We start from the raw sequence: 144,179 nt of genomic DNA on the forward strand, positions 1-144,179 counted from the left end.
ACACACGGCCAAGGCAACAAAGGAGTGGCTCAAGAAGAAGCACATTAAGGTCCTGGAGTGGCCTAGCCAGTCTCCAGACCTTAATCCCATAGAAAATCTGTGAAGGGAGCTGAATGTTTGAGTTGCCAAACGTCAGCCTCAAAACCTTAATGACTTCGAGAAGATCTGCAAAGAGGAGTGGGACAAAATCCCTCCTGAGATGTGCGCAAACCTGGTGGCCAACTACAAGAAACGTCTGACCTCTGTGATTGCCAACAAGGGTTTTGCCACCAAGTACTAAGTAATGTTTTGCAGAGGGGTCAAATACTTTTTTCCCTCATTAAAATGAAAATACATTTATAACATTTTTGAGATGCGTTTTTCTGGATTTTTTTGTTGTTATTCTGTCTCTCACTGTTCAAATAAACCTAACATTAAAATTATAGACATATCATGTCTTTGTCAGTGGGCAAACGTACAAAATCAGCAGGGGATCAAATACCTTTTTCCCTCACTGTACATGTTGTGATTAACAAACTCAGTAGCGAGCCTTTACTTTATAAGGTCTCTCTGTCCACTAACATATGCTGTAGGCCTACTATGCATGTATTCTGAATGTCTATATACCTCCATCATGTCTATATACCTCCATCATGTCCGTATACCTCCATCATGTCCATATACCTCCATCATGTCTGTATACCTCCATAATGTCTGTATACCTCCATCATGTCTGTATACCTCCATCATGTCTATATACCTCCATCATGTCTATATACCTCCATCATGTCTGTATACCTCCATAATGTCCGTATACCTCCATCATGTCCATATACCTCCATCATGTCCATATACCTCCATCATGTCTGTATACCTCCATCATGTCTGTATACCTCCATCATGTCTGTATACCTCCATCATGTCTGTATACCTCCATCATGTCTGTATACCTCCATCATGTCTATATACCTCCATCATGTCTATAAACCTCCATCATGTCTATAAACCTCCATCATGTCTATAAACCTCCATCATGTCTATAAACCTCCATCATGTCTATAAACCTCCATCATGTCTATAAACCTCCATCATGTCTATAAACCTCCATCATGTCTATAAACCTCCATCATGTCTATATACCTCCATCATGTCTGTATACCTCGTCATGGGCTGTGGGCTGCAGAGTATCATAGATGCTGCTGTAGGTTCCTGAGCCTCTGTCAGCCCCAGTCTACAGCTGTACTGACCCTCCCCAATCTGGACTGTATTCACCTATGGCCCTCACTTACCCCTCCCCAATCTGGACTGTATTCACCTATGGCCCTCACTTACCCCTCCCCAATCTGGACTGTATTCACCTATGGCCCTCACTTACCCCTCCCCAATCTGGACTGTATTCACCTATGGCCCTCACTTACCCCTCCCCAATCTGGACTGTATTCACCTATGGCCCTCACTTACCCCTCCCCAATCTGGACTGTATTCACCTATGGCCCTCACTTACCCCTCCCCAATCTGGACTGTATTCACCTATGGCCCTCACTTACCCCTCACCTCTATCTGTGTGTGTGTGTGTGTGAGTGTGTGTGTGTGCTTGTGTGCCTGTGGTGGAGGGTGGAAATGCTTGGGGTCTCGCGCTGACACTCCTGTGTGTTCTCATTCAGCACAAAGGTTGTGTGTCAGGGGGGGTCGGTAGGAGTTGGGCAGATAGACACTCTTAATTGGTCCCTGAAGACCTCAGCAGAATGTTGTGCCTGTCGGTGTGTGTGTGTTTGTGGGGGGGGGTAGGGGGGGGGGGGGGGGAGAAGGAGTGTCTAGAGGTCAACATTTCACAGGGGGAAGGAGGCCTTCAGGTAAACCTATTGTACTCTCTCTGTCTCCACCTTGACACTGCGCTGGAGGTCAGGGTGTGCAGAGTGGTGAAACTAGTGGATATGTTCTCAACAGAAGACTGCTAATCTGGAGACAGTCAGGACATGATTAATGTGTCCAGCCTATAGGTCTGTGTGAGTGAGTGAGTGAGTGAGTGAGTGAGTGAGTGAGTGAGTGAGTGAGTGAGTGAGTGAGTGAGTGAGTGAGTGAGTGAGTGAGTGAGTGAGTGAGTGAGTGAGTGAGTGAGTGAGTAGCCCCCAGGCCCAGTGTTCAGCATGTGGAATCACCAGGTCATAAAGGCTGATCTATTTTTTTTCAGATCAGCTCTGAAAAAGATCTGATGTGAAAAGATCTGATGTGCTTTGTCAAAAGACCAATTAGTGGAAAAAATATCAGAATTGGGCTGCCTGTGTAAACGCAGCTAAAGTGCTATTGGTCTATGATGGAGTCCCATCCCATGTGATAGCATGGAAGCTAGTCAAATTTTAAGGGCCTGTTTTCTGGTCACAGATTAAGACTAGTGCTGGAATAAGAAGCACTTTCAATCAATTTTAGTTTAGGACTAGCCTTAATCTGTGTCCGGTAACCTGGCCCGAACTAATTTCACTTTAGTGAGGCCACTACAGAACAATTTTGGGAAGGACATAAAAATGATGTCCTTGTATTGCTGAATCTTCCAGACTAATGCCAAAAATGCATTGAATTAATAAAAATGTCTGAACTGCAAATTGTGGTGATTTTTTGTCTATTTGAGTATGAATTCATTATCAAAAACCCTCTTTCAGTCGTAGATAGAGAATCCCACTGTGCCAGTCACACAGACTTGCCTCAACCAACAAAACCGACACAAAGACAAAACTCACTATCTTTTATTGTGTGTGTGTTTCAGATGAAAGCCCAGAATGTGTGTGTTTAAGATCTTTTAATCTCCCTGCAGTCAGATCTCTTTGGTCAGTGTGTAGGGACGTGCTGTATCCCCGTGGTCCGAGGATGGGTCTGTTTACATAGTCCCAGTCAGTCCCTGTCAGCCTCTGCACCGAGACCACATTATATACCTTCTAAAGCCCTGGCATTATTTACCTTCCTCTTCTTAAAGGAAGACCCACGTCTCTGAGATAAAGGGCCTCATCTCAGCTCTCGCCCGGCCAGTTTGACATGAGGCTGGAGAGGGGAGAGGCAGGGACTACTGTTGCTCTGTATTGTCAGAGCAAACATTCCTGAGCACCAGACAACAGTGATATTGGGGATACACAACACACACACATTATGACAATACATACTCAGATGGATTTGTGCACACATACACACACATAAGCATGCAAGCACGCACACACACACACACACAAGCACGCACACACACACACACTCAAAGGGTGTACACAAACGCACACACACAAAGGGTGTACACACACACACACACACATTGACACATACACTTTATTTACCCTTGCTTGGAGGGGCGAAGGGGCCATGTACCCGTGCTGGACAATAGGGAAAAAGCTGTTAGCCAGCTACTGTCAACCGCAACAGGCAGTGGAGCAGCCTCCCCCAAGACACTGCCCCAATATTTGAGGAAGCTCCGGGATGCCCTGGTCTAAGAAAGGGCGTGTGGAGGCCGGTGAGGGGGCAGATGGCGAGAGGGCAGGAGTTGGACCTTTAAGAGGGAGATGACAGCCAGGCAGGTGAGCAAACAGGCCCAAGACAGAGGGAGAGAGAGAAGGAGGGAGGATGAGAGAGAGAAAGATCATGTTAGGATTATAGGGAGAGATAGAGTTAGAAAGAAAGGTGCCACAGCGGTCCAGATGGAATGTGATCCAGCATTTCCACACACACTTGTTCTCACAAGCGTACAGGACAGTTCAGCACGGGTCCGTGAGAGACATTACCTTATTGTCTCCTGAAAACGCTCTAATCCAACATGGGATCAGATCTGTTATTTATTTGTCTGTAGGATTGCAGAATTCCGGTAACTTTCCCAAAATTCCCAGGTTGTCCAGAAATTCCTGTTGGAAGATTACCGGAATCAGAAGGGAATAGAAAGGAAATCTGGGATTCTCTAAAGAGGTTTTCACAAAAACGTGGGAATTTTGAAAAATAGGATTGCAAAAATATTGGCATTTTTGCAACCCTATTTGTATTTGATCAATTGATTGACAGTGACGGGTCTGTCTGAGAACTGTCTGTGTGTATGTGGATAAACCCTTTCTTGAGCTCTGTGTTTATGTGGATAAACCCTTTCTTGCTGCTTCTGTCTGCTCGACCAAGTAAGACGGATATTCCAGTTCAATGCTCTAGGCAGGCTGATAAAAATAACATTCAACATTATTCACAGTAGTGACATGGATTTGTCAAACACACAACATACATTAATAATGTACTAACATATAAAAACAGATTCTTCAAGAAAACTGAGGGGAATAAATCAAGGATTCTAGATTCTTAACGAGAAAATATGCACAGAAGTCATTCATAAATTTACTGTAACCAAGGGAAAGAAATTCTAAATGCAGAAAGGTGATATTCACAAATTCACAGAAACCGGGGGAAAGAAGTCGAGGAAAGCTGATTCTCAAGACATCTCTGATATGTCCTTGTCTGGGTCTTCTTATGCATGACAGCTCCTGGCAAAAACACATAACACACCAGTCCATTTAGAAATGCAAAGCCAATATAGAGTATAAGGTCAATCTAAATCAGCTCAGCATTTCCTAAAAGGACACAAAAAGACTGTTTGGCATTGATCACTTTACCAGCCGAGCTGTCACCTCTACGTGGCTCTAGCCCATGTCAAGGCTGCCATGTTACAGAAGCTGGTCAGGAAACCCTCCGGCTAGCTAGGAGTCTGTATTCCCTCCCACTGTCTGTGTATTCCCTCCCACTGTCTGTGTATTCCCTCCCACTGTCTGTGTATTCCCTCCCACTGTCTGTGTATTCACTCTGAGTCCCCCTGTTTGCCTAAGGTTTTAGAGCCTGCTTAGACACCATTCTGGCCAGTCAAGTAATGTCGTCAGACCCTTTTTGCTTTGGCCACAAAATGCTACTTAGACAGTGAAAGCGAGCCCTCAGTGTTGGCCCCCTGTCAAAGCAACTCCTACCGCGAGGGATCAGCCTCCCTCCCTTCCACCACTGTGGACACAGATACACTTTCATCCTGGCAATCCAGACTGGACTTGGCAACCTAACCTACCGCCACCTCTAGACCTGGCAACACAGCCCCACCAGAGCTGTATACCTAAAGGATGAGCTAGCGGAGCCCAGATCTCACCTGCTGGCCCTCGGGTTGCCATGAATGGCGGTCATAATCCTATTACATTTACATTACATTTTAGTCATTTAGCAGACGCTCTTATCCAGAGCGACTTACAGTTAGTGAGTGCATACATTTTTTCATACTGGCCCCCCGTGGGAATCTAACCCACAACCCTGCCGTTGCAAGCGCCATGCTCTACCAACTGAGCTACAGGAGGCCCCAATGCAGTGATCACACTGCTATGACTCTATAGGTAATATACCCTAACTGCACTTGAATAGGAAGAGACCCCATATTAAAAAAAACACGTACTTTAATCACTCCAGGAATAATTTTCATCTCTTCCTAATCGACTTCCCACGAGACGCCAGATATAACCCCCTTGAGGGGTGCCCTGTTCCGAAGAGACACACACACGACACTTCAAACTTATCAAATCGGTTAAGACACACTGCACGTTCCTTCTGATCCGCAGAAGCACAAAACATCTAAACAAGGCCGCCTCTCGTGATTCTCACAGCCTTCACTTTACCCGGCGCTCTCGCCACCAGTTTGGATAACTCAAATGGTTTCTTCAAGATTGGTACTCTGCTCAGCTGCTCCACATTAACAAACCGTACTCCTACTAGATACGAAGGTTCATTCTCATCACTGTACACTACTTTGCTCCGTTTTCCATTCTTTTGAACAATACTCCTTGATCCTATCCATGCAAACCCACTACCAAGGCCCGGCCCAACCCACATTTTCTCCTCTCACTTTAAGAAACAGTTTGTGTGGTGATGTGTTTTTCAATGTTAACTCCTGTCATGTGCTGACCTCCTGCCCCCTCCTCCTCCTCTTCCACCACCACCTCCTCCTCCTCCACTTCCACCACCTCCTCCTCTTCCACCTGCTCCTCCTCCCCCACCACCTCCTCCTCTTCCACCACCTCCTCTTCCACCACAACCTCGTCCTCCCCCTCCTCTATCCCTGCTGTTTCATTGTGTTTGTTTCTATATTACTGTTTACCCTCTATCTCGGTAGACGGTGGGTGTCTTATTAATTTAATTCTAACAGTATGTGTTTGCGTGGCTACTGAGTGAACCAGACCTGAATCTTGTGTTGTACGATCCTGTGTGAGTGGGAAACGGCGGTCTGGGGAGGGATTAAGGTAGAAATATAGATCAGACATTAGGAATCCATTAAACGGACCGATTTCCTCTACAAAGCGTTAATGAATGAATGGCCCCTGCATAAGAGACGGTGACGCCATTTTATGGATATCTTCCCTTTCTTTTCTTCCGGCCCACAGGAAAGAGAAAACATCTGGTGGAGCTACAACCTCCGTTATACACACACACCACCTACCTCAGCATTCACACGTGTTCACCGTTATACACACACACCACCTACCTCAGCATTCACACGTGTTCACCGTTATACACACACACACCACCTACCTCAGCATTCACACGTGTTCACTGCTCTTACAATACAGCCTTCAACTCTATGCACTTACCGTCATTTATAGCTCACCCTGAATCTGAGGACAGGGGTGAGAGGATGCGAGATGTGTGTGACCAGTGTATGCGTGTATTTGAGCAGTGCGTGTGTGTGAGCAGCGTGTGTATGTGAGCAGTGTGTGTGCGTGTGTGAGCAGTGTGTGCGTGTGTGTGTGAGCAGTGTGTGTGTTTGTGTTGTGGGTCGCTGACCTCTGTGACTTGGTGAAATCCCCATGGGCCCAATTCAGCGTTGGAATGGACCCCACAGCCTGGGACATAATGAATAGCCAATTGTGGCATCTTTTCTCCCCTGCACAGAAAGCACACTGGGCCCTGGGGACAGTCAAGGGTTTGTTGCTGAAAATGGAGAATGAAACCTGTTGCTTTCTCTACAGCCCTCTGATAAGATACAGACAGTGTCAGTTTACCTGGAAGGGTGCAAACAAATTACATACAGTGCATTCGGAAAGTATTCAGACCCCTTGACGTTTGCCACATTTTGTTAAGTTACAGAGTTATTCTAAAATGGATTAAATCCTACTTTTTTTCATCAATCTACACACAATACCCCATAATGACAATCTCTCTGTACCTTGCTCCATTCATCTTTCCCTTGATCCTGACCAGTTCCCAGTCCATGCCGCTGAAAAAAATCCCCACAGCATGATGATCCCGCCACCATGCTTCACCATAGGGATGGTGCCAGGTTTCCTCCAGACGTGACGCTTGGCATTCAGGCCAAAGATTTCAATCTCGGTTTCATCAGACCAAAGAATCTTGATTCTCATGGTCTGAGAGTCCTTTAGGTGCCTTTTGGCAAACTCCAAGTGGGCTGTCATGTGCCTTTTACTGAGGAGTGGCTTCCGTCTGGCCACTCTACCATAAAGGCCTGATTGGTGGAGTGCTGCAGAGATGGTTGTTCTTCTGGAAGGTTCTCCCATCTCCCAAGGTCCCCCAAGAACACAGTGGCCTCCATCATTCTTAAATGGAAGAAGTTTGGAACCACCCAGACTTCCTAGAGCTGGCCACCTGGCCAAATTGAGCAATCGGGGGAGAAGGGCCTTGGTCAGGGAGGTGACCAAGAACCCGATGGTCACTCTGACAGTGCTCTAGAGTTCCTCTGTGGAGATGGGAGAACCTTCCAGAAGGACAACCATCTCTGCAGCACACAACCAAGACAACGCAGGAGTGGTTTCGGGACAAGTCTCAATAATAATATAATAATAATAATATGCCATTTAGCAGACGCTTTTATCCAAAGCGACTTACAGTCATGCGTGCATACATTTTTGTGTATGGGTGGTCCCGGGGATCGAACCCACTACCTTGGCGTTACAAGCGCCGTGCTCTACCAGCTGAGCTACAGAGGACCACAATGTCCTTGAGTGGTCCAACCAGAGCCCGGACTTGAACCCAATTGAACATCTCTGGAGAGACCTGAAAATAGCTGTGCAGCAACGCTCCCCATCCAACCTGATAGAGCTTGAGAGGATCTGCAGAGAAGAATGGGAGACTCCCCAAATACAGATATGCCAAGCTTGTAGCGTCATACCCAAGAAGACTCAATGCTCTAATCGCTGCCAAAGGTGTTTCAACAAAGTACTGAGTAAAGGGTATGAATACTTATGTAAATGTGATATTTCTGTTTTTTATTTTTAATAAACTAGCAATATTTTCAAAAAAATTGTTTTTGCTTTGTCATTATGGCATATTGTGTGTAGATTGATGAGGGAAAAAAACAATTGAGTCAAAATGTGGAAAAAGTCAAGGGGTCTGAATACTTTCCGAAGGTACTGTACACATGTGTATATATATATATATATATATATATATATATATATATAAAGGACAAGACAGACCAACACGAACATTGGCCATGCACAGCCACTGGGTATTAATAAACGGTGGTGATTTACCATGTAGCATCGTCGGAAGACGAACACAAAATGACGGCTGATGTTCTGTGGTCAGAGGCTATAGAACGGCCACCGAGGCTATAGAACGGCCACCGAGGCTATAGAACGGCCACCGAGGCTATAGAACGGCCACCGAGGCTATAGAACGGCCACCGAGGCTATAGAACGGCCACCGAGGCTATAGAACGGCCACCGAGGCTATAGAACGGCCACCGAGGCTATAGAACGGCCACCGTTTTGTCTTTTACACTTCTACAATACTGTGGTAACAAAAGGTAGACAGACGTAGTCGATATAACATGGAAACAACTTCTTGGAAAATTACATTTTTATTAACGTCAATTTTATTTTCAAATGTTTAATAAATAAAGCACATCTGATGGGGTACACCCTGCAAACACTACATTCTATAACATAAAAAGAGAACTATAGGTACTGAACCAACCGATGGATATCCTGTTCCAAGCGCATCGCACTCTGATATTTCTCCCATAAGCAATAACAGATCCATGATTTGTATTTGCTTTACATGTACACAATGTACGGTATTAACCCATATACACATATGAAGGACTGGGGTTAAGTATGCCACTCACCCCTTCATTCCATATTATCAGGAGACACGCATTAGAGCTGGGAACAAAGAGTAGGGGGGAAATAGGAGAGAGAGAAGATGGAGAGAAGGCTTGAGAGAACAGCAAGAGAGAGCAGAGAGAAAAAGGTCCCTCAGGAGAGGCCAGGAGAGGCCAGGAGAGACCAGGAGAGACCAGTAAGTCAGACAGTATGACCTGCCCAGAGGCAGGAGAGCATGGAGAAGAAGAAGAAGTGAAAGGAGGAGAGTGAACGTACCAGGCCTGTGCAGCTGTGTCACCACTTATGAATACAACGAGGGCACTAGCATCTTTTCCCCCAACGTGATTGGACAATGTGGTTCCATCCACTGCAGGTTGAACTAGATTCTAGTCCAACACTGGATCTTCACCCAGAACCAAGATAGTAGAGGCTGTTTCGTCCAACAGTGAAATGAAATGCCATCATATAAACCCTTGTGATGATGAGGTGCACACACACAGTAGGACACAGAGAGAGGTACATAGTGGGGTCTTGCACGCTGCCTATCAATAGCAGACATTACTCTGCTTCCCTGAAATAAGAAACCCAATCTATATTATATTATCTTAGTTCCAACTAGGGTGGAATAGATGATCCACTGTTAATAGATTCTAGTTTTAGGAGGGTGACTGTTGTGCCAGTGTGGGTTAATAAGTTAGACCTGTACCTATAGGGTTAGTGATGCAGTGTAGAGTTGGGTTAGAGCTAGTCGCTGTGATAACTGAAGTGCCTTCGCATTAAGAAGTCTTAAGAGGGACTAACAATAGGCAGGAGAATGGTCCAACTGGCTGAACCCTTTCTTTGTGGCTGAACCCTTTCTTTGTGGCTGAACCCTTTCTTTGTGGCTGAACCCTTTCTTTCTGGCTGAACCCTTTCTTTCTGGCTGAACCCTTTCTTTGTGGCTGAACCCTTTCTTTCTGGCTGAATGGTTCTTGGTTCTGGCTGAATGGTTCTTTCCTTTACAGCTAGTCAATCTACAGAGAGGAGGGTGGATGCCAGCGGCACAGAGAGAGATGCATAAGTCCCAATTCCCATCACCCTTCCATGCACACACCAACACCTGTCTGTAACGGACTCACACTGACTGACCCCATCAGACATTCTGGCTTGCATCCCAAATGGCATCCTACTCCCTGTATAGTGCACTACTTTCGACCAGTGCAATTTGGGACACAACTTCTGACAGGTGCTCAAGCCGATTAAACACATTCCCAAACAAAGGAAAGGAAGTTGGCAGCGAGAGAGAAAACCTTTACAACCTCCTCATTTATTAGAAACGAGGGAGCAATGAGAGAGAGAGAGAGAGAGAGAGAAAGAGAGAGAGAGAGAGAGAGAGAGAGAGAGAGAGACGACATGAGGTGGATCGGTCACGAGGTGTGTAACTTCAATCTTGTCCCCCCCCTTCGTCTTCCGTGCCGATAAAGCGAAAAGCCGAGCAAAAAGGCAGGAGACAGTTGTTGGATTCCTGTGTGAGGACGACACGTCTGGTGAACACACTGTGGGCCTTTAAAACATGGGGCCCACTCTGAGCTGAGGAAGGACTATCTGCTCAGCCACACTGTTAACCTGACCCGACTCAGTGTTAAGGGCTCCGTCCGACAAACTCCACTGGGTGTTCAGTCATTTACAGAGGGGGAAATTAGTTTCCTTTGATCAGTGCATTGCTTCTGTGATCCGCAGGTTTGCTTCCAATGGTTTCTGCCAAGGAGAAAGGGTGAGATGGGTTACTGTATATTTCCTGATACAGAAAAGTATTCAACATAACACTCCTTACAGGTGGAACACTATGAACATGTGCCGAGCTCCAATATTTGAATATAAGCAAAGCAGCAAAGATATCATAAAATGTATTTTTATGTGTATTCAAATCAAATTCGAATCAGATCAAATTGTATTTGTCCGATGCGCCAAATACAACAGGTGTAGACAGTGAAATGCTTACACATATATTTATATTAGAGACATTTCTGTACAACACTGCTCACTAATAGTCTATGTACTGTAGCATGTGAGACGATTGACAGGCAGATACCTGGTGCTCTACTTCTCCTTGTGTAGAGCTTCTATGAAGGCTTCAAGTTTCTCCTGAATCTCACGGACCTTCTCTGCAGAGGAGGAAAGACAGAGGATGGGTTAGTTGAGTCTTTACAAAACAAAAACAGTAGATATGGAGAGCATCCAATATGCCTCATTTGATACAGCACATCCCAGTAAACCAGTAAATGTGAGTTGGTTGAGTCGGCTAATCAGGCCTATTCTATTCTACTGTGTTTCTAACTGCGAGACCCAAGAAGACTTGAGATGTTTCTCAGACCCTAAGTCCTCCTGTTGTGACCGTGGCCTCCCAACTACCAGTAACACCAGTACCAGACAAATACACCATAAATATCCTGTGGTATACATTCACAGTATGAGTGTGAAACCAATGACCTGACATTGTGTATGTATTCACTAACAGAATAACAGACGTGTCACAGGCCATTGTTCTGCACCTTGTTTCAGCCAAACAGCAGACGGTCCCCACTGACAGCCCTCAAACCTAAAAAACAACCACTTCAGTGAAATATTCTGAAGAAGAGGGGAGTCGTGGACCATTTCCAGTTACCTCACACACACATCAAAGCCCCCCCCCCCCCAAAAAAAAAAAAGACGTGTCCCTCCAGGCACACGTCTAGCTAATGGATGGGAGATACCATAACATTATTCCACATGAAAGGGAAAATACATTGACAAAAAGTTGTCACCACGTCCCGCCGTTGGGGTCCTTTTGTCCGAGATGGTCTTTTGAGGAGAGATCCGTCCGCACAACATGTACTGTCACACGATGGGCTGCAGTTACAGAGAGACTTTAATCGCTGAATAAACAACGGCAAGAGTAAGTCTATTAGCCAACGAGTGAAAAAGAGGCCTATAGCGGACTAGCAGTGCCAGCTGCACTCATCCTTGGCCCCATCTCTCTGTCTCACTCTATTCCAGTAGACTAATCCAACTGGAGCTGCCCCAAGCACAAACAAAACTCTGAGGCACTAACTGCAACTGACCTACTTTCAATACGCCTCACAAGATACTATCAGAAGAGTATCTTCAAATGCTTTTGACTAAAAAAAAATGTAAGACACAAAGGTCTGAAAGCTTCAAAACCAGACGACTCCTTTATTTTTATGGGTCGATAAATCAAAGCGGTTTAGAACTCAGAACAACAGCGTTTTAAAGGAGTAGTTCACTATTTTACAGCTTTTTGTTAGATGGTTCTTGGGCCAAGAGAAACTGTAATGAATGGTTCAGTTTTCTTTAAAAAGCCACTAGAAATGTCATCTAATCTTAACCACCACAAGCTAACAATCAATGGAAGTCAATGAGGCATGTAAAAAAAAAAAAAAAAAAAAAGTAAAAATCACCTGAAATCTATTAAAATAAAGTCAATTTTTGGTTTGATTTTACTTAAAGGTGATTTGGCCATTTAAAAAAACATGCCCACATGCCCCCATTACTTCCATTGATTGTTAGCTTGTGGTGGCTAAGGTTAGCTGAAGTTTGTAGTGGCTGTTTAAAGAAAACTGAACCATGGATTACAGTTTCTCCTGGCCCAAAGACTACTTTCAGGGTGAAGAACCATCTAACATCAAGTTGTAAAAAAGTGAACTACTCCTTTAAGTGTCCATTTCAGGTCAACACAAAAGGTGGGAGCTATATTTAGAGGGTAACCTTATCCTAAAGAGAGGGGCTCGTGCGAGACCCTTTGGCGGGGGGCACGGGTGCAGAGGTATCCCTTTCTGACGGATGAAAGTCACACGGCAGTCTTTAAGGATGCGCACACACACCTCCGAGTCCTGAAATATAACACTAAAAAGTCCGGAGAAATCACTATGACCAACACACACACCTAAACCATGAAAAACAAAGGCACATGGGGAGGCGCTAGGGGGAGATTACAACACCTAATGTAGGTATTAGGGCTGGGAAAGAGGGCACGAAGATCACGGCAGGTGTGACGGGCCTGAAACCTAACCCGGCTGTAGCCCCACTCTAGAACTCACTACCCAACCGCACGGCTCAAAGGAAGTTAAGGAACACACATACCGGAGAGGAGGAGGGAGAGACATCTCTGTCACATCATCAAAACAAGCCAGGGAAAACCCCTGGCTCAACTTCAAAGCTCAGCAGAGTCTAGATGTGGCACTATTAAGGGTCCTGTGTCCAGTTCATTTCTCTTATTTTACCAGGGTGTCATATTGAGACCAAGTCTGTTTCTCAAATCAGCCCCGCATACAAAACACACACATCAATACAAAACACAATAAAATACTAAATTACAAAACAAACACTATCTTCACTTAGAGGATTCCCCACTAATGTTATAAATTCCCTAAAGGGCAACAGGTATTCAAGTCTGAGCCTCCCCTGCAACACATTCCACATCTGTGGAGCATAACATCCAAAAGCTGCTCTCCCTAAAATCAGAAGCCACCATTGGAACCTCTAGCTCTATCCAATGTTGTGCTCTCATACCGTGTTCTATTGTTGTGACCTTGACCAGTGATGTCAGATACATCGCAAGTCTCTGCAGGAGCGCTTTGTAAATAAACCAAAAGAGAATGCTGCTCTCTTCTTACATACAGAGGCCCAACCCACTTTTTGATACAATACAAAATGGTGAGTTCTAAAATTATCACCAGTAATGAATATAAGGGCACAATGGAAAACAGCATCTTTAAGTGTGGAAGCTGCTGCTTGCTGTAGATTATATCTCCGTAATCTATAACAGAAATAAAAGTGGCCTGGACAAAAGACAGACGTGCTCTATTTCAGTAAATCAATCCCATTTTGATCTTCAATGTCTTTACCAGCTCAGTAACATGCGTTTTAAACGCCAATTTATCATCTAGACAGATTCCAGGATATTTATAAGAGGGAACTCTTTCAATTTGTGTTCCGTTCAGGCTAGTAATTTCAATGTCACTTATGTCTAAGTTATGAGACTTAGAAAATAGTATGTCTTTTGTTTTGTTTGCATTAAGATCCAAGAATGACTTCTGCAGTGCTTGGAAATCACACTGCAAATGTGAAAATGCTTGGTTTACAGATGGTGCAACAGAGTACAATACTGTTTGATCAGCATAAACATTTATATAAAAAAATGTCACAGTATTTCCATTTTACAGTGCCTTTGCAAAGTATTCAGACCCCTTTACTTTTTACACATTGTTAGGTTACAAACTGATTAAATTGTTTTTTTTCCCTCATCAATCTACACACAATACCCCATAATCACAAAGCAAAAACAGGTTTTTAGAAATTGTTGCCAATTTATTTAATTTTTTTAAATACTGAAATATCACATTTACATAGTATTCAGACCCTTTACTCAGTACTTTGTTGAAGCACCTTCGGCAGTGATTAAAGCCCTGAGTCTTATTGGGTATGATGCCACAAGCTTGGCACACCTGTATTTGGGGAGTTTCTCCCATTCTTCTCTGCAGATCCTCTCAAGCTCTGTCAGGTTGGATGGGGAGTGTCGCTGCACAGCTTCAAGTCCGGGCTCTGGCTGGGCCACTTAAGGACATTCAGAGACTTGTCCCAAAGCCACTCCTGCGTTGTCTTGGCTGTGTGCTTAGGGTCAATGTCCTGTTGGAAGGTGAACCTTTGCCCCAGTCCGAGGTCCTGAGAGCTCTGGAGCAGGTTTTAATCAAGGATCTCTGTACTTTGCTCCGTTCATCTTTGCCTCGATCCTGACTAGTCTCCCAGTCCCTGAAAACATCCCCACAGCACGATGCTGCCACCACCATGCTTCACCGTAGGGATGGTGCAACGTTTCCTCCAGACATGACACTTGGCATTCAGGCCAAAGTTCAATCTTGGTTTCATCAGACCAGATAATCTTGTTTCTTATAGTCTGAGAGTCTTTAGGTGCCTTTTGGAAAACTCCAAGCGGGCTGTCATGTGCCTTAAACTGAGGAGTGGCTTCCATCTAGCCACTCTACCATAAAGGCCTGATTGGTGGAGTGCTACAGAGAAGGTTGTCCTTCTGGAAGGTTCTCCCATCTCCACAGAGGAACTCTAGAGCTCTGTCAGAGTGACCATCGGGTTCTTGGCACCTCCCTGACCAAGGCCCTTCTCCCCCGATTGCTCAGTTTGGCGGGCCGGCCAGCTCTAGGAAGAGTCTTGGTGGTTGCAAACTTCTTCCATTTAAGAATGATGGAGGCTACTGTGTTCTTGGGGACCTTCAATGTTGCAGACATTTTTCGGTACCCTTCCCCAGATCTGTGCCACGACACAATCCTGTCTCGGAGCTCTACGGACAATTTCTTCGACCTCATGGCTTGGTTTTTGTTGTAACATAACAAAATGTGGAGGAAGTCAAGGGGTCTGAATACTTTCTGAAGGCACTGTATATACAAAGTAAACATTAGTGGCCCCAGAATTGAACCCTGGGGTACCCCTTTATGCACTTCAAGGAATTCAGATTTGACCCCCTCTGTGACAATAGCCTGAGTTCTATTACTGAGATAGTTCTGAAACCACATACAGGCATCAGCGCGCAGGACAACTGAGGACAACTCACTCAATAAAATAGAATGATCAACCGTGTCAAACGAACAAACGAGGCAGCACAATTCATTTAGGCATCTAAAGCATTGACAATATCATTTACAACTAACGTGGTTGCAGTAACAGTACTGTGCCCTGGTCTAAACCCTGATTGATGTACATTCAGAACACAATTCTCAGATAAAAAGGAATGAAGTTGTACCAAATTTACCAAAGATTGAAGAATCTTAGCTAGACAAGAAAGACATGGCATGATAATCATGAAGGACACTAGTGTCCCCAACCTAATAGAGTGGCAGCACGTAAGCAACCCTCCATACTTTAGGAATATTTCCTGATATCAATGTTTCATTTAAAATGTGGGTTATTGTGCCAGCGATGAGGGGCACTGTGCACTTATGCAGCCCCGGCTCCAGTTTGTCGGCCCCTGTGGACTTCTTTGTGTCTATAGATAGCAGGGCATCAAGGACCTATTTTTATGTAAATTGCAGAAAATAAAAATCCTCAACTAACATTTTCCAAATCATTCTGCAAATGTTCCCCATCAGCATTAAGCGCAATGTCATAGAGAGTAGGCCTAGAAGTTATTTCAAAAAATATAGTCAGCTGAAATAAAATTGTGATGAAATAGCTTGATGTGGACCACTTACTGCATCAGGTCAACCACGGAGGAGAGACGACACACGTTGAAAGAACATTAACTGAAGTACATTTTACAGTTCATAGCTGCAGGACATATCTCGCACCATTTAGATCAGAATTTGATAGGCAAAATGTTCCGCCATTCATTTAGTGCAATTAAATGTATAATGCCGTTAAAATGAGGCCCCTGTCATCTTGTGAGGGAAAAGCAAGGCCATGCACAGGTTGTGAATGGTGGCTTTAAAAAAGCCAATATTCTGGTTAGTGATGGTGAGAAACAGATATTAATTTTTCCTCCGCCATCTGTTTGTCCCAACAAGACGACAAGGGAAAGAAAAGCCTAAAACATGCTGGCTTTTCTTTTCAGGATGCGCAGAAATGCAACACACAAAGTGGACAGAGTCGCCGTTCATTGCCTGTTGCCTCGGGGGGATCAAAAAACTCAATTTAGGCGCATGTTTACCTAAGAGATGAGCCCCAAGACACTCAGCCGCCCTCCCCTTTATCTGGTCATGAATATTCCCATAACTCTCTGAAATCCCTTATTTCAGGTCCCTCTCTCGGCTGATCTCCACAGGAAATGATACATCTCTTTCACTCCCACTCTTCTAAGCCGTAATGCTGTAAGCCTTCGGCGAACGGAGCAGGAACAGCAGAAGGGACTGATGGAAAAGCCTTTAATTGACCTGTAACTAGACTGCGAAACAGTGTGGCCGTGGTCGAACAACCGCTCCATACAGATGGAAAGAGATTAGAGAGAGGTGAGAGAGGACAGAGGGTCGTACAGCACGCTGTGAGGGAGAGAGAGATCTTAATCTCTTTAATATGGGGGATGCCCCTCTCTGGAGTTTGATGTGAAAGGAGGAAGGCAGCCGTTACAAATGGGAGACTGTGTTAGAAATGGGAGACTGTGTTGGAAAGTGTCAACGGAAGGGTTTCGGTGGCCAACGTTCGGTGCCAAGACAAGCCCGTTAGTTATTTTTTTGCATGGTGCTCCAGTCCAGCATCAGCCAACTCTGAAAGGACAGAGTTCAGTGCCTGGTCAGGAGGAGGCTCCTGTCCCAAACTGTCATGATTCAACTTCTGTCACCGGCAAGGTTACAGTCGAGGCGGGATCCTTTGTACGTCTGCATGCGTGATCCTGTCCCAACTGAAAACCGATCTCTTAAAGTAAAAAACAGAAGAGGAGGCATGGCCATGTCACTAAGGATTTGTCTCTAAATCTGTATTGTAACGTGCTATAAAAACGCAGGGCAGCGGGAGGCGGATGCAGAAAGCAGGGATCTTGTGGGCAAAACGCCCGTCAGTGGCAAAGCCATGAATCACGGCTGGCTCTGGAGGGCTTATCTAGAAACCAGATGCCTGAGAGCAGAACCAACAAGTCGAGCCCTGGGACTGAACAGGTTGAAAACTGGGGTCACCACAGGGGCCAGATTAAACAAAAAAGCAGAGCGGGGAAAACAACACGTGAAAGCGTCAGGTGTTGTGTGTAGTCCCCTGGGTAGTTAAGCTAGGTGTTGTGTAGTCTCCTGGGTAGTTAAGCTAGGTGTTGTGTAGTCTCCTGGGTAGTTAAGCTAGGTGTTGTGTAGTCTCCTGGGTAGTTACACCGGGTGTTGTGTAGTCTCCTGGGTAGTTAAGCTAGGTGTTGTGTAGTCTCCTGGGCAGTTACACCGGGTGTTGTGTAGTCTCCTGGGTAGTTACGCCAGGTGTTGTGTAGTCTCCTGGGCAGTTACACCGGGTGTTGTGTAGTCCCCTGGGTAGTTAAGCTAGGTGTTGTGTAGTCTCCTGGGCAGTTACACCGGGTGTTGTGTAGTCTCCTGGGTAGTTAAGCTAGGTGTTGTGTAGTCTCCTGGGCAGTTACACCGGGTGTTGTGTAGTCTCCTGGGTAGTTACGCCAGGTGTTGTGTAGTCTCCTGGGTAGTTACACCGGGTGTTGTGTAGTCTACTGGGTAGTTACGCCAGGTGTTGTGTAGTCTCCTGGGTAGTTACGCCAGGTGTTGTGTAGTCTCCTGGGCAGTTACACCGGGTGTTGTGTAGTCCCCTGGGTAGTTAAGCTAGGTGTTGTGTAGTCTCCTGGGCAGTTACACCGGGTGTTGTGTAGTCTCCTGGGTAGTTAAGCTAGGTGTTGTGTAGTCTCCTGGGCAGTTACACCGGGTGTTGTGTAGTCTCCTGGGTAGTTACGCCAGGTGTTGTGTAGTCTCCTGGGTAGTTACACCGGGTGTTGTGTAGTCTACTGGGCAGTTACGCCAGGTGTTGTGTAGTCTCCTGGGTAGTTACGCCAGGTCTTGTGTAGTCTCCTGGGTAGTTACGCCAGGTGTTGTGTAGTCTCCTGGGTAGTTACGCCAGGTGTTGTCTAGTCTCCTGGGTAGTTACGCTAGGTGTTGTGTAGTCTACTGGGCAGTTACACCGGGTGTTGTGTAGTCTACTGGGCAGTTACGCCAGTTGTTGTGTAGTCTCCTGGGTAGTTACGCCAGTTGTTGTGTAGTCTACTGGGCAGTTACGCCAGTTGTTGTGTAGTCTCCTGGGTAGGATGTGTTGTGTAGTCTACTGGGCAGTTACACCGGGTGTTGTGTAGTCTACTGGGCAGTTACGCCAGTTGTTGTGTAGTCTCCTGGGTAGGATGTGTTGTGTCGTCTCCTGGAAAGGTGAGGATGTGTTTCGTAGTCTCCTGGGCAAGTTTTATTGACAGACATTGCTATGGCTTTGAAGGGTGACATGTAAAATTGGGTTACCAGGGAAAATCTGGAGATTTAATTTGCAAAGTGGATTTATCTTCACTAGTGCTGATGGGTTCAAGAGCTTTCATGCAGGAAAACAGCAGAATTATTAAACGCAGAGGAGTAGGCCTAATCAGAGAGAGACTTATGAAAAAAGGAACCATAAAAATAAAAATAAATGATAAAGGATCAAATCAATTCTACTTCACTTACAAGCCCAGAGTAATGACGTCTTTATACAGTTAAAGCTGTGCAAGACACTCAAGTTGTAAATTCAGAAAATGTCTATGTAATTTGCGAGTTGTAAATCATGGTAAACCACAGAGAGCCAGAGATCCCCGGCTTCTAAAGCCAACCTTTTGCACTAAGATGGTGGTCTGCACTGCAGCTAAGTAGCCTGGCCAATCAATCTTATGGGGTAACGTCGGGCCTCGGGATGACAGAGTGTTTAAATTAAGTCACTGTCATAATCCCTCAGAGCCACAGGTGTGTAGACTATCCGCTGCTGAACTCTGGACGTGCACGCACACACACACACAGGCAGGCAAACCGACGTGCACGCACACACACACACACACAGGCAGGCAAACCGACAGACAGACAGACACACATAGACAGACTGACCTGAATCACCTGCCATGTGAATTCCAAGGCAAAGCCTGATAGTGACACTCAAACCAGGGTCCCACTCTGGTAAAGCCCTACATGTCTCCGTCTCCATGATTTCTAATCACACACAAGGATGAATCTGGCGGTCCGGCTCGGGACATACCCTAAAGCCTGCATGTCAGTACATCCCATTAGGAACAGCGCTGATCCCAAACAACCTCAACAACCACAGAGATTGCACGGCCGATACAGACAAACACATCATACTCTGCACATCAGCCCCCCAGAAGAACACCCAACACTTGAACTCCCTCAGGTAAATACGGGTCTCCAGCTGATGCTGAGCCCACACACGTCCCATTGTGCAGGAGCAGCAAACACAGACTAAATTCCCTAATGCCACGCTAGAATTAAATGCCATTGCTAGCACATTCAAAACTCGATATCTGAAAACTGACATCACGTGCCTTTATCTACGTCAGCGGGCGATATCTAATACACAATTAGAAGACCTGCTAACTTTAACCATTCAGCAATAAACGTGGCAAATAATCTAAATGTTAGTTATAAATCTACCATGGTAACCCACCTGCTGGGGAAATGTCATCTGTTCAAAGGCTTAAAATGATCGGGGCAACAGAAGAGACAAAGAGAGAGCTCTTAAAACAGCCCTGCTCTATTTTTACCATGTGACGGAGGAAGTGTATGGTTTTCCTAATCCCTCATCCAGGTTGTGTGCTCTTATCTGAGCGATGGACAGCTAGCAGGAGCTAGTGTGTGAACAGTAACGGTGCTCTCTGAGACTGTGGATTGTGTCCCAAATGGCACCCTATTCCCTATATAACACATTGGGCTTGGGCGGTATCCAGATTGTCATACCTTCATACCGACCTTGTGCCATCCCGGGATATGTGTAATACCAGCACTGAACACAAGGGGCGGTATTTTCAAACCCCACTGACCCTGTTAGCAATGCTAACAAGTACATGTAAAGTCCCATAGAGAATGCTAACTAAATGCTATTTGCAGGACAGACACCCCAGCTCAGTAACTAAATAAATTATACTCACAGTTTGCTGCTCACACAAAACAAATAGACAGTAAGGCTCTTGATCCAATGGCCGGCAGGGATGTAGCTCAGTTGGTAGAGCATGGCGTTTGCAACACCAGGGTTGTGGGTTTGATTCCCACGGGGGGCCAGTATGAAAAAGTAAAAAAATAATGTATGCACTCACTAACTGTAAGTCGCTCTGGATAAGAGTGTCTGCTAAATGACTCAAATGTAAATTATTCTCTGCTGTTACCAAGTGAAGCTTGATTTTGGAAGAAGCTAACCACTTAGCTACATAGCTAACTAGATTAGCAAACCAAATGCATAACTGCAGAGCATCTAGCACATTTTTATACAGTAAACTTTTATACAGTTAATGGTTCTAAAATTCCTAGCTGGCAAACACTTAGTTGTGAATTCCATACTGAAACTAGATCAACTGGCACATGCTGCACAACAGTGAGTGCCTCACAAGGCTCTGGTCTCTAGTCAGTGTGTTTGTAAACAAACGCCATGTGACTGGGGACTACCGGTAAGTTTCATAATGAAAAATGATGTGACAGGTGAAATGAAGAATGTGATCTGCTTTATCTCCCAACGTATTGCACAAGTTGCCTGCTGGTTTTTACTTAAAAAGTAGCTACAAATATTCACATTTATTAGAAAACGTCTAAGAAATAGTTTCAACGGTATTGAAAAACCATCCCGTGGCTATTTCCAAATATGGAGACAGTGTCTGAGTGACAGGAGGATCTGCAGGAATGGGCCCCTGGGGACACCGCTGGGATGGAAACAGACTGATGGAAGCTTCGCTGAGCCGCTCCTCCGCCCCCGTCCACTTCCTCATTTCCCACCGGGGACGGGTCTCTCAGGAGCACCAGGAACGGTCTCAATACTCCTCAGAGGCTTCCTTTCCTCGTAACCTTCTCTTGATGACCACTGATAGGTGACAGGTAAGGTTGTGCCACAATAGCTTAAAACGGCTTCCTTTGCTCTTTACTTCATTATCATGTATGAATGAAAGGACTTGATTGGTTACTTTCAGCCTTATTGCTTTCACCTGTTGCCTTCAGTGATCTTGGAAAAGATGAGGAAAGGAGGCAAGTTGAGCATATTGAGACCAGGCCTGTGAAAGGCAGGGCCAACAGCCTAGCCCTTCTCCTTCTGGCTGGGTGTCTGACAGGGTGGACAGTCTCCCAGAACGTCCACCACCCCTCTCCCATCCACTCACTCAGGCCCAGCGAGGAGAGATTTACACCCACCCGGAGACTGCTGCTGCGGGGCTGTCAAACACATATGGTGGAGTAGGGAAGTGGGCATGGGGGAGGAAAGGAGAGAGGTGAGGGCAGGGGGTCGTGAGTGGGACTGGGAGCGGCTGGCTGGCCCGGGGTGTGGAGAGAGGAGGAGGAGGTATGGTGGGCCTCTGATCCAGCTGTTGGAAAGGCGGAAGCTGTTTCCTCCCCTGGCTGTCAGGGAGGGGTATAAACAGTCCTCTGTTGGATTGGGGGGGGGGGGGGGGGGCACATGTGCTTTTAACATCAGCCACGCTCCTCGTTGCTTCTCTATGTCAAACACAAACATGTATGCAGGTGTTGCGTGAGAGCTTGTGCATGTTGTGCTGTGTGTGCATGTTGGGGAGTGTGTGTGTGTGTGTGTGGAGGGGGGGGGGGGGGGGGGGGGGGGTTAGGAGTGCCTGCACAGGCTTCTAGAGCCGTTTCTGCTGTGACCTGCTGCCCAGGGCAAACACAGTAAAACCTTGAGCAAACACACACACCTAAGACTCCTATACTCCTTCACTACAGCAGGAGGAAACAGAGGAGCACTTCTCACTCAGTCCCACTAATCACTCCAGAGGAAGAACTGCTCAAAGAAAAGGAGGGGGGAGAAAAGGGCGATGAAAGGGACGTAGGGAGAAGAAGTGAGATGGAGGACTGTGTGAGAGGGGAAGGGCATTGCGGGGAGCAGGTACAGACTACCAAGAGTGCTATTGTGGTCTTTCCACAGCACACAATACCAGCACTAAGCTCACAGGAAGACCTCAAGAAGACCTGGGGTGAAAGGTGAAGAGGATGTCTAGTCTGGTGTGAGTGTGTGCTGGTGGGCGCATGTGTCTGTGTACAGACGCCGTGCATAAAAAATAACTCCTCCGCCTGCCTGTCTTCCCACAGCCTTCCTGCCTGCCTGTCTTCCCGCCTGCCTGTCTTCCCTCAATCCTTCCTGCCTGCCTGTCTTCCCTCACGCCTTCTTGCCTGCCTGCCTGCCTGTCTTCCTGCCTGCCAGCCTTCCTGTCTGCCTGTCTTCCTGCCTGCCAGCCTGTCTTCCTGCCTGCCTGTCTTCCCCCACGCCTTCCTGCCTGCCTGTCTTCCTGCCTGCCTGTCTTCCCTCAAGCCTTCCTGCCTGCCTGTCTTCCTGCCTGTCTTCCTGCCTGCCTGTCTTTCCTCAAGCCTTCCTGCCTGCCTGTCTTCCTGCCTGCCTGTCTTCCTGCCTGCCTGCCTTCCCATCTGCCTTCCTGCCTGCCTGTCTTGCCGTCTTCCTGCCTGCCTGTCTTCCTGCCTGCCTGTCTTCCCACCTGCCTTCCTGTCTTCCCACCTGCCTTCCTGTCTTGCCGTCTTCCTGCCTGCCTGTCTTCCCACCAGTCTTCCTGCCTGCCTGTCTTGCCGTCTTCCCGTCTGCCTGTCTTCCTGCCTGCCTTCCTGCCTGCCTGTCTTGCCGTCTTCCTGTCTTCCAGCCTGCCTGTCTGTCTTCCAGCCTGCCTGTCTGTCTTGCCGTCTTCCCGTCTGCCTGTCTTCCTGCCTGCCTGTCTTCCTGCCTGCCTTTCTTCCTGCCTGCATGTCTGCCTTCCCGCCTGCCTGTCTTCCCGCCTGCCTATCTGCCTGTGTGTGTGAGTACTGTTATACACGCGCCCTCCATCAATGAGAGAGATATAGAGATAGAGAGCGCTAAAGTTTCCCTTCCATCCATTAACTACCAGACTCCTGGGGCTGAGTCCTGACCTGGCCTAATACCTCTATGAGGGGCCGTCATCACGCCTCCTCAGAAGAAGAGAAGAGGAGCGTGTAACAACAGATCGGAGGGGATTTCAAGAGCCACTGTGTTCAGTTTTACACACACACACGCACACAGCCTGGATAAACTGGTGGAATCTCCTGTTGAGTCTTGCAGGGGAGGGTAAAACAGCACACAGGTGTGGGAGAGAGGAGAGGCTTACGTCGGAGGTTAACCTAATTCCCCCCAGAAAAAAATAAAAATTAAATTAAATTAATTTAAAAAAATAACTACGTGTCCACTCCAACAATGAGAATGGTAAAAGACTGGAAAAATATTATTACAGACATTAACGTAACCAAACAAACATTGTAGATTAGAAATGATAGGAATTGAAGGTAAATGTACGACTGGTGATAAATGTAATGGGGAATTGATAGACTAACAATCAAACACAAACAATTCACACAATGAAGTTATGAAACAATGAATGTGCACAAATTGGCTGGAGAGCGCGCATTCTGGAGAGAGAAGTGCATTGTGCAGCCACACTCCCCTCCTTCTTGGACTGTGCCATCCCCACGGTCACTGCAATGGATTAGTCTCGGCCTCCGCAATGGATTAGTTCACTGAGATGGGCGCGAATAAGACCGGTGTCTCGTGTGCCATAAAAATAAATAAATAAATATATGCTACGGCTCGACAAAAAAAAAATCTTGGTCGACCAACAGCCTATTAACCAAACAATCGACCAGTCGACTAACTGGGGTCAGCCATAAACCTAATGTAGCCATGTTCTTAAAAGCGCTTCGCAAACTGCAAAGGTTGGAGCGCAGAAGCATTGAAAAGTTCAAATGAGCATGAATTGAAGTGCAAAGCCTGAAGCTTTTTTTTTAATCAACACCTCTACTCTCCTCCTCTGCAGGAAAACAATGGTTTGTGTTAGAACAAACATGCTTCTATACCCATAATGTAAAACTACTCTGTATTCAGCCTCGACTTCTGAGCCCCACTCTCTGGTTCCTCTGAGTGCCAAGGGGGTATTGCAAGAGGACAAGCCCCGGCAGGGCTACTCTCTGAGGGGTGTCTGGCTTGCCGGTGCCTTCCCCTTCCTCTCTTGAAGTGTGTAGCACCTGTAGCCATGCGCAGAGCAAATTTAGTGTGTAACCACCGTGTTCTGAACCCCCACCACGCTCCCATCATGTCCACAGCCCCACCACGCTCCCTCATCAATGTGGTGCGTAACCATCGCGTTTCAAGCCCAACCATGCTCCCACCGAGTTCCCAGTCCCACCACGCTCCCACCGAGTTCCCAGTCCCACCACGCTCCCACCGAGTTCCCAGTCCCACCACGCTCCCACCGAGTTCCCAGTCCCACCACGCACCCACCGAGTTCCCAGTCCCACCACGCTCCCACCGAGTTTCCAGTCCCACCACGCTCCCACCGAGTTCCCAGTCCCACCACGCTCCTATCGTGTTCCCAAGCCACACCACACTCCCATCGTGTTCCCAAGCCCCAACATGCTCCCATCGTGTTGCCAGCCCCACTACGCTCCAATCGTGCTCCCATCGTGTTCCCAGCCCCACCTCGCTCCCATCGTGTTCCCAGCCCCACCACGCTCCCATCGTGTTCCCAGCCCCACCACGCTCCCATCGTGTTCCCAGCCCCACTACGCTCCCGTCGTGTTCCCAGCCCCACCACGTTCCCAGCCCCACTACGCTCCCATCGTGTTCCCAGCCCCACTACGCTCCCATCGTGTTCCCAGCCCCACCACGTTCCCAGCCCCACTACGCTCCCATCGTGTTCCCAGCCCCACTACGCTCCCATCGTGTTCCCAGCCCCACCACGTTCCCAGCCCCACTACGCTCCCATCGTGTTCCCAGCCCCACTACGCTCCCTCATCCCACATCAAACACTCTGGGAAGGAGGATGTCTGTGTCCCAAATGGCACCTTATTCCCTATGTAGTGCACTACCTTTGACTAGAGCCCTATGGTTCCTGGTCAAAAGTAGTACACTATATAGGGAATAGGGTGCCATTTGGGACACCATCGATATTTGGCAATTCCGTGCCACCTCGGAACGTGGGATGGCTCAGGGCTGCAAAGCCGGGCAGGTCTAGGAGTTCCTCTGCCAAGAAGCGGAGGATGAGGAGAGGAGTCTTTTCATTTTAATATCCCTCTCTCTTTCCCCTATGGTGTTGTGGTGAGAGAATATGACCCTATAGAGGCCTTTTCACACTGCATTGTTCTTAGCCCCAGGCTAGCTTATCCTGTGTCCACACAAGCATGTGTTAACCCTGGGCTAAGCTTTAGCCCTGGGCTTAGGATTTACACTTGTATTCCAAAGCCCTGGGCTAACGGACAAACACACATGCGACCAACATTCTATCTCTGCCACGCGACCAATGTTATAAAGCAATAAGACATTTATGAACACATTATTTCCTCTTTGCTTCTAGCCTAGCATTTGATTTCCAACAGTGATGGTTTGTATAAACCTTGCCTGTCGGACCTCGGAATCTCCCTTAAAGTTTCCCTTAGCCCTTAGGAGGAAGTTAAGTCCGCCCCTGTTAAACTCAAGCTGACATGTATGCATGTGCACATGCGTGTGTTTGTGAGCGAGAGAGAGTGTGAGAGTATGTGTGTGTCGACTTTGACGGCGAGGTGGCATACAGTCAAAGAGAGGAGTGTATGTTTAAGGCATACCAGTCTACCTAGCTGGCACACAGATAGGAGTCAGACATATTAGCTCCTTTACAACACAACATCAATAGCTGCAGGTGGAAGGCTTCATCAATGCTGACACCTTCACCAAACTTAGGGGGAAATAACAATAGTCTAGTGTGTGTGTGTGTGTGTGTGTGTGTGTGTGTGTGTGTGTGTGTGTGTGTGTGTCTGTGTGTGTGTGTGTGTGTGTGTGTGTGTGTGTGTGTGTCTGTGTGTGTGTAGGGTTCAAATTAGCCTAAACATTGACTTGTGACTTATAAGGGTGCCCTGATTCATTTTGAGAGATCCCAGCACCCTTATTTTTCAAACTGTGTGTGTGTGTGTGTGTCTGAAACCGAGGCAACAAGGCTCTGGCAGGCTGGCAGCAGGACTCTGGTGCTGCTCCACTAAGGCACACTTAAAAGGAAAATACCACTCAAAAACTATCTTTTGGTATTTCTTTCATTACTCCACCGTTGATACAGTTCCAAAATGTTTTGCATGTCAGCAGTGAAGTTGTCAAGATATTGGACTTTGAAGAAGCAATGTGTCACCTGCCACATCATCACGTGCTAATTGAGGTGGCAGCACTAATAATGTGCTTCCACTCTTATCGGAGTGTGAGAGGGCGGGTGGTGTGTGAGAGGGCGGGTGGTGTGTGATAGGGCGGGTGGTGTGTGAGAGCTAGTCTGGGCTTGTCGGCACTCCACTCGGCCGCTCCACAAATTGCTGTGTTTAATCAGTAGGGCTTCTTACCAGAGAGCAGGGCTGGGAGGGTGGACATGACAGGTGGCGGGCAGCATACTGTTAGCTACTGCTGCCAGACACTCTCCCTCTCTATCAAGTAAAATATCAAGCCTCATGGATAGAGAGACAGAGAGGGAGGGAGAGAGAGAGAGAGAGAGAGAGAGAGAGAGAGAGAGAGAGAGAGAGAGAGAGAGAGAGAGAGAGAGAGAGAGGAAAGAAAGAGCGCGAGAGAGGAGAGAGTGAGCGCGAGAGAGAAAGAGAGCGAGGAAAGAGAGAGCGAGAGGAGAGAGAGAGAGAAGAGCGAGAGGAGAGAGAGAGAGAGGATCGAGAGAAAGAGAGAGAGAACGTGTGTTTCTTGAAGCAGAGAATGTGTCTCTTTCCCAATGGAAGGCCCACGCGTGTGGGAGGTGGGGTTATAGGCTACAGCTAAATAAGCCGTCCAGTGGTCAGCCAGTGTCCAAGAGGTCACGGCGTCCCAGCAGGAGGCCTTTTGCCTTCTGGTCGGCCGTCATTGGAAATAACTATTTGTTCTTAACTGACTTGCCTAGTTAAATAAATATAAATAAAAAGCAGACATCCCCTTCTGAGCAGCTGTCAATCTGAGCAGTAACAGAAACAGGAGAGAGAGATCCACTCAACCCTTTCCAATGAGTGATGACTTCACCTTTTCTTCATGGTAACCATGACTACATGGAACTCCATTCCACATCAAGTAACTCATGCAAGCAGTAAAATTAGATTTAAAAAACAGATACAAAAACACCTTATGGAACAGCGGGGACTGTGAAGCAACACAAACATTGGCACAGACACATGCATACAAACGTACAATAAAATACGCACTATACACACACACGTGTATAGTGCGTATTTGTGTTGAAGATAGAGTAGAGGCCTGAGGGCACACACTTAGTATGTTGTGGAATCTGTTATGAATGTATTGTAATGTTTTAAACAATGTATAACTGCCTTAATTTTGCTGGACCCCCATGGGATCCATAACAAATACAAATAAATACAAATACAAATCACCACTGCCATCTAGTGGCATCAGGTATATTGCACTAACCACACACAACTTACAGTGCAGTCAAATCGGCTAAAAGAAAACTGACAGCCGACTCCATCAATTTCAAAACAACGTTTGTCTGCAGAAAAATCTCTGTTGTTCCTCATATTATCACTTTAATATAAGTGATCTATTATCACCATAATATAGGTAGTGATCTATTCACTATTATAAACTGGGCTGTTCGAGCCCTGAATGCTGATTGGCTGAAAGCTGTGGTATATCAGAACCACGGGTATGACAAAACATTTATTTGTACTGCTCTAATTACGTTGGTAACCAGTTTATAATAGCAATAAGGCACCTCAGGGGTTTGTGGTATTTGGCCAATATACCACTTCTAAGGGCTGTATCCAGGCACTCCGTGTTGCGTCGTCCCAAAGAACAGCCCTAAGCCATGGTATATTGGCCATATACCACATCCCCTCGGGCATTATTGCTTAAGTAAGGCATAAGCAGGAGGGACCAGTACAAATGTGACTGTAACGTTACCATTCTGGTTAAACCCAAATGTACTGTAACGTTACCATTCTGGTTAAACCCAAATGTGACTGTAACGTTACCATTCTGGTTAAACCCAAATGTACTGTAACGTTACCATTCTGGTTAAACCCAAATGTGACTGTAACGTTACCATTCTGGTTAAACCCAAATGTGACTGTAACGTTACCATTCTGGTTAAACCCAAATGTGACTGTAACGTTACCATTCTGGTTAAACCCAAATGTGACTGTAACGTTACCATTCTGGTTAAACCCAAATGTACTGTAACGTTACCATTCTGGTTAAACCCAAATGTGACTGTAACGTTACCATTCTGGTTAAACCCAAATGTACTGTAACGTTACCATTCTGGTTAAACCCAAATGTGACTGTAACGTTACCATTCTGGTTAAACCCAAATGTGACTGTAACGTTACCATTCTGGTTAAACCCAAATGTGACTGTAACGTTACCATTCTGGTTAAACCCAAATGTGACTGTAACGTTACCATTCTGGTTAAACCCAAATGTGACTGTAACGTTACCATTCTGGTTAAACCCAAATGTGACTGTAACGTTACCATTCTGGTTAAACCCAAATATGACTAACGTTACCATTCTGGTTAAACCCAAATGTGACTGTAACGTTACCATTCTGGTTAAACCCAAATGTGACTGTAACGTTACCATTCTGGTTAAACCCAAATGTGACTGTAACGTTACCATTCTGGTTAAACCCAAATGTGACTGTAACGTTACCATTCTGGTTAAACCCAAATGTGACTGTAACGTTACCATTCTGGTTAAACCCAAATGTGACTGTAACGTTACCATTCTGGTTAAACCCAAATGTGACTGTAACGTTACCATTCTGGTTAAACCCAAATGTGACTGTAACGTTACCATTCTGGTTAAACCCAAATGTGACTAACGTTACCATTCTGGTTAAACCCAAATGTGACTGTAACGTTACCATTCTGGTTAAACCCAAATATGACTGTAACGTTACCATTCTGGTTAAACCCAAATGTGACTGTAACGTTACCATTCTGGTTAAACCCAAATGTGACTGTAACGTTACAATTCTGGTTAAACCCAAATGTGACTGTAACGTTACCATTCTGGTTAAACCCAAATGTGACTGTAACGTTACCATTCTGGTTAAACCCAAATGTGACTGTAACGTTACCATTCTGGTTAAACCCAAATGTGACTGTAACGTTACCATTCTGGTTAAACCCAAATGTGACTGTAACGTTACCATTCTGGTTAAACCCAAATGTGACTTTACCATTCTTGTTAAACCCAAATGGGTGTAACGTAGTCTCTGTGTGTGTGTGTGTGTGTGTGTGTGTGTGTGTATAGCCAAGTGTGTGTGTGTGTGTAGCCAAGTGTGTGTGTGTGTGTGTGTGTGTGTGTGTGTGTGTATAGCCAAGTGTGTGTGTGTGTGTGTGTAGCCAAGTGTGTGTGTGTGTGTGTGTGTGTGTATAGCCAAGTGTGTGTGTATATTTGTGTAGCCAGTGTGTGTGTTTAGGCAACTCACTAAGGTCTTCTGCCAGCTGTACTCTGCGTCCGGTGATAAGGTGGACCTTCCTCTCGTTGTCCTCGCCAAAGTCCTCCAGCACTTCCTTCACGTTCTTCTCCAGGCGCCGTACTGAGTGTGCAAACACAAACACACAACCACACACAGGCACACACACACAAAATGTCAGAAATCAAAGACAAAGGGAACACAGACCTCTAGACAGGCCCCCAGACAGGCCCCCAGACAGGCCCCCAGACAGGCCCCCAGACAGGACCCCAGACAGGACCCCAGACAGGACCCCAGTGCTTGAGTGTGGCAGTATCAGAGCCCCAAATGGCACCCTATGGGCCCGGGCGAAAGTAGTGCACTACGTAGGAATAGGGTACATTTGGGACGCAGGCCGTAATTATACTGTGTCTGCTAACTGCTCCCCAGGACACAGTAGCTCAGCTCACTCAGACAGAGGGCAGACAGAGGGCAGACAGGGTCAGACAGAGGGCAGACAGGGTCAGACAGAGGGCAGACAGAGGGCAGACAGAAGGCAGACAGAGGGCAGACAGGGGGCAGACAGGGGGCAGACAGAGGGCAGACAGAGGGCAGACAGAGGGCAGACAGAGGGCAGACAGAGGGCAGACAGAGGGCAGACAGGGGCAGACAGAGGGCAGACAGAGGGCAGACAGGGTCAGACAGAGGGCAGACAGAGGGCAGACAGAGGGCAGACAGAGGGCAGACAGAGGGCAGACAGAGGGCAGACAGAGGGCAGACAGGGTCAGACAGGGTCAGACAGAGGGCAGACGTTCTCCAATCAAACTATGACTCGGACTATTTACCTTTTCTCTCATTTGAACCAGTTAGGAGCTATAAAAAGGGCAGAGACGTTACCAGTATGGCGATACGCGTTAGTATCGTGGCCAGGAAACAAAAGCGGGTTAACTTCTTTAGGAAAACAGCCCTAATGTTGGAAACAAACATCATTATGTTCTCATCCATAGCCACATTTATTTATTTTCCAAGCTATAGCACACAATATTTTACAAGTTTCTAAAGGACCAAAGAGTTTTGTCTGCTTCGTGTTTTCATTTTTGCCATGGAAAAAATATCACGGTAGCTGCCTGCATGTATGCTCTGATGAGGGCTTGGCAGTTAGCAGACTAAGAGGGTGAATGCTACATGACAGTAATATTGACCATGGCTGGTTCATCCCAGCCAAGCCCAGATTCAGCCCAGCCTGGCCAAATACTCCTGCCCCATCCCTATATCCAACCCCTTTCCACAGTGCCGGAAATGCCACTTTCAGTCAAGGCTAGATGGGTAACAACTTCCGCCAACATGGCAGCGCATTTGTTTACAAGGTCGCTAACGTTACTTCGGCTTTCAAAGGTTGACCAAACTAATCTAATATCAAAAAGACAGTGGCCACTATGTCATTAATTTCAGGATTTTCTGATCAACAACAATCACATATTCTGAAGAGATTGCGCAAGTCAGATTGAGACACGCATACATCGCTCCCTAGCTAGGTAGCTAGCCTGCAGTTGTCGTCAGCCTAACAGTCTGCAGCAGGCTGAACTTCTGGCTGTGATGAGCAGCATCCTCTGGAGGGAAGTAGTATTTCTGGTGGTGTTGAAAGGGGCCTATACAGCCCTGTACCACAGCCCCAGATCTATACCCAAGTCCCAGCATACCCTCTGTGTTGATGAGCTGCTGTCGGAGCGTGTTGGCTGTGATGAGCAGCATCCTCTGAATCCTCCAGAACAGGACTACATCATTGCACTCCAGCTGTGGTGAGAGAGAAACATGATAGTCATGCACTGAGACGGGGTAGACGTTGGCATATATTATGTTATTAAGTTACATGCATCAGTCAGAGATAACAGGGGGTAGTGTAGATGGACAACTTACTACAGTCCATATAGGGTTACAAAATTCCAGTATCTTTCCCAAAATTCCAAGATATTTCAGAAATCTTCCAGAGAACGTTGGGAAAGTTACCGGAATTCTGCAACCCTACGTCCATAACTTCCCTCTGAAATCAGCAAACTCTGGCAGCTTACCACAGAGCCTAGGTCCCTTACCTCCTGAAATCAGCTAACTCTGGCAGCTTACCACAGAGCCTAGGTCCCTTACCTCCTGAAATCAGCTAACTCTGGCAGCTTACCACAGAGCCTAGGTCCCTTACCTCCTGAAATCAGCTAACTCTGGCAGCTTACCACAGAGCCTAGGTCCCTTACCTCCTGAAATCAGCTAACTCTGGCAGCTTACCACAGAGCCTAGGTCCCTTACCTCCGAGTCAACAAAGTGTCTCTGGTAGTAGTAGAACCCTCGTCTACACATGTTACAGTGCTGCAGGGCCTTCTGCAGGAAGTGACGTCGGTACAGCTGGTGCCACGTGTCCTTAATCTAGAAACAAAGGAAGTAAAAGAGGGGACCAGAGTGAGAGAGGGACAATTTATAAGCAAAAGACATGCAGAGCTGTGGCCGAGTGGTAACATTTCCTGGCATGTCACATATACAACCCCAACAGAGACCGGGTTCAATACCCGCGTTCACCTTTCCCACTGTTTCTCCCACTTGCTTGTCTCCCCCTCTGATTACTTTACTGTCTGAAGTAAGGATGGGCATGAGTACTCGAGTACTCAAATGGACATCAAAACTCGATCTTTAACCTAAGTATTTTTCAAATACTGTAAAACTATTTGGTGGAATGTGCTTTGTGGCTTGTCCCCCCCCAAAAAATGAAATGTTGTCTTGAAGACAACGTTCATTTGCTTTGACTCTAGTATTCCATTCGTACATGTGCATTTGCGGGGGCACAACAAAAAAGAAACCTAGGCAAGCATCCCTAAATTCAATTTCCCCTCCGTGTCTCACTCACTCAATTACATTCTGACCGCTCGTCTCTACATACACATGCCGAGTTCTCACACAAGCTCCAGTTAGGCCTACAGAAACAAAGGCCTATAAGGTGGGCATAAACACATCTCTCACTGATGGGATACACAAGCTACATTCCTTGCCAAACAACAACAGTTGTATCACTAATTCAAAATGGACTGGTTGATTGAAGTTGGGAAATATGTGTTGCAACAACCAGCTGCAGTTTGGGAAATGTCTATTTTCCACTTGGGCTACTTTGTGAACTGCCAGTGCCATTTACAAATCGGTTAGCCGAGGCTATAACCCCCCTAAACATACAGGTTTTCACACTGAAAATATGCAACAACATTAGTTTGATAAAGACAAAGAGCGTATTTTCATCAGAATCATTAAGCCTAGACCTACTCACCAAACAGATGTAGTGGCCGTAATTCGTCACCACACAGTCAGTGTTCAATGTAGAAATGCCAAATACATTTAGAAAGTTCCAAAGAACATGCAGAATAAACTAAAACGAACGTCTGTAGGCCTTTAGCAAAAAGAAGACCGATGTTGGTTTATAACCTTGAAAAAGTTTATTTTCAACGCGCCAAACTAAGCCCTGTTTCAAATGGTCACTGAGAATAACTGTTCCAGAAGCGCATCACTTCGCACTGGCAACGTTTTTAATTTGGGAAAACATTTGGTTCTATTTTATTCTGTTATATTACAAAATGTTTTTTGCTCTATAATAGGTGTCTTGACTGTAGGACCCCTGACCCCATTTAGTCGACTGGTCGATTGTTTGGTCGATAGGCTGTTGGTCAACCGAGATTTCTTTAGTTGAGCAGTAGCAAGTTTTTTTCCCCCGTGGTGTATAAGACACCTGTCTGATTCGTACCTGTCTGAGTGGACTCAACCATTGCGATGGCACAGTCCATCAGTCTAAGACATGTGCTACTGAAATTGTATATGGTTATATTATGGTTATAATACGTAAGAACAATGGTGCAACACACACACATGTCTTCACTATTATTCTACAATGTAGAAAATAGTAAAAATAAAGATAAACCCTGGAATGAGTAGGTGTGTCCAAACTTCTGACTGGTACTGTATATCTACAGAAATAAGACAGATCATGCTTCTGTTTGACTGTTTGTTTAATAGCCTACTGATTCCGTGAGCACCAAGCCTCACGCAACCACAACATGTCTGATAAACAATTTCACAAATTCGGCTGTTTTTAATATTTGCTATGCTGTAATAAAGGCTGTACACTTTTTTTTCTCTCGTTAGAACAGTCTCTGGTATTACTTATCATTTATTTACTGTTGTTTACACTGTTCCAAATGGTCAGACAAATAATATCTATAGTAATAATAACCCTCCTTTTTCTTGATCTCCTTATTATTGTTATTACTATTATTATTACTATTATCATCATCATTATTATAATAATAAGTAATATCGTTATCATTAGCAGGCTTAGTAGCCTATAGCAGCCTTGTAGAACCACCATCGAGCTGTAGGCCTAAGAGCGCATCCTGTTTAGTCTTAATACTGTTACTTACTTAGGCCTATATTTCAATACTTATATAGGCTACTGTATCAATCAATCATTCATTTGTTCATGTCATCACATTGCATATGATTCATTCATGATTTGAAATGAAATCAAGCATTTTAATTTTAAAAAATAAAATAAAGCGACCCTTCAATAATTAGCGTAAACAATAAATAAACCACTTCATTGCAAATAAATCACTTTATCACGAATGAATGCGACTGTTTTTAGTCTTTGCTGTAATAAAGGCTTTAAAAAGAACACACAAAAAAAACGCTTATAATTTACTTAGTGTTGTTTACGTTGTTCCAAACGGTCAGAAAAATTATATTGTAATCTAACAGTACCCGTTTGGCACACACAATATGCACGCAGTGCATGCTCCTTACATTCTTGGTCTTGATCTCAAATCAAATTTTACTTGTCACATGCGCCGAATACAACAGGTGTAGACCTTACAGTGAAATGCTTACTTACAAGCCCTTAACCAACAATGCAGTTTTAAGAAAAATAAGTGTTAAGTAAAACATTGATCATTAAAAAATAAAGTACTCCAGTATTTTCCACAACTAGTCAAATTTATTCCACACATCTGACTTCCCCTTTACCTCCTGAGTAACCAGTAAAGATTCCCCCGTTGCGAGTTTATTTGTCATGTCCTCTGCATCCATTTTGCTGTCACATGTGTTACAGTGGTCGGAGCTTGTTATAACCAATTTATTGATGTGATTATGATATGCTATAGGTCAGCCCCTATTGGTCACGTGCATGTGAAGCATACATGTCAGGTAAAGAGAGCATGGGTTGAGGGAATAGGGAATGCTTTTCCTAAACAAATGAGGGATTTCGGTAACAGAACTTTTCAGTCAGAAATGGCTGTAATTATGTTGCAGCTTCAGTAGCATGGACAGCGCGATAAACACTGTTGAAGTTCTGTAGTGGTCACTGCATCAGGGAGGAGAGAGAGACAATGGGTGCTAGTCACGCAGTCACTTGCTGTCTTTTTTTTTTTTTTACAGCACAGCACGTCTGAGCACAATCAAATTAATTGCAGTCAGACTCCCTCTACTCATTTGGATGTGTCTATATGGCAAAATACATATTTAAACAAACGACTCTCGGTTGACCGAGACAACCCTACTTGATTGTGATAAGGGCTCTGGAAATAAGAGTTCCTTGTCTGCTAAATTAACTAAATAAGGCTAAGCCATTGCACAGCAATAGGCTTCTACAAGCAAGCACCACTGCTGAGGTTACTGCCTTTCTGAACAACTTGTTCAACGATATAATATAACCAGTTGATATTACGGTATCAATACATTAATATTAAATGACAATTGTTTTTTATTGACTGAATATATATGGGCATTTGAGATTTGTTATCTGTACCGGTTATGATAAATTAGGCGTTGTTGTGCACTGTTGGCATATATTTGTAGATAAATGGCACATATTCAATCATTGTTTTTGTGAAAAAAAATAATGTTATTACTCGAACAGTCAAAAAAAATTCAATGCCCATCCCTAGTCTGAAGAAAGGGTCAAAACACAGAATACATACAGTTGATGTCGGAAGTTTACATACACCTTAGCCAAATACATTTAAACTCAGTTTTTCACAATTCCTGACATTTAATCCTAGTAAACATTCCCTGTCTTAGGTCAGTTATGATCACCACTTTATTTTAAGAATGTGAAATGTCAGAATAATAGTAGAGAGAATGATTTATTTCAGCTTTTATTTCTTTCATCACATTCCCAGTGGGTCAGAAGTTTGCATGTACTCAATTAGTATTTGGTAGCATTGCCTTTAAATTGTTTAACTTGGGTCAAACGTGTCGGTAGCCTTCCACAAGCTTCCCACAATAAGTTGGGTGAATTTTGGCCCATTCCTCCTGACAGAGCTGGTGTAACTGAGTCAGGTTTGTAGGCCTCCTTGCTCGCACACGCTTTTTCAGTTCTGCCCACAAATTTTCTATAGGATTGAGGTCAGGGCTTTCTGATGGCCACTCCAATACCTTGACTTTGTTGTCCTTAAGCCATTTTGCCACAACTTTGGAAGTATGCCTGGGGCCATTGTCCATTTGCAAGACCCATTTGCGACCAAGCTTTAACTTCCTGACTGATGTCTTGAGATGTTGCTTCAATATATCCACATCATTTTCCTTCCTCATGATGCCATCTATTTTGTGAAGTGCACCAGTCCCTCCTGCAGCAAAGCACCCCCACAGCATGATGCTCCCACCCCCGTGCTTCATGGTTGGGATGGTGTTCTTCGGCTTGCAAGCGCCCTCCTTTTTCCTCCAAACATAACGATGGTTATTATGGCCAAACAGTTCTATTTTTGTTTCATCAGACCAGAGGACATTTCTCCAAAAAGTACAATCTTTGTCCCCATGTGCAGTTGCAAACCGTAGTCTGGCTTTTTTATGGCTGTTTTGGAGCAGTGGCTTCTTCCTTGCTGAGCGGCCTTTCAGGTAATGTCGATATAGGACTCGTTTTAATGTGGATATAGATACTTTTGTACCTGTGTCCTCCAGAGTACGTTAATCTCTAGGAGACAGAACGCGTCTCCTTCCTGAGCGGTATGACGGCTGCGTGGTCCCATGGTGTTTATACTTGCGTACTATTGTTTGTACAGATGAACATGATACCTTCAGGCGTTTGAAAATTGCTCCCAAGGATGAACCAGACTTGTGGAGGTCTACAATTTTTTTTCTGAGGTCTTGGCTGATTTCTTTAGATTTTCCCATGATGTTAAGCAAAGAGGCACTGAGTTTGAAGGTAGGCCTTGAAATACATCCACAGGTACACCTCCAATTGACTAAAATCATGTCAATTAGCCTATCAGAAGCTTCTAAAGCCATGACATCATTTTCTGGAATTTTCCAAGCTGTTTAAAGGCACAGTCAACTTAGTGTATGTAAACTTCTGACCCACTGGAATTGTGTTACAGTGAATTTTAAGTGAAATAATCTGTCTGTAAACAATTGTTGGAAATATTACTTGTGTCATGCACAAATTAGATGTCCTAACCGACTTGCCATGTTAACAAGAAATTTGTGGCGTGGTTGAAAAACGAGTTTTAATGACTCCAACCTAAGTGTATGTAAACTTCCGACTTCAACTATAAATGTATAGCTCATGTCACAACAACATCTTAGTAGAGGGCATGCCCTCTCTACTTTATCTTGACCCTACAGGTGTGGTTATGTTACAAAGAGAGAGAGAGAGAGAAGTAGAGAGAGAGAGGTAGAGAGAGGTATAACCATACAACAAGAGAGAGAGAGAGAGGTAGAGAGAGAGAGGTAGAACGATACAACGAGAGAGAGAGAGGTAGAGAGAGAGAGGTAGAGAGAGAGGTAGAACGATACAACGAGAGAGAGAGAGAGAGAGAGAGAGAGAGGTAGAGAGAGGTATAACGATACAACAAGAGAGAGAGAGAGAGAAGTAGAGAGAGAGAGGTAGAGAGAGGTATAACGATACAACAAGAGAGAGAGAGAGAGAGAGAAGTAGAGAGAGAGAGGTAGAGAGAGGTATAACGATACAACAAGAGAGAGAGAGAGAGAGAGAGAGAGAGAGAGAGGTAGAGAGAGAGAAGTAGAGAGAGAAGTAGAGAGAGAGAGGTAGAGAGAGAGAGAGAGAGAGAGAGAGAGAGAGGTAGAGAGAGGTATAACGATACAACAAGAGAGAGAAAGAGAGAGAGAATTAGAGAGAGAGAGGTAGAGCGGTATAACGATACAACAAGAGAGAGAGAGAGGTAGAGAGAGAGAGAGGTAGAGAGAGAGAGGTAGAGAGAGAGAGGTAGAGAGAGGTATAACGATACAACAAGAGAGAGCGAGAGAGAGGTAGAGAGAGAGAGGTAGAGATGTTACTGTGATTGCCCCCTTCATTTATCAAAGGTGTGTGAGAACAAAAAAATAGTAAATGTTGCGTGCGCCAGTCTACCTGCAAAGGTTGGTATTTATCCATTTTGAACTTGACGGAAAAGCGTGTGTATCTTCACGCAAATCTCAAACCATAGGTGCGCACAACTTTTAGAAGGTTGATCAACTGTATTGCAAGCAAATTGGCTTATAGTTTGTTTGGGGGAAATGGGAGGTGTTTGATGCACAGGAACTGTAATAATGGTAGGCTATTAAAAACATTAAAACGTAGGCCTAATGATAAAACAGATACATTTGCCGTTGGTAAGGAGATCACATAGCAGCATGTCGCCTAATATGTTCATTTTACTTTTAGTAAATACTATAGGTCTAAATCATAATCATATTGCAGGACGTCTCTCCTTTTCGGACATAACTGGTTTAAATTATTCCCACTACACCACTAATAGAATGGGCCGGTAATCTTGCAGAATGCGTTGCGAGTGTTTAGGCGCCATGCATTTTTAGTTTGGAGAAGTCACTGCAACATTCTGCAACACCTCTACAGAAATGTGATCAAATTTGCCATTGCGCTTTCTTTTAGGAACTATCATGGCCCAGTTCCAACATCTTCAAATCATACAGCAAATAAGGGTGTTTGTGTTACCATAAAAAGGTGAATGGAGGGCATTTTCCAGGCGGGGTTGTAGTGCTCGTTCACGACCGCACAAATATATGGCTCTAATTTATTTATGCAAACATGCGCATATGTTGTGTGCGTCTCCACGTATGCTAGAATTTAGTAAGAAATGTATGCACGGTTGATAAATGAGGCCCCTGGTTCTTACCAGAACAGAACAGGCTCCGGCTCCACCTCCACCCCTCGAGGTTCTTACCAGGACAGGCTCTACATCCACCCCTCAGCCCTCCAGGGTCTTACCAGGACAGGGTCTACATCCACCCCTCAGCCCTCCAGGGTCTTACCAGGACAGGCTCTACATCCAGCCCTCAGCCCTCCAGGTTCTTACCAGGACAGGCTCCACCTCCACCCCTCACCCCTCCAGGGTCTTACCGGGACAGGCTCCACCTCCACCCCTCACACCTCCAGGTTCTTACCAGGACAGGCTCTACATCTACCCCTCGGCCCTCCAGGTTCTTGCGGACGGTGGTGACCTCGTCATTGGCCAGGTAGGCTGTGTGGTCCTCATGTAGTTTCAGCAGGCGCTCCAGCTCCTTTTTGGTTTCGTTGCGGATGTGCTGTTCGGGCGAGCGGTTCGTCCAGCTCATCCAGCGCTGTTTCCAGTCAGGACCCGCCATGTCATTTATCACAGAGTCAGCTAGAGAGAGCGAGAGGAGTGATGAAGGGAAGTGTGAAGAGAAGATGGGAAGACAGACAGAGATAGTGGTAGTAAGAGAGACAGAGCAGAGAGAGGAGGTGGAGAGACATTTTAATGTCTGACATATCCGACCATAACCCAGAAAGCTGGTGAGGTAAATAAAGCATTTGATAGAACAGGGGATAAGTTATGGTAAAGGTGGGGGTGTATAACCTACTGTCTTTGAGGCGTGCCTGCAGGGTCTCCTCCATGAACTGGATGGCTGCGTCCCACTGGGGCTTGTCTGTGATGGAGCGGTCCTCCAGAGTATTGTGCTGGATCACCCTCTGACAACATACACAGACAGGAGAAACTACATTACCCATAAGGCATGGCAAGACAGGAAATCTGAATGTATACCAACGTTTGCCTGCTGTATATGTGGTTGAATATGAGAGTGTGTGTGTGTGTGTGTGTGTGTGTGTGTGTGTGTGTGTTTGTGTGTGTACATGCGCATGTATGTGTGTACACGGGCGCGTGTGTGTGCAGGGATTTTTTTAATCCATGGGCATTTTTTCCGGTCACCCAACAGCGTAAAAAATATATCCCAGACAAAAGTTTGGACACACCTACTCATTCAAGGGTTTATCTTTATTTTTAATATTTTCTACATTGTAGAAGCGTGTGCAAAGCTGTCATCAAGGCAAAGGGTGGCTATTTGAATTATCTCAAATATAAAATATATTTTGATTTGTTTAACACTTTTTTGGTTACTACATGATTCCATATGTGATATTTCATAGTTTTGATGTCTTCACATACAATGTAGAAAAAACAAAGAAAAACCCTGGAATGAGTAGGTGTGTCCAAATCTTTGACTGGTACTATATATATATATATATATATATATATATATATATATATATATATATATATATATATATATATATATATATATATATATATATATATATATATATATATATATATATATAAATAAAATATTAAAATTAAAAACATTGAATAAAAAATATAATTAAAAACCTCTCCATTTGCATTTGGAAAGTACTCAGCATTTGGAATTTGGCATTTGGAAAGTACTCAGACCCCTTTACTTTTTCCACATTTAGTTACGTTACACCCTTATTCTAAAATGGATTCAATAGTTTTTTTCCTCAATCTAAACACAATACCCCATAATGACAAAGCAAAACCAGGTTTATAGAACATTTTACTAATTTATTATAAACAAAAAAACTGAAATATCACATTTACATAAGTATTCAGACCCTTTGCTATGAGACTTGAAATTGAGCTCAGGTGCATTCTGTTTCCAATGATCAATGAGATGTTTCTATAACTTGATTGGAGTCCACCTGTGGTAAATTAAATTCATTGAACATGATTTGGAAAGGCACACACCTGTCTATATAAGGTCCCACAGCTGACAGTTCATGTCAGCGGAAAAAAACAACACTTCCCGAATGCACTGTATACACATACACAGAATGTGGACACCCCTTCAAAATTAGTGGATTTGGCAATTTCAGCCACACCCGTTGCTGACAGGTGTATAAAATCGAGCACACAGCCATGCAATCTCCATAGACAAACATTGGCAGTAGAATGGCCATACTGAAGAGCTCAGTGACTTCCAATGTGGCACCGTCATAGGATTCCACCTTTCCAACTAGTCAATTTGTCAAATTTCTGGCCCGGTCAACTGTAAGTGCTGTTATTGTGAAGTGGAAACGTCTAGGAGCAACGTCGTCTCAGCTGGGAAGTGGTAAGCCACACACATAGCGCATAAAAAATGTTGTCCTCGGTTGCAACACTCACTACCGAGTTCCAAACTGCCTCTGGAAACAACGTCAGCGCAATAACTATTTGTCTGGAGCTTCATGAAATGGGTTTCCATGGCCGAGCAGCCGCACACAAGCCTAAGAACACCAAGTGCAATGCCAAGAGTCGGCTGGAGAGGTTTAAAGCTCGCCGCCATTGGACTCTGGAGCAGTGGAAATGCGTTCTCTGGAGTGATGAATCAGCCTTCACCATCTGGCAGTCCGACGGACGAATCTGGGTTTGGCGGATGCCAGGAGAACGCTACCTGCCCCAATGCATAGTACCAAATGTAAGGTTTGGTGGAGGAGGAATAATGGTCTGGGGCTGTTTTTTATGGTTCGGGCTAGGCCCCTTAGTTCCATTGAAGGGAAATCGTAACACTACAGCATACAATAACATTTCAGACGATTCTGTGCTTCCAACTTTCTGGCAACAGTTTTGGGAAGGTCCTTTCCTGTTTCAGCATGACAATACCCCTGTGCACAAAGCAAGGTCCATACAGAAATGGTTTGTCGAGATCAGTGTTGAAGAACATGACTGGCCTGCACAGAGCCCTGACCTCAACCCCATTGAACACCTTTGGGTTGAATTGGAACACCGATTGCGAGCCAGGCCTAATCGCCCGACATCAGTACCCGACCTGACTAATGCTCTTGTGGCTGAATGGAAGCAAGTCCCCGCAGCAATGTTCCAACATCTAGTGGAAAGCCTTCCCAGAAGAGTGAAGGCTGTTATAGCAGCAAAGAGGGGACCAACTCTATATTCATGCCCATGATTTTGGAATGAGATGTTCGACGAGCACGTGTCCACATACTTTTGGTCATGTAGTGTACATACATACACACATCATTTTTGTATTTATAAATTTTTGGGGATGGAAAAACACTTTCAGTGTTAAATAAAAAGACTAAAACCGTATATAAAGTACGTAGAAAAGATAATGGACCTATATATTATTTTATAATATCATCTTTGAGAACTAACAAGCACCAAAATAAAACCTAGACAATCAGGGAGAATCGAAAATTCGAAAAACAATGAATTTAGCATTATTGATTTGTTATTATGTTTGAGCGAAAGAACACTGCATTAGCCATTAGCCATGGCAAAATGCATAAAACTGCAAAAATGTATTTCAGCTCCATGGAGAAATGTGTAGAATTGCAGGAAATTGTCTTAAAAACGTAAACATTTCTCTACACTGCCAAGACACGAACCTCTAAAATGTTCTCTAAAATTCACGGCGCCCATTGCCACGGCAACCACCTAAGCTCATTGTGTGTTTGTACCAGGCTGTCCATGGCTGTCTCGTTCCACTTGTGCCTCTTGATGCTCTCGTCCTTCACCGCCTCCTTCAGCTTGTCAAAGATGTCGTCCTGGTCCTTCCCTCTGTACTCAGCCATGAAGCGGGCAAACTCCTCCTGCAGAGTCTCCCAGGCAACCTGGGAGGGAACAGAGGACAGAGGGCCTTCTATCAACTCAACACCATGGCCAGCTACAGACAACACTGACAAACCTACAATACCCGTATACCACTCCTGTCATACCAACCAGAACACGCAAATTTGACTGGCACAGTAAATCCATTCATCTTCAATTATCAAAATAATCTCTTGACTTAGTCCTGACATGACACCAACATCTCCTAATGACATTTATGTCCACGGTTAGCGAGAAGAGGTTTAGAGAGCTATTGAGGCAGCAGCAGTGGAACTCTACCTCTAATGCTTTGTGAGGCAGCTGCTTGTCCGTCCACTGTTTGAGCTTGATGTCCACGGTGGTGTTGAAGGTACCAGAGTTCATGGTCTGGGCTGCAGGCAGGTAGATGTTCTCGATGACGTGGGTGGACACACGCTCCCACAGCTTCTTCTGCAGGATGGCCTCCCTACAGAGTTAAGATAGGAAAACAAGCACTTCTTGGTTGGACACCAGTTTGAGACGACACTGTGTGAGTGTACATTAACAGTCTAAAGTAGTGGCCTGTGTGGTTCAGCGGTTAGTTCCTCAAACCCCGGCGCACACATAACCTACACCAGAGTCGGCATGGGTTCGAATCCAACCCAGTGCCCTCCTGTACCTCTCCTGTCTTCTCTTCACGGTCCTATCTCAATAAATAAATATAAACCCACAAATAAAAAGCCTCAAGTTGCTTCCTTTGGTTATGTCCTCTCCACATTTACAACTTATCTGAACAGGCATGATAGCTGAAAGCAATAGGGCAGAAAGTGGTTGTGATATGTCCTTTGACTTGGCCAGATCTTTCATATATCAGGTTTTATGAAGGGACGGAAAATATCCTGTTTGGCAAAGGAGATAAACCCTTACTATTCAGACTGAACTTTACTGTAGAGTCCCAATGGCTGCGACCCAAATGGTGCCCTGCTCCCTACAAAGGGTGTCATTTGGTCCGCATAGCCATGAAAGCCCAGCAGCTTGTTCACTAAAGCAAGGCTCTTTATCTGAACAGGGCTCTGTGACAATGGGACAAACCCCAGCTCAATCCCCATGGGCTTCTGTAAAGACTAATTTATCATAAACACACCCACACCCACCACAGCTTCTACAACATTACATTGACATTTGAGTCATTTAGCAGACGCTCTTATCCAGAGCGACTTACAGTTAGTGAGTGCATACATTTTTCATACTGGCCCCCCGTGGGAATAGAACCCACAACCCTGGCGTTGCAAGCGCCATGCTCTACCAACTGAGCTACAGGAGGCTCCTATAGCTGGCTGACGGGCATTTCAGACTTAGTTTAACAGCCTTTGAATATGAAGCATTCAACACTCAGTTGATGTTGGCCATGTAAAAATTATAAAATGTTTTTTAAAAAAATCTATAAATAGTCAATAATAATGTACATAAGCTGCAGGTGATGAAACATCATTTAAATGGGAAACATCAGGGCAAATACTAACCAGTGTTTCGGTGTCACTTGACTCAAGCTAATGACTTCGTCCAAGATTTAGTTCTTGGCTTTTTCGAAGAGTTCATTCTGGGAGGAAAAGAGGAACAGAAGACTCGTGATTATTGGATGGAATCTGGCACTCCAATATGGCAGCTCTCAAAATCAGTAGACAGTTGAAGGACAATATTGTTGACTTGACATACCCTGTCCAGCTCTCTCAGACGGGGGTAGTTGTTCTTCCACTCAGTTTCCAGGTTGAAGCGGGACGCTGAGGAAGGAGAGGACAGATCGTTTCTCATAGAGAGTCTGTTTATACGTCTTTAACTGCTCTGTACTGTATTGAATGTACTAACTAAAAAGCCACAGAATAAGTTACAGAGGTATAAATCTGAGACATTATAATGGATATACGGTATACAAAAAGTGAGTGAGAATCAATACTATGTTTTTTGCCTCCATCGCTAAAGGTCCAAGCCAGGGTTGAGAGTCAGGCTGCCCCCAGACAGTAGCAGGTGAGCTAGTTGGTTAGACAGTCAGGCTGCCCCAGACAGTAGCAGGTGAGCTAGTTGGTTAGACAGTCAGGCTGCCCCCAGACAGTAGCAGGTGAGCTAGTTGGTTAGACAGTCAGGCTGCCCCAGACAGTAGCAGGTGAGCTAGCTGGTTAGACAGTCAGGCTGCCCCAGACAGTAGCAGGTGAGCTAGTTGGTTAGACAGTCAGGCTGCCCCAGACAGTAGCAGGTGAGCTAGTTGGTTAGACAGTCAGGCTGCCCCCAGACAGTAGCAGGTGAGCTAGTTGGTTAGACAGTCAGGCTGCCCCAGACAGTAGCAGGTGAGCTAGTTGGTTAGACAGTCAGGCTGCCCCCAGACAGTAGCAGGTGAGCTAGTTGGTTAGACAGTCAGGCTGCCCCAGACAGTAGCAGGTGAGCTAGTTGGTTAGACAGTCAGGCTGCCCCAGACAGTAGCAGGTGAGCTAGTTCGTTAGACAGTCAGGCTGCCCCCAGACAGTAGCAGGTGAGCTAGTTGGTTAGACAGTCAGGCTGCCCCCAGACAGTAGCAGGTGAGCTAGCTGGTTAGACAGTCAGGCTGCCCCAGACAGTAGCAGGTGAGCTAGTTGGTTAGACAGTCAGGCTGCCCCAGACAGTAGCAGGTGAGCTAGTTGGTTAGACAGTCAGGCTGCCCCAGACAGTAGCAGGTGAGCTAGTTGGTTAGACAGTCAGGCTGCCCCAGACAGTAGCAGGTGAGCTAGTTGGTTAGACAGTCAGGCTGCCCCAGACAGTAGCAGGTGAGCTAGCTGGTTAGACAGTCAGGCTGACCCAGACAGTAGCAGGTGAGCTAGTTGGTTAGACAGTCAGGCTGCCCCAGACAGTAGCAGGTGAGCTAGCTGGTTAGACAGTCAGGCTGACCCAGACAGTAGCAGGTGAGCTAGTTGGTTAGACAGTCAGGCTGCCCCAGACAGTAGCAGGTGAGCTAGCTGGTTAGACGGTCTCATTTTATTGTCCGAATGTCTCATCTGTTGGTGTTATGACTTAACCAGTAGAACTATTGAAAACGTCACTAACAAGCAGTTTGCATAAGGACAGCTTCACTACTACCTGCTTTGATGATAAATAGAACCTCCTATGTTCGCACGAACACCGGGGCAGTAGGGATGGCGCCGTGGCTGAGATCACTCGCTAGAGAACACGCTCTTAATCAAAAGCCCAATCCAAAAGCCCACCCGGGGTGGGCGGGTTATTGGGCCAGGGTGTCCGGCGCCAGGCTCGGTGCCTGTGAGGAGGGGCTTTGACGTGCAGCAGATCAACAACACGCCACACAATGGGAAGGAGAGCAACAGGGACACACCTCAGCCACAGGGCCATAAATCTAGTCCCTGCTGCTACAGTTAGTGAGGACCACCGGCTGTCTGGGATAATGGCCACTTGGAAGCAGCGCCGGGCGAGGGGAGAAGTGTGGCAGGATGGGCGAGGACAAGAAGGGGAAGGTGGGAGCGAGCAGAGAGGAAAAGTGTGCATCACTTGCTAACGAAGCTGGGTGGTGGTGCTCAGCCATGGATGTAAGAGGAGGTAGATGACTAGATGGCCTAGCATGAAGGAAAGGAGCAGGTGTTATAGCGGGTGCAGTGGAATGCTTATGCTACTAGCTCCTAACGAGGTAGTAAAATGTCAAACAAGTACACAAATAATTACAAATATAACAAGAAATCTTGAACAAATCCAATTAACCTAAATAGCACTAACAGCAATCCAAATGCTATCTACACGTATATACACTGGATGAATTAACACAATATATACTATGAATGATATGTACAGCAGTAGATATACTAGAGTGAGCTACAGTATGTCAAGAATCCAGTGTACAGCAGCTAAGAACTTTTTAAACTTCAGATGATATTCTTCATGTGCAACAGTCTGGTTATAGACCGGGACCGTTTCAGCAGCTACGCTCGTCTTAAACGTGTTAAATAGCTTAGATCATAGGAATCACTGTGCTGCCATATTTACAGACCTATCCAAGGCCTTTTATACTGTCGACCGTCCCCTACTCATTCAAAGGTTGTCTGAAATGGGCCTTGACCAGGCGTTTTTTGCAAGTGGTTTGGGAACTAGACAGGACACAATGTGTATGCTTTCTGATGGTGCCAAGTTACCTCGATATTACTAAAGGTTTCCCGCAGGGGTTGATTTGGGGATCTGTCCTCATTACAATCTGTGTCAGGCTATGTTAGAGCTCCAATCTGATTTTGTTGCCTTGCAGAAAGCCCTTGTTGATTTAAAATTGGTCCTTAATGCGGGAAAAACTAAATGATGGTTTACACATTTATGCATTGGATGGTTCTCTCGTCGAGCAGGTTCCAGCCTATAAATATCTGGGATTTTGGATTTACAAAAATGTGACGTTTAAAAAAAAAAACATACGGATGAATTCGTTAAGCTGAGATTTAAAGAAGGCTTCTTTTATAGAAATAGATCATGCGCCTCTCCCTAAACATTAGGAAACAGGTTGTCCAGGCAACCTTCCTGCCAGCTCTTGATTATGGTGACACCATTTATCAGAATGCAGCAGCCACTTCTCTAAAACCCTTGGATGTAGTGTATAATATAACCCTTGGATGTAGTGTATAATAAAACCCTTGGATGTAGTGTATAATATAACCCTTGGATGTAGTGTATAATATAACCCTTGGATGTAGTGTATAATATAACCCTTGGATGTAGTGTATAATATAACCCTTGGATGTAGTGTATAATATAACCCTTGGATGTAGTGTATAATATAACCCTTGGATGTAGTGTATAATATAACCCTTGGATGTAGTGTATAATATAACCCTTGGATGTAGTGTATAATATAACCCTAGGATGTAGTGTATAATAAAACCCTTGGATGTAGTGTATAATATAACCCTTGGATGTAGTGTATAATATAACCCTTGGATGTAGTGTATAATATAACCCTTGGATGTAGTGTATAATATAACCCTTGGATGTAGTGTATAATATAACCCTTGGATGTAGTGTATAATATAACCCTTGGATGTAGTGTATAATATAACCCTTGGATGTAGTGTATAATATAACCCTTGGATGTAGTGTATAATATAACCCTTGGATGTAGTGTATAATATAACCCTTGGATGTAGTGTATAATATAACCCTTGGATGTAGTGTATAATATAACCCTTGGATGTAGTGTATAATATAACCCTTGGATGTAGTGTATAATATAACCCTTGGATGTAGTGTATAATATAACCCTTGGATGTAGTGTATAATATCATGCTTCCTGTTATCAGAGGAGACAGGTTTGATACTCATCACTGCATCCTTTGTCAGAAAGTCGGCCGGACCTCTAAATTCCTGATAATCACTTCATTTCTCTTTTGTTTACAAAGCTCTGCTGCACAAGCTTCCAACATATCGCACTTCTCTGCTCACAGGGTTGGTTAATTCTTGATATCCTTTGTGTCTCTACCTAGGTTAAATCGATAAGCCTTTGGGGAACACACCTCAGAGGACTATTCTGGGGCCCTAACCAGCCTGCTTACCTTTGAAGGCGTCCGCCTGCTGTTCCACTGACTCCCTGACCATCTTCCAGAAGCAGTCGGACACGGCCAGACTCAGGTTCTTGGTAGTCACCTGGTGGGCCTTCAGCATGCCGTCTCTGGGTTGGACAGAAGGACACAGGTCAGGATAACGCGTTCCAGCGCAGTTCCATTTCTATTCAATTAGAAAACAATTGAAAACAGATGGTAGGGAGTCAGGACACCCACCTGAGTAGTCTAGAGTTCTGGAAGAAGTCCTCTTCGTAATCTTTGATGGAGTCAATGCTTTCCCCGGCACTGCCTAAAGAAGAGGGGACAATAGAGATTCACATCAGTGATTCAAGGCCTGACTACGGGACTTGTATTACTATAGAACTTTGGTTATGTAATTATTACCCCAGCAAGTCCGTTTCTCCAGTGGATTATTCGGACGGGATTAAGCCCTATTCAAACAGGAGTAGTATTACTAGAGAAGTTGGTTATGTAATTATTACCCCATTAGTGCGTTATTCCAGAGAACGATTCACACAGGAAAAGTTTTTCCAAACTGCCCCCTGTAATTCCTTTTTTAATGATATATATTTTTTGACTCATGGAAGCCTGGAGGTTTTTACTCTAGGTGTGAACTCTAGACAAAAATAAGCTTTAGAAAACAATTGGTTGAGAGAATGCCAAGAGTGTGCAAAGCTGTCATCAAGGCAAAGGGTGGCTACTTTGAAGAATCACAAATATAAAATATATTTTGATTTGTTTAACACTTTTTGGGTTACTACATGATTCCATATTTGTTATTTCATAGTTTTGATGTCTTCACTATTATTCTACAATGTAGAAAATAGTAAAAACTAAGAAAAACCCTTAAATGAGTAGGTGTGTCCAAACTTTTGACTGTTACTGTATGTCTATACACACTGTGGCTTTCCTAAAGACTGTTCTAGATAGTGGGAGAGCCTGTTATTTACAGTGCAAGAATACAATTTACAAACAGTGCTAATGAGACTTATCCCTCTATAGTTCAATGGGATTTTAGGGTCATGTTTGGAGGATTTGTGGATAGGCTTGATTATGGATTCGTACTATCCAGATGGAATAATGCCATTCTCAAAACAAGCCTTGGAGAGTTCAAATAGTATTTGGAACAATTTAGGTGACTTCAAAACTTCATTAGAAAAATCATAAATTCCTGTAGCTTTCTTTGGTTTAGCATGCTCAACTACCTTCCTGGCCTCCTCTAGGGTAACACTGGCATTCAGATGCTGGTTAGGGGAGTATGACTCCCTCTGCATTCAGATGTGGTCCTCTGTAGCTCAGCTGGTAGAGCACGGCGCTTGTAACGCCAAGGTAGTGGGTTCGATCCCCGGGACCACCCATACACAAAAAAAATGTATGCACGCATGACTGTAAGTCGCTTTGGATAAAAGCGTCTGCTAAATGGCATATTATTATTATTTAGATGCTGGTTAGCGGAGTATGACTCCCTCTGCATTCAGATGCTGGTTAGCGGAGTATGACTCCCTCTGCATTCAGATGCTGGTTAGCGGAGTATGACTCCCTCTGCATTCAGATGCTGGTTAGGGGAGTATGACTCTGCATGTCCTCCTCTACCTCATCTTGACAATAACATGTTCCTTTAAAAAATGTAACAAATAAAACATAGAAAATAAAAGCGCAAAATCAGTTGTACAACTGAATGCATTCAATGGTCAAAAGTCGTGGTCAAAAGTTTTGAGAATGACACAAATTTTAATTTTCACAAAGTCTGCTGCCTCAGTTTTTATGATGTCAATTTGCATATACTCCAGAATGTTATGAAGAGTGATCAGATGAATTGCAATTAATTGCAAAGTCCCTCTTTGCCATGAAAGTGAACTTAATCCCCAACAAACATTTCCACTGCATTTCAACCCTGCCACAAAAGGACCAGCTGACATCATGTCAGTGATTCTCTCGTTAACACAGGTGAGAGTGTTGACGAGGACAAGGCTGGAGATCACTCATGCTGATTGAGTTAGATTAACAGACTGGAAGCTTTAAAAAGGAGGGTGGTGCTTGAAATCATTGTTCTTCCTCTGTTAACCATAGTTACCTGCAAGGAAACATGTGCCGTCATCATTGCTTTGCACAAAAAGGGCTTCACAGGCAAGGATATTGTTGTTAGTAAGATTGCACCTAAATCAACCATTTATCGGATCATCAAGAACTTCAAGGAGGGAGGTTCAATTGTTGTGAAGAAGGCTTCAGGGCGCCCAAGAAAGTCCAGCAAGTGCCAGGACCATCTCCTAAAGTTGATTCAGCTGCGGGATCGGGGCACCACCAGTGCAGAGCTTGCTCAGGAATGGCAGCAGGCAGGTGTGAGTGCATCTGCACGCACAGTGAGGCGAAGACTTTTGGAGGATGGCCTGGTGTCAAGAAGGGCAGTGAGTAAGCCACTTCTCTCCAGGAAAAACATCAGGGACAGACTGATATTCTGCAAAAGGTACAGGGATTGGACTGCTGAGGACTGGGGTAAAGTCATTTTCTCTGATGAATCCCCTTTCCGATTGACCTTAATTCCATTGAGAACTTGTGGTCAATCCTCAAGAGGCGGGTGGACAAACAAAAACCCACATATTCTGACAAACTCCAAGCATTGATTATGCAAGAATGGACTGCCATCAGTCAGGATGTGGCCCAGAAGTTAATTGACACCATGCCAGGGCGGATTGCAGAGGTCTTGAAAAAGAAGGGTCAACACTGCAAATATTGACTCTTTGCATAAACTTAATGTAATTGTCAATAAAAGCCTTTGACACTTATGGAATGCTTGTAATTATACTTCAGTATACCACAGTAACATCTGACAAAAAATATCTAAAAACACTGAAGCAGCAAACTTTGTAAAGACCAATACTTGTGTCATTCTGAAAACTTTTGACCACGGCTGTAGATGAGCCCTCAGGAGGCAAATAACAGGAGAAAATATCAAAACAATATCCAGATACTCGATGCTCAAATCACAGTCCCATCATGCCATCCACTGATTTGTCAGTCACATTTACTTTATAGGACTCAAGCATCTTGTTTCTAACTAAAAAGTCCAACTCCACCAGATACTTTAGGCTCTCTCTTACATGCGTTTTCCTATTATGTCCAAACCAAGTGTACCCGTCCATTTCAATTGAATGCTGACCTGTTAGATGTGTCTCATTCAGGATTATAATGTCAGGATTCAGTAAAAGTACATTCAATTGTCTTAGCTCACAGTTCAAAGCCGTCCAACCATTAAAGTTCCACTGAAGAAGATTAAACTGGTCGGCTCTTACTGGCTGGGCAGGTGAGTCTCAGTCCTCCTCACTGTCCCCGCCCCTTCTACCAGCATCAGGACCAGATGAAGGCTGTTGCATCACTAGCCCACTCCCTGTGATGTAGAAGTTTTCCCGGTCGGGATCTCAGAACAATGAGTCGCTCCGTGTGAGACTTTGGTGATCCTTGAACCTTTCATTCACTCTTCAGCTATTGTTTCTGCCAGAGGACAGCCACTTTCTCCTGGACAGAGCGTAGTTCCAGCTTGATCACGCCCGGCCCCGGACCCTCGCCCGCATCCGCTCTGCAGCTACTAGCTCCGGGTCATACTGGAGCAGAGTACCCTCGCTCTCTCCATCACTTCCTCTTCCTCTTCCAACGGTAGGCCTGCTATAATGATGGACACCTCAGGGTCGAATTTAGTGGATGGGTTTGCATGCACTCACTAACTGTAAGTCGCTCTGGATAAGAGCGTCTGCTAAATGACTAAAAATGTAAAATACCGTTTTCTAGGGTCACTTGCAGACCGTCAACTTTACAGTTCAGCCGTTTCGTGAAGCTTAAACTCATACCGTCTATTTTGTATTTAATTAGCCTCAGCTCATGCAGTAAGCCAGAGTCAGACTCTTTTTTGTCTTTTCCCCTGGTGGTCCTTGCGTATTTCTCACACATGTTGTTAACGATGTTGACCTTCAACAGTTGCTTTAGTTGTAGAGTATTTTTTTGTAGCGATATATACTCAAATTTACAAACCTTTTTGTTAAATGTTTGACACGATACACAACACACGAATTACAACACATGCGTTCTCTCGTAGGCTACACGTAACTCAATCTATACTTTTCTAAGGAAGCATAAAACAACAGAACATGTTGAAGTGAACAGTCCAGTGTTTTTAGATGTGTTTAAGATAGCTCTGATGGGTAAGGCTGGAGCAGGGAATGTATCTTACCTTTCCCGGTCACCACAGCAAAGTAGCCCAAGGCCTTCATAGGGAACAGCTTTCCTTCAACAATCTGTTGAATCTGTAGGGAGAAAACGACATGAATAAAATCCCAGATGAGAGGGCCAATGCAATCAAGTGTCATTGGATTTCATGCAGTCTGTACCTCGTGACTGTTTGAGTGTACCATTCAACTTTTTAAACTACTGAAAGGGTGCCCCTTTGTATGGAGGACTAAAAGTGCCACAATTAAATAAATAAATACACCATTAAATAATTACTTAAATGTGTCATTAATTAATTAAAATTAGAATTAAATACATAAATGTGTAATTAAATGTATCATTAATTAATTCAAATACCGATTCATTTTATGTAAAATACATATATAATTATTTCACTATTTACATTTACATTTCATGATCCTGCATTGCAGTGATTCATGAATTACTTAAAACTGTCAAACTGACCCATCAAAAGTTGGTAGGCGGAACCTAACGCCTGATTGGTTACCCTCTGCATCAAGCCAAGACAAATCAATTCCGGATAATGGATTGATGCAGAGCTACTGAACACATTCCAATACACTGGGTGGCGCTATTCACCTTCAATAAGTTCCTCTGCTTTACTAGCTACATGCTCTGGGTCAGCAGGTCCTGCTTCTACATCCTCTGCTAAGTTTAAAATGTCTCTAACCAACTCCCTGGAAAGTTCACGGAGATCCTCCATTGTCTCTATCCAGGTTGGCCTACTCTACTTCAGACCAAAGCAATGGATCAGACTAGATTCGCGTTAGCCCCGCCCACTGACTTTGATGGGTCAGTTTGACAGTTTTAAGTAATTCATGAATCACTGCAATGCAGGATCATGAAATGTAAATGTAAATAGTGAAATAATTATATATGTATTTTACATAAAATGAATCGGTATTTGAATTAATTAATGATACATTTAATTACACATTTATGTATTTAATTCTAATTTTAATTAATTAATGACACATTTAAGTAATTATTTAATGGTGTATTTATTTATTTAATTGTGGCACTTTTAGTCCTCCATACCTTTGTGGCTAAGGAGGCTCATAATTGTTTTCAGACCATTTGAACTTGTCAAATGTATTCAGTCCATGCTCATTGGGAGTACCTCAACTTGTCCACTGTTGTCATTTTCCGCTTCCCGTTGCAAAACGTCTTGAACATGTGTGTGTGCATGTGCGAGTGTGTGTGTGTGTGTGTGCATGTGCGAGTGTGTGTGTGAGCATGTGCGTGTGTGTGTGTGAGCATGTGTCGTGTGTGTGTGTGAGCATGTGTCGTGTGTGTGTGTGAGTTTATATCTCACCCGGTTAGGGCTGGCCAGGTTCTTCTCTGCTAGGTCTACTTTGGTCAGGACAAAGATGGTCCTCTTCCCCTGTGGGTCCATCTGACTGACCAGGTCTGTGACGATGCTGCGCTCTGCATCCACTGACCCATCTGATGGATGAAGGGTGAGAGAAGAGCATGTCAGGTAAAGGAGGAGAGGAGGAGAAGAGAAGAGACAAGAGGAGACATGAGATGAGAGGAGAGGTGAAGAGAAGAGGAGACAGGAGAGGAGACGAGACAGGAGAGGAACCAGGAGAGGAACCAGGAGGGGAGACGAGACAGGAGAGGATACCAGACAGGAGAGGAGACAGGAGAAGAGGAGACAGGAGACGAGACAGGAGACAGGAGAGGAGGAGACAGGAGACGAGACAGCAGACTTGAGAGGAGACAGGAGAGGAGACAGGAGAGGAGACGGGACAGGAGAGGAGACATGAGAGGAGACAGGAGACATGAGAGGAGACAGGAGACATGAGAGGAGACAGGAGACATGAGAGGAGACAGGACACAGGAGAGGAGACAGGAGAAAGGAGAGGAGACAGGAGACGAGACAGGAGACGAGGAGACAGGAGAAAGGAGAGGAGACAGGAGAAGAGGAGACATGAGAGAAGACAGGAGATGAGGAAGGAGACATGAGAGAAGATAGGAGACAGGAGAGGAGACAGGAGAGGAGACATGAGAGGAGACAGGAGACATGAGAGGAGACAGGAGACATAAGAGGAGACAGGAGACATGAGAGGAGACAGGAGACATGAGAGGAGACAGGAGACATGAGAGGAGACAGGAGACATGAGAGGAGACAGGAGACATGAGAGGAGACAGGAGACATGAGAGGAGACAGGAGACATGAGAGGAGACAGGACACAGGAGAGGAGACAGGAGAAAGGAGAGGAGACAGGAGACGAGACAGGAGACGAGGAGACAGGAGAAAGGAGAGGAGACAGGAGAAGAGGAGACATGAGAGAAGACAGGAGATGAGGAAGGAGACATGAGAGAAGATAGGAGACAGGAGAGGAGACAGGAGAGGAGACATGAGAGGAGACAGGAGACATGAGAGGAGACAGGAGACATAAGAGGAGACAGGAGACATGAGAGGAGACAGGAGACATGAGAGGAGACAGGAGACATGAGAGGAGACAGGAGACATGAGAGGAGACAGGAGAGGAGACAGGAGACATGAGAGGAGACAGGAGACATGAGGAGACAGGAGACATGAGAGGAGACAGGACAAAGGAGAGGAGACAGGAGAAAGGAGAGGAGACAGGAGAAGGAGAGGAGACAGGAGAAAGGAGACGAGACAGGAGACGAGACAGGAGTCGAGGAGACAGGAGAAAGGAGAGGAGAAAGGAGAGGAGACAGGAGAAGAGGAGACATGAGAGAAGACAGGAGATGAGGAAGGAGACATGAGAGAAGATAGGAGACAGGAGAGGAGACAGGAGAGGAGACATGAGAGGAGACAGGAGACATGAGAGGAGACAGGAGACATAAGAGGAGACAGGAGACATGAGAGGAGACAGGAGACATGAGAGGAGACAGGAGACATGAGAGGAGACAGGAGAGGAGACAGGAGACATGAGAGGAGACAGGAGACATGAGAGGAGACAGGAGACATGAGAGGAGACAGGACAAAGGAGAGGAGACAGGAGAAAGGAGAGGAGACAGGAGAAAGGAGAGGAGACAGGAGAAAGGAGACGAGACAGGAGACGAGACAGGAGACGAGGAGACAGGAGAAAGGAGAGGAGAAAGGAGAGGAGACAGGAGACGAGACAGGAGACGAGACAGGAGACGAGGAGACAGGAGAAAGGAGAGGAGAAAGGAGAGGAGACAGGAGAAGAGGAGACATGAGAGAAGATAGGAGACAGGAGAGGAGACAGGAGAGGAGACATGAGAGGAGACAGGAGACATGAGAGGAGACAGGAGACATAAGAGGAGACAGGAGACATGAGAGGAGACAGGAGACATGAGAGGAGACAGGAGACATGAGAGGAGACAGGAGAGGAGACAGGAGACATGAGAGGAGACAGGAGACATGAGAGGAGACAGGAGACATGAGAGGAGACAGGACAAAGGAGAGGAGACAGGAGAAAGGAGAGGAGACAGGAGAAAGGAGAGGAGACAGGAGAAAGGAGACGAGACAGGAGACGAGACAGGAGACGAGGAGACAGGAGAAAGGAGAGGAGAAAGGAGAGGAGACAGGTGAAGAGGAGACATGAGAGAAGACAGGAGATGAGGAAGGAGAAATGAGAGAAGACAGGAGACAGGAGAGGAGACAGGAGAGGAGACAGGAGAGAAAAGAACACAGGATCAAAGTGGAGGCGAGGGATTAAAGAGAGGGAAAGGAGCTCTAGGATATTCCTGTTTGGTCATGGAAAGGTGACTCCAGTGTTGACTCACCCTGGATACAGAGGATGATGGCGTTGGGGTTCTGCATGTAGTTCTTACTGATGCTGAAGATTGTCTCCTTGGTGTCTGCTGCCATGCCTGCAGTCACAGTCTGAGAGGAACACACACCATCGCATCACCATCACTGCTCCTACCACTGTACGGTCACTGTTTTCATACACATGTATGTGTTTCTGTACGTGTGGAGAGAGAGAAGAGAGAAGGAGAGTGTGTTTGTGTGTGTGTGTGTGTGTGTAGTACTCACACTGATGACTCCTGGTAGGTCCACTAGTACCATCCTCTGGATGCCTGGTCCTTTGACACTCAGAGAGATCGTCTGTCACACAGGAAAAATAAAAAACATTTAGTCAGCACTAACAGTCAGAGATCCACATACAGCTGGTACAATGCTGAGTACTAGTGAGCTTTCTTTATATGGCTGGCAGAGACATGGATGCATCCCAAATGGCACCCTATTCCCAAGTCTAGTGCACTACTTTTGACTGACCACTCCTTTTGACCAGAGACCTATATCAAAAGTAGTGCACTATATAGGGTATAGGGGGCCATTTGGGATGCAGACAGAGGTACAAGGCAGAAGATGTGGAGCAATAGGGAGTTCTGTCCTCACTTCAGGGCTGACTGACTGTCCCTCCTTGACACTCTTCCTCATCCTCAGCTCGATCTCATGTCTCAGGGCAGCCAGCTGCAGGGAAGAGAGAATGAACCAATCAACAAGTGAATCAGTGTGAATGAACACCAATGAAAAGATGATTCCATGGTGGGAGAGAGAGCGCCTCACTGTGTTAAACTTACGTCCTCCTCTTTTCCCAGGTCAAACTCTCGACTGCTGTCCTTGAACATGGCCACATGGTGAGGTCCCTCGCTCAGCGTCACCTAGTGGAGGGAGGGAGAGCAGCAGGTGGCAAAATGAAATGAATAACTGTCAGAGTCCCCAGTCCAAAACAACAACACTACTCTGGTAACGCTACCCATCCATCAAGACAACACAGGCCTCATTCCAGCACTCAGACTGTGGACTACAGCATCCCATATGGAACAGTGCAGACCTAGAGAGCATCAAAGAGGAAATCCATCAAGGAATAGCCACAGCAGTAGGACAAGTCTGGACAAACAACAAAGCCGTCACCCCGCCACTTAATAAGTTATATTCTTCAAGAACAATGGCTATATATCAATTCCAAAAATGGATGTACCGAATCTCAGATTGCCCCTTTAAAATAGGAATAAATTGGGTCGGCAGGTAGCCTAGCGGTTAAGAGGGTTGGGCCAGTAACCGAAAGGTCACTGGTTCGAATCCCCGAGCCGACTAGGTGAAAAATCTGTCTGTGCCCTTGAGCAAGGCACTTCACCCTAATTGCTCATGCAAGTCGCTCTGGATAAGAGCGTCTGCTAAATTACTAAAATGTAAAAAATTAAATAATCAACACTACTGTGTCAAGTAAACGCTGGCTTCTATACATCTTTGATATCTTTACAGCTACAGTTAATTTAGGTAGGGGTCTTGAGGGGGTTAAGGTAGTCTAGTAAATGAGTTCCTATACCTTGACAGGAGAGCGGGTCATCATTTCCCCAGAGCCCCGGGGGAAGATCCTAGCCTGGGCGATCATCTCCAACACACTGGTCTTCCCTGCACTCTGGTCTCCCACCACCACCACCTATAGGAGGGAGGAGGGAGCGAGAGGAGGGGAAGGTTGGGTGGGGTGGTAGGGGGGAGGAGGGATTAGATGACATGGGCGTGATAGATAGCAGAGACCTACCATTTCACAACAATGCCTTTTCCTTTGCAACAGGAAACAATTGATGTATTTCTGGCATACAGTACACTCGAGAAAGGGGTCACAATAATGTCTCCATCATTTGATTGCATTTCCAGAAAGCCATGAGCTATTTGTTGTTTCTTACCCTGGGTAGATGGTCCTGGGTGTTGTAGTTCGAGTCGAAGTCTGAGAGGATGTCCAGGACCTCAGAGTACATGTCAATCAGAGACTTCTATAGAAGAAATACAGATGGAAGAACACTTAGAGCAATGCCTGATGGGAGAAGAAGTCTTTTTATTGAGGAGACGATAACAAAATAATGTTTCGAAACAAATTTCTTCATTAACTTTTACTCACATGCACAACCCTGGTATGTGTGTGTCGCTGCGTGTGTGTCGCTGCGTGTTTGTGCGTGTGTGTGTGTGTCGCTGCGTGTGTGTGTCGCTGCGTGTGTGTGTTTGTGCGTGTGTGTGTTTGTGCGTGTGTGTGTGTGTGTTTGTGTTTGTGCATATGCGTGTGTTTGTGCGTGTGTGTGTGTGTGTGTTTGTGCGTGTGTGTGTGTGTGTGCTTGTGCGTGTGTGTGTGTGTGTGTGTGTGCGACTCACACTCACCTTGACCTTCCTCTGGTGGATGCCCTTCTCATCTTTCTGCAGCACCACTTTCCTCAGTTCCTTGTTCTCCTTCTCCAGTCTCTCCAGCATGCGCTGGTACTTCATCTGAGGACAACAGAGAGAGAGAGAGAAGATTTCATCTTTAAATCACAAATTCTCTCTTAAATTCAGTGCATTTATCAATTAAAAAGTTTATTTTTATTTTATTTTACCTGACTTTACAAGGTCAATGTGGTTTAATATGTGGAGTCTACTGGAGGAAGGAGATGGACCATTTACCAAATTAAACTGGATTTTTACTGTGTAAATGTGGTATAATACTGGTGCTGTACCTGAGTTCGGAGCAGTTCCTCTTGAAGCTGGTCCACCTTCTCCTTGTCTGAAGACTGGAGACGCAGAGAGCAGTCACAGAAAGAGCAGGTTCATTAAACCTCTCCAACACAAGTCTAGGAAATGTCTTAACCCATCACCCTCTGTGAGCCAGTCCAAACCCACTGAGACCACTAGCATCATGACAAACAGATAACGTGCACATCACATCACATCACATCACATAGATCAGTGGGGGCACAACAGTGGAGGAAAGACAAGTTAATGCAACAAAAGGGGGATAACTGATTCCATTCCAGGTTGTAGTCATTCGTTTGGTCTTAATCTGTATACTGTGAATCACAGTGCAAAATCACACAGGCACAAGTCAAATTCAGCCCTGGAAAAGACGGCTGAATTATCGCAATCATCAATCAAAGAGATCATTTTCAAGATTATTACACCATGATGATTCACGTGACTTTGGCAGCCCCCCAGATTAACAATTCCACACCTGCAATGCATTTTTGAGAGGGGGAGATCACAAAGCAGATGGAGGGAGACACAGCACCACTGAGCTGATGGGGACGGCAAGGAGGGACAGGAGATGAAACACACATATAGAAGAAAGACAGGGGCTTTAGCTAAGGTGATTGTGCTAACTACTTGCAAATTACAATGCCGTGATCATAGCCTATAGCATTCTATCTGATTAGGGGACTAAGAAAGATCTAGTATTGATTCCTATATCCTGATATAGTCCTGTCCTGATATATTCCTGTCCTGATTTAGTTATGTTATACTCCTGTCATAGTCTTGATATAGCCCTGATATAGTCCTGTCCTGATATAGTCCTGATATAGTCCTGTCCTTATATAGTCCTGATATAGTCCTGTCCTGATATAGTCCTGATATAGTCCTGTCCTGATATAGTCCTGATATGGTCCTGATATAGTCCTGTCCTGATATGGTCCTGATATAGTCCTGTCCTGATATGGTCCTGATATAGTCCTGTCCTGTCCTGATATAGTCCTGTCCTGATTTAGTCCGGTCTTGATATAGTCCGGTCTTGATATAGTCCTGTTATACTCCTGTCATAGTCTTGATATAGTCCTGATATAGTCCTGTCCTGATATAGTCCTGTCCTGATATAGTCCTGTCCTGATATAGTCCTGTCCTGTTATAGTCCTGTCCTGATATAGTCCGGTCTTGATATAGTCCTGTCCTGATATAGTCCTGTCCTGTTATAGTCCTGTCCTAATATAGTCCTGTCCTGATATAGTCCTGTCCTGATATAGTCCTGATATAGTCATGTACTGATATAGTCCTGTCCTGATATAGTCCTGATATAGTCCTGTCCTGATATAGTCCTGTCCCGATATAGTCCTGTCCCGATATAATCCTGATATCGTCCTGTCCTGATATAGTCCTGATATCGTCCTGTCCTGATATAGTCCTGATATCGTCCTGTCCTGATATAGTCCTGTCCTGATATAGTCCTGATATAGTCCTGTCCTGATATAGTCATGTCCTAGTCTTGTCCTGATATAGTCCTGTCCTCATATAGTAGTGATATAGGCCTATAACCCAATTACTGTATAGCTGATATCTAGACTTATTTCAGAAGTGCACAGCACACCATGCAGTGGGGTGTCACTCCACTCCATACAATTTTGGTTAGTGGAGTGTTGCGTTAGTGGAGTGTTGCGTTAGTGGAGTGTTGCGTTAGTGGAGTGTTGCGTTAGTGGAGTGTTGCGTTAGTGGAGTGTTGCGTTAGTGGAGTGTTGCGGAGGGAGCGTTGGTCGTAGTCCAGCGGTTTACATGAGAGAGGGAGCCAGGGCTATGTTACTGTGGTACTGAACTGGCGTGAGCTGATTCTGAGATTGCCAGGCATCAGACATGCCATTCCACCAGTGGCACAACATAGTGTGTCACGGCACACTGCCCTGAGGGACACCATGTGGATGGATGATTTTTTTTCAATGCCTTGTTCAAACTAAGAGGAAGTTTGAGGGAGTAGGCAGGGTACTATGTCTGGGCGGGTTGAATGAAGCGAGATGGCAATGTGTGCTATGCAGCATATGTAGGCTAACTAGCATATGTAGGCTAACTAACATATGTAGGCTAACTAACATATGTAGGCTAACTAACATATGTAGGCTAACTAACATATGTAGGCTAACTAGCATATGTAGGCTAACTAACATATGTAGGCTAACTAACATATGTAGGCTAACTAGCATATGTAGGCTAACTAGCATATGCAAACTAACATATGTAGGCTAACTAGCATATCCAAACTAACTTGGTAAGACAAAAACAGCTAGCCCAGAATCAAATAAACTGACCAGAACATTTTGGGTAAAGTGACACGAAAGATGTGGTTAATTAAATATTTGCTAATTATCACTGCATTGTATTCAGCGATTGAAAACTAGCACTGCACAATACGATTAGCATATAGCATAGGCTATAAAAAGACAATGGTAGAAATCAACAATGACTAGAGGTTCAATAAAGTGCCTTCTTGTCCACTTTTCATAGGATATGTGAGCTAGGAAGGAGCTCTAGGCTTGCTCAATGGTACCAATCCAAACGACATATGACAATAGCAATTTCATCCACCAATCTCATCAACAGTATTCCTTATAGAATTACCCGGCAAATTTCCGTTAGCGTGAATTTGAACGGCAGGGGGTTTGTCCTTCCTGAGGAGGGTAGGTGGGTTTGGGTGCGGTTCTACTGTTTACGTACTGAAGGGGGCTTCTACGGATGAGTGCTGGGTGCTGGTGGGGGGCAGGGTGGGTAGGACCTTCACCTTGCGTTTCTGCCGAGGGGGGCTGGGGCTGGGGTTCGGGGCGGTGGCTGGCATTGGCTCGGGTATCTGGCGCGGGGGCGGGCTCAGAGGTGGTGGTGGTGGTGGAGGAAGGCGCGGGGGTGGGCTGGGGGCGGGCTCTGGGCTTGGCTGTGCGTTATTGGCTGCGGAGGCCCGCCAGACGACCTCCTCGGCCTGCTGGATCTGCTGCTGAATGAGAATGAGCTCGTCGAGCAGACCCTGAGGGACGTCACAGTGAGAGAGAAGCAGGAGCAACACAGCCGTCAACACAACATACTGTACCCATCATTCAAGCAACACACTGACCAACCAACCAGGCTGGAGCTGAAGCCAGGGCTGACCTATAGATAGATAGACATGGAGTCGTCTATGCCCACAGAGTCGTCATCATCATAGGACCTCTGGTCACCATTCTGTCAAGGCTCGGGGGAAACTGAATCCATGTCTAGGTCTTGCCACCATCAGCGGTACCCAACAGTCAGACTTTCTCTGTCACAGAGACTCCAGAACAGACTTAGCCAGTCCGGAGACTGAAAGCGGATGAGGCAACTGATACCACAACCAGTGTCTCTCAGCCAGTGGCACACAGGGGTAAGATTCTGTACGGTTTCTGAGCAGTATTCCATAGTGACCATTACTTTGGTTTTTATAGTAATACTAAAACACAACTGATGTCCTCCAACTTACACAATGATCATGCTATAAGAGGCAATGAAAATATGACACATGAAAACTCTTAATATTCAACAGGCTTAAGGATAATGTAGATGTGGATACATTATTGAATGTGGATAAACTATAAAAAATTATTCCTTATATTCAAAACACGTAATACAATCACCATAAAAATGTGGGATTTGGGTCAGAATCATCCAATTATATCTGTTAAAATCAGCCTGATGATAAACGAAGCAAGCTGCGCTGGGAAGAGGGTTTCAAAATTCAGGTAACTTTCCCAAAATCCCTAGGTTTTCCAGAAATCCCAGTTGGACGATTTTCTGGAATCAAGAGGGAATAAGCAGGAAATCTATGAATCCTCCAAACACGATTTCTGGAAAACCTGGGAAATTTGGGAAAGTTACTGTACCAGGCCAGGGGGAGATGAGCAGAAAGCTTGCTGCAGGCCAGGGGGAGATGAGCAGAAAGCTTGCTGCAGGCCAGGGGGAGATGAGCAGAGAGCTTGCTGCAGGCCAGGGGGAGATGAGCAGAAAGCTTGCTGCAGGCCAGGGGGAGATGAGTAAAGCCACAGCCCAATGGTCCCCAACTCTTCCCTCTCCCTTGGCTTTAGCTGCCCAATGTACATCCAAAAACTGAGGCAACTGTTATATTGAGAGACTTTCCAGAACTATGAAGCAGGGTTGGGGTCTGTTTTACCTCAGTCCATTCAGGTAATTAATAAATAAATAAATCCATTACAAATTCATTAATTTAATATTTAAAAAACATTGAGTTGAGACTGAATTGACCCCAACCCAGGAATCACGTTGGTCTATGATAGTGTTTTTCCATGTTAGGGACCACTGCTTTAGACTTTAAAAAAATTCCTCACTTGAGTAGCAGGACTATTCCACTGAACATGGGGACTTTTTCTTTGCAACTCTGCCTAAAAGGTCAGCATCCCAGAGTCGCCTCTTCACTGTTGACGTTGAGACTGGTGTTTTGAGGGTACTATTTAATTAAGCTGCCAGTTGAGGACCTGTGAGGCACCTATTTCTCAAACTAGACACTAATGTATTTGTCCTCTTGCTCAGTTGTGCACCAGGGCCTCCCACTCCTCTTTCTATTCTGGTTAGAGCCAGTTTGCGCTGTTCTGTGAAGGGAGTAGTACACAGCGTTGTACTCCCAAAATAAGGAAAACTGCACAGCATCGTGTCAGCTAAGCTGGATTCTGTGCAAGAATAAAGGCTACCTGACAGGCTCACTTTCCCGTTGAACTCGTCATGTTTCTTCTCGAATCCGTAGGTCATAAAACAATATAGAGGTAAGATAGATATCGATTTTGAGACATTACATTTTTGTATACACTTTTCATATTAATTAGAAATTTCTGTTATTTTTCTGAGATTTCACACAAAAACAAGCGTATCTCTGAAATGTCAACGGAGCATTGATTGTACAAGCTTTTAAATTTCAAAGCCTTTTACATTTTATTCAGCTAGTGTGATGCTAATTTTGCGAACCGCAGAAACAGCTTTGAAGACAACCACCACCACATGTAAAATCCTCAAAAAGTAGCTGCGAGAAAGCGGTGGTCCTCTGTAGCTCAGCTGGTAGAGCACGGCGCTTGTAACGCCAAGGTAGTGGGTTCGATCCCCGGGACCACCCATACACAAAAATGTATGCACGCATGACTGTAAGTCGCTTTGGATAAAAGCGTCTGCTAAATGGCATATTATTATTATTATTATTATAAAGCTGCACCACTGTCAACAGAGCTTGGTGCTTACTATCGGATGTATTAAGTTACAAAGTTTCTCCCATTCTTCTCTGCAGATCCTCTCAAGCTCTGTTAGGTTGGATGGGGAGCGTCGCTGCACAGCTATTTTCAGGTCTCTCCAGAGATGTTCGATCGGGTTCTAGTCCGGGCAACTCAAGGACATTTAGAGACTCGTCCCGAAGCCACTCCTGCGTTGTCTTGGCTGTGTGCTTAGGGTCGTTGTCCTGTTGGAAGGTGAACCTTTGCCCCAGTCTGAGGACCTGAGCGCTCTGGAGCAGGGTATCATCAAGGATTTCTCTGTTCATCTTTCCCTCGATCCTGACTAGTCTCCCAGTCCCTGCCGCTGAAAAACATCCCCAATGATGCTGCCACCACCATGCTTCACTGTAGGGATGGTGTAACATTTCCTCCAGACGTGACGCTTGGCATTCAGGCCAAAGAGTTCAATCTTGGTTTCATCAGACTAAAGAAACTTGTTTCTCATGTCCTTTAGGTGCCTTTTGGCAAACTCCAAGCGGCCTGTCATGTGCCTTTTACTGAAGAGTGGCTTCCGTCTAGCCACTCTACCATAAAGGCCTGATTGGTGGAGGGCTGCAGAGATGGTTGTCCTTCTGGAAGGTTCTTCAATTTCCACAGAGGAACGCTGGAGCTCTGTCAGAGTGACCATCGGGTTCTTGGTCACCTCCCTGACCAAGGCCCTTCTCCCCCGATTGCTTAGTTTGGCTGGACGTCCAGCTCTAGGAAGAGTCTTGGTGGTTTCAAACTTCTTCCATTTAAAAATGATGGAGGCCACTGTGTTCTTGGGGACCTTCAATGCTGCAGAAATGTTTTTGTACCCTTCCCCTGATCTGTGCCTCGACACAATCCTGTCTCGGAGCTCTACGGATAATTCCTTCGACCTCATGGCTTGGTTTTTGCTCTGACATGCACTGTCAACTGAGGGACCATATATAGACAGGTGTGCCTTTCTAAATCATGTCCAATCAATTGAATTTACCACAGGTGGACTCCAATCAAGTTGTAGAAACATCTCAAGGATGATCAATGGAAACAGGATGCACCTGAGCTCCATTTTGAGTTTCATAGCAAAGGGTCTGAATACTTATGTAAATAAGGTATTTCAGTTTTTTTATACATTTGCTAAAATTTCTAAAACCTGTTTTCCCTTTGCCATTATGGGGTATTGTGTGTAGTTTGATGAGGAAACATATTTATTTAATCCATTTTAGAATAAGGCTGTAACATAACAAAATGTGGAAAAAGTCAAGGGGTCTGAATAATTTCCAAATGCACTGTATAGGTAGTCAGCCAGGACTGTGGTCAATCCCAAACTCAGCCCAGTAAAAATGATGTGAAATTCAGTTAATGACCTGAAAAACAACGCTTTACCTCTAGGAGTTTTCGACTCAAGACCTGAATTTCACTTCATTTCACAAATTGACTGGAGCTGAAATGGCATTGCCATTGACCCAAACTGCAAACTCCAAAATGCAGTAGTTTACTGATGAGGAGGCCAAGCTATATGCCACAGGGAGCGAGGGTGAGCTAGTCAGGCGGTGCAGAGCAGACTTACCTTCTTAAACTGCTTGCCGCTGGCCTCTGGTGTGGACGTGACTGGGGCCTCTGTGGCAGATTTCACTGGAGTGTCCCCAGGGGCTTCTGCAAGGAGACAAAAACAGCGTAACACATGACAAAAATCATAAGGTTACCCACACATGATTACACATCATCGATAATAGTTTATTAGCAAAAAACAATAATGAGTCAAATGTATTGGCATGCCCAACATTAGAGAGGACTCTATCTAGTGTATATGCCCCAGATCAGAAGCAGCACCCACGTGATGGAATCTCAAAGGTTTGGAAAATATTGCTCACAATAACATTTGGGAGCTTGTGCTTTTCATTGGATCTCCGACCAGTTATGTCTGATATGGTACTACAAAATAATGACAATGAAATAATTAATTAATTGCCGTCAAATCGGCTAAACCTTATACAGTACTGTTATGAAAGACTTGGTTTGTTTCTCTCCTGTACAACACAGCGTGGCATTGGGACATGTTACAGAGCCAGCTGGACCCGTAGCAAAACATTAACTTTGTACATATTTATACACTGCCCTTGAGAATGTCATGGAACAACAATCCTTCATCCAGCCAATGAAAGACCTGTCAATAACAAGCCTCACAACTACAGTACAGGACTATGTCCCAAATGGCACCCTATTCCCTACATAGTGCCCTACATTTCCTATATAGTGCCCTACTTGTGACCAGAGCCCTATGGGCCTTGGTCAAAAGTAGTGCACTACATAGGGAATAGGGTGCCACTTGCGACACAACCCAGGAATACACCTATTGTTTTAGCAAGTCAAAGAAGAGGTATGGATGGATGGAGTTCAAGGTGTTTCCATCTCTCATAGAGAGATGTATCTTCCAAACATTTGAGAGGCATCAGCTACCAGCAGATAAGGAGAGCCCTCTAAGACAAGGACTAGCCTCCCATAATGTAAGTACAGGGGGAGAGAGACCAAAGAGGCCAGGGAAGCCAGGGAGAGCCAGGGAAGCCAGGGAGAGCCAGGGAAGCCAGGGAGAGCCAGGGAATCCAGGGAGAGCCAGGGAAGCCAGGGAGAGCCAGGGAAGCCAGGGAGAGCCAGGGAAGCCAGGGAGAGCCAGGGAAGCCAGGGAGAGCCAGGGAGAGCCAGGGAAGCCAGGGAAAGCGAGGGAAGCCAGGGAGAGCCAGGGAGAGCCAGGGAGAGCTAGGGAAGCCAGGGAGAGCGAGGAGGAACTTGTAAACCAAAAGAAGGCAAAAACACACAAGCAGGAAAAGTGACAAAAGCCAGTCAGATGAAACCAAAGCGAAGGCAGGAGATAAAGCACTGGATCTGTTGTTAAGACCACTGTAGAACACAAGACTGTAGACCAATTCAATCCAATCGAAGTATGTCCAATTCAGTTGTCAATTTTGGTTTTCAGAGGAATTCGATTACATAATTAGACAGTGAACAAAATGTCCATCTCTACACCCTTCTGATATCAATAATATGACATAAGGATAAATCCTCTACATCAATGAAAGCCTTTATGTCAATCATAGCACACTCTGGTATTGTCTCCACCCAAAAAAAACAATCCTTCCATCAATCATGTGTCATTGGTGTCTCAAACAACAGCAGCATTGAATAAAGACAATGAGTTGGTAGTCTGGAACGCAATCGTGTTGGATTTGGAGGTCCCCATCCAGGAACACTTGACATCGTCTTCGGCTCCAAACCACTGCTAAACAGGTCTGCAAGGGTGCTGCCGCACACACACCAATGTTGGGTATTCAAACAGCACCAGGGCGGAGAGGGGGGACTGAGTGTGGGGGGGTACACACCTAACAACAGACTCTGACCAGAAGCTCCTTTACTACCAACACCTGTGAAGAATGCAGAGGGGAGGGAGGGGAGGAAGGAAGGAAGAACACAAAACAAATCAAAAGACCGAAGCAAAGGGGTCAGAGGTCACTGCTGGAGACATGTTTCAAGGCCCTGCTGTGAGCTTGTTGTCATGGCTGCGTCCTGCAAGTACGGAGTTGGATACCATTGGCCACGTGTGCAATCCGGGCACGTTATTGTGATACTACTAATAATGCAGGATAGCTAATCGGGAAAGTGAAAAGTGATTGCAACTTGTTAGCGAAACCCTTTTTTTGCTGGAAAGTATGAGGGTAGATTGCTGGGTAATGCAGGTATGAATCAACAAAAAGAAGCCCACTTCAAGTTCAGATTACCAATGACGTCAACTGTGATTTTCTACCACTTGAAGCAGCTGCTATAGCTATTCTGGGTTCAAAACTCAAGATGTTTATTTATCACTTTTGCCACTTGTTCAAAAAAAGATACAATCCTGGCCTAAAAAAATGGATGACCTGCTTTGTCTGACATAGCCTCCAAAAAGCCTGTACTCACCGGTGAAGAGAATGCTTTTGAGGAAGGTGACGTTCTCTCCTATCTTATCGAAGTCAGGTAACTCGGGTAGCAGCTTGGCAATCTCCTCTAACTCAGGCAGCACTTTGGTTAGTTTATCTGTGTGCAGAAGAGAAGTGCGATAGGGTAGGTGGAGTTTACCCTTTGAACATGAGAATCAAATGAAACAAACGAACTAAGCAGCCTTAACAGAAAGACAGCACTGGCTCAGCCCAAATACACTGCTCAAAAAAATAAAGGGAACACTTAAACAACACAATGTAACTCCAAGTCAATCACACTTCTGTGAAATCAAACTGTCCACTTAGGAAGCAACACTGATTGACAATACATTTCACATGCTGTTGTGCAAATGGAATAGACAACAGGTGGAAATTATAGGCAATTAGCAAGACACCCCCAATAAAGGACTGGTTTTGCAGTTGGTGACCACAGACCACTTCTCAGTTCCTATGCTTCCTGGCTGATGTTTTGGTCACTTTTGAATGCTGGCGGTGCTTTCACTCTAGGTGGTAGCATGAGACGGAGTCTACAACCCACACAAGTGGCTCAGGTAGTGCAGCTCATCCAGGATGGCACATCAATGCGAGCTGTGGCAAGAAGGTTTGCTGTGTCTGTCAGCGTAGTGTCCAGAGCATGGAGGCACTACCAGGAGACAGGCCAGTACATCAGGAGACGTGGAGGAGGCCGTAGGAGGGCAACAACCCAGCAGCAGGACTGCTACCTCCGCCTTTGTGCAAGGAGGAGCAGGAGGAGCACTGCCAGAGCCCTGCAAAATGACCTCCAGCAGGCCACAAATGTGCATGTGTCTACTCAAACGGTCAGAAACAGACTCCATGAGGGTGGTATGAGGGCCCGACGTCCACAGGTGGGAGTTGTGCTTACAGCCCAACACCGTGCAGGACGTTTGGCATTTGCCAGAGAACACCAAGATTGGCAAATTCGCCACTGGCGCCCTGTGCTCTTCACAGATGAAAGCAGGTTCACACTGAGCACGTGACAGACGTGACAGAGTCTGGAGATGCCGTGGAGAACATTCTGCTGCCTGCAACATCCTCCAGCATGACCAGTTTGGCGGTGGGTCAGTCATGGTGTGGGGTGGCATTTCTTTGGGGGGCCGCATAGCCCTCCATGTGCTCGCCAGAGGTAGCCTGACTGCCATTAGGTATCGAGATGAGATCCTCAGACCCCTTGTGAGACCATATGCTGGTGCGGTTGGCCCTGGGTTCCTCCTAATGCAAGACAATGCTAGACCTCATGTGGCTGGAGTGTGTCAGCAGTTCCTGCAAGAGGAAGGCATTGATGCTATGGACTGGCCCGCCCGTTCCCCAGACCTGAATCCAATTGAGCACATCTGGGACATCATGTCTCGCTCCATCCACCAACGCCACGTTGCACCACAGACTGTCCAGGAGTTGGCGGATGCTTTAGTCCAGGTCTGGGAGGAGATCCCTCAGGAGACCATCCGCCACCTCATCAGGAGCATGCCCAGGCGTTGTAGGGAGGTCATACAGGCACGTAGAGGCCACACACACTACTGAGCCTCATTTTGACTTCTTTTAAGGACATTACATCAAAGTTGGATCAGCCTGTAGTGTGGTTTTCCACTTTAATTTTGAGGGTGACTCCAAATCCAGACCTCCATGGGTTGATACATTTGATTTCCATTTATAATTTTTGTGTGATTTTGTTTTCAGCACATTCAACTATGTAAAGAAAAAAGTATTTAATAAGATGATTTCATTCATTCAGATCTAGGATGTGTTCTTTTAGTGTTCCCTTTATTTTTTTGAGCAGTGTACTACATCCAATTCACATCAGATTAACCACACACTTCACTGATTGACAGGAAATAAACCAACATGACAAGTTATTTAACAGTGGTAAATCTATATCAGAATTTCAAGTTCATAGGCTTCTAATGAGTCATTTCATGTAGGGGGTTTTCTGCATAAATGTTTTTTTTTCAGGCCGCCTAAATCCAAACAGTAAAACAAATACAAATAATTTTTCGGCATTGAAAAACATTTTAAGTGTAAAGTGAAACAGATACAAAGTATGTAAAAAATAAATAAAAATGACAACGGATCTATATATTTTAATAAGATCATCTTTGAGAACTAACAATCACCGAAATATAGCTATAAAGTCAGGGAGAATCTAAAATTCCAGAAAATTATGCATTCAGAAGTTTTTTTGTTATGGCATGGGGCCCCCACTGACTTTGTTATAATGTTTTGAGTTACCCAGATAGCATAAGAACATGGAATAAGCCATGGAAAAATGTGTAGAAAGAAGGGCCACTAAATTTTCCATTGTGTAGAAAGGAGGGCCACTAAATTTTCCATTGTGTAGAAAGAAGGGCTACTAAATTTGCAGTTGAGTAGAAAGGAGGGCCACTACATTTTCCGTTGAGTAGAAAGGAGGGCCACTAAATGTTCCGTTGTGTAGAAAGGAGGGCCACTAAATGTTCCGTTGTGTAGAAAGGAGGGCCACTAAATGTTCCATTGTGTAGAAAGGAGGGCCACTAAATTTTCCGTTGAGTAGAAAGTAGGGCCACTAAATTTTCCATTGAGTAGAAAGGAGGGCCACGCCCACCACCTAAGCCCCATTTTGATCCAGAAAAAAAATCTTACCTAGGTCAATGTGTTTACTCAGCTCCCAGAAGAAATCAGGTATTACCCAATTGTATTCACTCATATCAGGCAGCATATCCTTCCATTCCTCATAGGTCTGGAAGAACAGAACAGAAGTGGCATTTCAATCACATGGTCAATTTACAATTTTAAATGGGACAAAAAAAATACCTCAGTTAAAGATTAACAACAACAATATTTCAAGGGATGGGTTAGGGCACAACAATTGGACATACTGTGCATTCGGAAAGTATTCAGACCCCTTCCCTTTTCCACATTTTGTTACGTTACAGCATTATTCTAAAATGGATTACATACATATTTTCCCTCATCAATCTACACACAATACCACGTAATGACAAAGTGAAAACAGGTTTTTAGAAAATAAAATATTTATATAAGTATTCAGACCCTTTGCTATGAGACTCGAAATTGAGCTCAGGTGCATCCTGTTTCCATTGATCATCCTTGAATGGAGTCCACCTGTGGTAAATTCAAGTGATTGGACATGATTTGGAAAGACACACCTGTCTATATAAGGTCCCACAGTTGACAGTGCACATCAGAGCAAAAACCAAGAGCTCCGAGACAGGATTGTGTCGAGGCACAGATCTGGGGAAGGGTAACAAAAAAGTTCTGCAGCATTGAAGGTCCCCAAGAACCAAGTGGCCTCCATCATTCTTAAATGGAAGAAGTTTGGAATCACCAAGATTCTTGCTAGAGCTGGCCGCCCGACCAAAATGAGCAATCGGGGGATTAAGGCCTTGGTCAAGGAGGTGACCAAGAACCCGATGGTCACTCTGACAGAGCTCCAGAGTTCCCCTGTGGAGATGGGAGAACCTTCCAGAAGGACAACCATCTCTGCAGCCCTCCACCAATCAAGCCTTTATGATAGAGTGGCCAGACGGAAGCCACTCCTCAGTTTAAGGCACCTGACATCACATTTGCCAAAAGGCACCTAAAGGACTCTCAGACCATGAAAAATAAGAATCTCTGGTATGATGAAACCAAGATTGAACTCTATGGCCTGAATGCCAAGCATCGCGTCTGGAAGAAACTTGGCAGCATCCCTACAGTGAACCATGGTGTTGGCAGCATCATGCTGTGGGGATGTTTTTCAGCGGCAGGGAATGGGAGACTAGTCAGGATCGAGGGAAAGATGAACGGAACAAAGTACAGAGAGATCCTCAATGAAAACCTACTCCAGAGCGCTCAGGACCTCAGACTGGGGCAAAGGTTCACCTTCCAACAGATCAACGACCCTAAGCACACAGTCTAGACAACGCAGGAGTAGCTTCGGGACAAGTCTCTGAATGTTTTTTTATTTTTTTTGCAAGAAATCCTAAAAACCTGTTTTTGCTTTGTCATTATGGGGTATTGTGTGTAAATTGATGAGGGGGAAAAAACGATTTAATCCATTTTAGAATAAGGCTGTAACGTAACAAAATGTGGAAAAAGTCAAGGGGCCTTTATACTTTCTAAATGCACTGTATTTCCCATTCTAAGTGACATGAAAGGGTTAACTCTTAGGTAAAAGGACCCTTGTGTTTTCCTCTATCTTGAATGAGTCTGGGTTAAAAAGAGAAGAAGTGTGAGGGGAGACTAGACACATCTAGCCTATACAAGAATAATATGTAAACCTGGACCATATAGTGAAAGGGGTTTGAGATAACCAGCTCATAAGGGAATCTCATCTGTGCTGGCAGTCTGGCATAAACACACACCCTAGCAGAGCGGCAGTCAAATGTAGAGCAATTCACCTCTGTTCCACTGGGAGTGGAGGTAAGTAGGTGGACTCGTACATTAGGATTAGAAAAGCAGCACTCAAAGCCAATATAGCGTAAGCACAGTGTGAATGGTAGTAAACCACTTTATCTGTGTGTTCGTTACTCTCACTGCTCTTACCAAGCAGGTCAAGCCAATTAGAGGTCAGAGTGCCAACTGGTATCTAGATTTGAGAGATATGCCAAGAGTGTGCAAAGCTGTCATCAAGGCAAAGGGTGGCTATTTGAAGAATCTCAAATATATTTTGTTTAACACTTTTTTTGTTACTACATGATTCCAAATGTGTTATTTCATAGTTTTGACATCGTCACTATTATTCTACAATGTAGAAAATAGTAGAAATAAAGAAAAACCCTTGAATGAGTAGGTTTTCTAAGACTTTTGACCGGTAGTGTATGTCTGGCCGTTAACGTTCAACGCACTCTCCTCTACCTCAAATGTACTGTACCTTTTTAGCAGTGTACCCGCCTCCCACTGCTGAGCCCAGCACAATGTACCGGAGCTTGAGCAGCCTGGAGGCCAGGCGGAGCATCCAGAAGTTGCGGTGCTGCTGGTAGCGCCAGCCGCCATGGCTGCCCGGGGGAGGCTTGGGGGGCTGCATGGGCAGCCGGGACATGGAGGTGAAGTGGCGGGCTGCCGAGCGGTGCGGGGGATTGGCACTGGCGTTGTACCGGTGGTGGATGGCACGAGACAGAGGGTGCAGCTTCTGTAAGGGCATCCTGAACCTCACCCCCATGTTGGGGGAGACCAGGTTTCTGCAGGCCATGCTGACAGGACAGAGACATGGAGAAAACGGGTTAGGGATTTAGACCCACAAGCAACTTTAACACTGTACCTTCTGCAGACATCAGCTAGGTGTAATGAGTAGAACGATTGATATTTTTCTGTACAATACAACATGATGAACAACAACGGCATGATAGTGTTGATTGAACAGGGAACAAATAACGTTAGCTAGCTACAGTAGCTGCATATCTGCCAGGCTAAATACAGTAATGTTGGTTAGCTAAAATGCATTGTTAACGTGAACTTAAAAACAATGTCAACCTTTTGTTTTGCAGTTAACTAGTTAACCCACACCACACCCAATCGAGTAGGCCACTTGATATCAGTGATTCCAATTTGTTTTACACCAAGCAAATGTCTAGCTACTAACTGTTTGCGTTACCTTCTTGACCATCATCAAGACTAATAACAACCCTTTCGTAGTCAGCCTCTAGGCAACAAGCCAGTTAACTAAGCTAACGTTAGCTAGCCAGTCAGGTAATTAGAAGTAGTACATCATTGTCATCTAGCTATTGCTGTTTTTGTATGCATCATTCATTGATTGACTTATCTAGCTAGCTAGTATTGTGGTCAACATTGCTAACTAGTTATCTCAATATAGCACAGCTAGCAACACTATCCTCATGCCCAGATTGCTAACTTAGCTTGCTCGCTTTCTAACAGTACCTATCTATATATCTAGTTAGCCGGCTAGCGGTAAAGGTTGAGCTTTCTTTATTGTTACCCCACTTACCAGGCCACTGCGCTTCCAACTCGTAACATAATGCTATTACCAACAAGGGGTAAATGAAAATGTGTTATAAATTCGCGCTTAGGCACAATTCATATCATCTTTCCAGACGGTGCACATTGGTTAGCTTGCTCAGTAAAAGGACACAGCAAGAAATCGGAATGACAGGTCTACTTGCTGGAAACGAGTCCAACCTCCAAATCAGCACTGACAAAACAGTCTATGGTGCTTCCAAGTTCCTACACGGTATCTCAGTCACACATACCCAGTCACGTCTCTATTAAATGTTCTCTAATTTTTCAACATATAGCTAAATCAATTGGAGAAATTATTTATTTTTGTAAATTATAGTAAGAATTTCCACACTGTAGCCTAATCAGACTAAAAACACCATTGTGTCTTAATTTTTCTTCCATGGACGCTGTGGACTTCACAAAACTGTGTAATTAACCCACTCCAATGCTTGAGGGCATAAAAAATCTGCACACATCCACTACTACTCATCCTCTGTGGTGTGGATGGTCTAATAATGCATTATCAACATTAACTCTTCAACGTTGTACATTTATGATGTGTCATTGTTGCTTTGCTATCTACACTGCTGCTTACTATTTACATTTTAGTCATTTAGCAGACGCTCTTATCCAGAACGACTTACAGTTAGTGAATGCATACATTTTCATACTGGCCCCCCGTGGGAAATACACCCACAACCCTGGCGTTGCAAACTCCATGCTCTACCAACTGAGCTACACGGGACTATTATCTATGCATAGTCACTTTACCCTTACCTACATGTACAAATTACCTCGACTAACCTACCCTCGCACATTGACTCGGTACTGGTACCCCCTGTATATAGCCTCATTATTGTTATTTAATTGTGTTACTTTTTTTTTCTTAAAAAAAAAACAAACGTTTATTTAGTAAATATTTTCTTAACTCTATTTTCTTAAAACTGCATTTTTGGTTAAGGGCTTGTAAGCATTTCACGGTAACCTGTTGTATTCGGCGCATGTGACAAATACAATTTTATTTTATTTTATTTGAGTCATCTGATTTTTACAACTATCTGTTGAACACTAAATAATCTCAGTTTCAGACAATAAATACATTATGTTTGAAATATTATTACAACTCAGTCCGAATTCTTTATCGTCGGAAAATACTGTATTTGAGTGCACGCATAAAACCACCCCAATTCTACCTACGTAAATATGCTTCAGTATGAAACATTTGAGATTCTGGGGTGGATGGCACAAACACACACACACACACACACACACACACAAACTAACAGTTGAAGTTTAGGTTTAGGTTTCTGGCGGTTCTTTCGTAATTCAGAAAAAGTTCTCAAAGATAGTCTCTATCTATGTGGAAATCTATCCTCAGTCCTCTCTTCTCCATTCTCAAAGAGTTTGTCAATTCGTTAGTAGGCAAACAGAAGAGTGTCCTCCTCGATTGCCACCTATCATCGAGGACATTGAAATCTGCCACACCCCCTTTGGATCAGCTTTTGTTTTGTCAGAGGAGAAAAACATGCACATGTTCAAAAACAATATGATACTTATTGTTTTTTCTATAAAATGTATTGCACAACTAACTTAATTTGTTTTGATCACTTAACACATTTATTTGGGGATCCACCCCTGTAAAAGTAATTTGCCTAATGACATGAGAGTGGAGAAGGACCGTCTCACTTCAAGAAAGCGTTTTTTATTTTATTTTTTATATACACTACCAGTCAAAAGTTTTGACACACCTACTCATTCAAGTGCTTTTCTTTATTTTTACTATTTTTTACATTGTAGAATAATAGTGAAGACATCAAAACTATGAAAAAACACATTTGGAATCATGTAGTAACCAAAAAAGTGTTAAACAAATGAACATATATTTTATATTTGAGATTCTTCAAATAGTCACCCTTTGCCTTGATGACAGCTTTGCACACTCTTGGCATTCTCTCAACCAGCTTCACCTGGAATGCTTTTCCAACAGTCTTGAAGGAGTTCGCACATATGCTGAGCACTTGTTGGCTGCTTTTCCTTCACTCTGTGGTCCGACTCATCCCAAACCATCTCATTTGGGTTGAGGTCGGGGGATTGTGGAGGCCAGGTCATCTGATGCAGCACTCCATCACTCTCCTTCTTGGAGACTGACGTATTCCTGTCCTGTCTTTTCATAATGTTATTGCAGGTATGGTTCTATTGTCTAATAATTACTATTATACAGTCTTTGCATTGAAGATTGTTTATTATTTTATTTGATATGTTATGGCTTTATTTATGAATGTGATTGTGTGAGTCCGAGAAAACACTGAGAGAGAAAGAACAACTTGTCAGATGGTGCATTGGACACATGTATTCCTGTCCTGTCTTTTCATAATATTATTGCAGATCTACATAAAATCTAAAAAAGACAGCTGTGGTGTCGCTCTTCGTTTCTTGGTTCTTCTGTGGTACATACTGTAGTCACGGCCATGTATATACACTGCTCTAAAAAATAAAGGGAACACTTAAACAACACAATGTAACTCCAAGTCAATCACACTTCTGTGAAATCAAACTGTCCACTTAGGAAGCAAAACTGATTGACAATAAATTTCACATGCTGTTGTGCAAATGGAATAGACAACAGGTGGAAATTATAGGCAATTAGCAAGACACCCCCAATAAAGGAGTGGTTATGCAGGTGGTGACCACAGACCACTTCTCAGTTCCTATACTTCCTGGCTGATGTTTTGGTCACTTTTGAATGCTGGCGGTGCTTTCACTCTAGTGGTAGCATGAGACGGAGGCTACAACCCACACAAGTGGCTCAGGTAGTGCAGCTCATCCAGGATGGCACATCAATGCGAGCTGTGGCAAGAAGGTTTGCTGTGTCTGTCAGCGTAGTGTCCAGAGCATGGAGGCGCTACCAGGAGACAGGCCAGTACATCAGGAGACGTGGAGGAGGCCGTAGGAGGGCAACAACCCAGCAGCAGGACCGCTACCTCCGCCTTTGTGCAAGGGGGAGCAGGAGGAGCACTGCCAGAGCCCTGCAAAATGACCTCCAGCAGGCCACAAATGTGCATGTGTCTGCTCAAACGGTCAGAAACAGACTCCATGAGGGTGGTATGAGGGCCCGACGTCCACAGGTGGGGGTTGTGCTTACAGCCCAACACCGTGCAGGACGTTTGGCATTTGCCAGAGAACACCAAGATTGGCAAATTCGCCACTGGCGCCCTGTGCTCTTCACAGATGAAAGCAGGTTCACACTGAGCACGTGACAGACGTGACAGAGTCTGGAGACGCCGTGGAGAACGTTCTGCTGCCTGCAACATCCTCCAGCATGACCGGTTTGGCGGTGGGTCAGTCAAGGTGTGGGGTGGCATTTCTTTGGGGGGCCGCACAGCCCTCCATGTGCTCGCCAGAGGTAGCCTGACTGCCATTAGGTACCGAGATGAGATCCTCAGACCCCTTGTGAGACCATATGCTGGTGCGGTTGGCCCTGGGTTCCTCCTAATGCAAGACAATGCTAGACCTCATGTGGCTGGAGTGTGTCAGCAGTTCCTGCAAGAGGAAGGCATTGATGCTATGGACTGGCCCGCCCGTTCCCCAGACCTGAATCCAATTGAGCACATCTGGGACATCATGTCTCGCTCCATCCACCAACGCCACGTTGCACCACAGACTGTCCAGGAGTTGGCGGATGCTTTAGTCCAATAATAATACAAATCAAATGAAGTTTCCCATCTCCCCAGTTTCTGACGCAGCACAGAAATGCCCTTATCCAGATGGTGTGCAAAGGCATTTCCTAACAGACCTGCCAACGTTCTTTGTTGTTACTTTTAAGGTTGGAGCCAACATGCAGTACCTCCAGCAGGCAGAGAGGCAAAAACCATTCGTCCGCCAGCTCAGGAACAAGCTAAACTATTTACAGCCCTGTGTAATGTTCAATGTAATTGTATTGCTGAACTTTTTGAAACTTCATGTTTTTGTATTGTTTTAAAAATGAACAAATAAAAGGAAATGTAGGGTTTAAACATGTCTTTAATGTTTATTTGTTTTAGCTGTTAGTGATAATTCCCTAAGTGTTAATACATGTGTGTTTACATCATTAAGCCTTTATGTATGTGTTATGAATGACAAAAGGTGTCTGACTTTATAGTAAGTTTGGCGTCATATGATATAAGGCATGTATGTACACTGAACAAATATATAAACATGTAAAGAGTTGGTCCCATGTTTCATGAACTGAAATTAAAGATCCCAGAAATGTTCCATACGCACAAAAAGCTTATTTCTCTCAAATGTTGTGCTCAAATTTGTTTACATCCCTGTTAGTGAGCATTTCTCATTTGCCAAGATAATCCATCCACCTGACAGGTGTGGTGAATCAAGAAGCTGATTAAACAATAAAAGGCCACTCTAAAATGTGCAGTTTTATCACACAACACAATGCCACAGATGTCTCAAGTTTTGAGGGAGTGTGCAATTGGAATGCTGACTGCAGGAATGTCCACCAGAGCTGTTGCCAGAGAATTGAATGTTCATTTCTCTACCATAAGCTGCCGCCAACGTTGTTTTAGAGAATTTGGCAGTACGTCCAACCTGCCTCACAACCGCAGACCACATGTATCCACGCCAGCCCAGGACCTCTACATCCGGCTTCTTCACCTGCGGGATCGTCTGAGACCAGCCACCAGGACAGCTGATGTAACTGTGGGTTTGCACAACCAAAGAATTTCTGCGCAAACTGTCAGAAACCGTCTCAGGGAAGCTTATCTGCATGATCGTCGTCCTCACCAGGGTCTTGACCTGACTGCAGTTCGGAGTCGTAACCGACTTCCGTGGGCAAATGCTCACCTTTGATGGCCACTGGCACGCTGGAGAAGTGTCCTCTTCACAGATGAATCCCAGTTTCAAGTATACCGTGCAGATGGCGTCGTGTGTGCGTGCTGATGTCAACGTTGTGAACAGAGTGCCCAATGGTGGCGGTGGGGTTATGGTATGGGCAGGCATAAGCTAAGTACAATGAACACAATTACATTTTATCGATGGCAATTTGAATTCACAGAGATACTGTGACGAGATCCTGAGGCCCATTCATCCGCCACATCACCTCATGTTTCAGCATGATAATGCACAGCCCCATGTCACAAGGATCTGTACACAATTCCTGGAAGCTGAAAATGTCCCAGTTCTTCCATGGCCTGCATACTCACCAGACATGTCACCGATTGAGCCTGTTTGGGATGCTCTGGATCGATGTGTACGACAGCGTGTTCCAGTTCCCGCAATATCCAGTAACTTCGCACAGCCATTGAAGAGGAGTGGGACAACATTCCATAGGCCACAATCAACAGCCTGATCAACTCTATGCAAAAGAGATGTGCCCCGCTTCATAAGGCAAATTGTTTTTTTCGGATCCACGTTCCTACCATATATTTAAGGTATCTGTGACCAACAGATGCATATCTGTATTCCCAGTCGTGTGAAATCCATAGATTAGGGCCTAATTAATTAATTAATTTCCTCAGTAAAATCGTTGAAATAGTTGCATGTTGCATTTTTATTTTTGTTCAGTGTATGTGTTATGAATGACCGAAGGGGTCTGACTTTGAAGTAAGTACAGCGTGATGCGATATGGAGTCTTTATGGATGTGTTATGAATGACCGAAGGGGTCTGACTTTGAAGTAAGTACAGCGTGATGCGATATGGAGTCTTTATGGATGTGTTATGAATGACCGAAGGGGTCTGACTTTGAAGTAAGTACAGCGTGATGCGATATGGAGTCTTTATGGATGTGTTATGAATGACCGAAGGGGTCTGACTTTGAAGTAAGTACAGCGTGATGCGATATGGAGTCTTTATGGATGTGTTATGAATGACCGAAGGGGTCTGACTTTGAAGTAAGTACAGCGTGATGCGATATAGAGTCTTTATGGATGTGTTATGAATGACCGAAGGGGTTTGACTTTGAAGTAAGTACAGCGTGATGCGATATGGAGTCTTTATGGATGTGTTATGAATGACCGAAGGTGTCTCACTTCAAACTAAGTATTGCAGGACACTACATGAAGTCTCAATAAATAGGTTATTAACTTTTTGCTGATTTATGAAGGTTCTCTCATTATCCACAGGTTACTGTAGGGTGTGAGAGGTATTTAAAATGGGTCGATGGACCTGCAAAGCTTTTGTTGTGTGTCAGAACCAAGATGATTTGGAGTAGTCCAACCTGAGACTACCGTACCAGGTATTCCTCTTCTGTTTCCATGCTGGAGACCAGAAGTCATAATTATTGCTAAACCCTGCGCATTTCCACAATTTATCTTCTTAAAATTTGATTTTTAACCTGACCTTAACTGATGAAGGAAAAGTTTTATCCGTTGGTCCACTACACCTTCTGTACAGTTGGCTGGAAGTGTCAGGGAACGAGATTGGCTGTGATGTGATTAACATGACTTCACTTTAGAGCGTATTTCAATCCTTTGTTTATATGTTTATATGTTTATATCATATTCGACATAGTGGTTATGTCACATTTGACATAGGTGATTATGTCTCACAGTTATGCCACATTTATGAACCCTTTATAAAGCCTGACATTTTTAGATTTTAGTCATTTAGCAGATGCTCTTATCCAGAGAGACTTACAGTTAAGTGAGTGCACACATTTTTCATACTGACCCCCCGTGGGAATCGAACCCACAACCCTGACGTTGCAAGCGCCATGCTCTACCAACTGAGCTACACGGGACATAACAGTTATAGATGATTTTAAGACAGTTATGTTGTGCTTATGAAGGCTTTATGAAGCCTTTATAGGCTGAATGTCATTTAAAGCGGGACCCAAAAAATAATAAACATAAATATGAGAAAAGTGCTATAACATAACATAACATCCATTATGATCCTTATCAGCACCATAATCAAAAGAAACCCCAAGTGAAATGCAAAGATTACAGTGTTCTGGATTCACTACAGACCACAATTTAGGGGAGTGTAAGCCTAAGCATTTTGAATGGTCCTGGGTCTGCAGACCGTCAGGCACCTTGTCCGGCAGACACTACGGCAGCGTCCCCTTCTGCAGACCATCCAGCACACCTGGCTGCAGACCCTCCGAGGAGCAGGTCCTTCGAGGTTGGATGTGGACTCACCCTATAATAGTAGAAACAATGGAATGTTTAAATTCATACTGCAGTGATAATTTGGATTGTATATGTTACTGGTGCATTCAAAAGCATAGAGCATCACTTTGGACCCCTCTCCCCCATGCTTTTGAATACCCCACTAACTGATACAATCTGCTTCCACTAGAAAAATACTAGCCAGAATATTCTGGCTGTTGCTACATAACCTGCTTACAATTTAGCAACGGTTTAGACAAAATGAGAACGCCCTAGGTAAGTCGAAAATAAGCTAAAATATCAAAAAAGGGAACTATCCCTTTAACCTGTGTCCTGTTATTGGTTCCAATGTACAGCAAGCCTGACCCATAAAGGATCATACATCTGCTGCAGGCTCATCCCAAGTCTTTGCAGTGATGCAGCTTGATCCGTATTTGGACCAGCCTGTGGGGCAATGCTGCAGGCTCTCTACGTCCTCCTCTACGTCCTCCACGTCCTCCTCTAAGTCCTCCTCTACATCCTCCTCTACGTCCTCCTCTACGTCCTCCTCTACGTCCTCCTCTGCGTCCTCCTCTACATCCTCTTCCACGTCCTCCTCTAAGTCCTCCTCTATGTCCTCCCCTACGTCCTCCTCTAAGTCCTCCTCTACGTCCTCCTCTACATCCTCTAAGTCCTCCTCTACATCTTCCTCTACGTCCTCCTCTACGTCCTCCTCTAAGTCCTCCTCTACGTCCTCCTCTACATCCTCTAAGTCCTCCTCTACATCTTCCTCTACGTCCTCCTCTACGTCCTCCTCTACGTCCTCCTCTACGTCCTCCTCTACGTCCTCCTCTACATCCTCCTCTACGTCCTCCTCTACATCCTCCTCTACGTCCTCCTCTACATCCTCCTCTACATCCTCCTCTACATCCTCCTCTACGTCCTCCTCTACATCCTCCTCTACGTCCTCCTCTACGTCCTCCTCTACGTCCTCCTCTACATCCTCCTCTACAACCTCCTCTACATCCTCCTCTACATCCTCCTCTACATCCTCCTCTACAACCTCCTCTACATCCTCCTCTACATCCTCCTCTACATCCTCTTCCACGTCCTCCTCTACATCCTCTTCCACGTCCTCCTCTACATCCTCTTCCACGTCCTCCTCTACATCCTCCTCTACATCCTCTTCTTCGTCCTCCTCTACATCCTCTTCTTCGTCCTCTACGTCCTCTACGTCCTCCTCTACATCCTCCTCTACGTCCTCCTCTACATCCTCCTCTACGTCCTCCTCTACGTCCTCCTCTACATCCTCCTCTACATCCTCCTCTGTCCGATCAGTCAGTGGGAGGAGGACAGGCACAGGGTGGAGTTCAAACAGACCTGTGGTAGCAATGTTAACGCAGTGTCTGTGTTTACACACGACTACTCACTCACACACTTCTTATTCTGACAACAGAAAGCATGTACTAGTGAGGGGAGTCTACCTGGTACAGACTTGCCAAGAGGTGGGTTCTGTTCAAAGGTGTTTCCCTCATCATTCAGATCCTCTATAAAAACAGAGACAAACTCAGTGAGGAGGGATACTATTTTGAGGTAGGAAACACAATTTGACAGAGGAACCTCTACTAGTTGTATTCACTGATAAATAATCAACTTACCCATAGCAGGAACCTTTTCAATATTAGTCTCCAGAAAGGGCACTGTAAAAGGAAAGGTATTGAATGAGTAGAACGGACAAAACATGCTAGAGTTTCAATGTCCTGGCCATACACAAGACAATATAGACTTCTATAGAAAAACTTACAAAGAGCAGGGATTTGTTCCATGTTTTCCTCCAGTAGGGGCTCTGAAACAAGAACAGAACAGGCAATATTACAGTGAAGGTTGGGCCTCAGCAACAGCAAAAACACAGATAAGACTGGCAGGTGAAAAGTGTCAATATTGTAAAGTGTAAAGTGTATTTGCTGTGTGTCTTACCTGCTGCACCACTCAGAGCAAAGGTAGCACTGAGTAACAGGGAAATGGTCAACCTCGCCATGCAGACGATTAACTTTTGAAAACGAGACATATAAGATTATAATACGTAACAATCAGAGGACACTAATGTTAGAAACAATCAGAAAGACCTCACTGAAAAACATATCAAAACAGGCAGCAACACAGTGTGGGGTGAGAATAGGATTTACCTGTTTAAGTGAATCACAGGTACGTTCTGCAGCATCTGTAAATCAGTAATTTCAAAGAATTGTTAACTGGAAATGGTGATTTGTGTAGGTACAGTATAGTCCTGTAGCAATTGAACAAAGTACAACATACTTTAGTTGTTCATAAAGGTTGATATTGTTTCCTTTTCATGGCTTGTTTTTCTTTCTGCACCATAGATTGGGTTTATGGGTGTAATTGAAGATTGTAAAATGTGAGCCCTTGATTTGTTATTTGGGAGGTGACCTTGCTGTCTGTCATGACAGAAAGATCTAAAAAGGAGAATTCCACTCCAAAACTATCTTCTGGTGTTTGTTTCATTTGTCCATTGTTGATATAGTCCCAAAATGTTTTACATGTCAGCAATCAAGTTTTCAAAATACAGAAATACAGCCAGTATGATGCATTTTGCCTCACATGACCTGTACTCAATACTATTTTTGTGTAATTCAACTAGGTTGGGAATCCAGCAGACCTGCCATAATTACACTCCAACACCATTGTCTGGATATAGTAAAGGCAGCAGACTGGTTGGCATGGCAACACCAATTATTCCAAGTCATGACCCTCTTTGAGGATCAATGAGGCAACCCAGGACACCCTATCCCGAGCTCTACAATTTGCGGTATACCAACTGTGGTATAACTTGTACCTCCATGATTGGTCTCTTAAGTCACCTCATTATTTAGAACTAAGCTTTGTTTCATTGCTAGACCGATACGGCTGCCTGAATCCAAAATGACCATCCGCTGGCTCACTGCATTTGTGATGCTCATTGGGATGTTACGGTGCACTCTTATGCAGTTTGGGTTCAGATGGCACATTAATTTTTTTTTTTTTTATCATGTCCACCATCCTGGCTGTCTGCCCTGGAGTTGCCATACATGTTGACTTGGTGACATTATGGTGTACGGGGTGGATGCAACCACACACGGATAAGGCAGGTGTTCACCACAATGAACCAGCACAACTTGACAGTCATTGAGAAGACATGCCATCAACTTAGTGGGCCTTCACATGTCATTGGAATTGTGCTTATCCAATGTCAATGCCATCCTGAATCTCCCAGTCTGCTCTGGAGTTGCCGTACATCGGGGTCATCAACTAGATTCAGCCGCGGGCCAATTTTTTTTGAGTGGATGTTTGGGGGCCGGAACATACTTCAAATTGCAAGAAGCCCAAACAGATATAATGTTTGACAGAAACATAATAATTTCAAACATTGCTTACATTTGTATATATCTCTGTTATGAGTGAGAATACTTGGGAACAGATGTCTTAAGTTAAAATCACTTGAGAGCTGATACCCTGGTGATTTTACAGTCTTTTATGTTCAACAATGAAAATTAAACAAAAAAAATCTTTTAAAAGTTATAAATGTTTTTGCTCAGAAAACTTGGGGGGCCAAATAAAACTACCCACGGGACAAATTCGGCCCGCGGGCCGCCAGTTGGGGAACCCTGCCGTACATGTTGACTTGGTAACATGGTGTATACGGAGGATGCAACCACATATGATGACAAGCTCATAAGGCGGGTGTTCAGCACAATGAACCAACACACCTCTCCAATGTCAATTCCGTCCTGAATCTCCCAGAACTGTCCTCGATAGGCCAACTCCACGATCAGTCCTCCCCTCAGGCAGTTCATAAAGACAGAGACACCACGGAAGTGGACTGCCACGTGTCAGGAGGCCATTCAACAGCCATAATGCCATTTGGAAAGTGCTGGCGTGCGTTCTCCTCAAATCCCAGCTAGCACATAACGTTCTGAGAACCATATGTTTTTAAGAGCTTAGTGAGAGCGTGGTTGTCCTATGGTTATTTTGCATACAACCATCCCACAACCTTCCAGGAAAGGTGTAGGATAGTTGCTTGGCTTTGGAACATTCTCAGCACATTTAAGGAAAAACTTTATGTTCTTGGTATTTGACTACTTTAACAAAACTTTTTTTTAAAGTTCAAACATGTTTACATTTAATTTCAATTTTGGTACTGTTCTAGGAACGTTCTCCAACTGGTTTGACATTGGGAATGTTCTCAAATAGTTCAGAGAACGTTAATAAACAACGTTCTTCTGTGGGAAGTTCACTACTTCAGCATAACTTCTCTTACAGATTTCCTCATTATTCTATATAAAGGCCCGATGCAGTCAAAAACGTGATTGTCCTGTGTTTTATATATATTTGAACACTGTGAGGTTGGAATATTAGTGTGAAAATTGTGAAAATTGTGATAAAGCCCTTTTAGTGTAAGAGCTGTTTGAAAAGACCGCCTGAAATTGCAGCCTGTTTTGGTGGAATTTAGTTTTGGCCTGCCTGGTGACATCAACAGGCGGTAAATTAGTTAGTTAATAGTTTTCAGTTTTCTCCTCCCCCTCAGAACACTCTCAGACAGTACTAGCAACATTTTTGCTTGAGAAATTGCTCTTTGCTATGAAGCTATTTTTGTTTATTTTTGACCATTTTAAAACAATCACAGTAAGGTATACCGAATTGTTACCCAGAAATGATTTGATATTGAGATGCATTGGACATTTAAAGTCATGTTCTCAATTTGCTCTAAGAACTTTAAGGAAACTTTCCATAAAAAACACAAACCACCGTTCTCAGCATCAACAAAAGTCTCTCAATTGTTTATCTTGTTAAGTGTGTTCAGGTGTGTTGGCCGTACCCACTCATTGGCTACACTTGATCTTAATAAGCGTTTGCTTCCTTTGAAATGGGGTTTGTTTGAATTGTATGTGTTAAAAAAACATGGCATGCTAGCTCCATCCTGGTGGCACAGTGGACTAATGCCATGAATATACAACACAAGATTACAGGTTTGAATCTCACTGATGCCGTGTCACAATAAAAAAAAGAAATGTGTTTGCATGATCAATGTCTAAGAAACATTATTTCCATGTGTCCTATCTGTACTTGGAGTTAAACAAAGTTAACCCAAAATAAGCTAGCAGTGGTATTAAAAGTCTTATTGAAAAATTCAGAGAAAGTTTTAAGGAAGTTATTCAAAAACCTCCAGATATCGTATGATTTACATTCACAGAGATAAAACCTCCCAGGAAAACTTTCAAGGAACCAGAGTAAAACGTTCTCAGAACCTCCTTGCAACCTTCCCAGAACAGGCGAAATTTTAACTTCTGTTCTCAGAAAGTTTTGAAAACCTTCCGTTTTACCAGTCAGGATACGTATGACTTCATTCCCAAACTAATGTGAAAGCAAAAACATGTTCCCACAACTTCCAAGGCACCAAATGTGCTAGCTGAGATGTATCTATTTTGCTACCACCCATGGCTGGCCTGCCCATGTGACACCTGAACTGGACTCGCATGTGAAGAATGAGCTCTCATGCTGTGGTAACTCATGCATTGGTCTGGAAAACTGTTCAGTAATCCCAAACATCCCCATAAGGACATAATGCCATCTATGGCAAACAAGAGACCCCTAAGGATGGTCAAACTGAACCTAAATATGCTGTATGTGATTGTGTATGGTGGCTGGGGATTGACTGTGAGATAGTCCTCTTTGTGCACCATGCTTGATCAGTTCCACCACCTTCAACACCTTTACTGTCCATCAAAGCCTAGGGATCATCTTCAAATGTATACGTTTGTGGAGCTGTGCTCATAACCAATGCTTCATAGTCGTAATCTATGACGTACACTCTAAGTAACCTCTAGGTAACCTGAGGTCACCCTCACAGGTTCTGTCACTCTCCTCATCTCCTGCTGGGTCTGCCCCAGACCGTAATCACAGCCAACTTCCCCCCTAGGAGGCCATCCCCAGCACCTAGCCGCGGTGTGTCCTCCCCGACCACAGTTGGTGCAGGAGATGGACCTCCTCGTATTCCGACCCCTCCTCTCTCTAGCGCCAGCGCCACCGAGCTCCATGGGGCACGGCTCGGAAGCGCTGGAGGGTGAAATGGACGGACCCCCCTCGGGACGTCCGCGGGTAGCTAGCAGGGTATCCAGCCTGATGGACATGTCGACCAACTGGTCGAACGAGAGACTGGTGTCCCTACAGGCCAGCTCCCTACGGACGTCCTCACGTAGACTACATCGATAGTGATCGATGAGGGCCCGCTCATTCCACCCTGCATCCGCCGCTAGAGTGCGGAATTCTAAGGCGAACTCCTGGGCACTCCTCCTCCCCTGCCGGAGGCCGAACAGACGCTCCCCTGCCGCTTTCCCCTCCGGGGGATGGTCAAACACCGCCCTGAAGCGGCGGGAGAACTCGTCGTAGGTGATGGTGTTAGCGTCTATTCTCCTCCACTCTGCGTTGGCCCATTCCAACGCTTTACCGGAAAGGCAGGAGATCAGGGCGGACACGCTCTCGTGCCCCGAGGGCGCCGGGTGCACGGTGGCCAGGTAAAGCTCCACCTGGAGAAGGAATCCCTGACACCCGGCAGCGGTCCCATCGTAGGCCCTCGGGAGCGAGAGTCGAACTCCTCTGGGTTCCGGAGCGGGAAGAGGCTGACTTGCCGATGGCGCGGGCAGGGACGATGGTAGTGGAGGTGTCCCTCGGGTCTCCCAGCCTCTGATGGTGGTGATCACCTCCTGCAGTGCGGACCCCATCCGCAGGATCTGGTCATCTTGCTGGCGGACCCTGTCCTCCAGCGTCGCCTGCGCTGCTTCGGCTCCTGCTGATTCCATTTAAAGGTGTGTGATTCTGTCAAGGTTGTTGTAAGTGGGTGTGGTGGTGGAATCAGGCGCAGGACGCAGAAGTATAGTTCCAAAGACTTTAATGAAATCTCTAACCGTGCAAGCACTAAATAGCCCGAAGGCGAAACTCCGCGCGCAGGCGAAACAAAACGGGCGCACAAACAGGTGCGACAAAACTCTCCAAACTATGGAGGACAGCTCTACCGAGCAAATAGTCAATACATCCAACAACAAAGCACGACAGTGAAAACAATCACACACAACACTAACACAAACCCAAGGAGAACTTATAGGACACTAATACACTAAACGAAAACAGGTGTGACAACAATTAGACATAGAAACATGCAACGGTGGCAGCTAGTATTCCGGAGACAACGAACGCCGAAGCCTGCCCGAGCAAGGAAGAGAGGCAGCCTCGGCCGAAACCGTGACAGCAGGCTGCTATTGTTGGTCCTAGTTTGTCTGTAACATCAAAGAAAAAGGGAAATAGTTGCTGTGAAAAAGGGGTAATACTTTCTGTATTAATAGTACCGTTTTTTTCTTATGTTTGGGTTCCCTGTGTTGCAACCTGAAATGTGGGAGAATGTCAGATATATGGTAACCCAGTTGGCATTTTGTAATCACTTACAGTATGTATAGTGAAGTGGTTATAGTCTGAGTGTGGCAGAGTGCAGAATAACTGATGAATTTACGACCGCGCAACACCCCTTGAATATGACCGGTGTCAGTAAACGTCGGCAAAAAAAAAGGTAATTCAATTGTTGCCAGCAGCACAGTTACAGTCACCAACGCTCTAGATAACATGAAAACAGCCTAATCAGCTCTGCTAGGGCGAAACTCTCTGAATTTACAAATGGACAATCTGACAACTCTCTGAAGTTATGAATGCCCAGAGCGCACTCTGAGTGAATTTATGAACACACCCATTGTAACTTGCTATTTTTAGGGATATGTTGAGAATTACATGATGAACATTTATCTATGAGATAAGATTTTTTACAAATAGTTGTTTAGTATGTTGGCTATTTAGAATTGTATAAGAGTAGCCAAGTCAGTTGAATGAGAGAGAGCCAACTGAAAACTATATTGAAGAGAGAAGCATCAGACAAACTAACTATTTTAAATCTTCAAGGTTTCAGACTCCCTTCATTCTTCTCACCATACCCTATCCAGGTCCCAGGGTTTAAGAGGGTACACTACCCTACTAGACCATGTGTGTTGGGGTTTGTCACTATAAGCTAAAGGGGTTTAAGAGGGTATTAGGCCTACACTTTGCCATTGCAGAGTGAGTAGTCAATGTTGCATTATGTGAGTACCATAAATTACAATTTTTGATCACTTTGCCTGAAAAACAGTGGGACACAGACCTTCATAATACATTGTAAACAACTACCATGCTTTCATGTTTCACTACATGCTGCTAGTACAAAACCATGGTATTTATTTCATTGTACTACCATGGTTCATTTTTGTACCATTGTAGCTAGTACAATTTTAAAAAAATAGCATGTTTTTTTGGTCACCACCATGGCAGGGAAATACCATGGTACTGGTGCAAATACCATGGTATTTTCCTGCCATGGTAGTACAATGAACAAACTACCATGGTACTATAATGTTGTTTTGGTCACTACCCTGGCAGGAAATTACCATGGTATTTGTACCAGTACCATGGTATTTTCCTGACATGGTAGTGACCAAAAAACCATGATAGTACCATGGTATTTCTTTTTATTGTACTACCATGCTTAATTTTTGTAAGGATAGGACACACTCATGTCCTGGTCCCCTCAAATACTTTGAAACAACCTTGCACACTAAAGTCTTGTTCACACTGCAGGCCTTAATGATCAAATCTGTTTTGTTTTTCAAATCCATTTTGGAATGCTGACGGTCCAAACAGCAAATTACAAGTGACCAAATCAGATTGTGTATGTTCAGACAGCAGTCATTTGCTGACATGGCTACGCTAGTTGTCATAGTAACGACAGGTGTGTGTGCAGTGGTGTGGGCTGGTGGTGCTCATATCACTCAGAAGTTATGTAGCAAGCTAAGGTGACAACAATGCCTGCCATGGATGTTTCCCAGTTGCTTTGAATGTTCAAAATCATAGCATAGGAACACTTAAAGCCTCAAAGGATAAGATGATCCAACTTTCAGAACTAGTCCTTTTTGGCTAGCCAAAGCAGTCAACTAGCTAGCTAGGTAGCTGTTTAGCTTTCTAGCACATTCACTAATTTGTTTGTAAACAATTAGATAATAACAAGCTAGTTACCATATGTTCTTGTCAAACTCAACAGAGTAGCTAGAAAGCAACAAGATATGCCAAATAACAGTCTGAAAAACCACTTCAGGGCATAAATGTAATGAATACTCGGACAGAGTGGTAAGATCCAATCGCAGAATAGCGATGCTTTATTAGAGGACAGACAAGGGAATAGCTTAATCGTGGTCGGGCGGGCTGTGGTCAAAACCGGGCCAGGCATAGACAGGCAGAGGTACCAAGGGAGCGGGCTTAGTCGTAGTCGAGGGCACAGGCACAGGATCAGAGAACGGTAATCACTGGGGTAGACAAGCAGAGGATTAAGCAATACGGGGAGTCAAACAACAAGGCACAGGTCGGATACACGGGTAATCAAAAACAACAAACTCTCTCTCTCTCTCGCTCTCGCTCTCGCTCTCGCTCTCGCTCTCTCTCTCGCTCTCTCTCTCTCTCTCTCTCTCTCTCTCTCTCTCTCTCTCTCTCTCTCTCTCTCTCTCTCTCTCTCTCTCTCTCTCTCTCTCTCTCTCTCTCTCTCTCTCTCTCTCTCTCTCTCTCTCTCTCTCTCGGAACAAAACGCTTAGCAAGTCACAATGGAACAATACCTCGCACCGACTGAACTTCTGAGCACACCTTATATCCTACCCTAATTACGGACAGGTGTGCTCAGAACTCAGGTGAACCAGATCGAGTCTGATGACTCCCCCTCTCAGTAGATCGGGGAAGTGTCAGACTCTGTCTAGACCCAGCCAACCCCCGATCCCTTACAATAAAATTCAGATTTGACAGTTCAGACAAGTTGCATGGCCAGGAATCAGATTGGTAGCTGATTTCAAACCAGTTACGAAGGTGGTTTGAAATGTGGCTTGAAATATCCGATTCCATGTGTTTTTTGTCTGTTCAGACCGCAGGAAAAAGAACAGATTCGAATCGGATATTCACATTTTTGGGCCTTTTGAGTCACTTCAAACTGCCAGTGTGAACAAGGCAGCGGGGAAAAGAGAGAAAATGTTTGAGCTGTACATATACGCTACTAGAGTGGCTGACTGTTGTGTTACAGGTTGCTTTCCTGTAACTTGGTTACGCTACTATGTGCTTGTGTAGTGGACAACATGAACACACATTGAAAAGCTAGTTGGCTTCAGCTGTTCAAACACAACAGAGGCATGGCAGTGCCACTCATAGTCCTAGTTATACTAAGAGGCACATGAAACCCTTTTAAAGACAGCATAACACAATACAAAATAAACCCGGCAATTTATATGCAGGCCAAGGGGTTGGAGTGTAATCATGTTGGACATATTGGATTCAGAATAAAATAGATTTACACCAAAACAGTCTTTATGGACATGAGGGTTGTACACAATTCTGAAAAAATGCCTCTCATCGACAAAATTCATATTTACATGTGATTTGACCTGTGATGGTATTATGTCACCATTATTGGATTTTGGACACCATATTGGATTTGAGGCAAAATCCAGGGTGGATACAAAATCCTTTAAGGAACCTTGGACCCCCCAAAAAAATAATTTCGATGTCTGAGCCCACTTGTTTTCCTTAGAGACGATTACAATAGTCCCAACATGAAAAGACGTGTAACTGTATGTATTTTTGTCAGGCAGAACCATACAGCACTGAACTAGATAACATTTTACTTGGAAAGTTGTCTAATAATCAGCTACCAAAGAGTAAAGCTTACATTCATCATAAATATTCCTAGTTGATATTTCCGCCTATTGTATCTCTGCGTTTACAGGTCTACACTATATTTCCAAGATGCATTAAGATATCCTAATCCTCTTTGTTTGTGTATGTAGGGCAGACAACTGACTACTTGTATTCCAATTAGCAATATCAGAGCTTGCAAAATTGGGTTACGTGAGTTTATGTGTAGAGGATGTAGAGGAGGATGTAGAGGAGGATGTAGAGGAGGACGTAGAGGAGGATGTAGAGGAGGACGTAGAGGAGGACGTAGAGGAGGACGTAGAGGAGGATGTAGAGGAGGATGTTGAGGAGGACATAGGAGAGGATGTAGGGGAGAACGTAGAAGAGGACGTAGAGGAGGATGTAGAGGAGGACATAGAGGAGGATGTAGGGGAGGACGTAGAGGCGGACGTAGAGGAGGACATAGGGGAGGACGTAGAGGAGGACATAGAGGAGGACGTAGAGGAGGACGTAGAGGAGGACATAGAGGAGGATGTAGGGGAGGACGTAGAGGAGGACGTAGAGGAGGACATAGGGGAGGACGTAGAGGAGGACATAGAGGAGGACGTAGAGGAGGACGTAGAGGAGGACGTAGAGGACATAGATGAGGGGGCAGAGAGCAGGCAACGATGCCCCACAGGCTGGTCCAAATACGGATCAAGCTGCATCACTGCAAAGACTTGGGATGAGCCTGCAACAGATGTATGATCCTTTATGGGTCAGGTTTGCTGTACATTGGAACCAATAACAGGACACAGGTTAAAGGGATAGTTCCCTTTTTTGATATTTTAGCTTATTTTCGACTTACAGTTGCTTGCGAAAGTATTCACCCCGCTTGGCATTTTTCCTATTTTGTTGCCTTACAACCTGGAATTAAAATTGATTTTTTCCCATTCTTCAAGGCAAAACTGCTCCAGCTCTTTCAAGTTGGATGGGTTCCGCTGGTGTACAGCAATCTTTAAGTCATACCACAGATTCTCAATTGGATTGAGGTCTGGGCTTTGACTAGGCCATTCCAAGACATTTAAATGTTTCCCCTTAAACCACTCAAGTGTTGCTTTAGCAGTATGCTTAGGGTTATTGTCCTGCTGGAAGGTGAACCTCCATCCCATTCTCAAATCTCTGGAAGACTGAAACAGGTTTCCCTCAAGAATTTCCCTGGATTTAGCGCCTTCCATCATTCATTCAATTCTGACCAGTTTCCCAGTCCCTGCCGATGACAAACATCCCCACAGCATGATGCTGCCACCACCATGCTTCACTGGGTTTTCGCCAGACATAGCGTTTTCCTTGATGGCCAAAAGGCTCCATTTTTGTCTCATCTGACTAGAGCACCTACTTCCATATGTTTGGGGAGTCTCCCACATGGCTTTTGGCGAACACCAAATGTGTTTGCTTATTTTTTTCTTTAAGCAATGGCTTTTTTCTGGCCACTCTTTCGTAAAGCCCACCTCTGTGGAGTGTACGGCTTAAAGTGGTCCTACGGACAGATACTCCAATCTCCGCTGTGGAGCTTTGCAGCTCCTTCAGGGTTATCTTTGGTCTCTTTGTTGCCTCTCTGATTAATGCCCTCCTTGCCTGGTCTGTGAATATTGGTGGGCGGCCCTCTCTTGGCAGGTTTGTTGGGGTGCCATATTCTTTAAATTTTTTAATGATGGATTTAATGATGCTCCGTGGGATGTTCAAAGTTTCTGATATTTTTTTATAACCCAACCCTGATCTGTACTTCTCCACAATTTTGTCCCTGACCTGTTTGGAGAGCTCCTTGGTCTTCATGGTGCCGCTTGCTTGGTGGTGCCCCTTGCTTAGTGGTGTTGCAGACTCTGGGGCCTTTCAGAACAGGTGTATATATACTGAGATCATGTGACAGATCATGTGACACTTAGATTGCACACAGGTGGACTTTATTTAACTAATTATGTGACTTCTGAAGGTAATTGGTTGCACCAGATCTTATTTCGGGGCTTCATAGCAAAGGGGGTGAATACACATGCACGCACCACTTTTCCATTATTTTATTATTTGAGTGATTTTTTTTATTTAACTTCACCAATTTTGACTATTTTATGTATGTCCATTACATGAAATCCAAATAAAAATCAATTTAAATTACAGGTTGTAATGCAACAAAATAGGAAAAACGCCAAGGGGGATGAATACTTTTGCAAGGTACTGTACCTAGGGTGTTGTTGTTTTGTCTAAACCGTTGCTAAATTTGTAAGCTGGTTATTTAGCAACAGCCAGAATATTCTGGCTAGTATTTTTCTAGTGGAAGCAGATTGTATCAGTTAGCGGGGCATTCAAAAGCACCGGGGAGAGGGCTCCAACGTGATGCTCTTTTCCCATGCTTTTGAATGCACAAGTAACATATACAATCCAAATGATCACTGCAGTATGATTTTAAACATTCCTTGTATCTACTATTATAGGGTGAGTCCGAATCCAACCTCGAGGGACCTGCTCATCGGAGGGTCTGTCGGAGAGTCTGCAGGCAGGTCTGCAGGAGGGTCTGCAGCAGGGGACGCTGCCGTAGGGTCTGCCGGACAAGGTGCCAGACGGTTTGCAGACCCAGAACCATCAAAATGCTTAGGCTTACACTCCCCTAAATTGTGGTCATCCCTTTTTCCTGAATATTGAGGCAAATAACGCTGCTGATGCAAAATAATCATGTTTCCAGAACACTGTAATCTTTACATTTCAGATGGGGTTTCTTTTGATTATGGTGCTGATAAGGATCATAATGGATGTTATGTTATGTTATAGCACTTTTGTCAAATGTATGTCTATTATTTTTTGTTATATGCCGAGAAAAATCATCATCATTCATTTTCTGTCACATACTTTGTGAAAATTATTTTTTGCTGTAAAATGAAAGCTTAAGTCACATGATTGTTCATAAATGTTGAGAAATTATTTTATTGTTTATTGTCAATAAAAGGAGTGAATACATGTATTTTATTTCCTTTCATGAGTCGTTATTAATTATGAATTATGCTGAAGTAATGGTAATAGGAATCAAAATAATTTTGGAGGTTCATTCATGAATATTATGAAGCCGAATGCATTTTAATGCTTTCTCGCTCGTGGCCTCTAGATGGAGTAGCAAGCACTGTAATAAGGTTTCCTCTCACTTCAAAGATTTGGGATAGTCATCGCTGCTTGTAATAATAATGCACTTTTTATGGGTTTCTCTGCTGCTGCTGATTAAATGATTTACAACAATCACTTGTGAAACACTTTTACGTTGCAAAGTAATTGGACAAGAAGGGTTAAAGTTCAAGTCAACTCACCATGAGACAAAAAAAATGATTTAGTTTAGGACTTGGACAAGAGCATGGTTAGAATGAGCCAATGATGTCATCCTAAGTTTAAGGTGGCAGTGACAAAAAGAGCAGCGGATCATTTATCTGTTTACACAATGGAGTTGCTGGCCATACTATTGACTGCAGATTGGGTGGAGGAGGTGAGGCCTGGCAGCACTGATGAGCTTAAATTCATTTGTGTCTCGGAAGCAGACAAGATGTATTGTATGAGATTTTGCAGTGCTTCTATAGGGTGAGACAAATGGGGGAATTTGTGATGTTCTTCTGGGTACCAGCTCATGTGGGAGTTGAGAGGAATGGGGAGGTGGATGTTCTCGCCAAGCAGGCTCTCATACATCCTAATGTTGAAATGGAATTGTCAATCAGTTAAGCAGAAGCCGAGGGGTTTATAAAAAACAGTGGTTAAAAACAAATGTCAAGAGTTGTGGAACAGGCAGGGAAAGGGAAGACACCAGTATAAGGTCCAGGAAAAGGTGGGGGCAGGGAGGTCCTCAGGCCAAGAGAGAAGGGAGGAACGTGTCAACATTAGGCTGAGACTGGGACAAACAAGGTTCAACAGCAAATTGAAATTGGTAGGAAAACATCCAACTGAGAGGTGTGATCAATGTCAGGAGGAACATAAAGGGAGAGATTGTTATTAGAATTAAGTAATGGTGTTAAAGAGCCAAGCTTAAGTGAACTGCTGAGAAAATCTTCAGGGGGTGTAGTATTTAATGATGTATTTCGTTTCCTTAGGGAGATGAGAATAATGGGTAGGATTTTTTTTTTAGACCTTCCCCGTCTCTGGTCCACACTCCAGTCCAGTTGGTGATGGTAATGCACCTTAAAGTTGGTTGCGAACCGCCATTTAAAATCCATAGAAGAAGAATCAATGCTATCACGTTGTTGTGGTTAGATGAACAATGGAGGTTAAAGCAGGATGCTGTCCTTTAAAACAAGGAATTAATAGTTTTGGTGCTGAGTTGGATGAGAGGCATAAATATAAAACATTATTTATGGCATCAGGAAGGCAGTAGGCTAAAAAGAAAACAGGTCTAAATCAAATGACGTCAATGGTAGCTCCATGGGAGCCCTGCATTATTAGCCGCCTACAACTAACAAGACACAATCCTGCATCTCAATCAACATCTAATGTTAGCCTAGACAAACACTCCCATTCAGAAACATTTTAGGTAAACAAATAATGGGACAGGCCTAGGTACAATTTTCAATTAGATTTGGCTTTGGTATATCTCATAAGGACGTGTTCCGTGAACTGTGAACAAAAACGGACTCTGATGTTACTTTGTTCACACTTGGCATGATATTCTCCCGCCAAACTGAACAACAAGACAGGAACACTGGAGGCACAACATCATGCCCCAGCAGCACATGGTTGTGGCCACGAATTTTGCTATGCTGAGAAAGTAGTTTTTCAGTTTGAAGAAATCACACTGTACATTTTTTGTCAAATGTATCTAAAGTTTGGTGTCGATCTGTCTTCTCGCAGGGATAAAGTTGTGCTAAAACTTTGTACAACACAGTTCTGTTTCTGTGTTTGATTGTACTGTCCATTTACACAATCTCGCGCCAAATTCTCGGAAGAGGGAAGACCAGAGAGACCCTAGTTTCGCGGGCTGAAGCTAAGCTCCGGTCACAGTTTTGATTGACAGGAATTACAGCCCATCAGAGATAAACTCAGAATGGTAATAGCCAATAGCGGAAAGAAGGCGGCAAAATACGCTGTTGAAGATTCTTATTGAGTCCCCTAAAAGCAGTCTACAGAGGTGTTGTGAATTTGATCAAGAAGTAGTATAGGATTACGTTTGACGGTTTAGTAAACGTCATTTAATTATTTGCATTTGGAAGTAAAAACAGGTAATGTAATGTTTATTTGGCATTTTGAAAGTGGCTAGTTAACTTGGCACAGTGAATGCCTCATTCTAACCAGCTAGCTACTGTAACGTTAGCTAACTTTCTGGGAGTGAATTCAAAATATTCTTATTTCGCATGCTAAGTTAACTCACTAGGTATAAATGTCATCAATGTAACGTTCATCGTTCCTTTGGTTAATTAGCAACTCCAACGTATTAGTTGACGTTGTAGCTAACGGTAACTAGCTAGTTAGGCTAATGTAACGTGGTGTGCTGTCAATGTCGATTAACGTTACTACTGGATTTGTTACTATGGTGGATGTGTGGGTGTTAACTCTAGTTAGTTTCAACATTTCAATGGCTACCCATTTACATTAGCTAACGTTAGTATGACTAGTTAATTCTGACTTACTAAGATGGCTACTTAATGTTAGCTATTGCAAAAGTGTTTGTTTACGACGGTTATTAATATTACTTGTTAATTTGATGTTAGTTACTTGTCCACCAGCCGAGAACAAAATAGCGCGCTTTTTTGAAGCATAGCTAGCTAACGTTAACTATTACATTAACCAGGGAATTTGAGATATTCAATTGAAATAGCTAGCTACTTGTCAATTGTTCCACAATATTGTTTAATGATTCGTTTGTGTATCTAGCTAGCCAGCCAACATTAGCAAGTCAAAGTAAACTGGTGAAGTAGTAGTTACTGCCACAACAATGTGTACCCCATCCCAGAACCAGCTGACCCGAGGAAACCCAGACAACTAGCCTCCTCCCAGCTGAACACATTTTCGCTAGCTAATGTAAAATTAAACGAACGTTATATATATCTCATACTGTCTACATAGCAATTATATTCAAGTTTCGAGACGGTAAAACGTGTTGAAACAGTGCGCTTGAAACTTTGTCAGGAAGCGAAGCCACGTTGTTTGATACAAGCGCTGCCTTCGCGCCAGGATGGGGTCGCAATAGCTGCATTTAAAAGTGGTAGGAGTGGCTTACTAACCCAGTTTCCCGCACTGTTAAAATCAGCATGGCATGTTTGTTGAATGTTGTTTCCTGGTCATTGTGAATGGAATTTGAAATGATTTGGGGAAGTATTTATTCAAGGACATAATGAATGATTGATTCACTTGATCAATAGTTGGCACAGTAATACTCAAAGGAAAGGAAAAACATTGAATGATGCTGCTTTTTCAACTCCTGTTTCAGATGATGCCATTAACCCACAGTTTGGCTCCCTTTTGCACAGGGCAGCTGCAATGTGGATTCAAGTGCGCACCATGGATGGCAAGGAGACCCATCGGATTGACTCCCTGTCTAAACTTACCAAGGTGGACGAGCTGCGCCTCAAGATCTCGGAACTCTTTAAGGTTGACCCAGAGAGGCAGAGGCTTTTCTACCGGGGAAAGCAGGTGGGGCAGATGGATACTTTTCTGTTCAATTCAGTTACAACAGTGTTGCTGGGGTCCTTACTAATCATGTCTGAATTAATATGTTCTGTTTCTGGTCCCAGATGGAGGATGGCCACACCATCTTTGACTACAACGTGGGTCTGAACGACATAGTGCAGCTGCTTGTTAGACAGGCTGCGCCCCCTGCTGCTGTCCTCAAAAGCAAGGACAAAGAGGCTGAGCTGTCTGACTCTGACTCTGGGTGTGGCTCGGCGCAGAGTGAGTCGGACAAGAGCTCCACCCACGGGGAGGCCGAGGTGCAGGCAGCTTGCACCTCCACCCAAACCGACACGCCAGACCTTGTCGACGCCGGCTTTGGCTGTTACAAGGTAAACACAGGGCGGATCTCTAAATGGACTAGTATTTACTGGACTGGTATCATTTGGAGGGGTGAAATGATGCTTTTAACTTAATCTAAAATGGCATTTGCTTTAATATTTTGGGCTTCTTGAATTGGGGTTGAATATAATAGAAGCCAATCTTAATTTGAAGTTTGCAAAACACAAGTTTATAATGTGTGAATTCAGCATTGTCAATATCAACTTTTTGTATTCCCTCCTCCCCCAGATTAATGAGTTTGTTGATGCCAGAGACTTGAACATGGGCGCCTGGTTTGAGGCCCAAATTGTGAACGTTACAAAGACCCCAAAGACATCTGGAGAGGAGGGCTCTGACGCTAAACCCAGTGAAGAGGAAGTTATTCACTACCACGTCAAATATGAAGAGTAAGCACTCTCAAGTATTTCATATTTAAATATCGGATGATTGGATGGATATGTTATGCCTCATTGGCAACGGTGATGGTTACCCTCAGCAAACATGTATAGAAAACAGATGTGTTCATGTGGAGCTTATTGCCATTTAGCAAAGAGGTGGACCAATGGGGAGATTGATTGGTTATGTCCCAATTATCTCTCCTTCCTCCGAAAAGGTGCACTTGTTAACTTCCCTTTACTGATTTTTTTAAAGGAAATGACTGGTATAAGAAATATTGTGGAACTCTCACTAGCCCAGGTCTCCACCCATCTAATAATGCTTTTAGATTTGTGGAAAGTAGTGAACTAGTGCACACTTCACAGGGCTCGACATAAACTCTTGTCCAGGACATAAAAAGAAAAAAAATAGTTGGATAAGAAGAATATATCATTTAGATTTAAGTTGTACGAATGGACAAGTATTTTTTTTTTACAAAAGCACAATATCAAACAATTACTTAGATCACCGTTGGCTCTCTGATCCAATTCTGGAATAATATTCAAATCTATTTTTTATGTAGGCCTACATAAATAAAATAAAAAGCCTACATGTCAAAGTGTAGGTGATATCCATATTGGCTACAGCCTCATCTCCAAACCGATGCTGACATGAGGCGCTAGAAAATGTAGCCAAACTTGAATGAGACTTTTAATTACACAAATAGGCCTATAGGCTAAACGCCAGTCATGTTTCACAAATCTAATGAAGGATAATTAATATTAACATCTAAAGGCTTGATTCTGTCGACATATGAGGCACGGTTCATTCAGATTTAAATGGACAGCACATCACCCACCCTGAATCTGAGCGGAGGCGGTCAGCATTTTGAAATTATTAATTGTTTGAATTTAATTGTCATTTTATAAAGCAAGTCTAACCTAGTTTCAAAGTAGCCTAGTCAAAATACGACTATAGAAGTGTTGAGTGAATTATTTTATTAACACTTAATGTGCCATTAAAACCAGCATTTCTCATGTTCTATTGGTTTGCAAATCAACTTTATTTGATTGTCCAGCAGCCAAAGACATAACCCTAGTTATAATAGTAACCCATGCTAGTTGATGCATCATTAGGTCTCCCCTCTTAATTTCTAACAAATATTTTCATCTGTCACATGAAACCGCTGGCGCGTGCAGTGTGCTTTTGAGAACCATGGTTTCCAATAATTGCATTTTGGAACTTTCACACAGCCTACAGCCATGTGCGCATTGTTGACCTTATAATATGAAGAAATAAAACTTTATCAACATTTTAAGATAAACGGTCTGATCTGTTGTCAGCCTCATTGTATGTTAAAAAACAACAAACCAAAAAAATTATTATTTTAGCCTTTATTTAACTAGGCAAGCCAGTTAAGAACAAATTCTTATTTACAATGACGGCCTACACCGGCCAAACCCGGACGACGCTGGCCCTATGGGACTCAATCACGGCCGGTTGTGATACAGCCTGAAATCGAACCAGGGTGTCTAGTGACGCCTCAAGCACTGAGATGCAATTTGTAAGTCGCTCTGGATAAGAGCTTCTGCTAAATGATGTAAATGAATGCAGTGCCTTAGACGCTGCGCCACTCGGGAGCCCTATGTGCAGTGGTTGTATGAATTTTGGATCTGTTGTCCCAGAGTCTGTTTTGAACCGTAGACATATTGTTTTTTTATCGTCCCAGGGACGACGGGACACACTTAATTTCGTGCCCTGGAGGGAATTATTTTATAAAGACATAAGAAGTATTTGGTTGTAATGTTGCAGTATTTTATAGGCTACCAAGGGTGGCCAACCATCCTTAAGGGGGCAGTGTTGTATTTTGAAACATGCTTGAAATATGAATATGTAAAGAAGCCAATAGGAAGGGTGTAGCCTAAACATTTTTCTGATTCTCTATGGTAAAAAATATAGTAATGCATTTTATTTTGTAAAGTGGTTCCTTGCATCATACAATGGTGTAAAAATGGTGTTACAGATCTTTTTTTATTTCATTTCTTTGGCCAAGTAAAAAAAAAAAACTTGTCCTACTTGTCCAAAGGATTAGTGGCAAAAAAAGTTAATGTCAAGCCCTGCTTCAGGAGATATTATTGGGGCGCACCCATTGCTTTTTGACAACAGGCTGTCAATACCACAGAGTACCACTCTGTTTCCGTATCTGTGGCAGAACACCTTGTTCATTTCCTCATACTTTTAAATGAAGTGGGGCTTCAACATTCATGTCTTTCCTGATAAGTCTATGCAAAAAATTCATAACACGACAATTGGCAAATAAATTACAAATATTTGTGCTTGATAATTTGTACATTGACTTGCCACATTGTTTTGCCTGCCAGTGTGTAAAAACCGGAGGAACATTGAAATGAATGATTTGTATTACTCAGATGTGCCTCCAGCAGTCAAGTCCCTCAGAATTCATACACTTCTTTGAGCTGCTTCTGTTTTTTCAGATATGTCAATCATCTTACAAAAGCCCCATTATGTAGGATGCACCTGCCGTGTGCATCTGAGCTGAATACTGCATCTGCGTCTGTGTGGTCTCTCTAGCTACCCAGAGAATGGCGTGGTGCAGCTGCATTCCAAGGATGTGCGCCCTCGTGCCCGCACCGTCTACCAGTGGCACCAGCTGGAGGCTGGCATGGTGGTCATGGTCAACTTTAACCCCGACGAACCCAAGGAGCGCGGCTACTGGTACGACGCCCAGATCCAGAAGAAGAGGGAGACGCGTACCCTGCACGAGATCTACGCCAAGATACTGCTCGGGTAATAATTGATCCTGTTCGTCTATATGGATTAACTGTAAGTCGCTCTGGATAAGAGCGTCTGCTAAATGACTAAAATGTAATAGATGGATAGATAGCCCCGTGTAGCTCAGTTGGTAGAGCAAGGCGTTTGCAACGCCAGGGCTGTGGGTTCGTTTCCCACGGGGGGCCAATATGAAAAATGTATGCACTCACTAACTGTAAGTTGCTCTGGATAAGCGCGTCTGCTAAATGACAAACATTTTAAATGTATGTATGTATATGTGTATATATATATATATATATATATACAGTATAGATTGCACTTTTGTATTATGTTGATGTCATAGTTTTCCATTGGCCATGTATAGCATTTTGTTTGCACAGTAGGACCATGAAGGGTATCCTAAGTGCTTGTGTTTTATTTCAGGGATGCCGGTGACTCCCTGAACGACTGTCGCATCATGTTCTTGACTGAGATTTACAAAATCGAGGAGCCTGGCGCTTTGGATGGATCTGGAGCGGGATCTGACAGTCCACTGAAAAGTAAATTGGAGCCTACAAGTGACCTACCTGAATTTGTCTAAATTTGTTTTCGTTGCAAAATGTTTTCCGTTTGGAGTAAACTGTGTTAGTTGCATAACGTTTTGCTACAGTGTCAAATGTTTTGCACCAGAATCTGACTGAATACACCCCTGATTAGCTTTTGAGGAGACTGAAACCGCGTACACAGTAGGCTAGTTATTGGATTAGGTTTATCAGAAACACATGTTAGCAATCTCACTAATATCAAGGCAAATTATTTGTATTTTTTTGTCATTGAACTGTTGACCAATAAGTATCTAAAGAGTACTTTTAAAGTACCAAGAACACATTTTATACACTTTTACGTAAATAATTGACTTGCGCTCAATATACCGTTGCAGACAGTGATGCTCCATTTGTTTCTATTTCATCACATAAGGCCTATGTGTTTAGTCTCTGTTCTCATGTAGCGTCAGTGCATTTATCAGCCTGGTTTTCATGAAGGATGAGAGTGCATGTAAAACACATGCAAAGTTGCAAACCGTTTGGAGGTTGAAAGCAGGCTATAGTTCAACGTTGGCGGCAGATGTTAGAAAACGACCAACACGTACCAGAGAAACTGGGATTAATCTTGAGTAGCTTCACGATGCAGGACGAGAATAATTGTTAGTTATGATGGCTGCACAAATCAAATTTAACTTTGACAGTCTTACACTTTTTTTTTTTTGTGCTGACTGAGCATATTTAGTTTGTTTGTTTGCATTCATCCAATACATTGGTTGTAACTGAAATTTCCAGGTGAACCAAAAAGGAGAGCAGTCATTGATAATATCAAAGATGAACACAGTTTAATACAATAATTTAGGGAAATCCCTTCAGAACAGAACAACTTGTTCCCGGAGAGCTACCGTCCTGTAGGTTCACTCCAGCCCTGTTCCTGGAGAGCTACCGTCCTGTAGGTTTTCACTCCGACCCTGATCCTGGAGGAACAGGGTTGGAGAGGCCTGGTCTAATCATGCAGTACCAAATGTTCTCTAAACATCAGCCTGAGAGGCTTGTACAAAGTCAAAACAATAGACTGTGACTTTGCCAACTGCTACAGAATCAGTGTTCATAATGTCAATCACTATCAAATGATATGAGAAGAACTCATAACATTCAGTATCAAGTGTAGTGACCATCAACCCCTACACCAATCAGTGTCACAAAGAGAACACTGGAAATAATGCGTGTTGCAGAAAGGGAAAACATATGCTAAGCATTGTGTGAATTACTGTTAACTGAATATTAATTCATCTTAAATATTCCCATTACACAAATGCATCTCCCACTGTAGGGGTTACGGTACACATGTTAACGTTTACAAGTCAAAGGGCTGACATTGTCTTTGCTCCTGTTTGCTCTAGGGTCAAACGGACCCGAGTGCAAACACTGCAAAGACGACCTCAAGAAGAACTGCCGCTGGTGCAATTGCCACGTGTGCGGCGTGAAGCAGGACCCGGACAAGCAGCTGCTGTGTGATGAGTGTGACATGGCCTTCCATATCTACTGCCTCAACCCCCCGCTGACCAGCCTCCCCGATGACGACGACTGGTCAGTATACTACAGTACTGATGTCTGGGCTGGCAGTCTGTCCGTCTGGCCAGTGCCCTCTTTTATAGCTGCTTATGTGACTTGTCTTATTCATGCCATTGATTCAGATGGCACTTGAAGAATGTTTCTAATTGGAGTTTGACGTGACTTCAAGCTGTTTTGATTTGGCCATTTTGTATTGAGCATTATTCATTTGAGTTTAGTTTTTTTTCTTTTTCTATCGTGAGCGCAAGTTAATGGTGTACTGTCCAAATTACTAAAAAAAAAAAAAAAAAAAACGTTTCCGATCTCTGCACAGAGAACACCCACGGGTGCTGTCCTGTTGATCCCTGCTTGCTCTAACCTCTGTATTTATCTAGGTATTGTCCCGAGTGCCGCAACGATGCCAGTGAGGTGGTGCTAGCAGGAGAAAAACTCAAGGACAGTAAGAAAAAATCCAAGATGGCGTCCGCCAGCTCAACCAGCCAGAGAGACTGGGGAAAGGTAATAGCGTTGAGGAACGTTGATGGGTGGATCCACCTCTTAGTGAAATAGCATAGGTGTAATGAAGGGTGCTTTGACATTATACACCCAGTCACCCTTCTGAACTTTTAAATGGATTTGTTGTTAGTTTAGTAAACTGTGTATACCTACGTGTTTTTACACAACCTCTTCTCCTATCAGGGCATGGCTTGTGTCGGCCGCAGCAAGCAGTGCACCATCGTGCCCTCCAACCACTATGGCCCAGTCCCTGGTGTCCCCGTTGGAAGTATTTGGAAGTTCAGGGTCCAGGTGAGTCACCTCTTCTGTTTACAACAGGCTGAAGAGGAAAGCCATAACTGCAGTATTTTTTTGCATAATATACCCCAAAACATTGTCATTTTTAATTTGACAATGTCAAAACAAGTCTTGTGGGCGGCTAATGTGGATTTGATTGAATGAACCCCTTAGTTTTTGTAGTGATGACTGTAGGTCCTGGTAGGTTGTTCACTGTTTTGTGTGTGTGCAGGTGAGTGAGTCTGGTTGCCACAGGCCACATGTTGCTGGGATCCATGGGAGGAGCAACGATGGATCTTACTCCCTAGTTCTGGCAGGGGGCTATGAAGATGACCAAGTACATAGAACCTCTTCCATTTTTCCTTTACTACATGTGCCAATAATGTACATCATAAAAAAACATGTAAATGGAAGAATAAGTCTGACAAGATTTAACGGCATGTTGTGAACACCTTAAGGATGAGAAGTCACTGTGCTAATTCTGGTTTTCAATTGGTTCCCAGGATGATGGCAACGAGTTCACCTACACCGGCTCAGGAGGGCGAGACCTGTCTGGCAACAAGAGGACAGCCGAACAGTCGTGTGATCAGAAGCTCACCAATATGAACAGGTAAGTGAGCAAAAGGAATCAGTCTCTGCACAGAGGACATCCACGGGTGCTGGTGTACAGTGGGGGAAAAAAAGTATTTAGTCAGCCACCAATTGTGCAAGTTCTCCCACTTAAAAAGATGAGCGAGGCCTGTAATTTTCATCATAGGTACACGTCAACTATGACAGACAAATTGAGAATTTTTTTCTCCTGAAAATCACATTGTAGGATTTTTTAGGAATTTATTTGCAAATTATGGTGGAAAATAAGTATTTGGTCACCTACAAACAAGCAAGATTTCTGGCTCTCACAGACCTGTAACTTCTTCTTTAAGAGGCTCCTCTGTCCTACACTCGTTACCGGTATTAATGGCACCTGTTTGAACTTGTTATCAGTATAAAAGACACCTTTCCACAACCTCAAACAATCACACTCCAAACTCCACTATGGCCAAGACCAAAGAGCTGTCAAAGGACACCAGAAACAAAATTGTAGACCTGCACCAGGCTGGGAAGACTGAATCTGCAATAGGTAAGCAGCTTGGTTTGAAGAAATCAACTGTTGGAGCAATTATTAGGAAATGGAAGACATACAAGACCACTGATAATCTCCCTCGATCTGGGACGCAAGATCTCACCCCGTGGGGTCAAAATGATCACAAGAACGGTGAGCAAAAATCCCAGAACCACACGGGGGGACCTAGTGAATGACCTGCAGAGAGCTGGGACCAAAGTAACAGCCTACCATCAGTAACACACTACGTCGCCAGGGACTCAAATCCTGCAGTGCCAGACGTGTCCCCCTGCTTAAGCCAGTACATGTCCAGGCCCGTCTGAAGTTTGCTAGAGTGCATTTGGATGATCCAGAAGAGGATTGGGAGAATGTCATATGGTCAGATGAAACCAAAATAGAACTTTTTGGTAAAAACTCAACTCGTCGTGTTTGGAGGACAAAGAATGCTGAGTTGCATCCAAAGAACACCATACCTACTGTGAAGCATGGGGGTGGAAACATCATGCTTTAGGGCTGTTTTTCTGCAAAGGGACCAGGACGACTGATCCGTGTAAAGAAAAGAATGAATGGGGCCATGTATCGTGAGATTTTGAGTGAAAACCTCCTTCCATCAGCAAGGGCATTGAAGATGAAATGTGGCTGGTCTTTCAGCATGACAATGATCCCAAACACACCGCCCGGGCAATGAAGGAGTGGCTTCGTAAGAAGCATTTCAAGGTCCTGGAGTGGCCTAGCCAGTCTCCAGATCTCAACCCCATAGATAATCTTTGGAGGGAGTTGAAAGTCTGTGTTGCCCAGCGACAGCCCCAAAACATCACTGCTCTAGAGGAGATCTGCATGGAGGAATGGGCCAAAATACCAGCAACAGTGTGTGAAAACCTTGTGAAGACTTACAGAAAACGTTTGACCTGTGTCATTGCCAACAAAGGGTATATAACAAAGTATTGAGAAACTTATGTTATTGACCAAATACTTATTTTCCACCATAATTTGCAAATAAATTCATTAAAAATCCTACAATGTGATTTTCTGGATTTTTTTTCTCATTTTGTCTGTCATAGTTGATGTGTACCTATGATGAAAATTACAGGCCTCTCATCTTTTTAAGTGAGAGAACTTGCACAATTGGTGGCTGACTAAATACTTTTTTCCCCCCACTGTAGCTCTCCCTAGTCTCCATATCTGTTACAGTGAAGTGTGGTCTGTTACTGCTGCATTGGGAGAGCTGTCCTACATGTATTCAGCAGACCAGCACACCTTTCCCCATGCCACTATTAACACTACATGTGTGATACAGTGGTGTGAATGAGGTTGAAATGGATGGGCTTATTTGCTTTGCATGTCTATGCCTCTTGAGCTTTAGTTTGACTGTTTTCAATGATCATGACCTGTTCTAACAATTCACCTTTTATTGTATTGAGTATAATTAATTCAAAATTATTCAAGTAGGACATCTTATTTGCTGTTTAAACTGTCTGTAAAGTATGTTGAGTGAGTTTGAGATTATTCACTGCCATCCACATTTTGATTCTCATTTGAATGACCCAATCCTCATTTGCCCGTGTGACCCAGAGCTCTGGCTCTAAACTGCAACGCGTCGGTGAATGAGAAGGATGGGGCAGAGGCCAAAGACTGGAAGGCAGGCAAGCCGGTCAGGGTGGTGCGCAGCTCCAAGGGCCGCAAACATAGCAAGTTCAGCCCCGAAGACGGCAACAGATACGACGGCATCTACAAGGTGGGAAAGCACAGGCGCGATATGGGCTGTTGAATCTGAAATTAAGTACAATATGGAAATACTGTGTATTATTACCCCCCTTAGCAATTCACAAGCCTGCTTCATTGATGTCTTGTCCTGTGGTTCCATGTTGACTGATAAGAATGCCCTCCTGTCTTCCAGGTGGTGAAATACTGGCCAGAGAAGGGCAAGTCCGGCTTCCTGGTCTGGAGGTACCTGCTCAAACGAAACGACGACGAGCCAGCGCCATGGACCCGGGACGGCAAGGAACGCATCAAGAAACTGGGACTCACCATGCAGGTAGAGGCACGGCTCATCCTGTCAACTGCAGCAAATGCGACTATGCCTTTTTTTTTTTTTAGCTCGTTTTGATGACTATCTTTGAATATTTTGTAGTATCCTGAGGGCTATCTGGAGGCCCAGGCTGCCAAGGAGAAGGAGAAGGAGAACAAGGAGAAGGAAAATGAAGAGGTGACTGAAACGCCCACCAAAGGGAAGCGGAAGAGGAAGTCTCAGTCTAATGGTGAGTACTTCTTCAAAGTAGCTGCAGAATTAGCTTTAGCCACACAAAATACATTGATAGCTTTCAGATTCCCAACAGAATACAGGTGCAAGTGGTTATTGATTGATTAACTCTATTCTCACTTTTACAATCATGAGTGGTATTGACCCTGGAGTAAGATGTAAATGGGTGTCCATCTCTCTCCTAACCTTCTGTGTCAATGTGCTACCTCGCTCTTTTATAGCAGGAGCTGAAGAGAAGTCGTCACCAGCCAAGGGAACTCCCAAGAAGATGAAAGTTGAGGCTTATAAACTGACCAAAGAACAGAAGGCTTGGATCAAGGGTGACGAGCCCAACAGGAAGCTTTGGGGTGAAGCCATGGAGTCTCTGGCCCTTGGCCCGGTAAGGAAGTCTTTGCCAGATTTCACACCATTGGAATTCATTTATTTACCCAGGTAGTCTCATTGAGATAAAATCTCATGCTGATGCAAAGCAATTGGCTCTTGATGTGACCATCTGATTCTTTTGATTGTCATCGCTGGTGGTGTACTGAGCATTGTTGTTATGTCCATTGAAGGGCTGATTTTTAGAATGCATTAAGACACGTAAAATGACTTAGTTTTGCAGCTTCCAAATTTCCATGTGATTCTCCTCACTTACCATGGGTTTGGATACTAGGTACTTAACAGTTACTTTTGCTTTTTCAGAAATTCCTGAACAAAGTCGAGGAGGTCTTCTCATGTATATGCTGCCAAGAAGTGGTCTTTCAACCTATCACCACCGAGTGCCAACACAATGTCTGCAGGGTTAGTTGATCTTTTTTGCTAGCCTCGTATTCACATTTTGCCTTTCTGTCCAATTTGAGAGCAAGAAAAATGGAGTGAGAGATTGAAAGTTGCACTTTTCCTTTATTTCCTTTTTTTATAGGAATGCCTTCAGCGGTCTTTCAAGGCAGAGGTGTACTCATGCCCGGCATGCAGGCACGATCTGGGGAAAAACAACCCAATGACTGTCAACAAACCCCTCCAAGCCATTCTCAACCAGTTCTTCCCAGGATACAGCAGTGGACGGTGATAGCTTGTTCCAGCTGCTTGAACAGCATGGAGACTATATATATATGAACTATGAGGGCAGTTAAGCAGTTCAGTTCAGACAAAAGAATAACTTTTCTTTAATATATTTTGCAAATGTAGAACTGTCTGTTTGGCGAAATGCCACCCCTTCTTCTCTTGTCCTATTTGTCATTAACTGTAGTTGATGTAATTAAACTGCCTTGATCAAATGTATCTGTAACCGTAACGCTCTTCTGTTAACAATGCATTTTAACTTTAATTGGCAAAATCAATACACAAGTTTAATTCCTTCAAGCACATGCGGTTTTAAGATGACTACGATGTGTATACTTTGCGGAACCTTTTGTTAGAGCAGATAGACATGTTAATCAATTGCATACATTTATATTTAGGGAACACTCCCTTAATTGAATGTATTTTATATTCTAAGTTTGATGTCCAATAGAACTGTCCCTAACTCGTGTATTTCTTAAGCGAAGCACAACTGATAAATCTGTTAGCAACCCCATTTTTTTTAAAAGTGTCCTCGTATACCGTGCTTGAGTTAATGTGTTGTCTTAGATTGTGCCTGCCATCACTTGATGGCATGGTTAGCATGTAGCCATTTGCTTGATTTGTAATGTAGCATCGGGCGCTGCTGCACCCAGAATGGCTTTTGCTTCAGTACATTGCTATGAGCTTTTTGGCCTACAGTAGAAGGAATTATGGGTATGGATTTGATATTGAAACCTCTTCTCCCCCAGAGTTATTTTTAAATGTTTATAAAAATGACTTCGTCATGGTGGATGTGAGTGTCATTTTAGGTTATGAATTAACATTCCAGTAACATACATACTCGTTATTTCAAATGTAAGTGTGTATACTCTTTACAAAGCTTTTTTTTTTACATTTACTTTCCCATGTGTAATCTGATGGAGTTACTGAACATTTGATTTCAATTTGAGGCGAGCAAAATTACTCACCAGAAATGTATACCTTTCACTGGTTGACTCTATTGTTCCAATTTATTTTGTAGTAATTATCCCTTTTAATTGTAAAATGTATGTTGCCTTAATCCTTTAACTGCTGTCTTAAGCACACTGTTTCCATCTGATAAGTCTGAACAAGCCCAAAGATGTCATGTGTAACCTTTTGTACAGTTGTGCACAATTCCTGTTTAGGTGTTCCATGAAATGCTTTGATCCAAGGCAGGGCTATAGAACACTTAAACATCTAGCCCTGTTGAACTTTTCCCTGGTGGTTCAACAGGAAATATTTAAGATCCAGAATTGAAATTTTGCTCAGTTGTATATTTCTGCTTGTTCTATTCCAATATTGCAAAATGAATGCCAGTGGCTGCAGATGTTAGTAATACCTCAAATATTTACTATTTGCATAAACTGGAAATGTATATTTTCTAAAATTGTATATTTTTAGAACTTGTTTTTTGATATGTAGTATTGGAAGTTACTTTTACCAAGTGCAGAATATCCCAATAAACCTTCAACCTTTTTTTAAATAAAATTTGCAATTTTCCAACATGTTTCTTTATCTCGGTAACAAAGTAATGGTGCCTTTTGTCCTAGTGGTGTCAGTATAATGACTACAGTCTATTTAAAATAAATGTGTAGATAATTCTGCATGTCCATTTTATATCAAGCTTTGAAACACTACTAATTCATAGCTATTATACTGCCACATGTTACACATTTTTGGGGGGCAAGCATTGTCTGAAATCCATGTTATTGGTTTTGGTTGTAAGCACATTTACACGTATTTCGTTCCTTGTTGCAAAGGATGCTGCACTGTTCCGAAGAACATGGCTACATTTGGATCAATAGTACATTCCTTCAGAGAAAAAAACTGTTCCGGGGACTTTTGTAGTACTAGTTACCATTTTGGTGGTTTCCACTAGTTACCACAGCCACAAAGTCAAAATTGGCTATAGTAAAAATTAATGAAAACAATTTGCTTGTTGGTCTTCAAATTTAAGGGTTAGGTATAAGGTTAGCAGTGTGTTTAAGGTTAGGTGTAAAATCAGATTTTAGGAAGATAAATTGTAGAAAAAGGCGGGGTTTATGACTTTATGGCTGTGGTAACTAGTGACGACCCATTTTGGTACCGTTTTCGTTTTGATATCGTAAAATGACGCTTCCTGGAGGTTAACCCTTTTCACATGCGCAAAATGTGCTGCCCTATTGGTTCATATATCAATCTATCAACGAGACCATCCAAACAAATCCACAGAACGTATCCAGTGACTAACTACAATCCTGGTCTGGCCAATCACTGAGCTGAAGCTCGTGAAGGAGGCGTGAGGCCTAACTCTCCTGTGTGCAAACAGCTAGCTAATGCTCTGAGATAATCGATCGTGTGTGGATTTTATAAAACGAGAAAAATCGATTGAGAAAAATAAAGAAAAGAAACATAATTTGCTGCAGGAGGTAATGTTGAATGATTTGCTTATTTTTTGGGCTCAAGTGCGCCTAGATACACGTGTTATTTCCGAAGTGATCTAAACAGTTGTAGCTAGCTAGTTAGCTAGCGACGGTGCCTGTTTTGTTGACTTGTATGGAATGGGGGAAGGCAGCCTGTGAGCGGAGTACAGGCTGTCAAAATTCGAATGAACTCCGAAACCGGCCATTCTGGACAGTTCTGTTAGACCGTTTACGAACAGTTGAAATGTTTGCTTACAACTATTACTAATTAGCTAAGTGGTTTGCTAGGACGAGCCTAGGAACATAACATATCGTTCCATATCGTTATGTTCCTAGGCGCGAGCTAACTAACGTTAGTTTAGCTAGCTTTAATGGCATATATCGGACGCCCATATAGTTAGCATGCAGTGCTGACATAAGTGACACCAACGTTACAATCGTTTTTAATCGATCCATAGCATGCAATATTTTCCTAGCTAAGTATCTACTGTTCATTCTGAATATCGAGTTTGCTAGCTATGTCACGACGGTCAGCATAATGCTTGCACGCGACCTATTACTTTATGTAGCTAGTTTAGCTGGGAAACACTTTTCACCGCACTTCCGATACCTAAGTGACTGTTTCGCAGCAGGTTAGAATTAACGTAGCAGGTTAGGAGACTACGGTTGGGGAAAGGGTTAAGGTTAACGTAAATGCTCTTCTAACCTCTTCCGAAAATCACTTTGTGCTTGCTACCTTGAAAGACTTGCTAGCTAACGTATGCTACAAATTCCTTAAGCGTAATTCCTGTGAGTTTACAGTTTAGTCATTAAGCAGACGCTCTTATCCAGAGCGACTTACAGTAGTGTGTGCATGCATACATTTTCATATTTTTCCTACTGGTCCCCAGTGGGAATCGAACCCACTACCCTGGCGTTGCAAGTGCCATGCTCTACCAACTGAGCCACACTGTAAAATGCATGTTTGAATAGCTAGTGGGATACGTTTGTTTTACCAGGTAGCTTAGTGGTTAAGAGCGTTGTGCCAGTAACCGAAAGGTCGCTGGTTCTAATCCCCGAGCCGACTAGGTGAAAAATCTGTCGATGTGCCCTTGAGCAAGGCACTTAACCCTAATTGCTCCTGTAAGTCGCTCTGGATAAGAGCGTCTGCTAAATTACTAAAATGTAAATGTTTATCAGTGTACCAATACAATTGTTCACATTTGTGTTCCCATTTGTGTAGCTAGTTTGCTATCTATTCAGATATTGGCTTAGTTCCCCTGTCTTGGTTTTTGATATAGCCAGCTGTATACTGTCTACGTGTGTCCTGCCATAGTTATGTATAACTCAGAAAAGTGTATAATAGGTATTGCTCTTCATTGTTTAACCTCTCCAAGTGTATTTAAACAAATAATTTAAGGATAAAATGCTAAAATGTAGGTAATAAATCAAAATGGTATAGTGATCAAATCAATTCACATTTTATTTGTCACGTACACGTGTTTAGTAGATGTTATAGTGGGTGTAGCGAAATGCTTGTGCTTCTAGCTCCGACAGTGCAGTAATATCTAACAAGTAATATCTAACAATTTCACAACATGTACCCAATACACACAAAACTAGTAAGGAATGGGATTTAAGAATATATACATATATGTACAAGCAATGACAGAGCGACATTGTCTAAGATACAGTAGAATATTATGGAATAGAATGCAGTATATACATATGAAATGAGTAGTGCAAGATATGTAAACATTATTAAAGTGACTAGTGTTCCATTAAAGTGGCCAGTGATTTCAATAGCAGCCTCTAATATGATAGTGATGGCTATTTAACAGGCTGATTGCCTTGAGATAGAAGCTGTTTTTCATTCTCTCGGTCCCAGCTTTGATGCACCTGTACTGACCTCACCTTCTGGATGATAGCGGGGTGAACAGCCAGTGGCTCGGGTGGTTGATGTCCTTGATTATCTTTTTGGCCTTCCTGTGACATCGGGTGCTGTATGTGTCTTGGAGGGCGGGTAGTTTGCCCCGGTAATGCGTTCGGCAGACCGCACCACCATCTGGAGAGCCCTGCGGTTGTGGGCGGTGCAGTTGCCGTACCAGGCGGTGATACAGCCCGACAGGATGCTCTCAATTGTGCACCTGTAAAAGTTTGTGAGGGTTTTAGGTGCTAAGCCGAATTTCTTCAACCTCCACACACTGTCTGTGTGTGTGGACCATTTCAGTTTGTCGGTGATGTGTACGCCAAGGAACTTGAAGCTTTCCACCTTCTCCACTGCGGTCCCGTCGATGTGGATAGGGCACCCTCTGCTGTTTCCTGAAGTCCACGGTCATCTCCTCGTTTTGTTGATGTTGAGTGAGAGGTTATTTTCCTGACACCACACTCCCAGAGCCCTCACCTCCTCCCTGTAGGCGGTCTCGTCATTGTTGGTAATCAAGCCTACTACTGTTGTGTCGTCTGCAAACTTGATGATTGAGTTAGAGGCGTGCTTGGCCACGCAGTCATGGATGAAACAGAGAGTACAGGAGGGGGCTGAGCACGCACCCTTGTGGGGCCCCAGTGTTGAGGATCAGCGAAGAGGAGATGTTGTTTCCTACCTTCACCACCTGGGGGCGGCCCGTCAGGAAGTCCAGCACCCAGTTTTACAGGGCTGGGTTCAGACCCAGGGCCTCAAGCTTAATGATGAGCTTGGAGGGTACTGTGGTGTTGAATGCTGAGCTATAGTCAATGAACAGCATTCTTACATAGGTATTCCTCTTGTCCAGATGGGATAGGGCAGTGTGCAGTGTGATGGCGATTGCATCGTCTGTGGCTCTATTGGGGCGGTAAGCAAATTGAAGTGGGTCTAGGGTAACAGGTAAGATAGAGGTGATATGATATAATCCTTGACTAGTCTCTCAAAGCACTTCATGATGACAGAGGTGAGTGCTACAGGGCGATAGTCATTTAGTTCAGTTACCTTTGCTTTCTTGGGTACAGGAACAATGGTGGCCATCTTGAAGCATGTTGGAACAGCAGACTGTGAAAGGGAGAGATTGAATATGTCCATAAACACACCAGCCAGCTGGTCTGCGCATGCTCTGAGGATGCGGCTAGGGATGCCGTCTGGGCCGGCAGCCTTGCAGGGGTTAACATGCTTAAATGTCTTAATCATGTTGGCCATGGAGAAGGAGAGGCCACAGTCCTTGGTAGTGGGCCTCGTCAGTGGCACAGTGTTATCCTCAAAGCGGGCGAAGAAGGTGTTGTCTGGAAGCGAGACGTCGGTGTCGGCGACGTGCCTGGTTTTCCTTTTGTAGTCCGTGATTGTCTGTAGACCCTGCCACATACGTCTCGTGTCTGAGCCATTGAATTGCGACTCCACTTTGTCTCTATACTAATGTTTTGTCAGTTTAATTGCCTTGTGGAGTGAGTAGCTACACTGTTTGTATTCTGCCATATTCCCAGTCACATTGCCATGGTTGAATACGGTGGTTCGCGCTTTCAGATTTGCGCGAATGCTGCCATCTATCCACGGTTTCTGGTTAGGGTAGGTTTTAATAGTCACAGTGGGCACAACATCACCTATACACTTCCTGATAAACTCCGTCACCGTTTCAGTGTATACGTCTAAATTATTTTTGGAAGCTACCAGGATCATATCCCAGTCCGCGTGATCAAAACAATCTTGAAGTGTGGATTCCGATTGGTCAGACCAGCGTTGAATAGTCCTTAGCACGGGTAACTTCCTGTTTGAGTTTCTGCCTATAGGAAGGGAGAAGCAAATTTGCTTTGTTAAAATCCCTGGCTACAATAAATGCAGCCTCAGGATATGTGGTTTCCAGTTTGCATAAGGTCCAGTGAAGTTCTTTGAGGGCAGTCGTGGTATCGACTTGAGGGGGGATATACACGGCCGTGACTACATTGAGGGAAATAAGTATTTGATCCCCTGCTGATTTTGTACGTTTGCCCACTGACAAAGAGATGATCAGTCAATAATTTTAATGGTAGGTTTATTTGAACAGTGAGAGACAGAATAACAACAATAAAATCCAGAAAAACGCACGTCAAATGTTATAAATTGATTTGCATTTTAATTATGTAAATACGTATTTGACCCCTCTGCAAAACATGACTTAGTACTTGGTGGCAAAACCCTTGTTGGCAATCACAGAGGTCAGACGTTTCTTGTAGTTGGCCACCAGGTTTGCACACATCTCAGGAGGGATTTTGTTCCACTCCTCTTTGCAGATCTTCTCCAAGTCATTTAAGGTTTCGAGGCTGACGTTTGGCAACTCGAACCTTGAGCTCCCTCCACAGATTTTCTATGGGATTAATTAATGTGCTTCTTCTTGAGCCACTCCTTTGTTGCCTTGGCTGTGTGTTTTGGGTCATTGTCATGCTGGAATACCCATCCACGACCCATTTTCAATGCTCTGGCTGAGGGAAGGAGGTTCTCACCCAATATTTGACGGTACATGGCCCCGTCCATCGTCCCTTTGATGCGGTGAAGTTGTCCTGTCCCCTTAGCAAAAAAATACCCCCAAAGCATAATGTTTCCACCTCCATGTTTGACGGTGGGAATGGTGTTCTTGGGGTCATAGGCAGCATTCCTCCTCCTCCTCCAAACACGACGAGTTGAGTTCATGCCAAAGAGCTCGATTTTGGTCTCATCTGACCACAACACTTTCACCCAGTTCTCCTCTGAATCATTCAGATGTTCATTGGCAAACTTCAGACGGCCCTGTATATGTGCTTTCTTGAGCAGGGGGACCTTGCGGGCGCTGCAGGATTTCAGTCCTTCACGGCGTAGTGTGTTACCAATTGTTTTCTTGGTGACTATGGTCCCAGCTGCCTTGAGATCATTGACAATATCTTCCCATGTAGTTCTGGGCTGATTCCTCACCGTTCTCATGATCATTGCAACTCCACGAGGTGAGATCTTGCATGGAGCCCCAGGCCGAGGGAGATTGACAGTTATTTTGTGTTTCTTCCATTTGCGAATAATCGCACCAACTGTTGTCACCTTCTCACCAAGCTGCTTGGCGATGGTCTTGTAGCCCATTCCAGCCGTGTGTAGGTCTACAATCTTGTCCCTGACATCCTTGGAGAGCTCTTTGGTCTTGGCCATGGTGGAGAGTTTGGAATCTGATTGATTGATTGCTTCTGTGGACAGGTGTCTTTTATACAGGTAACAAGCTGAGATTAGGAGCACTCCCTTTAAGAGTTTGCTCTTAATCTCAGCTAGTTACCTGTATAAAAGACACCTGGGAGCCAGAAATGTTTCTGATTGAGATATAATACTGCACGTACGGTCACTGTGGGGACAATGTCGTTGATGCAGTTCAGTGTTTCCTCTGGAAAATGTGTTAGCTGTGCTGGAAAAGTTAGGGGGGGGATCCGGGGTCCTCCCCCCCCCAAAACAAAATATTTATAAGTACTGAAAAGCTTGGTTCTGGTGACTTAAAAAAAAAAAAGGAATAAACTCAAATAAACCATCTAAAATATAATTTCCAACCCCAGAAATGATCTCAATAACATATTGGTAAAATGATTATAGTATACAGGATGAAATTTAAGGTTGAGGGGTGCAGCTATCTAAAGAAACACAACAGAGATCTTCTTTCTGAAATAAAGTTTATCTTGACAAAATTTAACAGAGGAATATTTGACTGAACATGAATTAGAGCCCACTAATTCATGTTCATCACAAAAGGAGGGTGTTGGAAATCTCTTTCCAGGTTTTGACAAAAACCTAGTTCTGACATAGTTTACAGCCTTTGTCAGGGCACTTTATTCTTCTGGGCTTTTGGAAAAGATTCCCAAGCCCTCCTGTAATTAAGCTCCTTGATGGAGAGCCGCATGCAGGCGGCTTGATGCTGTCCCTGCAGTCTGTTCCTCAAGTCTGTTTTGACCTGCAATTACAGAGATAATAAGACGAGAAGGGAGAGGGACAAAGATGATCTACTTTCACATTTTAAATGTTCTTTCTCATTTCATTGCAGAGAAGTCCCTCTCACAATTAACAGTAGACACTGGTATAGTCAGCGCGATTGCTGCCAGCTGGCTAAGGCAGGGGTAGACTGCCCCCACTCATCAAACTGCATGGCCAGCTTTGTCATTGCAGTCAGCTGGTCCAACCCCTGAAATACATTAAAAACAAAAAGATGTACAACATTAAAGAAGAGCCAACAGAGTGGTAGTTCAACAGGAAAAAGGGATGGGCAACACTGGCCTAAAATCTTCTCTTCAAAAGATTGTCACACTCATGCCATACCTTGAATGCTCCAACTAGCACATGTTGCTTGTAAGAAGGCCATTCTTGCAGCCTCTGGCGCTTGCATTAACTGCCTGGAGAGGAGGGTTAAAGGTGTTTATCCTCTCACTAGAGAACACAGCCTGAGGTCCCAACACACTGAAGGCCCCCAGAATCTCCAGGTGTTGGATCCTCCGGTCTAGGCTGTCCTGGAGGCCAACAAGATATGGATCCATGACCTAATTACAGCACAAAACAGAAAATAGGTGATTTAATAGCTGTCTGCTTTAGTTTATCCAGCACACATGATGTAACATTGGTTTCATCACAGCAATGTTTTTACTTCCTCTCTGAACCGAGCCCAGAACTGCTCCCTGGTCTTGGTCTTCTCCACCTGGCCTCTCCCTCTCCTCCTCCTCCTCCTTGATGTATGTTGAATGCGCCCAGACCCATTGGGTCATCGAGGTCCTGATGGAGTTGGCTCAGGAATAAACACAAAATACTGTAGACTAGTACAGACTAAATATGCACACATTTTCTTTCTCCCTTAGCCTAATTAAATGAAATTTTACTAACCATGTGGTATTATATAGCCACTGCTTCAGTCTGTCAGTTTTAAGCCACTTTGGGTCCCATCCGGATTGCCGGTGGTGCGCACTTGGCCTTACTCCTCTCTCCTCCTCCTCTCCTCTCTCCTCCTCCTCTCCTTTATCTACTCCTCTTTCTTGTCCTTCTCTTTGCTCTCCTCTCCTTTTCTCCTTCCATCTCCCCTCCTGGCTCTCTCATTTCCTCTCTTCTCTCCTTTTCTCCTTCCATCCCCCCTCCTGGTTCTCTCCTCTCCTCTGCTTCATTCTGTCCCTTATGCATCCCTAGCTCGCTCCCGGGATTCTTCTCTGTCTAGTAAAGTAAGCCATATACTTGTTATAAAAACGATAGCTTAAGCTTTTAAAGAGTTAGCTAACTAAAGAAAGTTTAATTTAATTTAGGCTGATTTGACGTTAGCTCGCTAAGTTAACGTTACCTGACACTCTTGTCCCTGCTCCCCCTTTCTCTTTCGCTGCTGTGGCTGGAAATATTTCACTCAACTGAGAAAAAAAAAAATCAAATCGAAGACAGATAAATGTCGCTATCTTGCTTGCACTTGATACAGTTCCAAACAAATTAGCTAACTTGCTAGACTAGTAACGTTAGTTAACCATGTTTCTATCATCAACATACTTGTGGATATTGGATCGCTAATTGCCGTTACAATTGTGGCAGCAATATTATAGATCTAAATGATGTTAGAGTTTTTAGGTTATAGCTAGCTTATGTAGTTAACTAGTTGGCTAGCTAACGTTAGTCAAACACAAGCTAAAGTACCTTTCTTGCAGTTTCTCACGCAGGAGCACTCTGAGGTGATTCAAGTGAATTGTGTTTTGCGCCGCAGAGCTTCTGTATTGCGCACTGGTCCCTGGCGTGCAGTTTCTCGCGCAGGTGCATTCTGAAGTGAATTGTGTTTTGTGCCGCAGAGCATCTGTATCGAGCACTGGTCACTCGCGCTCTGTGTTTCTTGAGTTGCAGGCTGCCTGCCACAGCTAACAGAGCTAAATAACCTTCAGAATTGTGTTGAACCCAGACAGATTATCTATTTACCAAGAAAAGCGAATGTGCTTTACAGAACTTTATTAAAACTATGTTTGGTAGACATAGGATGTTTATTTTGGTGTGGCGGCAATGATTCTGCCGTGGCGCAGTGCCACACTTAAATGAACGCAGAGGGAAACACTGATGCAGTTATTAATGAAGCCGGTGACTGATGTGGTAAACTCCTCAATGCCATCGGTTGAATCCTGGAACATATTCCAGTCTGTGCTAGCAAAACGGTCCTGTAGCTTAGCATCCGCTTCATCGGACCATTGCCTGTTTTTAGAGTTTTCGCTTTTAAGCCGGAATCAGGGGTATACAGTTACTGTCAGATTTGCCAAATGGAGTGTGAGGGAGAGCTTTGTATGCGTCTCTGTGTGTGGAGTAAAGGTGATCTGGAGTTTTAGTTGCACAGGTGACATGCTGGTAGAAATTAGGTAAAATGTATTTCAGTTTTCCAGCATTAAAATCACCGGCCACTAGGAGCGCCGCCTCTGGGTGTGCATTTTCTTGTTTGCTTATGGCCCCTTACAGCTTGTTGAGTGCGGTCTGTGGTGGTAAATAGACAGCTACGAAAAATATAGATGGAAACTCTTGGTAAATAGTATGGTCTACAGCTTATCATAAGTTATTCTAACTCAGCCGAGCAGAACCTTGAGACGTTCTTAATCTTAGAGATCGCGCACCAGCTGTTGTTAACGACGAGACAAACACCCCCACTGAGCTTCCCCGATGCATCCATTCTGTCCTGATGTATAGAAACCAGATAGATTTGACCATGTCCTTGTTCAGCCACGACTCTGAGAAACAGGATATTACAGTTCTGCAGACCACGTTAATTGGATAGTCATCCAGTTTATTCTCCAGTGATTGCACGTTCGCCAATAGATTGGAGGGTAGAGGCGATTTATCCACTCTCCAACGTCTGTTGCGGAGGCCACAGGTATGGCACAGTCTAAGGCGTGCTACTGAGATTGTAAATGGTTATTATGAAAGAATAAGGGTGCAACACTAATAAATATATTATTTTATAACAATGTGCTTTCTCCCGCGATGGATAGCGGTCTCTGTCCCCGTTTCTGAAACATAATCTTCAGTGTGCTGTTGAATTGGCGCCTTTCCCTATATGCTGTAACTTGAATTAGGTTTATGATCAATAGCCTAACTGTTAAACGTGCCTGGCTTTATAAATCATCCATGTATATCTACAGTAATAAGACAGATCCTGCTCCTGTTGCCAATTTGACTGTTTGTTTAATAGCCTACTGATTAGGGTTGGGCGGTATCCAGATTTATTTTTCGTCATACCGGCCTTCTCTCATCTTGGGATTTACAGTATTACTGGCTTAGTACACAAGGGTCGATAAAAATGGCAAGAAAAGCCCATTCGGTGTCTATCAGAATGCTAACAAAATTAGCGTAAGTAATAGTGAATTTCCACGGAGGCTGCTAGCTAAATATGCTAATGAGGTCAAACGAAAATAAACAAATTGTAAAGGTAGGCAATCCAACTCGTGAAGTTATACATGTTTAGGAAGGAGCTACCGAAATGTCATTTTTGGTGTATTTGGTCATTTTTATAAGCGAATGTGAACGAGAGACATTGTGCAAATGAACAAAGTTTTGACGCATGCTTGTCTGAAGGAAGAACAATACTGGCTCTGAAGCAGCATGTGGTCACGCTGTGCCTGTGTGGAGTCTGGAGTCGCAAGGGCAAAGGGCCGGCCTGCCTGCTCTGCTAGAAGAGGGGGGAGGAGCAGTCTGGCCGAGAACAGAGAGGAGGAAAAACGCAAGGAAATCAAGCAGTGGCAGCTGTACAGATAACTCATCCAAACAGCTCAGAAAGCGAACACTATAAGATACCTGTCACATTATTAATTCAGCCACTTGCTTAGATAACGCGACCCTTAAGTTTATGTTTAACTTGCTAGTTAACGCAGAATCCTTTGTTTCTTCACGCAGGAAACAATTATAAAACGCATAAGAAATAACTTGCTGCGTTTGGAAGCGCAGCTCTAAGATGCTTCTTGTAATTTCAGCTCGGCATCAGACTAATTTTGTGCTTCAGTTGCACATCTCCACTCTGATGCGAATTCACAAACGGGCATTCTATCAGCAGACAGACTCTGACTGAAGTGGAGCTACTTTTCTCTGGTACTTTTCTTGATGTAGCCAGCCTACTTTTCTCTGGTACTTTTCTTGATGTAGCCAGCCTACTTTTCTCTGGTACTTTTCTTGATGTAGCCAGCCTACTTTTCTCTGGTACTTTTCTTGATGTAGCCAGCCTACTTTTCTCTGGTACTTTTCTTGATGTAGCCAGCCTACTTTTCTCTGGTACTTTTCTTGATGTAGCCAGCCTACTTTTCTCTGGTACTTTTCTTGATGTAGCCAGCCTACTTTTCTCTGGTACTTTTCTTGATGTAGCCAGCCTACTTTTCTCTGGTACTTTTCTTGATGTAGCCAGCCTACTTTTCTCTGGTACTTTTCTTGATGTAGCCAGCCTACTTTTCTCTGGTACTTTTCTTGATGTAGCCAGCCTACTTTTCTCTGGTAAAATTTAAAGAAGACCTTTTAAACAAAAGACTTTAGGGAATGTAGCTGGCTACATTCTTTCTATGATAAACATTAGAAATATGATGGCTATGCATCGTCTTTGCAAAATAATTATAAGCTCATTTACTTGTATGGCTACCAACTATATAGTGTTGCACTTCTGTTGTCATCTGCCGAATGTGTTGCACTAATGTATTTTCTGTGAAGGAAAACTATAGTTGCACGTCCCTGATCATTTTATTGAAGCAAAAACACTGACTTTCAATATAAAACGCTAGCCCTGTCAATACACAGCTGGACTCTACTCCCGCTTTGTGTCTTTGTGCTATTTGCAAACAAACACGTGACTGGCTCAACCGTTCTGGAGAACTACGGTAAGCTTCATAATGTCAAATAATGTGACAGGTGAAATTAAGAACACGATGCGTTTTATCTCCTAACGTGTTGCACAAGTTTACTGCATGTGTTCATACTGAACCAAAATATGAACACAACAATACCAAAGATTTTACTGATTTAGGCCCTAATCTATGGATTTCACATGACTGGGAATACAGATATGCATCTGTTGGTCACAGATACCGTTTGTGACACATCTCCTTTGCATGGAGTTGATTGTGGCCTGTGGAAGGTTGTCCCACTCCTCTTCAATGGCTGTGCGAAGTTGCTGGATATTGGCGGGAACTGGAACACGCTTTCGTACACGTTGATCCAAAGGATCCCAAACATGCTCAATGGGTGACATGTCTGGTGAGTGTGCAGGCAATGGAAGAACTGGAACCTTTTCGGCTTCCAGGAATTGTGTACAGATCCTTGCGACGTGAGGCTGTGCATCATGCTGAAACATGAGGTGATGTGGGCAGATTAATGGCATGACAATGGGCCTCCAGGATCTCATTGCGGTATCTCTGTGCATTCAAATTGCCATCGATAAAATGCTATTGTGTTCGTTGTCCGTAGCTGATGCCTGCCCATACCATAACCCCACCGCCACCATGGGGCACTCTGTTCACAACGTTGACATCCGCAAACCACTTGCCCACACGACGCAATACACGTGGTCTGCGGTTGTGATGCTGGTTGGATGTACTGCCAAATTTTCTAAAACAACGGTAGAGAAATGAACATTAAATTCCCTGGCAACAGCTCTGGTGGACATTCCTGCAGTCAGTATGCCAATTGCACGCTCCCTCAACTTGAGACATCTGTGGCGTTGTGTGACAAAACTGCACATTTTAGAATGGCCTTTTATTGTCCCCAGCTCAAGGCGCACCTGTGTAATGACCATGCTGTTTAATCAGCTTCTTGATATGCCACACCTGTCAGGTGGATGGATTATCTTGGCAAAGGAGAAATGCTCACTAACAGGGATGTAAACACATTTGAGAGAGAAGCTTTTTGTGCATATGGAACATTTCTGGAATCTTTTTATTTCAGCTCATGAAACATGGGACCAACACCTTTTACATGTTGCGTTTTTATATAGTTTTTCAGTATAGTGTATTTTATTTAATTTAAATACAAGTTAAAAAATGTAGACCAATCGTTTCGTCGACAGAACAGATTACTCTGTCGACCAATATCTTTTTGTTGGGGACAGCCCTAGTCAGGAGCCCGTAAAACGGCCGCCATTCCCTAAGGCGCCATTACATTATAACGCAACATTTTTAGTGACAACCATCAGTAGAGTTGAAAATGCGATGGAAACCCATTTAACTTGTCTTTTTTTTTTTATTCGGTACATGGGAATTGAACCGCAGAAGTTATTTATGTGCACTACGTCATCATGCACAAACCTTTATTGGCAACAAGTCAATTTGATGGAAACATCTCTGGTTGGAAAATGCGACTGTATTATTTATGCAGCTTTTAGAATATTCGCATTAAAATCTGTCGCCAAGAAAACCTAGCTACTGATACGTTTTTACACAGAAGATCATACAAAATTATTGCCTGAACTTCTCAATACCTTGCTGATGCATCTGTCAATTCAAACCATACTTCCTTCAGATTGAAATGCTGTCAAAAGTACTGTCAGACTGATTTTATAATAAACTAATAGGCCCAATTTAAAAACATTGGCCGTTTTGGGAACACCTGCCCTAGTTACTGTTGCCTAGGGTGGGGTTTTCGATCCCAGGTCTGTCGGTGCCTCATTTTTCTTATTCTATTCAACTTTGTCATTCCTTTCTCTTTCTATTTACAGTTCTACCTGCCTCTATGTCGCTGGAAGCGCCCCCAGATCCACCTGCCACCATGTCGCTGGAAGCACCAGCACCAGACTTATCCCCAGAACTAGCTGCAGATTCAGCCCCAGAATTAGCCCCTGAGCTAACACCAGATACAGCCCCAGACCTAGCTGCAGATTCAGCCCCAGAATTAGCCCCTGAGCTAACACCAGATACAGCCCCAGACCTAGCTGCAGATTCAGCCCCAGTCCCAGTAATGAACCCAGGGTGTAAGATCATGACCTTCCGGCCCACCATGGAGGAATTCAAGGACTTTGCCAAATACGTTGCCTACATGGAGACTCAAGGAGCACACCGTGCAGGCCTGGCAAAGGTACACACACATCATGACAGTTTAGTTTATATTGCCTAACACTAATAATTCAGCAATGTATTGTTATTGCCTCTCCATCTCACTTGGCCTAGGTTGTCTCTCTCTTTTTACCTTTGTCCTCTTTTACTTTCACATCCTCACTCACTCACTCACTCACTCACTCACTCACTCACTCACTTTAACTTTCTCTCCCTTCCTCCTGCCCTTCTTGCAGGTGATTCCCCCTAAGGGCTGGAAGCCGCGGCAGTCATACGATGTCATCGAGGAGATGACGATCCCTGCTCCCATCATGCAGGTGGTGACTGGCCAGTCAGGCCTCTTTACCCAGTACAACATCCAGAAGAAGTCCATGACCGTTGGGGAGTACCGCCAACTGGCCAACAGCAGAAAGTAGGGCCTCGCATCACCGAGCTACCAGACATTCTACACCCATTGAGACCCAGTCAAAATAATGCAGAAGATAGATTAATGTTATGATCAGAGACAGGGTTTTTTCATAGTGGAAACTAAAGAATAATGTATTCTCCCAGTTTTTTTTATACAAATGTTTTCTTTCCCAATCACAGAGTTGAGACCATTACAAATTACGCACAGTACGAATGTGAAACTTTGATTTATCACTTTCCATCTAAATTATTGGGTTGCCTTTGTTAGTGCCTGTTTCACTGCCTTTACCGTTTAGTATCTGTCTAGTGAACTATAGACCTCTCTACTCTCCCCTCCACTCCCAGGTACTGTACCCCCCGACACAAGGACTTTGACGACCTGGAGAGGAAGTACTGGAAGAATCTCACCTTCGTGTCTCCAATCTACGGTGCTGACGTCAGCGGCTCCATCTATGACTCAGTAAGTCAGCCCAGGAACAGCCTTGCTAATTACACACATGGGTTGTGAACATTAGTAGTGACATGTTTTGCAGCAGAAAACGTAAACAAGCGTTTCTTCTGGGACAAGTTCAGATAGTGCTACCTCCCTGTTACTGTTTTCTTCCGTTTCGTACCTTCTGAACATGACCCTGGCTTCACTATACAGGGCATTCGGAAAGTATTCAGACCCCTTGACTTTTTCCACGTTTTCCTACGTTAGTCTTATGCTAAAATTGATTAAATTGTTCCCCCCCCCCATCAATCTACATGCAATACCCCATAATGACGAAGCAAAAACAGTTTTTTGGAAATGTTTGCAAAAAAAATAAAAAAAAGACAAATGAAATATCACATTGACATAAGTAAATGACCCTTTTATTTTGTTGAAGCACCTTTGGCAGCGATTACAGCCTTGAGTCTTCCTGGGTATGACGCTACAAGCTTGGCACTCCTATATTTGGAGAGTTTCTCCCATTCTTCTCTACAGATCCTCTCAAGCTCTGTCAGGTTGGATGGGGTGCGTCGCTGCACAGCTATTTTCAGGTCTCTCCAGAGATGTTCGATCAGGTTCAAGTCCGCGCTCTGGCTGGGCCACCCAAAGACATTCAAAGACTTGTCCCGACGCCACTCCTGCGTTGTCTTGGCTGTGTGCTTAGGGTTGTTGTCCTGTTGGAAGGTGAACCTTCGCCCCAGTCTGAGGTCCTGAGCGCTCTGGAGCAGGTTTTCATCAAGAATCTCTCTGTACTTTGCACCGTTCATCTTTCCCTCAATCCTGACTAGTCTTCCAGTCCCTGCCACTGAAAAACATCCCCACAGCATAATGCTGCAACCACCATGCTTCACCGTAGGGATGGTGCCAGGTTTCCTCCAGACGTGACGCTTGGCATTAATGCCAAAGAGTTCAATCTTTGTTTCATCAGACCAGAGAATCTTTTCTCATGGTCTGAGAGTCCTTTAGGTGCCTTTTGGCAAACTCCATGCGGGCTGTCATGTGTCTTTTTACTGAGGTCTGGCTTCCGTCTGGCCACTCTACCTTAAAGGCCTAATTGGTAGAGTGCTGCAGAGATGGTTGTCCTTCTGGAAGGTTCTCCCATCTCCACAGAGGAACACTGGAGCTCTGTCAGAGTGACCATCGGGTTCTTGGTCACCTCCCTGACAAAGGCCCTTCTCCCCCAATTGCTCAGTTTGGTCGGGCGGCCAGCTCTAGGAAGAGTCTTGGTGGTTCCAAACTTCTTCCATTTAAGAATGATGGAGGCCACTGTGTTCTTGGGGACCTTCAATGCTGTAAAAAAATGTTGGTACCCTTCCCCAGATCTGTGCCTCGACACAATCCTTTCTCTGAGCTTTACGGACAATTCCTTTGACCTCATGGCTCGGTTTTTGCTCTGAAATGCACTGTCAACTGTGGGACCTTATATAGACAGGTGTGTGGCTTTCCAAATCATGTCCAATCAATTGAATTTACCACAGTTGTACTCCAATCAAGTTGTAGAAACATCTCAAGGACAATCAATGGAAACAGGATGCACCTAAGCTGAATTTCGAGTCTCATAGCAAAGTGTCTGAATACTTATGTAAATAACATATTTCTGTTTTGTTAATTCTAAAAACCTGTTATCGCTTTGTCATTATGGGGTATTTTGTGTAGATTGATGGCATTTTTTTATTGAATCCATTTTAGAATATGGCTGTAACGTAACCAAATTTGGAGAAGGGGTCTGAATACTTTCTGAATGCACTGTAGTTACAAATTGTGTGGAATTCCTTAGTACTAAGTACCCGACAGTAACACTTGTTGATACGTTTTGTGGTCCTCTGTAGCTCAATTGGTAGAGCATGGTGCTTGTAACGCCAGGGTAGTGGGTTCGATCCCCGGGACCACCCATACGTAAAAATTTATGCACACATGACTGTAAGTCGCTTTGGATAAAAGCGTCTGCTAAATGGCATATTATTATATTATATTATTATATTATACGTTTTAACAAAAAATACCAGCTGAAATATGTCTATGTTGTGTGGCCTTGATGCCATCTGGTGGTGAACATGTATTACTACATGGCCTTGAACAGCAATGGCAATCTTAGTCCTCCATAGTAATATAGCTACGTTATTCACTGGTATAAGACTAGCTGAAGTACAATTGTGACAAACAAACAGTGCAACTCCATGTCTATAGGCCTGGCTATGTTCATTCAATTTAATTGGTAAATGTAGCCAATATGCTTTAATTGGGTCACAGTGTTCACCTCCCTCTGTCTGTGTGTTTCCAGGAGATCAGTGAGTGGAACATCGGCCACCTGAACACGCTGCTAGATATGGTGGAGCAGGAGTGTGGCATTGTGATCGAGGGAGTGAACACACCCTACCTGTACTTTGGCATGTGGAAGACCACCTTTGCCTGGCACACCGAGGACATGGACCTCTACAGCATCAACTACCTGCACTTTGGAGAGCCCAAGTCCTGGTCAGTGGCTAGATTTAGTATTTTTAGTTATTTGTGTGTCTCCTCTCTCTCTGTCTCTCTCTGCCTCTCTCTGCCTCTCTCTGCCTCTCTGTCTCTCTCTGCCTCTCTGTCTGTCTCTGCCTCTCTGCCTCTCTCTGCCTCTCTCTCTCTCTCTGCCTCTCTCTCTCTGCATCTCTGCTCGCTTAGAAATATTCCTCAAATTACTTAATTTGTCATTTGGCACTTATTTTTGATATATTGGGGGATTTCCAACACATTCTTCGTGGTTCTCTCTATTTTATGTGACAGCTCTTTGCTTCAATTGCATCTACATTTTAAAAAATGGCAAGCTGGAATCTTGATTTCAGGATCTGATTTCAGGATCTGGACAGGCTTTGGCAGTGGCTTCTCTAGCATCTATCATTCTTCTACATGTGTAAAGCTGAAAGTGAGTTCCTGTTTTTGAGTTAAGGAGACTGTCCATGTACTTCTGTAGTTAAACAGGTGGCCACTGGAGGACAGTCTAGACCAATTGTCACTCTTTCTTAGTCAAAATGCAAGCCGAGATGTACCACTCAGACCAGTTAGAAATTATATTTTAAAAATGTAGGTATATGATCACACTGGTAATAGATAATGTGTTGTATTACTTTTGAGGCATAGTTGAGTAAGCATAATCATTTAATTGTTTTACTGGACTGATGGCCTGCATGTGATGGTCAGTCTAAGGGCGGGAGCAGCGGTGAGGCTGCCTCTCACCTGACTCACCGTCCCTCCACTCTCCCTCTCTCTCTGCCTCTCTCTCTCTCTCTCTGCCTCTCTCTCTGCCTCGGTGAGGCTGCCTCTCACCTGACTCACCGTCCCTCCACTCTCCCTCTCTCCGCTGAGAAAAGGGAACACATCCTCCAGCTGATGGTGAAAGTTGCGCTGCATTATTTCTGCCTCATGCACAAATTCATGTTGTTACTCCTATGCCCAGAGAAAGTGAAAAATTCCTTTATATATATTTTTTAAAGACACAAGCCATTAATAATAACAACGCAAGCTTATCGGAACACTTTGCTATAGTCATTCATTGCAGCTGCAGTGCTGGTTGTAGCGTGAGTGGAAGTAGGGAGAACGGACCTTTTTAATGGCTTATAAAAGCGTTGAACAAAGTGTTGACAGTGCTGAATAACAACTTATACATGAACTTACTCATGAAAACAGCAGCTCCTTGCTGTATTCGTTGAGTCTCTAGTCATGGTTTTAAACGTTTTGAAATCTTACAGTATCAACTTTGCTGTGTGTTGTGAGGCTTCTTTTTACAGCCTATGGCTCGAGGAAACTGTGTAGACACGATGATCTGAACTATGTGATTGGCCAGCGGTAGGCCTATAGGTGCACTTGATTTGCTCTCTGTCCCTGCCGGGTATGCGCTGTTCTACCTTCAGACACATGAAATGGTTCAAAATGGGAGGACTTTGCCTTCCCGCTCGCTGCTAGGGCTGCTGAATCAAGTGCAGCTATGACCAACAGCAAAATAAAGAAATACAGAAGCAACACAAGGCTTTATCGTTGTTGTTTTTTTACAGAAATGTTTGGTGATCGACTAGGAATGCCTTGGAGATCGACCAGTCGATCGCAATCGACCGGTTGGAGATGGCTTCTGTAGTGCAAAGCATCTTCAATATGAGCATCATATTGACTGGAATTTGGCACTGTTTGTGTGTCATTGACTGTGTTTGCGTGAATATAGGTCTATATATAAGTGTATGTTACGGCTGCACAATAATCAAATTCACATCCAAATTGCAATATTGATATGTGCAATATCCGTATCGCAAGAGATGGATATCGCGTGTAAAGTCAATTTTAAATTGTACCCTGTTTGTCGTCTCTCTCCCCCTCTCCTCTTGCAGCTGCTTCCCACACAAACACACACACACACACACACACAAACACACACACACACAAAGCCCGCCCCCTGTGTGTATTTTTCTGTGAATATGAGTGTCTGTGTCCTACAAGTAATTAAATAGTCCAGGGCCAACCATCCCATCACTCGTCGCTAGATGGCAGTAGCGCTCTTCCGACACCTCTCTCTCTCTCTCTCTCTCTCTCTCTCTCTCTCTCTCTCTCTCTCTCCCCATCGTTTTCTTATTCCTCTTGTAATACGACCCCCCTCGTCGAGGCGCGCTATTCCCAAAGGCTTCACTCGGCATCCAATTCTATTTCCTAACGTTTATGGCTCTCCCAACACTGAGTCACATAAAGAGCCTCTATTTGCTGACACGTCTCCATCACTTTCGCCAACCATTTCACTTCGAAGCGAGTGGGAAAACCAGCATTGCTGCATAGACCCTGTAGTATCACACACTGAAGGGGTTCCTTCCAAATGGCACCCTATTTCCTATATAGTGCACTACTTTAGACAAGAGCCCTTTGGGCCCTAAATAGGGAACAGGGTGCCATTTGGGACGTAGCCTCAGACTAACAGCCACTCCCGGCTAAGTGAGTCGCACGGCGGCAAGGTAATGGCGGTAGATAAGGGTATCGACAGAACGCTAATGGAGGGCGACACTTCGTCAAAGTACCGGTAACGGCGGTGACCTCACCGGGCGACCTTAGTAGCGGTCAGCTAGTATAGGCGTCTGGCGCAGTGCCCGTCATCTTTAAGCTGTGTCTGCGAGGTGAGAGCATGTGTGTGTGTCTCTCTCTCCATGGTCTTGCTGGGTGACTAATACCCACTCCGCCATCAGAGAAGGATCGATCTCCTCTTCCCTTGTTATTTTAACCTTTCATACCTTTATCGTAGTCCTACTTTCTTGCTGGGGATGGCTTGACTGCAGCCTAGCTGGGTTATGTTTTTGACCATAGAATCACAACTCTCCAGGAACAGGGTTGGTGATCCCTGGTGTAAACCTACAGGAGGCTAGCTCTCCAGGAACAGGGTTGATGATCCCTGGTGTAAACCTACAGGAGGCTAGCTCTCCAGGAACAGGATTGGAGAGCCCTGGTGTAAACCTACAGGAGGCTAGTTCTCCAGGAACAGGGTTGGAGAGCCCTGGTGTAAACCTACAGGAGGCTAGCTCTCCAGGAACAGGGTTGCAGAGCCATGGTGTAAACCTACAGGAGGGTAGCTTCTAAAATACATTCTTGTCTTGTTTTCATGGTGGAATGAGAGAGGTTTAGAGGGAGGTTTTCATGGTGGAATGAGAAAGAGGGGCTCTGAACTGAGCCAGGCCTCCCTTGCTGTGACAGCGCTCATTACTGCACAGGCAGGCTTTTCTGTTTCTCGCACTCTGTCCCCCTCTTACTCTCTCCCTTGGAGGTCCCCTGCGCCATGTCTGTTCAGCTTGGAGGGAAGGATTCTATTTTTCTTTATTTTCTTCCTCTCATTTAGTCTCTCTCCCCTCCTGGGTTTTTTAAGCCTCTCGCTCAGTGTGTGGCCTATGGGACCTGCACAGACTGTACCTATCAATACCAGCATCACTGTGTGAGCATTGCGTGTGTGTGAGCATTGCGTGTGTGTGAGCGCTCTGTCAAGAGCCATGTTCCAATAGCCATCACTAATGCTCTATCAAGAGCCATGTTCCATTAGCCATCACTCTAATGGTCTATAAAGAGCCATGTTCCATTAGCCATCACTATAACGCTCCATCAAGAGCCATGTTCCAATAGCCATCACTAACGCTCTGTCAAGAGCCATGTTCCATTAGCCATCACTCTAATGGTCTATAAAGAGCCATGTTCCATTAGCCATCACTCTAACGCTCCATCGAGAGCCATGTTCCATTAGCCATCACTCTAATGGTCTATAAAGAGCCATGTTCCATTAGCCATCACTAATGCTCTATCAAGAGCCATGTTCCATTAGCCATCACTAACGCTCTGTCAAGAGCCATGTTCCATTAGCCATCACTAATGCTCTATCAAGAGCCATGTTCCATTAGCCATCACTCTAATGGTTTATCAAGAGCCATGTTCCATTAGCCATCACTCTAATGGTTTATCAAGAGCCATGTTCCATTAGCCATCACTCTACTGCTCTATAAAGAGCCATGTTCCATTAGCCATCACTCTACTGCTCTATAAAGAGCCATGTTCCATTAGCCATCATTCTACCGCTCTATGAAGAGCCATGTTCCATTAGCCATCACTCTACTGCTCTATGAAGAGCCATGTTCCATTAGCCATCACTCTACTGCTCTATAAAGAGCCATGTTCCATTAGCCATCATTCTACCGCTCTATGAAGAGCCAAGTTCCATTAGCCACCACTCTACCGCTTTATCAAGAGCCAAGTTCCATTAGCCATCACTCTACCGCTCTATCAAGAGCCAAGTTCCATTAGCCATCACTCTACCGCTCTATCAAGAGCCAAGTTCCATTAGCTATCACTCTACCGCTCTATCAAGAGCCAAGTTACATTAGCCATCACTCTACCGCTCTATCAAGAGCCATATTCCATTAGCCATCAATCTACTGCTCCATCTAAAATATCTATCTTTTTGGTTTACAGGCTGTCTTCTTCTTTTAGAAATCTGTCTTAATTTTTAGAATCTAGCCTTTCAAAAGCCCTTATGCCTGGGCACTTAAACAGAGAGGTGGCATCCCAAAGTGCACCCTATTCCCTATTCAGTGATCTACCTTTGACCTGAGTTGTGGTCTAAAGTACTGCACTACCTAGGAAATACGTTGTGATTTGGGACGAAGTCACAGCCTCTCCATAGTTTAATGGAGTAGGGTTGTCATGCTTCAGTAGCATCCTTCTTGATCCAGAAGTCTCAAGTCTCCCCTCCAAGCAACCCTCTCAAGATATCTTCCCTCCCCTATTCTCCTCCTCCCTTCCCCCACCCTCTCCCTCTTCTTACATATGCCCCTGTGAGGAAAAGCAATCTTTCCTTGTCACTCGTTAAAAGTACATTTACTCAGATGGATGCACCCCTCAACTCTGTTTAACTGTGAATGTGTGTGTAGTGGGGGGAACAATCAAACAGTGTACACACACACACTCTTCTTCCCCTTCTTTTTTTAGGAAATTGAATCATTTTCACTTTTCGGGTAATTACAGTATGTTAAACTGTGTGCAAGGAGAGGTTTGCCTAACCCCCCTGTGCAGCAACTGTGAAATTAACTCCATTCCCCTCCAACTCTGCTCCCATCTGTCATACCCCCCCCCCCCCCCCAATAATCTGCTGTCAGATGTTGTAAAGATCACCAGGCGGTTTGCGGAGAGTAAGAGAAACTGCTAAAAATGACAATCTTAGGGTTGCATTGACTCCATTTACGCAGAGAGAGAGCCCATTATTATTTGTGTAGTTTTATCGGGTATTAGATGACGCTTGCTGTTTTTGTGTCTCTTCCGGGAGGAAAGAGATGAGTGTTCACTTTAGCGACGTCAGTGCCACAGTATTGTTGCATTGGAAGTGTTTTATGAATGAAGACAATTGGCAATAGTTCTAATTGCCTAATCAATTATATTGAGGTCAATGGATGTTTTCCATCTTGCTGCGTTGACCGTCATCCAGATTCATGCTGATTCCTCCCTACCTTCAGGCTATGCTCAAACCCTACACCCCAACCCATCTCTGATCTCTTGGCCTTCCCACCCTTATGGGAAGGCAGCTCCAGCTCAGCCCAGTCCAAGCTCTTCTCTGTCCTGGCACCCAAATGGTGGAACCAGCTTCCCCCTGAAGCTAGGACAGCAGAGTCCCTGCCCATCTTCCGAAAATTGAAACCCTACCTCTTCAAAGATAATCTTAAATAAACCCACAGCACCCCCCTCGCACACCCTCAGAGTGAACTAACACTCACACTTGAAATTTACCATATCATCAAAATAGTTTAACCTGGATTGTTTTGCAATAATCACTGATCTGGCTTTCAAAAAATACCTTATTTACATAAGTATTCAGACCCTTTGCAATGAGACTCGAAATTGAGCTCCAATGCATCCTGTTTCCATTGATCATCCTTGAGATGTTTCTTAAACTTGATTGGAGTCCACCTGTGGTAAATTCAATTGGTTGGACATGATTTGGAAAGGCATACCAGTCTATATAAGGTCCCAAAGTTGAAAGTGCATGTCAAAGCAAAAACCAAAAACTGTCTGCAGCATTGAAGGTCCCCAAGAACACAGTGGCCTCCATCATTCTTAAATGGAAGAAGTTTAAACCACCAAGACACTTCCTATAGCTGGCTGCCCGTCCAAACTGAGCAATCGTGGGAGAAGGGCCTTTGTCAGGGAGGTGACCAAGATCCTGACGTTCACTCTGACAGAGCTGCAGAGTTCCTCTGTGGAGATGGGAGAACCTTCCAGATGGACAACCATCTCAGCAGTACTCCACCAATTAGGCCTTTATGGTAGAGTGGCCAGACGGAAGCCACTCCTCAGTAAACGGCACATGACAGTCAGCTTGGAGTTTGCAAAAAGGCACCTAAAGACTCTCAGACCATGTGAAACAAGATTCTCTGGTCTGATGAAACCAAGATTGAACTCTTTGGCCTGAATGCCAAGCGTCACGTCTGGAGGAAACCTGGCACTATCCCTACGGTGAAGCAAGGTGGTGGTGGCATCATGCTGTGGGGATGTTTTTCAGCGGCAGGGACTGGGAGACTAGTCAGGATCGAGGGAAAGATGAACAGACCACTCAGGACCTCAGACTGGGGAAAAGGTTCACCTTCCAACAGGACAACGACCATAAGCACACAGCCAAGACAACGCAGGAGTGGCATCGGGACAAGTCTCAATGTCTGAGTGGCCCAGCCAGAGTCCGGACTTGAGCCCGATCTAACATCTCTGGAGAGACCTGAAATAGCTGTGCAGCAACGCTCCCCATCCAACTTGACAGAGCTTGAGAGGATCTTCAGTGAAGAATGGGAGAAACTCCCCAAATACAGGTGTGCCAAGCTTTTAGCGTCATACCAAACAAGACTCGAGGATGTAATCGCTGCCAAAGGTTCTTTAACAAAGTACTGAGTGAAGGGTCTGAATACTTATGTAAATGTTATTTCAGTTTTTTTTATAATTTTGCAAGAAATTCTCAGCCTGTTTTTGCTTTGTCATTATGGGGTATTTACATCATTTAGCAGACGCTCTTATCCAGAGTGAGTTACAAATTGGTATTGTCTCTAGGTAGATTGGGGGGGGGGGGGGGATTAAATCAATTTTAGAATAAGGCTGTCACGTAACAAATTGTTGATCAAGTCAAGGTGTTTGAATACTTTCCGAATGCCCTGTGCAAACTAATGGGGCGAACTCTGTGAAGTTCAATCCCTTGGGTCTGCACGGCCTGGCATTTTTTCTGTGCGGCAGTCCTGGAGGAGGTGCGTGGCTGCGCACACTATCGTCAGAAAGGTTAAGTTCTCGTCTATTACAGTAAAATAATGTCTTAAGTGTTTCAGTGTCCATATGACTGATTCTGTTGGACCAAACCTCAAATACAAATAGTGAGTTTAAAAAATGTAAGTCGCTCTGGATAAGAGCGTCTGCTAAATGACTAAAATGTAAATGTAACTGCTTGTTGTCAGGGGAAGTTCTCATTCGTGTTGTTTTGAGTGGCAGAGGGAGGGGTTTGGTGCCTGTGTGTGAAGGTGCACAAAACACACAGCACAGAATGAGTGAAGGAGACGAGACCAAAAAGACAGCACGCTCCTAACAACGGGGCGAAAAAAATACAAAAATAACTTGATTTTTGCGATGCAATCATTTGGAACATTGTGCTAAAACATACAGTCCCAGTCAAAAGTTTGGACACATCTACTCATTCAAGGGTTTTTTCTTTATTTTTACTATTTTCTACATTGTAGAATAATAGTGAAGACATGGAATCATGTAGTAACCAAAGAAGTGTTAATCTCTATGGGATCGGTGTCCCGTATACGGGACGTTTGAGCTAATGTGATTAGCATGACCAACCTTTCTAGGACATAGACATGTCTTGTATGGGCAGAACACTTACATTCGTGTTAATCTAACTGCACTGTCCAATTTACAGTAGCTATTACAGTGAAAAAATACCATGCTATTGTTTGAGGAGAGTGCACAACAACAAAAAACGTATCATGGCAACTGGTTTGATACATTCACCTCTGAAGGTAAATAATGTACTTACATTCAGTCATCTTGCTCTGATTTGTCATCCTAAGGGTCCCAGAGATAAAATGTAGCATAGTTTTGTTTGATAAAATAATTTTTTATATTCAAATGTAGGAACTGGGTTCTACAGTTTGAACCCCTGGTGTCTCTGGCTCCACACCCACCCCGCCTGGCCATCTAGATGTGTGAAAGTTAGTGTATAAGCTAATTAACAGGTGTGCATTGTTAAAAGTGAATTTGTGGAATTTCTTTCCTTATTAATGCGTTTGGCCAATCAGTTGTGTTGTGATAATGTAGGGTTGGTATACAGAAGATAGCCCTATTTGGTAAAAGATCAAGTCCATATTATGGCAAGAACAGCTCAAATAAGCAAAGAGAAACGACAGTCCATCATTACTTTCAAGAACTTTGAACGTTTCTTCAAGTGCAGTCGCAAAAACCATCAAGCGCTATGATGTAACTGGCTCTCATGAGGACCGCCACAGGAAAGGAAGACCCAGAGTTACCTCTGCTGCGGAGGATAAGTTCATTAGAGTTACCAGTCTCAGAAATTGCAGCCCAAATAAATGCTTCAGAGTTCAAGTAACAGACACAGCTCAACATCAACTGTTCAGAGGAGACTGCGTGAATCAGGCCTTCATAGTCTAATTGCTGCAAAGAAAGCACTACTAAAGGACACCAATAAGAAGAAGAGACTTGCTTGTAATATTGATCCTCATATGTCTGATCGAAAATGGGCTAAATCATGAAATGTCCAGTGCCCAAATGACTTTACTTGTGCAGGCGAGGAAAATCATTGTGCTTCTTCACACGAAGGTGACATACATTTTATATACACACACACACACACACACACACACACACACAACCCGTCAAAAGTTTTAGGACACCTACTCATTCAAGGGTTTTTCTTCATTTTCACTATTTTCTACATTGTAGAAAAATAGTGAAGATGTCAAAACTGAAATATCACATATGGGATCATGTAGTAACCAAAAAAGTGTTAAACAAATCAAAATATATTTTATATATTTGAGATTCTTCAAATAGCCACTCTTTGCCTTGATGACAGCTTTGCACACTCTTGGCATTCTCTCAACCAGCTTCACCTGGAATGCTTTTCCAACAGTCTTGAAGGAGTTCCCACATATGCTGAGCACTTGTTGGCTGCTTTTCCTTCACTCTGCGGTCCAACTCATCCCAAACCACCCCAATTTGATTGAGGTCGGAGGATTGTGGCGGCCAGGTCATCTGATGCAGCACTCCGTCACTTTCCTTCTTGTTAAAATAGCCCTTACACAGCCTGGAAATGTGTTGGGTCATTGTCCTGTTGAAAAGCAAACGATAGTCCCACTAAGACTAAACCAGATGGGATGGCGTATCGCTGCATAATGCTGTGGTAGCCATGCTGGTTAAATGTGCCTTGAATTCTAAATAAATCAGACCGTGTCACCAGCAAAGCACCCCCACACCATAACACCACCACCTCCATGCATTACGGTGGGAAATACACATGCGGAGATCCGTTCACCCACACCGCGTCTCACAAAGACATATTTAAAAGATCTTAAAACACATTTTTAGCTTTGCTTATGGTGCTTTTTAGTCATTCAGTTTGTCATTCTTTAGATTGTTATGTTACGTCTGTTGTGGAGTAAATATTTCAGCTTTTATTTTCATTTTTTTTTTTTTTTTTTTTTTTCTTCTGTAAAGTACATTGTGTTCCATTCCATGTCTGGAATATACTGTATAAATTAAGTTTGATTTGATTAATGCAGGAAAACTGAAATCTGTCTTACCTCATTTCTACCAGCATGTCACCTGTGCAACTAGAGGCAGAAAAACTCTAGATCACCTTTACTCCTAACACAGACAAATAAGGGTTATGTGAAATGACAACATTTTCTTACAATATCGACACAATTGTGATTCATGACTTATGCATTGAGAGTTTGTAGTGGATTACAGATCAACACTACCACTACGTTGGGTCTGGACTTGCAAGGGACCGCTGCTGACAACCCAATCGCATCCATTGTCCATAACAAACAGAGCAGGCAGGGGTATTGAGGGTGTGCAACTTTTATTTTCTGTTAAATAAATCAAATAAATTTTTAACAAAGTTTGCATCTTTACAGAACATGTGTTGTGATTAGCGCTCTAGATTTGCTATGCTGTATTTTTTAAACAGAAATAGCAATTTCGATTAAATATGACAATGTTTGCCTTTCCGTGCCTTGTATAGCCTACTATTGAATATGGTGTAAATGTATGCTCAGATATGATTGTATGTACACTACCGTTCAAAAGTTTGGGGTCACTTAGAAATGTCCACTGCTCCAAATGTCAAATTTTTTAATTTTTTTTTGTCCATTAAAAGAACATAAAATTGATCAGAAATACAGTGTAGACATTGTTAATGTTGTAAATGGCTATTGTAGCTGGAAACTGAATATCTACATAGGCGTACAGAGGCCCATTATCAGCAACCATCAGTCCTGTGTTCCAATGGCACGTTGTGTTTGCTAATCCAAGTTTATCATTTTAAATGGCAGCTTCATTAAATAGTACCCGCAAAACACCAGTCTCAACGTCAACAGTGAAGAGGCAACTCCGGGATGCTGACCTTCTAGGCAGAGTTGCAAAGAAAAAGCCAGATCTCAGACTGGCCAATGAAAAGATTAAGATGGGCAGCCTGAGATATGGCTTTTTCTTTGCAGCTCTGCCTAGAAGGTCAGCATCTCGGAGTCGCCTCTTCACTGTTGACGTTGAGACTGGTGTCTGCCAGTTGTGGACTTGTGAGGCGCCTGTTTCTCAAACTAGACACTAATGTATTTGTCCTCCTGCTCAGTTGTGCACCGGGGCCTCCCACTCTATTGTGGTTAGAGCCAGTTTCCGCTGTTCTGTGAAGGGAGTAGTGCACAGCGTTGTACGAGATCTTCAGTTTCTTGGCAATTTCTCACATGAAATATCCTTCATTTCTCAGAACAAGGATAGACTGACGAGTTTCAGAAGAAAGTTTTTTGTTTCTGGCCATTTTGAGTCTGTAATCGAACCCACAATTGCTGATGCGCCAGATCCTCAAATAGTCTCAAGAAGGCCAGTTTTATTGCTTCTTTAATCAGCACAACAGTTTTCAGCTGTGCTAACATAATTGCAAAAGGGTTTTCTAATGATCAATTAGCCTTTTAAAATGATAAACTTGGATTAGCAAACACAATGTGCCATTGGAACACAGGACTGATGGTTGCTGATAATGGGCCTCTGTATGCCTATGTAGATATTCCATTAAAAATCAGTCGTTCCCAGCTACAATAGCCATTTACAACATTAACAATGTCTACACTGTATTTCTGATCAATTTGATGTTATTTTAATAGACAAAAAAATTGCTTTTCTTTTGAAAACTAGGACATTTCTAAGTGACTCCAAACTTTTGAACGCTAGAGTGTGTGTGTGTGTATATACATACATACATACATACATACATACATACATACATACATACATACATACATACATACATACACACACACACACAGTGCTATGAAAAATTATTTGCCCCCTTTCTAATTTTCTCTACTTTTGCATATTTGTGATCTTCAACCAAAACCTAATATTAGATAAAGGGAACATAAGTGAACAAATAACACAACAATTACATATTTATTTAATAAACAAAGTTATGCAACACCCAATTCCCCTGTGTGAAAAAGTAATTGCCCCCTTACACTCAATAACTGGTTGTTCCACCTTTAGCTGCAATGACTCCAACCAAATGCTTCCTGTAGTTGTTGATCTGCTTTAACTCAGTGACGTGTGGGTTTTCAAGCATGAACTGCTCGTTTCAAGTCCTGCCACAACATCTCAATTGGGATTAGGTCTGGACTTTGACTAGGCCATTCCAAAACTTCCAATTTGTTGCTTTTTAGCAATTTTAGTGGTGGTGGTGTGATGGTTTGGGGATGCTTGGCTGCCTCAGGACCTGGACGACTTGCCTTAATAGAAGGAACCATGAATTCTGCTGGAGGTTTTGGAATGGCCTAGTCAAAGTTTTAGATTCCGTCTCTCACAGTTGAAGTGTACCTATGATAAAAATGACAGACCTCTACATGCTTTGTAAGTAGGAAAACCTGCAAAATCGGCAGTGTATCAAATACTTGTTCTCCCCACTGTAGGTACACGTCAACTATGACAGACAAAATGAGACAATTTTTTCCAGAAAATCACATTGTAGGATTTTTTATGAATTTATTTGCAAATTATGGTGGAAAATAAGTATTTGGTCAATAACAAAAGTTTCTCAAAACTTTGTTATATACCCTTTGTTGGCAATGACACAGGTCAAATGTTTTCTGTAAGTCTTCACAAGGTTTTCACACACTGTTGCTGGTATTTTGGCCCATTCCTCCATGCAGATCTCCTCTAGAGCAGTGAAGTTTTGGGGCTGTTGCTGGGCAACACGGAGATCTGGAGACTGGCTAGGCCACTCCAGGACCTTGAAATGCTTCTTACGAAGCCACTCCTTCGTTGCCCGGGCGGTGTGTTTGGGATCATTGTCATGCTGAAAGACCCAGCCACGTTTCATCTTCAATGCCCTTGCTGGTGGAAGGAGGTTTTCACTCAAAATCTCACGATACATGGCCCCATTCATTCTTTCCTTTACACGGATCAGTCGTCCTGGTCCCTTTGCAGAAAAACAGCCCCAAAGCCCCCATGCTTCACAGTAGGTATGGTGTTCTTTGGATGCAACTCAGCATTCTTTGTCCTCCAAACACGACGAGTTGAGTTCTTACCAAAAAGTTATATTTTGGTTTCATCTGACCATATGACATTCTCCCAATCCTCTTCTGGATCATCCAAATGCACTCTAGCAAACTTCAGACGGGGGACACGTCTGGCACTGCAGGATTTGAGTCCCTGGCGGCGTAGTGTGTTACTGATGGTAGGCTTTGTTACTTTGGTCCCAGCTCTCTGCAGGTCATTCACTAGGTCACCCCGTGTTGTTCTGGGATTTTTGCTCACCGTTCTTGTGATCATTTTGACCCCACGGGGTGAGATCTTGCGTGGAGCCCCAGATTGAGGGAGATTATCAGTGGTCTTGTATGTCTTCCATTTCCTAATAATTGCTCCCACAGTTGATTTCTTCAAACCAAGCTGCTTACCTATTGCAGATTCAGTCTTCCCAGCCTGGTGCAGGTCTACAATTTTGTTTCTGGTGTCCTTTGACAGCTCTTTGGTCTTGGCCATAGTGGAGTTTGGAGTGTGACTGTTTGAGGTTGTGGACACGTGTCTTTTATACTGATAACAAGTTCAAACAGATGCCATTTAATACCGGTAACGAGTGGAGGACAGAGGAGCCTCTTAAAGAAGAAGTTACAGGTCTGTGAGAGCCAGAAATCTTGCTTGTTTGTAGGTGACCAAATACTTATTTTCCACCATAATTTGCAAATATATTCATTAAAATCCTACAATGTGATTTTCTGGATTTTTTTTCCTCAATTTGTCTGTCATAGTTGACGTGTACCTATGATGAAAATTACAGGCCTCATCTTTCTAAGTGGGAGAACTTGCACAATTGGTGGCTGTCTAAATACTTTTTTCCCCCACTGTACATACAGTTGAAGTCGGAAGTTTACATACACTTAGGTTGGAGTCATTAAAACTCGTTTTTTCAACCACTCCACACATTTCTTGTTAACCAACTAGTTTTGGCAAGTCTGTTAGGACATCTACTTTGTGTATGACACAAGTAATTTTTCCAACAATTGTTTACAGACAGGTTATTTCACTTATAATTCACTGTATCACAATTCCAGTGAGTCAGAAGTTTACATACACTAAGTTGACTGTGCCTTAAACAGCTTGGAAAATTCCAGAAAATGATGTCATGGCTTTAGAAGATCCTGATAGGCTAATTGACATCCTTTGAGTCAATTGGAGGTGTACCTGTGGATGTATTTCAAGGCCTACCTTCAAACTCAGTGCCTCTTTGCTTGACATCATGGGAAAATCAAAAGAAATCAGCCAAGATCTCAGAAAAACAATTGTAGACCTCCAGAAGTCTGGTTCATCCTTGGGAGCAATTTCCAAACGCCTGAAGGTACCACGTTCATCTGTACAAAGAATAGTACGCACGTATTTACACCATGGGACCACGCAGCCGTCATACCGCTCAGGAAGGAGACGTGTTCTGTCTCCTAGAGATTAACGTACTTTGGTGCGAAAAGTGCAAATCAATCTCAGAACAACAGCAAAGGACCTTGTGAAGATGCTGGAGGAAACGGGTACAAAGTATCTATATCCGCAGTAAAACAAGTCCTATATCGACATAACCTTAACCTTAAAGGCTGCTCAGCAAGGTAAAAGCCACTGCTCCAAAACCGCCATTAAAAAAGCCAGACTACGGTTTGCAGCTGCACATGGGGACAAAGATCGTACTTTTTGGAGAAATGTCCTCTGGTCTAATGAAACAAAAATAGAACTGTTTGGCCATAATGACCATCGTTATGTTTGGAGGAAAAAGGGGATGGCTTGCAAGCCGAAGAACACCATCCCAACCGTGAAGCACGGGGGTAGCAGCATCATGCTGTGGGGGTGCTTTGCTGCAGGAGGGACTGGTGCACTTCACAAAATAGATGGCATCATGAGGAAGGAAAATGATGTGGATATATTGAAGCAACATCTCAAGACATCAGTCAGGAAGTTAAAGCTTGGTCGCAAATGGGTCTTCCAAATGGACAATGACCCCAAGCATACTTCCAAAGTTGTGGCAAAATGGCTTAAGGACAACAAAGTCAAGGTATTGGAGTGGCCATCACAAAGCCCTGACCTCAATCCTATAGAAAATTTGTTGGCAGAACTGAAAAAGTGTGTGCGAGCAAGGAGGCCTACAAACCTGACTCAGTTACACCAGCTCTGTCAGGAGGAATAGGCCAAAATTCAACCAACTTATTGTGGGAAGCTTGTGGAAGGCTACCCAAAACGTTTTGACCCAAGTTAAACAATTTAAAGGCAATGCTACCAAATACTAATTGAGTGTATGTAAACTTCTTACCCACTGGGAATGTGATGAAAGAAATAAAAGCTGAAATAAATAATTCTCTCTACTATTATTCTGACATTTCACATTCTTAAAATAAAGTGGTGATCCTAACTGACCTAAGACAGGGAATTTTTACTATTAAATGTCAGTAATTGTGAAAAACTGAGTTTAAATGTATTTGGCTAATGTGTATGTAAACTTCCGACTTCAACTCTACGTACATACAGTGGGGGAAAAAAGTATTTAGTCAGCCACCAATTGTGCAAGTTCTCCCACTTAAAAAGATGAGAGGCCTGTAATTTTCATCATAGGTACACGTCAACTATGACAGACAAAATTAGAATTTTTTTCTCCAGAAAATCACATTGTAGGATTTTTTATGAATTTATTGGCATATGATGGTGGAAAATAAGTATTTGGTCAATAACAAAAGTTTCTCAATACTTTGTTATATACCCTTTGTTGGCAATGACACAGGTCAAACGTTTTCTGTAAGTCTTCACAAGGTTTTCACACACTGTTGCTGGTATTTTGGCCCATTCCTCCATGCAGATCTCCTCTAGAGCAGTGATGTTTTGGGGCTGTCGCTGGGCA

The 144,179-nt window shown here is 44.0% G+C and overlaps 2 protein-coding genes and 1 pseudogene across 3 annotated transcripts in view; 2 read left to right on the plus strand and 1 right to left on the minus strand.

Annotated features, from left to right (window-relative positions):
- Positions 1 to 8,811: 8,811 nt before the first annotated feature.
- LOC311114645 (dynamin-like GTPase OPA1, mitochondrial) lies at positions 8,812 to 74,668 on the minus strand (annotated as a pseudogene). Its single transcript has 30 exons — positions 74,453 to 74,668; positions 73,382 to 73,700; positions 71,149 to 71,245; positions 68,495 to 68,611; positions 67,921 to 67,962; positions 66,114 to 66,199; positions 62,086 to 62,322; positions 59,291 to 59,344; positions 58,959 to 59,063; positions 58,493 to 58,579; positions 58,132 to 58,245; positions 57,383 to 57,463; positions 57,198 to 57,272; positions 56,832 to 56,903; positions 56,579 to 56,678; positions 54,168 to 54,298; positions 52,836 to 52,908; positions 48,830 to 48,902; positions 48,605 to 48,720; positions 44,760 to 44,824; positions 44,563 to 44,643; positions 43,365 to 43,526; positions 42,935 to 43,087; positions 40,042 to 40,150; positions 39,604 to 39,824; positions 32,482 to 32,598; positions 31,884 to 31,977; positions 30,217 to 30,327; positions 11,146 to 11,218; positions 8,812 to 10,811 (listed from the first exon to the last, which is right to left on the minus strand). The product of its transcript is annotated as a dynamin-like GTPase OPA1, mitochondrial (transcript).
- Positions 74,669 to 97,423: 22,755 nt separating this feature from the next.
- LOC311114646 (E3 ubiquitin-protein ligase UHRF1-like) lies at positions 97,424 to 111,287 on the plus strand. The gene is made up of 17 exons (XM_084189888.1): positions 97,424 to 97,556; positions 98,805 to 98,967; positions 99,069 to 99,335; positions 99,574 to 99,731; positions 102,292 to 102,507; positions 102,916 to 103,031; positions 104,417 to 104,603; positions 104,963 to 105,086; positions 105,267 to 105,374; positions 105,592 to 105,696; positions 105,863 to 105,969; positions 108,034 to 108,196; positions 108,359 to 108,496; positions 108,593 to 108,719; positions 108,943 to 109,100; positions 109,406 to 109,504; positions 109,626 to 111,287. Exons 2-17 carry the CDS (start codon positions 98,815 to 98,817, stop codon positions 109,770 to 109,772), a joined length of 2,373 nt encoding a protein of 790 aa, XP_084046014.1. The 5' UTR covers positions 97,424 to 97,556; positions 98,805 to 98,814; the 3' UTR covers positions 109,773 to 111,287.
- A 772-nt stretch (positions 111,288 to 112,059) lies between these two features.
- LOC311114644 (lysine-specific demethylase 4B-like) overlaps positions 112,060 to 144,179 on the plus strand; it is a gene marked incomplete at its 3' end in the record, with an annotated part of 60,222 nt that continues 28,102 nt past the window's right edge. Inside the window, exons 1-5 of the mRNA XM_084189887.1 lie at positions 112,060 to 112,194; positions 124,791 to 125,146; positions 125,361 to 125,536; positions 125,878 to 125,992; positions 128,286 to 128,479. Of these exons, the coding sequence (XP_084046013.1) occupies positions 124,805 to 125,146; positions 125,361 to 125,536; positions 125,878 to 125,992; positions 128,286 to 128,479 (827 nt within the window). The remainder of the gene's footprint in view (positions 112,195 to 124,790; positions 125,147 to 125,360; positions 125,537 to 125,877; positions 125,993 to 128,285; positions 128,480 to 144,179) is intronic.

Source organism: Coregonus lavaretus (genome assembly GCF_964263955.1).
Source record: "Coregonus lavaretus genome assembly, contig: HAP1_SCAFFOLD_403, whole genome shotgun sequence".
NCBI lineage: Eukaryota > Metazoa > Chordata > Actinopteri > Salmoniformes > Salmonidae > Coregonus > Coregonus lavaretus.

Coding starts and splice junctions, on each gene's coding strand:
- LOC311114646 (XM_084189888.1), top strand. CDS start 98,815: ATGTGGATTCAAGTGCGCACCATGGATGGCAAGGAGACCCATCGGATT. Junction 105,970..108,033: donor AAGCTCACCAATATGAACAG/GTAAGTGAGCAA, acceptor CGTGTGACCCAG/AGCTCTGGCTCTAAACTGCA. Junction 108,197..108,358: donor GATACGACGGCATCTACAAG/GTGGGAAAGCAC, acceptor CCTGTCTTCCAG/GTGGTGAAATACTGGCCAGA.